At 34.0% G+C, this 115,974-nt stretch overlaps 1 protein-coding gene across 1 annotated transcript; it reads right to left on the bottom strand.

Annotated features, from left to right (window-relative positions):
* Nucleotides 1–2,326: 2,326 nt before the first annotated feature.
* LOC143389909 (DENN domain-containing protein 1B-like) lies at nt 2,327–109,610 on the bottom strand. Its single transcript, XM_076842639.1, has 9 exons — nt 109,566–109,610; nt 102,204–102,257; nt 99,381–99,491; nt 82,115–82,215; nt 55,103–55,148; nt 49,665–49,766; nt 38,459–38,584; nt 26,472–26,573; nt 2,327–2,554 (listed from the first exon to the last, which is right to left on the bottom strand). Exons 1-9 carry the CDS (start codon nt 109,608–109,610, stop codon nt 2,327–2,329), a joined length of 915 nt encoding a protein of 304 aa, XP_076698754.1.
* Between the last annotated feature and the right edge of the window lie 6,364 nt (nt 109,611–115,974).

Genomic DNA, 115,974 nt, shown 5'->3' with positions numbered 1-115,974 from the left:
AAAGCTCCAGTGGCTATTGTTTAAACTCTTTACTCTGCAACCTGGGAACAACGCTTTAGTGTGCCCTTTAGCAGACAACGACCATTTTTTTATACAGGAACTACAGTAACAACAACAAAACAATAGAATAACTTTCTCTTTCTATCATGTGGTCAAAGGTTTAATTATACACCTGTGAATAGATATACAGTCTCATCCTTTAGTCAAGTACTTAGAGAACGCCATGGGAATGACCCAAGGTCAAAAAGTGACCAAACCATAGAAAAATAACCATTAAAATGTGGTTGTTCTTTCTGAGTATTTTTTTTTTTGCATTTTGTGCCATTAAATGTGACAAAGCAACCCAAGGAAGCATTTGAAAAACATGTTTATGAATCTTTTAACTAAATCATCTCACATTGGTTACACTTAAGAGTCCTTATACTATTTTATATTTTTGTGATACTGAGATTACAGGCATGTACCACTGTGCCCACTATAGTCTTTATTCTTTGTAAAGGTTAGTTTAAGATCAAAACACTTTCCAGAAAGTTAAAAAAGCAATAAAACTCAAATTCTCAATTCTGAAAAACCTATTTTTGATAGGTCACCAAGAGTGACATTCCAAGGTAAGAACCCTAAGTGAGATTCATGGTAAGGGTTATGTGTACAGACCATTTATGTGGTATGAGAAGGAAAATCCTAGGCCTTCTATTTATATATTTATCTACACAGTATTTGTTATATTTTTACATATGTTTTGAAACACATTAAACAACATACTACTAAAGTATAATACAAATCAAACATTGAAATACATGCCTATATATTTGGGGTATATGCTCAAACATCTTAATGATATAAATTTTTAAATTTGGTTTAAAATAATCTTCTTAATTACTCAAGGACATAATTCCAGAAAATTCCTCTCTCTTTGAATATCATCAGTTTTCCCACTTTATTGGATCATTGCCTTAAGCATCAAACATGCTGTTCTATGTCCCATCACATAGAATTGTCTCCTATGACCATATATCCTTTTCAGTCAAGTATCTGCAAAAGCATTTTCTATCTTCTCTTTCTCTCTTCCAATCTTCTCTTGAATTCAAACTAATTTCCCCTTTCTGTCCATCAAAGACTTTCCCATTGCCAACTATAATGGTCAGTACTCCGTCTTCCATTTCTCTGACCTTTCAGAAGAATATGAAATAATTGTCACTCCTGCTGACATACTTTCCACACAATGATATACTATTCTACCTCCTCCTCTTACCTCACCATCAGTTCCTTCTCAGTCTCTTGCTGGTTTCTCCTTGACTCTTAAACTCTGCTTTATTTTTTCCATAATGTTTATCACTATTTTTTTCTGTTTCCCCTGATTGGAATTTAAGTAATATGAGGAAAAGAACTTTGTTTGTTTTCACTGTAAAACCCTGCACTTACAACAGACCCTAGTGAAAACATAATAAATATTTTGTGGCTAAACCAACAAATAATGAGTGAATGTTGTTTGCATTTGTATCTGCCAACAGCAAAATCCCAGTGTGCCCAAGATGAGTGTGTTCTGTCATTGGATGATCTGGCTCCTAAACTATCATGGCTCTGAAGCCTTCTTAATCTCTGACTTTCCCACATTATCTAACTTTGCTTTAAGCGTAAGTTCAAGAAGACAGATGTCTCCAGATGTCTATATTTGGAGTATGCCATGAGACATGTTTATCTTTGTATCCCATTAAAACTCTTAATAGAATTTTATATGGGAAGGACAAAAAGAGCTGTTGCCTGAAGGAAAAAGAAATAAGTAGCTTAGCTTAAAAATAGAAACTAAGATATTACAGAATATAAATTGTCCTTATGGATACTAACACAGGAATAAAGAGGTAACTCCAATAGTAATACCATAAATTTAATTGATCTATTAGTCTGTGACATCTAGGTTTACAGCTTCATGGAAGAATATAGATACATACCTGTGCATGAATGAATGCATGCAGGCATGAATAGATGAACGATTCCATGTGGAAACTCCAAGTGTGTACATGATAACGTGGTTTCTTTACAAATCGTTGCATCCTTGAACAAGTAAAACATTGAATACCTTTATGTGAGAAATGCTTCAAAATTAGCTCTATGGAGTATTTGCACTGAACATCTTTGAAAAATAAACTTCACTTTACATAGAAAAATCTAGGATCTGCCTCACAAATGGTGCAAATGTCCTATCGAATACATTTTGCAATTTATATCCAGATTGGTTTCAAAGATGGTTACAACAGTTTCTGTTATCCTTGTTTGCAATGTAATTTCACCATCCCTCCCATGGAGAGGTGGAATCTGTCTCCCTTCCTCATGAATCAGAGGTGACCTTGTAATTCCATTCAGCCAAGAGCTCACCAAGGAATTGATATTGTGCCAATTTCAGATCAGGCATTAGAGGCTTGTGACTCCCATTTTCCCTCTCTTGGAAGGCGGTTCTGAGACTGCTATGCTGCAAAGAAGCCTGAGATGTAAATACCCTGAGGAGAGAGAGGTCCAGCCAAGCCAGCTGAGCCTGCTGATCCTGATCTGGTCTTGCCTGCTGAATGTAGTCACATAGTATGACCCATGTAAGACCAGCAGAGAAACAACCCAACCAACATTCAGTGAGGTTTTTGGGTGTTTTTTTTTTTTTTTATACAGCGGAATAGTTCAAGTCAAAAAGGTGATAAATCCAAAAAATGCTCACCATCTCTAGCAGTCAGAGAAATGCAGATCAAAACCACCCTAAGATACCATTCCCATATAGAATTTAATGGATCCTCATTCTTATTTGCCACTCAGAAATTAGGCATATATTCATATTTATTAATAATGTACTAATTATTGTTACTAGGCAATTGACATAAATGGATACATGTCATTTGCCTATTTACTGATTACGCATTTTTGAGTAAGAGTAACCACTTTGTGTTACTAAACTACTGATTTGAGCCAACAAAAATTAATCACTTGTAAATGCCATGTTGTTATCACTTCTGTGCAAACAATCCTGTCATGACAGTCAGACACATGTGAATATGTACACAGGATGAAAATGTTTGTTCTTAAAAGACTATGTGCCCATACATGCATACATAATATATAAACATATTCAAAATATTGAGACCCAGGAATAAATGGGAAAAGGATATTAATGGAGAGTATTGAATAATAGTTCTCCAAACTTCATGTTTCTATTTTTGTTTTAAAGTAATTTTTGCCCCAAATGAAGGTGGTTCATGGTCATATCACTTTAATAACTCTGGAGCACCTCATAGCATGTAAAAGAGATAAAAATATTTTAAGTTACTCAATGTAGGAAACATTCTGAATTATAAAAACATTTCTGTTGAAAAGCTATGACTATATGATGTGCTATAACATTGCTTAATTAATTGTTACCTATATTATTGTGCAAACATGCATCTTTAGGTAATTGGATGACATAATTTTGGCAGAATTAGATTGTTCTTTCAAGTAATGAGACATAACACTGTTAATAACATTGAGAGCAATACAGATATAACATAAAGTAGTTTGTAGGTAGATTTTTAAGGGAATTTAAGAATTTTCTTTTAAATGATGGTTTTTACATAAACTAACATTTTGCTTTTATTTCAAAAGGAAATTTAAAACCTAGAAATTAGAATGATAAATAATCAAACCAAACATAATCAGAAATCTTACAAAAATTCATTAATGTAATTTCATAGTATAGATTATATGATTTTATTATAAATTATAAATTAATTTAAATAAAAATATATTTAAATAAGAATATATTCATAATTCTCAAAAAACAAGAATATATATAATTCTCAGGATAAGTTAATTTTTCCCTTTGGTCATCAATTGCAAGAAAAACTAAATTTTGTTAATTCTTATGACATAATTATAAAGTAGCATAACAGTTTGCAAGATAAGTATTTCAAACAGCAGAGTTGCTCCCTACTGATCTTGACAGTGCTACCAATAAGGTTTCTCAAATTATTTTTATCTTCAAATACATATTTTTATAGAAAATTCATTTAAAGAAACTGTTTATTGCTTCAAATGTAAGCAGTACCATATTCATTAAAATAAAAATTAATCATATATATTAATTTTTAAAATACAATTAAATATAAAATGATTATTTATAAATGAAAAATAATATAGAGAATAGACTTGATGGCAAGTTTTCTTCCCCAAATTATAAAAATAACATTCTAATCAGTGTCGTGGATGAGAGTTAAACATAATAACCAGTTACATGGTAGGAATGTGTCTTTACTCTAAGTGGTAAATTGTATGCTTTCCTTTAATTATTCACCAGCACTTAATTTCCAGCACTTAATCTAAATATCTCTAGTTTCATTATTATCAACATTCTAATGACCTTAGTGATCTACACATATGCTACACAAATATTTAATTACAATTACCCCATTAAAGCTCTGAAGATGTCATTAATTAAATTTTAGGATTCTGATTTTTTAAAAAATATTCAATTTTAAAGGTGGAGGAGAAGCTCATGATAAAGACTGTGCTGATAAAATGGGGCCAGCAGTGTTGCTCTAGCAAGCTGAGAAGAGGCAAGATGGAATACTATTCTTTCATGCTCACTCAGCAGTCCTGTTACTTAAGCAAATTAGCAGGCACTGATGCAAAACAATAAACAAATCTATAGACCTGAATTCCTTCTTTAGTCTGAAGGAGAAATTACCGTATCTCAAAATTTATCTCACATTAGAAACTCTTCTTGAGTACCAAGATAACAAATCTAATAAAATTAAGATCTTGAGAACTGGATAAAAATATAGTCTTTTAAATTAACCAAATTTAAACATAGTAAAATTACTTTTAAATGTGTTAATTTCTTGTGAATCTTTAATTATTTTAAAATCTATATAATGCTTCAGGCTACAAGTTTAATAAGCAGGCTGATTTAAATATTTCTTTGTATAATTGTTCAGTAAACATTGACAGGTTAGTGAAACTACACTTTAGTGTTACAATAAATTAAATCAGCAGATATTTACAGACACCTGCTAAGTGCAAAGCATTCAGTTAGTAGCTATATTTAAGTACAGACTGCTATAGTATGTGGGTATGTTAGTTTGGAACTCAAACCAAGAAAATCAAGTATGTGAAAGAGCAGAAATAAACTGTTATTTTTATGTCATTTCAAAATTTAGTTGATGAGATAACGTTAAGGTTCCAGTACACTAAATTAGATTACCATGCATAATGAAGAGGAAAACGCCTTGAACAACATTCAATAAAATCCATTCAATAAAACTTATTACTAAAACTAATTATTTTAAATAGCAGTTAAGGGACACTAATACTATCCTCAAAGATGTTACCTGGAAGATAATAAGAATTTTCTCCAGAATTCAGTCTGTTTAATTATATGATCAGAGACACAAGAATCAATTATTAATTCAATCATTTAATACATATTTAACCAAATGTTTACTGTATTACATTTTTTACATGCCTGACAGAGCAATAAATTCAATGGGCAAGATTAAAACCTTATTATCATAAAACATCTATGGAGTAGGGGATAGCAGGGCATAAGAAACATAATAAATTACATAGAATGATAGGAGGTGATGGATGTTAAGAGAATAAAATAGATTTGCAAAATAGGGTGGGGAACATGGGGCCAGAAACTTTTTTGTTTTCAAACAGTGTGGTCAGGACAGGTCTCATGAAGATGACATTTGAACCAAGACTTGCCAGCAGTGAGGAGGCTTAATGGAAGAGCATTCTAAGCACAGGGTACAGCCAGAGTTAATAACTGCAGAGAAGTGGGAACAGGCAGGTAATTCAGTAGGCCTACATGAGGTGTCACGTGTCTAGACAATATCCAACCAACCACAACAACTATTATCACTCTCTACTTTTTCTCCAATCCATTCACTTTCTCAATCTGTTTTATAATTTTGTATCATAAAATGTCTAACTACCTCCCCCATTCTCTCTCAGTTGTTGATATTGTTTCCTAATTTCATTGGGAAAAAAAGTGAAGCAATTTTAAGAGTAATTCTGCAAGCTTTTATTACCACCTTTATCTACCCTCTTACCCATGTGCCTGCTAGGAATTGCTGTGCTCCTCACAAACACTAACTTCTCTAACAATTCTTCTGCTTCTCCTCTAAATATAGTTTCTTTTTCTACTAGATCTTCTCAACATCCTACAAATATTTTATCTCTTGGCCCCATGTACTATATCCATCTATGTTCCTTTTTATATTAAATTAAATAGAGCTGACAGTACTTTTTGTCTCCATGTCCTCTCCACTCAGGCTTTAATCACAACTTCTACCTCATTGCTTCAGCAAATTTGCTCTTGTTGAGTGATTTTTTAATCATATTTCCATTGTTACTAAATCCAGTAGTTAATTCCAAGTGTTTATTTTAAATTTACATGTCAAAAGTACTTCTTATGCCTCTGTGTTTGGTATTCTTTCTTCACTTGGCTGCTAAAATAAAGTGGTCGCTCCTGATTTCTGTCCTATCACTGGTCATTCACTCTTTCTTGGCCTCCTTTGCTACTTTCCAGTCCCCCTGAACCACTGTCATTTCTATTTATATCCACTCCTTTGGTAATCTCATCTGGTCACCTCTAAAGGCTTTACACAATCAATCTGATGATGATTCCTAAACTTACATCTCAAGTCAGATTTTCTCTCTTGCCTTCTTTATGCATTTGTCTAATCACTATCCCACTTGTATAAACAATAAACATAGTGCACTTAACATGTTTGAAACTAAACTTTTGTTTTTCTTGTCAAAATCTCTTTTTCCCATAATCCCATATCAATTAAATGACAACTACATCCTTCCAGTTTCTCTGATGAAGAATCATGGAATCAGTCATGACTCCTTTCTCTCATGCTTAATATTATATTCTTTATAATATCTATGAGAATTATCTTCAAAATAGATCCATAAACTGATCAGGTCTCATCATAACTTCCATCAATCAGTTTCAAATTGACATCTATTTCTCATCTACATTACATAATATCCTTCTAAATTTTTGTCTCTGGTCTACCTTTGCCATCCCCCCACCAACTGGGTTATTGCTCAAATGTCTTATTCTCCATGAAATATACACTTAAAATACTATTTTAAATCATATATACCCTTGTCTCTTATAGCCCTCATTTTCCTTATCCTGTTGTATTTATTTTTCCATAGTACTTATACCTTTGAACTTTTTTGGTGGGCAGGGAAGAGACTGGTACTGGGGATCAATCACAGAACCTTGTGCATTTTAGCAAGAGCTCTGCTGCAGAGTCATACCCCCAGCCCTTTTAAATTTTTATTTTGAGAGAATCTAATTTGACCAGATTGCCTTGTACTTGGAATACTCCTGCCTCAGCCTCCCCAGAATGATTACTGGCATGTGCCAATATACCCAGCTACCTCTAAATATCTACATGATTTATTTATTAAATTTATTTCCTGTCTTTGTTTCCCTGAGAAATAAAAGCATCATAAAGTAAAAAGTTGTTTTTCTGCTTTGTTATCTTACATGTTCCATTCAGAACACTGCTTAGTATTATAGGAGATACTCAAATTATACTGTTGAATGAAGAACATAACATAACTCTTGGATGACTATCTAAAATTTCAGTGTGCTAATTTTCATAGTATCTTATTAACAATGTAGTTTCCTGGGCTTTAATCAAGCCATTATGAATCAATAATTTGAAGGTACGACTCAAGTATGTGCTCTCCAGGAACTCTGACACAGGGTATCTGAGAACACACTCTGAGAAAAACTGTTTAAAGTGTTACCAGAATTACTTAACAAAGAAGGCTGAAAAATGTATCTTTTGTTCTGATAAATTGTATTCCCTTATACATTCCTTCTTTATGACACTATTTCCATATCTTCCCTATGTCACATTTTATTTTTACTTTTTTAACAATGTGAAATATGTGCTTGATGCAATTATCATTTCCCATCCATTTGTATGCAAATGATTCCTAATACTACAAAGCTGTTGCATCTTCAGTGCTAGCAATGCATGAGCTGATCTTAGCTACAGATCACATGCCATGAGTGACTATCATAAAACAAGATTACTAGAAAAATATGAAAACTTATAGCAATTTACTATTTATGTTAAAATCTTTCAAAATCTCTAGTTTACATAAGAGGAAAATATTTGCTTTTGACCCACTAGTTTTATTTAACCTCTTATGAAATCAGGGACGGTGGGTCATGGAACAAAATGTAGAATGAGCTCAGAGAATTTCCATTTCTATGCATTACACCATTATGTGATTCCGAGTTTAAAACTGCAGTCATCACTCAATTTAAAACACAGTATCACTTGACTCCTATAATTTTTGTCATTACTCTTAAATGAGATCCATTACATTTAATTCATAAATTCTTCATCTACTAAAATTGCCAAAACATTTTCATGCCTATTATTTATACTATGGAGTCACACCACATTTTTTATTTCTTGATTTTCCAATATAAAATGCATATTATATATTGGATATTAGGGATATAAAAATACATAAAATATGTTATAGAGTCCATAAATCAAAAAATCAAACAAATATTGTATGGTGCAAATCCAAAATGCTAAAAGGAAGAGAATTTATAATAGCATAGGTAGTCAAGAGCAGGAAAAAGAAATGCCCAAACTGAGCCTTAAAAAAAGCCTGAGTTGGGCAAATGTGAACTAAGGAAAAGTTATTCAAAGCAAAGGAAACAAGAATAGGCATGACTATATTTTTTTTTCATTAATTTATTCCTAGAGGGAGAATAAATGCTAATGGCTTTCTAGAGCCAAAACCTGACTCTACTGAATACTGGCTGCTGTGCTAACTTTCAGCAAGTTATTTAGCCTCTCTACAATTTGGGTTTATAACCTGAAAAATGGCAAAAATAAAGTATGTAATTATATGGTTATTTTGAAGATTAAACAAGATTATATAAATCACTTAACACTATTGAGAAAAGCCAGCATTTGGCATATTATTTTTATTTATTCATAATTCACTGTAACTCATTCATTATTTTAAAGCCTCTATTACAACACAATTCCAGAAACATAAAGATATGAAACAAGTTTTGGAGAAATAATACCTAAAAAGTTCAGAATGGCTGGAACAAGGGTATTTGTAGAAATATGAGAGAGCTACAGGCAAGAAGATCAAGAATTTTGAGTGCCAGAATGGGTGCTTTAAACATTGGACTTGAACTATACTTGTAAACTATACTTTAAACCAAATAAACCTAACGAAAATATACAAAACATGCCCTCAAGAAGCAGGAGAATCTACATTCTTCTCAAGCACAGAAAACATTCTCTAGGCTAGATTATATGTTAGGCCATCAAAGAAGTCTTAACAAAATCATAAGTATAAAGTATAAAGCCATTAATCAGTATAAAGAAGTATAAAGCTAGAAATCAGTAACTGTAAATAATACTGGAAAATTCAAATACCTATGAATTAAATAACACACTCCTGAATGAATCAAAAAGTATCTTGAGAATACATAACTTTGAAAACACAATATACCAAAACTTATGGGATGCAACAAAAGTAGTTCTATGAAGTAGGTTCTAGCAATAAGCACTTATGATAAAACAGAATAGGTATCTCAATAAACAACCTTAGAACTAGAAAAGGAAGACAACTAAAGTGAGAAGAAGAAAGAAATAAAGGTCAAAGTAGAAATAAATACTCACAAGGAAAACAAAAAACCAATAAGGCTGAGAATGGATTTGTGAAAAAGTTAGTAGAATTTACAAACTTTTATTGGGTTAACTAAAAAAAAATAAATAAAAATTTAAAAATTAAATATTCAAAGAAAAATAGAATGAAAGGTGAGAAATTACTACTGATACCACAGAAATACAAAGGATCATAAAAGACTACATAAACAAGTTTACACTGATAAATTGGATACAAAAGAAACAAATTCCTAAACAAATACAAAGGTGAAATTTACTGTCGTATATTCACATATATACCTCGCATAATTTGGTCAATTTTATTCCACTGGTCATCTCTTTTCCTGTCCCTCCTCCCTATCCTTCAATCCACTTCCTCTCTTCTACTGATCTCCCTTTTATTTTCATGGGGTCCTTGCTTTTATTTTGGTTTAGCTTCCAAATATGAGAGAAAATATTTGATCCTTGACTTTGAATCTGGCTAACTTCACTTAGCATTATGTTCTTCAGTTTCATCCATTTACCAGAAATATGCCATAATTTCTTTCTTCTTTATGTGGAAGGGAGAAGAGAAAGAAAAGAGGAAGCTCTGAGGAATTAAGTGGAGCAAATTATATTCCATGCATATATGTTTATGTCAAAATGAACCCCACTATTATGTAAAACTGTAATATACTAATAAAACAATAATAAAGAGAAAATTATATCCAATAATCCTGATGAACACAAAATACAAAAACCCTATATAAAATACTAACAAACCAAATTCAACAGCATATTAAAAGAATCGTTCACTATGATCAAGTGAGACTTACCCCTGAGATGCAAAGATAGTTTGACACACATATATCAATCATGTGCTATACTACACCAACAGAATGAAGGACAAAAACCATATGGGTATATCATTAGATACAGAAAAAGAATTTGTTTTTTTTTTAATTTTTTATTGGTTGTTCAAAATCCTACAAAGCTCTTGACATATCATATTTCATACATTTGCATACATTAGCTTCAAGTGAGTTATGAACTCCCTTTTTTGACTAAATTCAATACCCTTTAATGATTAAAAAAATTCTTGACAAATTAGGACTAGAAGTAATATACCTCACCTTAAGAAAGGTTATGTATGACAATTTCATAGCTAAAGTCATACTCACTGGTGAGTAGTTGAAAATTTTTCCTCTAAGACAAAGATACTTCCTTTCACTACTTCTAGTCAACCTAGTACTTACTGGAAGTCCTAGCCAGAAAAATAAATAAAAGATACCACATAGGAAAAAGGAAGAAGTATACTTGTCTCTGTTTACTGTTGACATTATCTAATGCATGAAATATCCTAAGGATTCAACCAAAAATCTGTTAGAACTAATAAACAAATTTAGTAAGCAGCGTGCAAAAATCAACCTACAAAACCCAGTGGCATTTCTATATACTAGTAACAGACTACCTAGAAAAAAATCAAGAGAATGATCCCATTTATAATAGCATTAAAAAATAAAATGCTCAGCAATATATTTAACTAGAGGTAAAAGATCTTTGTAAAACTAAAAAGAAAAATATGAAATACGAGAAAAAATTGAAAAGACAAAAATAAATGTAAAAACTTCTCATGTTCATGGATCACAGAAATTAATACCAAAATATCCATACTACTAAAAACATTCTACTGACTCAATGTAATCCCTACCAAAATTGAAATGAAAATTTTCACAGAAATAGTAATACAATTGTAAAATTCATATGTATTCATAAAAGATCCCCAAAAGCGAAGGCAATCTTGAGCAAGAACACAGTTGATGGCAACACACTATCTGGTCTCAAAACCTGGTAAAACTACATGGTACTGGCAATAACAACCACCACCACCATCACAAGAAAAAAAAGACTTTATATATACATACACACACACACACACACACACACACACACACACACACACACAAATGAGACAGAACAGAAAGTTCAGAATTAAATCCACACATTTATTTTCAATGGATCTTTAACAAAGTTGTCAAAATATACAGGGCAAGGACCACCTCTGTAATAAATGATGAGAACTAGATATCCACGTGTTGAAAAATGAAATTGAACCTTATCTCAAAATCATTTACAAAAATCAAATCAAAATAGGTTAAATGTTTAAACGTAAGACCTGAAATTGTAAAAATACTTTAAAAAAGACAAATTTTTCTTGACATTGTTCTGAGAAATTATTTTCCAAATACTAACCCCCCCACAAAATCATAGGCAACAAAAACTAAAACAAACAGAATTACATCGAACTAAAAATCTTATTCACAGCAAAGGAAATAATAAATAAGACAACCTACAGAATAGGAGAAAATATGTTTAAAGAACATATTTGATAAGGGGCAATATCCATAATAACTCAATAGCAAGAAAATAACCCAATTAAAAATGGGTAATGTATCTGAAAAGAAATTTCTCAAAAGAAGACATATAAGTGACCAACAGTTATATAATAAAATGCTCAACATCAATAATTGAAAAACACAGATTAAAACTACAGTGAGGTAACTTCACGATATTGTTCAGGATGTGGAGAAAAGGGAATTCTTATACACTGTTAACGGGAATGTAGACTAATACAATCTTTATTAAAAACAGTACAGAGATTTTTCAAAAATTTAAAGACAATCCATTATTTCTACTTATGGTTATACATCCAAAAGAAATGAAATAAATATGTCAAAGTGATACCTGCACTCCAATGTTCAGTACAGCATTATACATGATAGCCAAAATATGGAATCAACCTACCAATGGATGAATAAATGTATCAAGGAAATGTTTTATATATGCGTGAGTGCATGTATAAAAACATATATAAAACATAGATTTAAATGTTTATATATGTATTTATCATATATAAACATAAATATGTTTTATAAGTAAGACATACATGTATGTATATATGTACATACACATGCACACATACAATGCAGCTTATAAAAGAAGGCTATTCTGTCATTAATGGCAATATGAACCTGGAAGATACTATGCTAAATGAAATTCAGCAGGCACAGAAAGAAAAATAATGCATGATCTCACTAATATATACAATATAGAAAAAAAATCCAGAGAAACAAGAGTATAATAGTGGTCATCAGAGGCTGGTGAAGGTGGAGATGAAGAAATGTTGGTCAAAGCCTACAAAATCTGAATTAGATAAGAGGAATAAGTGCTGTGGTCCTACTGTATAGCATAGTGATTATAGTTAATAACAAGGTACTATATATTTGGAAATTGATGAGAATAGATTTTAATTGTGCGCACCATAAAAAACCGTTAAGTGTAAGATAACTTATATTCTAATTAGATGGTTGGCCATTCTATATTTCCAATGTAAAAACATCATATTATATACCATAAGTACATAAAAATTTTAAGTAAATACTTTATTTTTATTTTTTTTATATTTTAATTGGATACAATACCTTTATTTATTTATTTTTATGTGGTACTGAGGATCAAACTCAGCAACTCACACGTGCTAGGCAAGCACTCTACCGCTGAGTCACAACCCTAGACCCAATACATAAAATCTTTGTCAAAAAAAAAAAATCAAGCAATATTAGTCACCGAATTCTTCTTATGTGTCGTAATAGTATGTTTCCAAGAAACTACCAAAGATTAGTTGAGAATGAACTCCTCTATCCAACACTGCATGGGATTCGTTTTATCAAATCATAAATTTTGGGGTGTTTGCTCACAATAAGATTTCCAAGGTCTGTTAATCCTTTCAAAATAAGTTTTAATTCTATTACCTGATAAGAATCTTAAGAAACTGGCATACAATTTTTTTATATCTGTCTCCAAAAAAGTATGCTCTTTACATAATAAAAATTGGATGGAATTGGTGGCATGTTTACAAAACGTGATTTTCATTTGAGGTAGATAGTCTTAAGGATTTTTACTGCAACATAATTATTTATGTACTACTTAAAGAATATACTTTGTTACCTTAGTGTTCTCCTTTTGTCATAATGAAGTTTACTTTAATGAAACAAACCATTCTAATCATAGATTCCCTATTTATCCTTTGCAGTTGACATGACTATAGTACATAAATATTTCAGAATTCAGAATCATTATGTACATGTAATAATAAAAACATGCTATGGAGAAATTTTCCTAAGATTTACTTAGCATCCAGAATTGACAATATTTTATGCAAGAAACTGCATGTACAAATATTAATTATATATGGTCATAATCCTAGTAAAACTCATAGTCTTATTGAGAAAATTGATGTATAAATAAATAATTATTAGAGTTGCCTATATAATAATGAATTCAGTCATTATCTTTGATTTTATATCTTTCATCAGTAAGTGTCAGAAATTTCACCCTGTTAACATAACCAAATGTCTGTTCTGCTTCACATAATCTTCTTTATCACCACCCTAGTACACTTCTGTCCAGGACAACTGTGATGGCTTCATAATAGGAGCTTCAAAACCTTCTCTGTTCTAATCCATTCTTATAGAATAATCTGGGTAATCTTTATAAAATAAAAATCAGACCCAGTTGTGTCCCAGCTAACATTTCCTCCTGGAATACTATTAAATCCAGAATAAAATATAAACTTCTTATGCCTTTAAAGCCCCAGTTGATCTGTTCCTTTCCAACCCCATGTAGTCTAACTCTCCCCCTTGCTCACAGTTGATTTAATTCTGTTCCCAGGAAATATTAACCTCTTTTCCTCACCTAAGATCTTTTCAACAGAAATTTCTTCCACCTGAAATGATAATTTTTTAAAAAAAATCTCAGAATTGATTCATTATTTAGATTGAATTTAAATATTACCCTTTCAGTAATGCCTTTTCTACTCACTCAGTCTAAATTGGTCAACAAAAGTTCTCCAAATTTTTTACTTACTGGTACTTTTCTTATTTATTGTTTGTCAGCCTATTCCCTTCATTAGAATTGACAACTCTGTGAAGGGTTACACAGTTCTGAATCTCAAGTGCTTGGAGTGACAGTGCTTGCCACAAAACAAATCATCAATACATTATTGTTATAGTGGATAAACACAGGCACAGAGAAAGAGTGCAGATGTGGTAAGCAACAGTGAAGATTTTAGTGAGGTGAATATGAGTATGAAAATAGGGCAAATTACAACAACATGGAATAAATGCAAAACTCAGGCATGAACAAAGCTCTAAGGAAACAAAGGACAGAACTGATGGCAATAGGGTTAACATTTGAACAGGATATTGAAGAATGGCAGAAAATCAACATTGGTGGTTTGGTATTGCTAGCACATGCAAAGCATTATATTGTGAAAAATATATTTGAAGGAATTTCAATGTGATTGGATATTGCCTTAGTATAGAAAACTGGGCAAAGATTGGAAGCCCAGAAATAGACCAAGCACCTTACATAGTGAGATACTCTGGGAAAGTGGCAAAATCAGATCCAAACACAGGTTTGTTGCATCCTGGGCCAAGTATTCTTAACAGTGCAATATGCACACCATCAATAACACACAGCAGTGTGATGAGGAACTCAAAGTCAAAGGATGAACATGGTATGTTTACTTAACTGCTAATTTTCCTTGAACATGGAGGTGACAGATGGTAATTTTACCAGTAATTTATGTAAAATACTTTCTCGTGAAGATTAACATTGCCATATTGAGGTATAGAATGCAGGATATGCAGAGATGTTTTGGAAAAATACAGGAGGCTTCCTAAAATATACTTCTCAGCAGGCCTATATCCACTTCCCAATACTTTTAAAACACACATATTCTCAGTTGAAAATGTGGCTCAGTGTAGAGTACTTGCCTACTATGCTTAAGTCTCCAAGTATGATACCCAGCACCACTAAATAAATAAATAAAAGTATGCCTTTTCTTCTATCACGAGGAGTACTTTGGGAAATTTTTGATAAAAAATGTTTATATTATCTTATGAACCATACTAAAGGTTTTGGAGGAACACTAAAAGAAATTTTTCCAATTTGAAACTTCCCTATCATTTTCTTCCCCAATTGAGTTAGAATTTGAACAAGCAGAATTCTTTTTTTATTTTGGGGATGGGGGGAGCATTATATGAATATACTTGAACTCCTTCACTATTATACAAATTTCTTAACAGTTTTCCAATTAAGAGGGTCTATATTCATGGAGATCCTTTAAATTTACAGTTCAAGTTAAGATCCTGGATTGACGCAATAAATTCAACACAATTCTTAGCCATACAAAGTACATAGCAAAACGAGTATAGAAGACCTTTCTTCCAGTAACTTTAATAGCCCACAATAAAAACAAGAAAATTATTTACTTTATTGTGTTAGTGTACTATGAAATGAAGGTAAGAGACCTAAAAATAGTGGCTTAAATCTTTATAAAACTGCTAATTAAAGAAATACAGTGATGTCAGATTGTGGATTTAAGGAACTATTTCTGGGATTCCTTCCAAATCCATTATCTAAAGAGCAATTCATCCAAATGGAACCTCCTATCATCTGTCTAAGCTATATGTTTATTTCATATTATCATGGAATGTTAGAGCCAAAATGTATCTCAAATTTAGTGATCTTTAGAGTAACTCTTGTTAGAAATGCAGAAACTGAAGCTCAAAGAAGTTAAAAATCAATGGAAACACAGCTTTTAATTCCTAATCTAGAAACATCAAAAAAGTTCTATATTTTCATAATTATTTAATTTAAATATTAATTGTTTAAATAATTATAGCTTAATAATAATAAAGTAAAGGCAGTTGGTGGCTGATGCTTTGTTATAGAAACTGCAGCCCGGGGATGAGGAGATGAGGAACAAGGAATACAAAGTTTTAGTGAGCCAACAGAAGATGTACTGTACAGAGTAGTTACCAGTACTGTTTGTTTCAATATTTCTTTTTTTTTTAAAAAGAGAGAGAGAGGGAGAGAGAGAGAGAGAGAGAGAGAGAGAGAGAGAGAGAGAGAGAATTTTTTAATGTTTATTTTTTAGTTTTCGGCAGACACAACATCTTTGTTTGTATGTGGTGCTGAGGATCGAACCTGGGCCGCACGCATGCCAGGCAAGCGCGCCACCTTTTGAGCCACAACCCCAGCCCTGTTTCAATATTTCTGAAAGAGAAAATTTTTGCATGTTCTCACTAAAAAAAATTACATTAGGTGAATGATGTTAATTACCGTGATATGATTCCATGATGCATATGTACATATATGTGTTTGTATATCACTCACATTGTATTCCACAAACATATGTAATTATTATTTATCTATTAAATTTTTTAAAAATAAAATTTAAATATTATACAATTTAAGGATATGATAATCTGGGAGAACACTGCCCTTCCTTTAAGGCATCTCTGTGTGCCCCTCCCTCCCTACAAAAAAGCCTCCAGCTTATGCTTACTTTGTCTTTATGGTTTTTGATCACATAATTAGGTTTACATAAATAATGTATCATTTAGATTTTATTGCATTTGAACATTATTTCCAAGAGTTCATCATATACATTCCTCACTGACACTTGTTTCACTTCCTTCATCTCAAGTTTTATTATAATTCATTCATTTCCCTGATAAAATCTTTTATTGTATGAATATAACAAATCCTTCATGCTAAAATTACTCACATGTTTTGTTGTTCTGAGCAATTTTGGTAAAAAACTTTTGATGTGTATTAGAGTATAGTTGCTGGCTCATAGGAAATTTGCATGTTTAACTTAAATGGTAGAATCGGAGTGTTTTCTAAATAACTTGTATAAACTTATAACTAAATAATTAAATTTTAGTTTCTTGCTCTACACCTTTGCTCAAATTTGGGGTTTTCAGGTTTTAAAAATTTGGACAGTCTACTGAATGAGTAGACTGTGCTTTTTATTTGTAATTCTCTAGTAGAAATTATGGTTGAACATCTTATAGGTCAGTATTAGTCATTTAAGTTTCTTCACCAGTATGTATCTATTCAAATATTTTACACAATTATATTGAATCATATGTGTCATGAGGAAGTTTGTGTTTTATAGTATAGAAATTCTAAGTGATTGGGTGGTTTATATCTATTGTGAATACACATGATGACCAAGGTTTTGAATTTTAATGAAATCAAAGTATTAAGCCTTAAGAAGCATGTCTCCTTCTTCAAAGTAATAAGAATGTAATTTTAGTATCTTCCTCTTGAAATATTTTTACCTTCTGGGGGGCAAAATTATGCATATAAGAAGCTTAAGTGAAAAATACTGGCATCTTTCCCCAAAAGAAACTATTAATCATGCCTTTTTTTTTCTACATTTGATCATAAATGGTTATTAAAGTCTATAGAATTTTGGGCATCTTTTGAGAATAATAATTTTTCTCCTATAATAAGTTAACATGGTAAATTAGACTCAAAAAATTTATAAATTTATGAGTATTTGTTATTTAATTTCTTAGATAAATGCAATTTAGGCATGAAATAGTACCTTTTATTTTCAAACCACTAGAATGGTTTGAAAATAAACTTTGTTATAAATATTAACGCATATTAACTATGCAAGTTGGTCGGTTTCACTGGGATAGTTCCATACATGCACACATACTCTCTTAACTGCATTTACCTCTCTAGAACTATCTTTTACCCTACTTTCTTTCACCCTTACCCTGGACCCCCCTTCTCCCTCTTCCCTAATAGTTTCTATTCTACTTATAGGTTATTTCTTTCTTTGTTTCCATATATGAAAAAATACGACACTAGTATTTCTATATCTGGCTCATTTTGGTTAACATGTTTCATTTTCCTGCAAATGACATGATTTCAATCTTCATGGCTGAATAATATTCCAATGTGTATGTGCTTATAGTGTCCATTGACAGACACCTAGGCAGATCTTATAATTTGATTTTTGTGAATAGAGTCACAATTAAGATAGGTACACAGAGGTATGCATGTATCTCTTTCATATGTTGTCTTCATTTACTTCAGGTGTACATCCATCCAGCTGGATCATATGGTAGTTTTCTTTAGTTTTTTGAGGAGCCTCCATAGTGTTTTCCACAGTGGCTGTACTAGTCTACATTCCTAATAACAGTATATTATAAAGGTTCCTTTTCTCCACATCCTTACCAGCATTTCCTAACTTTTATGTTTTTTTTCTCTTTTGATAATAACCATTCCAACTGGGTTGAGGTGAAATCTCAAGGTAGCTTTGATTTGTATTTCCCTGATGGCTAAAGATGATGAACATTTTTTTTTTATATATTTATTGGCCATTTGTTCTTCTGAGAAGCATCTGTTCAGTTCAGTTGCCCTTTTCTTGTTCTTTGATGCTGAATTCCTAACACATTCTGGATACTAATCTTCTGTAACAGCTAGCAAAGATGTCCCCCATTTTGTAAGTTGCCTCTTCACTCTGCTAATTGCTTCAAAGCTACAAGCTTACATTGAGGTCTTTGATCTACTTTGAGTTGACTTTTGTAGAAGGTGAAAGGATCTAGTTTCCGTCTTCTACTGGGAGACAGCCATTTTCCCAGCACACTTGTTAAAGAGGCTGACTATATTTTTGGCAACTTTATTGAGAATCAGATGGCTGTACAGGAGTGGGTTTATTTCTGGGTCCTCTATTCTATTCCATTAGTTTATATGTCAGTTTTTATGCTAATACCATGCTGTGTTTGTTATTATTCTATTCCATTGTTTTATATGTCAGTTTTTAATGCTAATACCATGCTGTGTTTGTTATTATATCTCTAAGGAATATTTAAAATTAGGTACTATGATGACCCTAGCATTCTTATTTTGCTCAGGATTATTTTGACTATTCATGGTCTTTTGTGGTTCAAAATAAATTTTAGTATTTTTTTCTAGTTCTATGAAAAAATGACACTGGCATTTTGAGGGAATTGGCTTGATTCTGTAGATTACATTTGGCAGTATGGCCATTTAAACAATGTTAATTCTCCTAATCCACAAACATGAGAGATCTTTCCATTTTCTAGTATCTTCTTTTTCCTTCTTCTGTGTTTTATAATTCTCATCGAAGAGGTCTTTTACCTTCTTGTTTATTTGTAGACTTTTTATAAGGCTATTGTGAACGGAAATGTTTTCCTGATTTTGTTTTCAGTGAGCTTATTGGTGTGTTTTAAAAATACATTAATCTTTGCATATTGTATATCCCTGTTGTATTGCTGAATTTATTTATCGGTCTTTTGGTGGAGTTTTTAGGTTCTTGAAACTATACAACCATATCATCTTCAAACAGGGACAATTTGAATTCTTTCTTTTCTGTTTGTATCCCATTTCTTTCTTTCTCTTGGCTGATTGCTGTGGTAAAACTATATTGAATAGAAGTAGTGAGAATGAACTTGCCTCATTCATGAATCTAGAGGAAATACTTTTAGTTTTCCCCAGTTCAGTATGATATTGGCCATAAGTATGTCATGTAGAGACTTTATGTTGAGGTATGATTCTTCTACACTTATTTTCTTCAGATTTTTATCATAAAGAGATGATGAATTTTATCAAAGGCTTTTCATGCATCCATTGAGATTATCATGTAATTTTTGGTTTTTATTCTTTTATGTGCTATATTCCATTTACTGATTTGCATGTTGAACCATCTCCTGCAGCCCTGGCATGAAACCAACTTGATAATGGTGTATGATCTTTTTAATGTGTTATCAAATTTGGTTTGCAAGTATTTTTACTGAGGAGTTTTGCATCTATTTTTATCAAGGATATTGGTCAATAGTTTCTTTGTTGTATCTATCAGGTTTTGATAGGAAATACTGGCTATGCATAATGTGTCTGAAAGAATTCCTTCTCTTTCTACATTATGGAATAATTTGAGGAACACTGGTGTTAGTTCTTCTTTAGATGTCTCATAAAATTCAGCAATGTACCTGTCTGGTCCTGGGCTTTTCTTTGTTGGGAGACTTTAATCTCACTGCTTATTAATGATCTATTCAGCTTTTGATATCATCTTAGTTCAATTTCTGTAGGTCATATGCGTCTACAGATTTATCCATTTCTTTTAGATTTTTAATTTTATTGGAGTATAAATTTTCAAAACAGTCACTAATGATCATCTTTGGTTCAGTAGTATCTGTCATAATAACCCCTTTTCAGTTGTATTTGTATTTTTGGCTCCCATCCCCCGGCCCTGCCCCCACCCTCCGGGTTAGTTTGGCTAAAGGTTTGTCAATCTTATTTATCTTTTCAAAGAACTAACTCTTTGTGTTTCATGATCCTTTGTATCATTATTTTAGTCTCTATTTTATTTAGCTCAGCTCCAATATTTATTATTTCTTTCCATCTACTGCTTTTGGGTTTGCTCTACTCTTGTTTTTCAGGACCTTGAGATGCATTATCAAATTACTTATTAGAGATCGCTCATTTGTTTAAAATGTGGGCACTCATAGCAATAAAATTACCTCTTAGAACTGCTTTTGCTGTATTGCACATATTGTTCTACGTTATGTTTCCATTTTCATTTGATTCTACAAATATCTTAATCCTCCCCCTGAGTTTTTTAATGTTTAGTGTTTTCTCTCCATATAACATAGTTCCTGTGGTTCCTCTTGCTGTTGATTTCTAGTTTCATTTTATTATGATCTGATGCAATGCAATAAATTATTTCCTTTTTCATTTTCTTTGACTTTCTTAATGTCCCAAAATATGGTCAATATTGAAAAAAGTTCTATTAGCTAATGAAAAGAATGTAATTCTGCAGATGTTGGACAGAATATTCTATAGATGTCTGTTAAGTCTATCTGATATATAGTGTAATTTAACTCTGATATTTCTCTGTTGATTTTTTTTTTTGATCTGGATGATCTATTGGTGAGAATCAGATATTAAAGTTTCCCACTATGTTATAAAACAAACATTACTATGTTCAGTAATGTTTGTTTTATAAATCTGAGGTTGTTCTAATATTTAGTGCATTTATATTTACAACATTATATCTTCCTGATGGACAGTTTGCTTTGTAAACATGGAATAACCTTCTTTGTCTCTTATTTTGACTTGAAGTCTATATTGCCAAATATAAGTATAACTAGTCTTTCTTGCTTTGTTTTCACTTATTTGAAACTTCACTTTCTATCACTTCTAGTATCTGTATGTCTGCCACTGAGGTGAGTTTCTTGCGTCCAGCAGATTGTCAGGTTCTGTTTTTGTTTTTTCATTTTTATTTAAACTCAATTAGGCAGTGTGCCTCTTTTAATTGAAGAATTAAGACCTTTTATATTCAGGATAATTATTAAATGGTATGGACAATTTCCTGTCATTTGTATTTGGGCCTATCTTTTTCTATGTTTTTCTTCTGGTTGTTTGGAACAACCTCCTTTATTCATCTTAGAAGTCTAATGATCTAATAAGGTAATAATATTTTATTCTTTCCTAATTCTTATTAGTTTTTCTACTCTTTTAAGGATATGTATTCTTTCTCATGCTGTCAGGATTGTGTTTATCTTGCTTCCTCTTTTGAGTATAGAATTCCTTTAAGTATTTTCTGTAATTATGATTTAGTGGCCATGAATTCCTCTAGTTTATCTTGAAAAGACTTTATTTCTTCTTCAGTTGTGAAGGATAACATCACTGGATATAGTAATCTAGAATTGCAGTTATTTCTTTTAGAGCTTAATATCTATCATTTCAGGCCCTCCAAATTTATTTAGAGAAATCTGCTATTATTCTGATATGTTTGCCTTTGCAAGTATTTCTCTTCTGTAGCTTTCAATAGTTTTCCTTGTTCTATAATTTTTGAAGTTCAATAAATGTGGAGAAGTTCTTTTCCAGTCATGTGTATTTGAAGTTCTAAATGATTTCTATACCTGGATGATCATACCTTTCCCAAGATTAGAGAATCTGCTATTATTTCACTAAATATCAAGGCTGTTCTTCTGTTCCTTCTTCAATATCATGATTTCACACCTTGCTTTTAATCATAAATAGGCCTTGTAGGTTTTGTTTATTCTTACTTTTCTTTTTATTTTTTACTTTCTAAATATGATAACTCTTCACCCAAGTCTTGAAGGCTTGATTTCTTTCTTCTTTTTGATTTAATCTTGGTGAGACTTTTTATTTGATCTATTGAGTTTTTCATCTATAAAATTTCTTTTTGGTTCTTTTTTAGAAGCTCTCTCCTTTACTAAACTGCTCTTTTCTATCCTACATTGTTTCCCTTAAACCATCCAGCTTTTTATTAGTTTTCTCTTTGAATTAAATGATCATTTTTAGTATAATTACTTAAATTATTTGTCTGAAATTTCATCCTGCTTTGGAATCAGATACTACTGAGTTGTGAACTTTTAAAAAAATCATGCTGCCTTGTTTTTTTTTTATGTTTCTTGTATTTCTTATTGATATTTATGCATCTTTTAGGACACATACCTCTTCCAATTTTATATGAGTTCATTCTTAAGGAATAGCTTTCTCTCTTCTTTTCTCATGGACTCCTTAGTCCTCTTTTTAATGACTTCCTAGTGATTCAGACTGATCCACCAGTCAGGTTATAACAATAATCTTTATTATTTACAGTCAAATGATTAGGGGTTTTAGTTATATCTATAATACTTCTTCATCACAAAACCTAAGTTAATGTATGAATAAAGTGGGGACAGTGGCCTACTCAAGTAGACATATCAATAAAACCAGCTCAAGGGGCAAACCTCGGTTTTGTTGAGAAATGCCTTCAGATCCTTTGTGTAATTAAAAGGTGTTTAAACTGGTATCCGACTCTACATATTTTTTTTTTCTAGACATGTTATGGATATCAGGCCAGGATCATCTATATTCATTGTTGTTGATTTAAAGTTAGTTTAGTCAGTACAGTTCTCCTTTGAAGGTAATCTTTTTTTTCTCCTATCATTTAAAAAATTTCCTCTTTAATATTTTGTAACTGAATATATTAGATTTCTTTTTCTTTGCTTGGTGTGGATATGTTGGACTTCTTAAATCCATAAAATGGAGTGTTTCACTGGTTCTAGTTAAGTCATTTCATTTATTTTCTCCGTTCTGTTTTTAGTCTTTACCTATTAGAACTGATTATATGAATTACTCTAGACTCTCCATGTCTATTATCTCACTATAATTTCTATTTCTTTGTCTCTGTACCATATTCTGGATAATTTCTATTTCAGATATATCTTCAACTCCTTAAATCTCTCTTCATTTAAGACAAATCTGCAATTAAACCTAACAATTTCCTTTAATTTCAATTATTATATGCTTCACTAATTATTTGCTGTATTCTTAAAATTGGTTTTATATCCTTTAAAGTTGTTTCTGAACAACTTTATTAAAGCATGATTTTTTTCTCTCAACATCTTAAACATGGCTATGTCATATTCTATTTCTGATAATTCCAGTATTTGAAGTCTTGGTCAGTTTCTGTTGCTTTTAATATTACTCATGATTAGATTCCCTGTATGTTTAATGATTTTTAATAGTGAAAATTCTTTTGAAATTTTAGTTTCCTTTCAGATACCCAGGAAATAATTGAAAGGAAAATGTACCTTTATTTCCTGTTTACTTTTACATGAAGTCCTCCCAGATTTTTGGAAGTAAGTTCTCCTATTATACTTCTTACCCAGAAAAAAGTGACCCATGAGCTCTGTTTCCTGTGCCTCCTTTCGCCAAAATATTTTTCAACTCCTACATTTTAAATTGCTTGGGTAAAGAAGTTATTTCTCAACCTACTCTGACATATTACCAGAAATAAAAATTCACTCTAATTCTTTCTTTAAAACTGTATGTTGCTCTCCTGGGTTCAAATTCTATCAAACTGGAAGCATTAACATGCTAAAAGAGACACCGATTCTAGATCTACCATGGATCATAAAATCATTGTTATAGATTGTAATCACTTGTACCTAGTAAATTTTTATATTCCTTCATCCATTTCTAAGTATAATCTTTGAAGATTCATCTGTGTTGATACATTTTTACCAACTGACTTTTCTTTTAAAAAAGTTTGTAAAACTCTGTAAACAAGACTCTTTTAAATACTTTCAGGGCTATCTTTAAGAATAACTTTCTTAAGATTCATAAAATGATATCAACTTCTAAAAATGGTACATTTGTCTATGCACAACTATTCAAGTTGTCATTTTTTAGATTTAGCCTTTTCATTTTACTAATTTAAAAATAATCCCACATAGACTTGGATTATGTTATTGTATTTCCTCTAAGAATGAGAAGGACAATAAATCTTACTGAGCATCTGCAAGGTGTCATCCACTATGCTGAGTGCATATATAAGCACACATAAATATTATCACAACCCTGTTAGGTAGGTGGCAATATTTGTATTTTAAAGAAAAATAAACATGCACTTATGCACAATCATCTGTTAAGTGAAAAGTATCTAACCCAACTCTTCATGATTCTTATAAATGCTTTTTAAAAATTACTATGCAATAAATTTTACCATGCTTTATTAACTTATTAAGTGGTAATAAACCAGTTACAGAATCTCTACTCAAAAGTAGCAAGTTATATATTCTACCCACCCATTCAATCCTTGACCCATTTAACAATTTGATCTTCACTACTCATTCTTGATAATAGAAAGTTGTATCTCTTCTTGATACAAAAATGGTACATTAATATTTAATTCAACAAGCCCATACTGGATGACTAACTTGGGAATACACTGTACTATATTCTTCAGTGATTATAAAGCACTATTATTTGATCCTCCTTATTACCCTAGGAAGTAATTCACTAAATGCTTGGATACATCTAGGTATAGGAAACTCCAAAGTATACAACTATATCTTTGGAAAATAACAAGACATCTCTGGTCCTGAAATACATGATCCTAAAAGTTTATATATAGAAAGCCTTTCCTTATATATTAAAAGACAGTTATATTATCTAAATACTTTCAAATCTTAGATTATTTTTTTAAATTTCCATAGAATATAGATAATATATTAATTTGTTGCCATGCTGATTTCTTTACTGACTTATTTTGAATAATATTTTAAGCTATAAGGAATTTCCCCCCAAGAGTCTAAATAAATTACTATTAGGGTCATCAGTTCCTCCAAGGCATTACATATTTTTATACTGTTTGAGCACTATTTGAAATACCGCTGTTCTTCATTAACACTAAATTCACAACATCAACGTTACTCTTAAAATTGTCATTTCAAAGAAGAAATGCAAATTTTAAGGACTTAAATTATGTAAACCAAAACTAAGACAACAAAGTTTAAGAGACTTGCTATGACTGTATAATGAGATGAAAAAACTAGTATACCAAAATTTCTGAATTCCAATGTCAAGCTACAACTTTTTTGAAATGGAAATTATATTTTCTGAACTGAAAATCAGGACATATGGTATAACCATAATTTCCCCCTAAATTTTAAATTCATAATTATGAAAAGTCTTTTACACAGCTTAAAAGGTTAGTTAAATATTCATTTTGTTAATTATTTTATAAACTAGATAACACTGAGACTATCCTAGTTATTTTTTACCATATCAATCTACCATTCCAAAATAACTCCTCCTCACATTCCCTGTTTAATAACTACTCATGTTGTGTTTTCTTTTATGGATATATGCCCTTCCTCAGTGAAACCTGGAGCTTAGCAATTTTTTCATTAGTTCCTTTTAATAGCAAAGTTATTACATAATATTTCTGCACTGCTATGTCACAGCTAGCTACCGAGTTTAAAAAAATTCATAAAATGCTAGAAAAGACTTTACTCAGGATTAGGACACAGTTTCAGGATGATGAAAATGTGCAAAAATGACAATGTTCTGTTACAGACTAAAAATGTGTAGATCCACTCTTACCTGCTTAAAAAGTTGAAGGTTAACAGCAATTTCCAAGAACTGTTTCATCACACTTGAGCGATGCTTTACAAAACTTTCCTGACAGAAAGTGACAGGCTCACCCTAAATAGAAATGAAGATTTTCAGGGCATCAATATAAAGACAGTTAAAGAACCAGTCTCTTTTAGGAGGTACATGGAGAGTCCTAGAGTATATGACAGGGAATCAACAAATAGACCTCGATACATAGTAGCTGGATTTCAGGCTAGCCGAAATGTTCCAGTACTAAAAATCCTCTAAAATACCTTACTATTCAAGAATCTTTTGGACTCTGAAAACTGGTCAATTTCACTGCCTCAAAGTAGGAGTAAATTTCCTAAAACTAAGATTAACACTGTTATACTTAAGTATGAGAATATAAATAGTATGTGTACTTGAAAACATCCAACAATTTTATTTTCATCCTGATTATAAAATATCTTAACAATATTTAATAATATATAATATGTATACTTATATAATAATATATAATAATATTTATACTTATATAATATAATATGAATACTTATATAATAATGTGACAATTATTACATGATTTTTGCTGTTTCCATTAGTTGTTATAAAATTAATTTGTTTTGAAATCAATGAAATGCTTACAATCACCTTATCTTCATAATTGCAAATATAATTCTGATTGGATATATTTTAGGATAAATTCCACTTGGCATCTGATTTTACTTATCCTAAGTGCTAAGTAATCATATCTCTAGAACCATCTTGTGATAGCTGTACCAGATGCTCCCTCTTCAAATGAACAAGGACTTAAATTTCAAGTCCTACAGACTCCACTTGTTCCACTTATTCTTATTTGACTGCAAAATATCTGTCATCATTCAGTGGCTGATCCCTACCACCTGCTATTTCCCTCATCAACCTAAATGCCACCCTCTGCCCACTCAACACATATAAACATAAGTGACTAAACTTTATGATCAAAATAAAAACAGAGACTAAGGACAATGACTCATTCATAACAATAAATCGTGTTAGCAATTCTCATGTTGTCCTTAATAACTTGAAAGAATAAAAGGATGTTCAGAAACAAAAACCTGGGAAATAACTCTACACCGGAATAGGTGAGATTTCTAATTGAGGGTAATAAAATGGTATAATTTATCAAACACTACAAATACAGAAAGAAAATGTATTTAAGGAGAAGTTGATGAAATAAATTTGGATGTGCATTTTAAATCGTATTCTCAGCTGAGGCCCAGATAGGGATTGTTGTTCAAATAACTTGTTGAAGAATTAATCTGAGAAAAGATACTAGAGGAAATAAGGAAAGGAGAAAAAAAGCCAAGCAAGAATGGGATCAGATTCATAGATCAGCTTCTACCTAACTACACAGGGGAAAGCACTAATTATAACACAGAATTTATCCCAACTTCTTATACTGCATGTATCATTGGCTTGATCTCCCCTTGTGGAGGTGAGTAATAAGGGAAAGCACATTCTCTCTTTGGAAAGGCACCTCCTATTTAGCCAAAGCAATTTTTCACTGAAAGGATCACCAGCCAGTACAGGAGGTCTAGGCAGTGAACCAACAGTATCTGCTATAGTATGGTGAAGGCAAAGTGCTCAATAAGAACATGGAAATGTCTGTAATTTGATATACTTAAGAATTATCTATACAGAATTGCATATTAAAGTTAGGCTTACCACCCAGTATAGAAAATGGTTCATGCAATTAAGAAATATCTATCTGCTATCTAATCTGTTGTTTAATGCTATATTGTTCATTCACAGAAACAGAAAATAAACATATGATTCTGTGGCAATAAAGAGTAATGAGATAGAAACATAAAAACAAAAGGAAAACTCTTCATGTGACAATTTCAACATAATAACAAAAATAACTGAATTTTGCTCTTCAGGACAGTGATGAGGCAATAGAAAGGAACCCAAACTACAATCATTTTGATGGAAATGTCAAATGAAGGAGCATAAATAAAAGTATATCAGGAAAACATAAAATGAACTAGAACAAGAATGAAATTCATATTACAGAGAGGAGAACAAACTTTCTAGAAAGGAAGTACCAACATTACTTGCCACTATATTTAAAGAAGAAACAATAATATATTAGATACTATATTAAGAAGCTTTCTAGGTAGTTTGTTACTGATAATAGTAAAAACATCAATGTTCATACTTGATTCACTTTTAAAACAAAATCAGAGCAGATTCAAGATTATTCAGTATAATGTGACTGAGTCATTTGCATAGTGACTAATGAATAGGAAGGAAAAAGGTATCATTAGAGCCATGTGCTATGAAGTACATGCCCTCCTTACCTGATCTTATCTAAACTTGACCTATCAACTGCTTGTTGCAGAAAAAATTATTTAGAACTGCCCCCTGGAGGCAAAAGTCTTCTCCATATGGAACACATGATTTATCTCACTAAGTGTTGAATTTTCTTTAATAGAAAAAAGTAACTTTTCCTTCTTCTGAATAGTCACTGCCTTTTTACAGCATCTCTTTGGTGATTCTTCTCTGTTTTGAAAAGTTATCCTTAAGTCTTACCTATAAACTCTGGAAATCTGAAACCAAATTCTGGAACTAAACTCTGGAGAAGAAAGTTTCACAAGATTATATTTTTTGCCATAAGATGTGCAGGACTTAGTAGGAGTTTGCAGTGAAGGTATCAGGAAAAAATCATACTGTACAAAAATGTGAAATGTAATCTAAAAATATCAGTATTTTACTCATGAAGTTCCTTAATGCAATGGGACCTAATATGTAATGTCACCATTATATAAGGAGAATAAACAAACTAAGCAAAAATATCTGCATACTGATAGTTTATTTAAATTTAATAATCTCTGAAAGATTCTGCTAGGTCTCTCCTGGGAATATTCAAAAATGTGCAGGTTCTCAGAGGAAATGATAATAAATGATTTTCAGATTATATAGCATTTTCCTTTCAAGAATCCCAATGTTATTTTTATGTAAGGAATAGCAAGTTTACTTTCAGAATTTATTAAGCATGAAAAAATAAATTTCCCCCAGTGCTAATATATCAGCACACAAATCAACAAAAAAAGAAACCTTATATTCAAACTGTAACATTTTAATCATTAATAGTAAAATCTTCTTTTTGTATATATTATACCAGTTTATGCCAAGGCCACTCACAGAATGCGTCTTGAAAAAATAACACCTACCTACCAATGTTTCATTTGGCTATGATTCAGCAACTTTAAATGGAAAGAGACACTGATTTTTCTAAATTAGATTTAGCATTTTGGTTAAATTTGAAAAGTTAGATAATATTAATAGGTAATGCATTAATTTGCTACATGTTGCAAAAATAAATTTTTCTTTACCACAATTTAAGAAACTAACAAGATAATCACCAATCTTATGAAATATTTTACAAGTGATATAAAAATGGAAACTTTATTATCAAAAGCAAAGTCTTACCGGTCCCATAGTAGTTGGAGAAAATTTTTACATTTTTGCTGAAGCAATTAATAGAAATTTCCTTCACATTTACTAAAAGAAAGCAGAAATAAAATGCTAGATACAATCCAAACATTTCTTTAGGAGTAACCATCTCTAAAGTCAAAAGGTCCATCAATACTCAAACATGGTTAACGAGATGAATGAATACCTAAACATGTTTTAGGAACCACAAAACTGCCAGGGATGAGTAAATGCTACTTTTCAACCAAGATTAGAAAAACCAGAAGAGTTCACTATTACAAATTTCATAAATGGAAATCTTAAAGCAAAGATTTAATAAGTAGCATCTTAAATTATAGATGCTAGCCCTATGTACAAATGGCTTATTCTGAATCACTAAATTCAACAACTTTACTAAGTGATAATGTTTTAAAGGAATATATCCAAAAAATATTTGAATGGCAACTCTTCCAACTAATCAAAGTAAGGCCCAGGTTCCTAAGCAATCTTCATTTTAAAAGTAATTTACTTTTGATACATTAGCAATGCTTAAGGAAACTCAGAAAAGCTTGATTAACTTTTAACAAATAACAGAACCTTACATATTCAAAGGAATAAATTATGTTCTTAGGATAATCAGGTATTTGCCCCTTAATTTACTAAGCAAACATTTCTTCAGCATTAGCTGTTAGTCAAAATTGTGACTTTGATTTTTAACAGTTTTTGACACAGTGACATACAAAGGTACAATTAAAGACCCTTTATTGTTATCTAAAATAGCAACTCTAAATACTGTCATGTTTATGACAATGCTTTCCTTTTGGAGATTAAAGATGAGTACTTTTCCTTGATTAAAGGAATTTTTATCATATATTACTTCTAAAATTTAATTTTTAATAATAGCTAGCTGCTATGTTCTGGATCTTAAGTATCTTCCAAAGGTCCATATTTTAAAAGCTTGCTCCCTAGGGTTGTGCTATTGGAAAATGGTGCAGCCTTGAGGAGGTTAGATCTTGGAGGGATTAATAGGTCATTAGAAGCATGACCTCAAAGGGGACTGTGGGACCTTGGTCCCTTCCTGTGTCCCACTTTCAATTCCTGGCTCATGATGCAAGGTGGTTTACTCTGCCAAGTACCTAATTCATACAATAAGTTAGCACATGCATTTAGTATTTACATGGATATACACAAATCATTTGGGAGGGCTTTCCTTCCCAATTACATCTGACTGGTTCTTCAGTACTACTGCCTTCTTCAAAGTCACTCAGTTCTGAGCCTTCTGGCCAACCTTGATGCTCCTCACTGAGTCCTTTCTTCTCTGTGAAAAAACAGCCTCATTTGCCTCCCTACCTTCAGTCCTTGTAATACACAATTCTGAGCACTTCATTCCCATGATTAAAAAAAAATATTTAAACACTGTATGTTAACTATGTAATAGATATAAGACTTTCCAGGTTGATTTAGAAAAGTAATTTATGACTGGTTTTGCCAATTCTACATGAGTGAATCTTAACCTGTTTGGGTTTTTTTGTTTTTTGAGGAGATGGTAAAAGCTATTATTTTACCTAGAAAAATGATGCATATATTCAATAGGTGTCTTACACATTTCTTCTGTTTCCTATAGATTCATTTACATAATTCTCTTTTATAATTTTCTTCATACTACTGTAGAAGAAATGTTCAATATAATATTTTCTAAATGTATAAATTGTATTCATAATAAATCTGAATAAACAGAATAAGAAGTATATTCTTATACTGTGATGTTTTCCATCACTGCTTTCTACTTTATATTATTTGCTAATGAAAAGAAAAAAAAAGAGAAAAATCAAAATTTCCTTTCAGTACAATATACTCAGTCCTGCTTCTAGAAATACCAAGATAAAGATGAGAAAAAAAGAATTAAAAGATTGGAGAGAAGAGGATAAAGCTATTTGAGTAGAGGCAGTTATCTAAGATTAAAAAAACAAAAACAACTATTACTTGGAAAACATAGCTTGGAAAGCAAGTAGCTTCCCCAATTAATATACACACAATGCAATGATATACAACCTGATCTCTTTGAGAAAATTCTAAGATTTTGCATTCAATTTAATCTTTTTGTAAGTGTAAATTGTACATCTCTGTAGGGGTAAAGCTAATTTTCCCAAATACTTTGAAAGTTGGCATGACAACTTTCAAATTAAATGACAATAGACAGATTAAAGGCAGAAAAGGCATGCAAAGTTATTTAATGTGGACATATGCAGGGGACTGACACAAATTTTTTGCAACTCAGAGGGTCTTATGATAATCCAGCATGGTGGCAGTCTGTAATCCTTGGGACTTGGGAGGCAGAGACAGGAAGATTGCCCTCAAAGCCAGCCTGGGCAACTGAGTGAACCCTATAATCAACTCAGGGAGACCCTGTCTCAAAAACAAAGAAACAAACATGAAAAAAAAAAAACAACACCCAAAGGGCTGGGAGTGCAGCTCAGAGGGAAAACACTCCTGGGTTCAATGCCTAGTACCAAAAAAAGTGGGGATATGTCAGATAGTTGAAGATTAAATAACCTCTCTCATGGGGAGAAGGAAATTAAGCCTAGAAAACAGAAAATAGACTGATACAAAAATTTTTTTCTACTTTGCGGGGGAGGTGAAGGGTTGAACTTCACTGTGAACAAAGTTGTCTCATTATTTAGATAAAGTTTCCCAGGTAATCTCTCATAGCATTCCTGAGAAGAATAGGTAAAAACCCTCTGGAGAAAGTTATAAGACAGCTGAAGAGATGGCCTGGCATTCACCTCCAGCACAGGGATAAACAGGGCAACAAACAAAGGGCTGCATCACAAGGAATGTGACTAAGGCAGAACTGAAATTCAGCACAGGAGTAACAGGAACACTAAATAGCATGGAAACACAGAATGGCAGCACAGAGAGAGGAACAAAGCGTACTGCAACTGTGACCCTTGCTCCTCAGCCAGAAGGAACTTCACAATGTCAGGAAAAAGTTATGGGGAAAAGTGGCCACCATCATCACAGCGTGTCAGCAGTTCTAAGTAGAGGAGAGTTCCACAGCCTCACAGGCTTAATCCAGTTGAAGGAGCTGCCTAGGGTCCATGTAACTTCTTGGACCCAGAGAAGAAACTCACAATGAGCCCCTCCCAACCCCTAATTCAATTTTCAACCCCAGAAATCAAGTCACTGCAGCACAGCACCATCTTTAGAACAGAATCACTGCTAGACTCTATGCCTCAGGGGTCCATGAGCATCCCAATATATTGGCTGATATTACTAAAAGTCCTCAGAACCAACACCTACCTCACAGAGCAAAGAGCAGGCCCCTCTGTATCCCAATACTCTGGGACTGGGACTGGACTGCTGCTGCGAAAAACTCCAGTATTACCCATGCTCACCTAGCAAGCCCTAGAGATAGTCCTGTGAATGTCCTGTGATACTGGGAATGTTTGTTGCTATTGCCACCACAAACCATAGGATCACTTATATTTGACTCCTGGGATCTACAGACAGTCCCCTCTGCATCCCATGGCTCTAGGATTGTGGTCGCAGCTGCTGCAAGCTATGCCACTGTTAACACTCAACTCTGCAGGGCCTGAGGACATACATATTTGGTAATCCACATCGAATGCAAAATTGTACCACTCTCTCCAAACACAGCAGCAGTCTAGACTACTGGGTACTTGTAGACATGGATAATACTGCTTACAGCTAAAAAAAATAACATAGAAGCAACAAGTCATTCACTGTAAAACTGTACTACTACCTACCTTTACACACACATACACACACCCCAAAATGCTGCTGTCTAGACTACAGAGGCATATGTAGACATGGCTAACATTGATTACAGTTAAAGAAATCACATGAAGGCTATACTGTGCTCACTTAAAACCAAAGCCAAAGCATCTACCTACCCAACATCCTACACTACACACCTGAACAAAAAATTCCTTTCCTATGAAAGCTACTCCTTACAACTTGAAAAATTCCTGTTACACTGGAAATGCAGACATATAAGTAAAATCACAAAAAGCAAGAAAGAAAGATACTGCCAAAGCAACACAATAATTCTCCATAAACAGATACCCATGAGAAAGAAGGACATCTATGAAATACCTGGAAAGGAATTCAAAAGAACAATTCTAAGTAAAAACTCAGTGATATGCAAGAGAATACAGATAAACAAATGAACAAAGTGAAGACAGTAATTCATGATATAAATGAGAAATTTGACCAAGACAAATAATAAAAAGGAGGCAAACAGTATTTCTGTAGCCCAAAACTTTAATCAATGAAATAAATGCAATTGAGAACTTCAACAAAAAATAGAACCAAGCAGAACAAAGACTTATAAACTTTAGGACAGATATTTTGAAATAACCCATTCAGACAAAAAGAAAAAAATAAATAAAAAGAATGAAAAAAGTCTTAAAAGCATAAAGGACATTGTTGAACAAAGAAATATTCATCTTATGAGTGTTCTGAAAGGAGATAAGAAAAGACATTAAATACAGGAAAATCCAAGTTAATAAAATAATTGAAAATAAGTCCTGAAAGACATATGGATATCCAGATTCAGGAATTTCAAATGATCCTAAGTATACTCAATCCAGAAAGACCTCCAGGGCATATTACAGTCAAAGTAAAAAATCAAAGATAAAGATAGAATTCTAAAAACAACAAGAGAAAAGTGACAAGTCACGACTACAGCAATCTCATTAGACAAAATCAGATTTCCCATCAGAAAACTTACAGGCCAGAAGATATTGGGATGATGTATTTAAAGTCCTAAAAGAAAACAAAAACTGATTAAGAAGAAATAAAGTCTTGGGTTTAATAATGAGCATCAAAATACTTTTAGGAGAAATTACTTCTGGTGTTCTATAGTCTAGAAGGAAAACTACAGTCTCAAACAATCTATGATATACTTAAAAACAGCTAGAAAAGTTTGAAGTTTCTCAACAAATAGGAATAATAAATGTTTGAGGAAATGGAAATGCTAATTACTCTGATTTCCATCATTATACACTAGATACATATACAGACTTACCCATGCCCATAGGGTAAGTTAAAGTTACCATACTTTAACTTACCCTATGGGCATGGTAATGGTATTGTCTCTGACAGTTAACGTTTCTGGTTATATGATAAGATTTCATAACAACTGCCTTCCTTCTGGGAAGGCAACCTCAGAGAAAGTCGCCCTGTGCTTCTGGGAAGAAAGGACCAAAGTCATTGAGGGACACAGCAGGTATAGGGTAAAGAAGGCAAGAAGGTCAGAGAAACCTTAGTTCTGAGACTTCCTCTGGATCAGCATGTCAAAGCACAGCTTGGGGTATCATTTTTCTGAGCCCCAACACATTCATTTAAGAAGACATACACCTTTAGGAAATGTACCTTCACGAGTCTATGATAACAGGCAAGATTGAACAGGAACATGTTACACTGGAGAGAGGGACCGTGGAAAGAAGAATCTAATCCAGGTCCTACTGTTCACTAGCTAGGGAAACATGGTGAGGTTTTTCCAACTCTATGATTATCATTGTGTTTATCTTTAAAATAAAAAGGTAATGTTTTGAAGGCTTGTAAAAATTAAATGGAAGTGTTTATCTCTAGGGCCTATCAATGTCTGGCATCTAATGGGTGCCCAGCAATCAAAAATTACAAGTATAAAGAAAAATAACAAGAAAATAATCAGTGAATATTGGAGAAGTAGTATATTAAGGAAAAGTAATATATAGTTCACAGAAAGAAAGGATCAGGCATGAAGTATGGAGTCAAGAATCAGGAAGTAATTTGGCTGAACATTAAAATCAAAAGAGATAAAAGAACTGCCAGAAAGAAAGAAAATTATAAATAAAGGTTTGGGAGCCTGAGAAGTTTGAGATTACTGGTGCCTCAGGCAGAATTATACAAACTGAGGTCAAAGTTTTGGAAAGAAAGTAAAAGGAAGACAGATTAGTTGCTCAGCATCAGGTGAAGAGATAGCCTGACACCCTGGTTAGTCTGGGCCTAAACACATTTTAAGTGTTGTCAGTAAAGGAAATAATGACTCATTTTTATACCCATGAACAATCATAAAACTTTAAAAAGTTAGGCCTGATGAAAGAATTCATATCCACCTTAAAGGTATTTAGTAGGTTTTTCCTTTAAAGTTATACTCTACTAGTGAGAAGATTCTACTAAAATATATTCATGAATAGGCAAAACCATGAAATATTGTAATTTCAACACTTGATCCATCTTTATTTATATCTATCAAAAATATATAAAGTACATATACCTATTACACAAGTGACCAAAAATAATCTAGAAAAAAGCAATCATTTTAATAAATTATGACACAATCAATTTGTAAAGAAAATGGCTTAAAACACATTTTAAACATAATAAAGATATGAATAGTTTCCCTTGAATACTGTTACTTTTGAAAAACATATTTTTTAAAAAACCTGAATGTTTTCAATAACTTTAAAAACTTTTCAAAGTCAATAAAAATGCATATAAAATGAAAATACTCTTCCCCAGCTACCTAAAAAAAACTAGTAATAAAAAAGAGAAAATATCAAAAATTAAAAGGAAAAAATTAGAAAAATTAACAAATAGGATCAATAAAAACAAAGATATTCTATGATAAAATTATATATTTCTAACAGGTACTGAGATTATGGCTTTCAAGATTGTTTTGAAAAAACTGAAAATCATGGAAATCTTATATTCCTGTCTGCTCAATGAAGCTCAAAATGTTAAAAACATGCTATTTTAATCATATCCACACTGTACCCAACATATTGACAATTTAAATCTATTAAAAAATGTTTCTCATCTCACTTCAGTTTACTTCTGTCCTCAAATCTGTAGTTTTTCACAAATTTTAGAAGGAAAACAAAAAGAAAAATTTAGTTTATAAAGATGAATAAGTATTTAAATGTGGTAAAATTCATGCAAAATTATATTTTTAACCTTCTTTCCTGTACATACTATAAACTCAAAATCAATTCCTATTACAAAAAAATCCCATAATCATAAATTAATCATTAATTTTGTCTTTCAAACTATTTTTTTTCTATTTTAACTTGAATAAATTGAATATGTATATGCCTTATTAGAGAGTAGATAACTGTTTTCTAGTCTTGTAAAGAGTGAGATCCTAACAACAATATTTAAGGCTCTCCCATATGAGCTCTGTATGTTATGTATGGTACTATGAGTTCTATAAATGCATACATTTAAAGCATTAGCATGTGCTATGGTTTAGATAAGTGTCCCTGAAAGCCCCACATGTTAAGGCTTAGTCTTTCAGCCAGTAAAGCTATTGGGAGATGGTGAAATCTTTTAGGACACAGAGTATAAGGAGAGGTCTTCCATTTGTTGAGTACGTACCCCTGAAGAGGATATTGAGATCCTGGACCCTTTCTCCTTAATTTTTGTGTCCTAGCCATGAAGTAAGGATAAAGAGCTTTGCACGTGCTCCCTGCAAAAGCGAGCTGACTTCCCAAAGCTCAAAAACAATGAGGCCAATGGACCATGGACTGAAACATCCAAAACTGTGAGTTAAAAATAAAGCCTTCCCTTTTATAAGTTGATTACCACAGGTATTTTGTTACAGCTAACATAAAGCTAACAGAGCATGTAAAATGGACATACACATTTACTTAGAGACAGCAGCCAATATGCTCATGCATTTAAGACTCTTCCAATAACTCAATAACCCTTGAACACATTCACATATGTTTAGTACTTCCTACTTTACAATAGGGATTTACAAACCAACCCTGAAAGATAGAGAAACTATAAGAATTCTCATTCTACAAATAAGATCAAAGTCTAGTGACTAAGGGTACTACAGTTTAGTAAACTTCCTAATAAACAGCAGGTCTTTGTATTACTTTTACTAATTCTATGTTTTTATCTTTTGAAATATATTTCTCTGGTCATGGAACAGTAGTATAATCATTTTTATAAATCAACTTAACATACCTTAATCAAAAATGCAGATTAGACCACCTAAAAACTTGGCTATAATTCTACACAATAACCATTTTTAGAATGTGAAATTAACAGCAAAATGATTCAAAATACACTAAATAGATAAGCCCACTTTAGGAAAGTGTTACACATTAGGCAAACAATTAAATTTCCAAATATTGCAAAAATTTTCAGTTTTAACTTCTTAAACTTTCACATTGTACTTGTCATATTTAAATTCATTAAATAAGTTTGATTGATGAATTTCTTAATAATTTTAACAAGATCAGATAAGTGCTTTATGTTTGAACACAATTAATTATTTAAGAGGTAAGTGTTCCATTTTTAGAATTTTAATAAGGTGATATGCAAAATAATGTGGGAAGTATTAACTAAAGTTTACCAAAAAACTTAACACAGAAAGCCACGGAATTGGAGATGTTTTATAGTATACTATGTTGGATTTTATTAGATACTCATGATACTTTTTTAAGGTGTGATATTAAAATGATGTTTCTTTCTTTTGCCTCATTCCAAAGAACTATACAATAGTGATGAAATAAAATGCTTACAGGTTTGTATCTCAGAGCATCTCTGTAGGATCCAAACAAAGCAGCCTGTGCCATAAGAAAGGTCCTAGCTAGTCCATCACCGGTAGCTGTAGACTGTTTTTTCAGTTTATTTTTCAAGGCCGAGACCTGCATGACAGAGAAGAACAGTTAAATTAACACCTCAGAAATTGGTACAGCGAGGTATGAACCCAATCAGCAGGCAAACCACAGTGTCTGCAGGTCAGTCAAAAATTCATCCTTCTTCCTGATAGCTTATCTTTTTAACTGCAGCGAGCACCTGCTGGTCTGTTAATTGAAACCAAAGCAGGAGCGAATAGTAACGTGCTAATGCAAATTGGTTTATGCTCTCTTTTTTTCCCAAGGCCTCTTGACATAAATAAGCTTTAATTATTTTACAGTAAACTGCTTGTGAGCCACTTTTCTGAAGATTTTTAGCAATTACAACATGTGTCCACTTGTTTTGAGGTGAAGCTCATTGAATATAGCTCATTTCTGCTATGTAAGGTTATTTGTTGTGGGTTCTTCAGGATCACTTAGAATTTTATTTTACTTTTGGAAGCTTCATTTGCATATGTAATTTTCCAGTCATTTGTTGATATGTTTTGTCGTTATTAGAAAAAAAAAAGAGGGAAGAAGAGATAAATTTATTGAGACCGTACCGTGAGTGGAGAATTATGTTCTGCAAATGTTACACATTGTCTCATTTAATATTCACAATAGTCATCTAAGAAAAGAATTCACATACCATTTTTGAATGAAGAGATAAGAGGTGCAAAGACATGAATTAACCTGCCCTCACTATGTAGCTAATAAGAGGAAAATATATGATATACACTTTCTTTCTAGTTTTCAGACTACCACATGCTGGCCTTAAGTTCAATGTCACTATATCATAAACCAGTAATCAAAAAAGTACTAATGTTTTTTAAATTAAGAACGATTCATCTAGGAATTTGTATGATTTTAAAAGTCACCTAAATGTGTTATCATTTTTCAGACATATTCCATCATTTAATTTCAAGTGCTACGTACTTTAGAGAACAATATTATCAAATTAATGTTTAAGTGAGTACCACTCCTGGTGTAAACTGATTTTTTTGGGAGGAGATATATAACATGCTCCTATGCATCAAATTCACTTCATTAATTTCTTTCACATAAAATGGAAAACTATAGTCTTTATATTTAAAAATATTGATCCTCATATACAACCCCCATCAATGCTTAAAACAGAAATGTGAAACTATGTAACAATTCTCTTTTCTTAATAAAAACTGAGACAAATTCCAACTGGATTCCTCCCTTAACAGAGCATGTTCTTACTGTATGAAACTATCAGATAATAAAATAATGTCATTTATCATTTACACATATAGGCAAAAAGGAATATTTTTATTTCCTTATACAAGTAGTCCTGACTAGTCTTGTAGATGATGATTGTAATTGAAGTGTCAACCTAATTAACAACTAAACTTTGAATAATGCTAATGAGAAATGAGCACAGCATCAGAGGAAAGAGCAGCTCTACAGGTGATAAACCTGCACAGTGGTGACATTTTCCAGTGTGAAGTCATAGTTGCTGTGATCTGTTCAAAGAAACAGACCCCCATTGGGTCCAATTGTAACCATAGTTTTGAAAAAATTATTGAGTTCTGATGTTCATAATCTATGCAGAAAGGCCTTTGCAGTCTTCTCCCCATAGCTGTGATCTTTTTGATTTACATTGAAGCTCCAAAGATTCAGATAAAAGTTTAGAGCCTAATTCATTTAGCCCACAAAGTGCATATACCAGGATTCATTTAAGAGGGAATTTTTAATATTAAAATCTAACCTCAATAAATGAACATTTTTAGGTAATTCACATATCCAAACAATAATACAGTTGAAGGATACAAAAATAAATCTTCTGTCTTAATGCTCTTTATTCTAGTTTGAATAATATTATTTTTTTCTAAGTTTCAAATGGTTTTAAAATATAAAACAATAGAAATGAATATCAGGGCACATATTTAATTACTATCCCCAAAATATATTACGATGGAAGGAGAAGAAAATGTTCTCAATTTTTAGAAATATTATTTAACCTAAATGGGTTGGGGAATTTTTCATTTTTGCTTTTAAAAATTAAAAACAAATAAGTCATGCTTTATATGTGTGCAAAAAAGTGTACTTTTTAATAAAATAGGAAATTGATAAATTAGCTCTCTATAAATCAAGCACACATTATTCTTTGAATAAGCATAATACTTTTGCTCACAGGCAATGGAATCAAGTGTACCCACTCCTCTGGTTTTACTCCATTATGCCCTTGACTGCATGACTGTTGCTTGAGCTTTCCAGGAGTATCAATCTCACAATCCCTTCCTGACCAAATCAAAAACTTTAAACCTTTACTTCTAGTTACCCAGTCATAGTTTCTGAGCTTTGTATGAATGTATAGAAAATGAAAATATGTGTTCTAGAACTGCACTGTCCAAATGAAATGTCATTCATCCAAACTGAGATTTACCCTAAGTGTAAAATAGAAACTATTTCATGAATAATTTTTATATTGATTATATTTTGAAACAGTATTGTAAGTATGGGCTAAATAAAATATATCACTAAAATTAATTTCTTCAAATTCTTTGGAATTTTAATGAGATTAAAAATTTTAAATTACATATGTGTCTCACATTATATTTCTATTGGATTTCTATTGGACAGTGCTTATTCTTCATGAGCATACCATCTAATTTCCTACAAATATGTGAGATTGAAAATAGCAATAAATATGGTTCCCTTTTTCCTGTGCTGTTTATATATTATTTCAACTTTTACAAACTACATCAACATAAACTAGAAGATTTCAACTGTTAGTACCTGTAGATCTGAGGTTGTTCCTGTTTTTCAGAGACCAGAAAAGCAGCTGAATTAACTGCTTTTATATGAGACAATGAATGCTCAAAAATAGTCTGTAAAACTGAAATTGTTTTTAAAAATCAATTTTAGATACAAGGATATCAATCTCAAATAAAATGATTATGTCAACTTTACTGTTTTCTCTTCCTTTAGGTCACTGGAGTAAATTATCACCCATTACCATTGCCCTTTGCAGCACTAATTAGCCTTTTGCAGATTTTATCTATAAAACGATGGTGTTTCTTCTGCACTTTTTCAATATGTGGTCTGAGAAATGACATTTTATGATTTAATTTCCAAACTTGTACATTAAGTTGGGAAAAAAATTTTTGTATGTTCCCATGAATTCTATATACTTGAATACAACTCAGAATTTAGAAAAACATTTGAAATCTTAGTCATATGGCTATTATCACATAATCCTATTAATAATGAAAAAGTATCAACTGTCTTGTTTTATTATTTTTGAAGTTATGGCACTTGGGGCATGCACTTGAAAGATACTCAGGCTCTGGCCTTTTCCTGACTCTTCATCATAAAGCTACCATGAGGGAAGCCATTTCCTCTGCCACTTGCTCCTATCAAGACTGAAACTTCTGAAATCATGAGCTAAAATAAACATTTCCTCTTATAAGTTGTTTATCTCAGGTATTTTGTCACAGTGCTGCAGAGCTAACTAACACTCCACTTCAAACTCAAGGTCAGAACAGTGTCAATTTCATTTATTCTGTTGTTCTCAAAGGAACTTTTTAGGTCCTCCTCAGCATTTTACCCTTTCTCATCCCCATATGCAATACTTCACCAAGGCTTGTCAATTCTACCTCTGATATACTTTTCAAATCTGTCCACTTTTCTCTAAATCCTTGTATTACCAGATTCAAGAAACTATTATCATGTTTCACCCTGACCACTGCAAATGGTTTTCACAGATCTATCTGCTTTATTTCTTAAACTCACAGTGACCTTCCAGACACAGAACCCAAAATGATATTTTTTAACAGATGACACTATTCCTCTGTTAAAAACTGTCACTGAATTTTCAATAAAGTCCAAAGGTCTATTAAAGAACCATAGTCCCTTCTGATCACTCCTGCCTAACTCTCTCATCTCCTTTTGCATAACTCTATTACTCATCACACAACCTAGAGGCCTTCTTTCCATTTCTTGAATTTGCCAACCTCTTCACCATAGCCCAACTTTTGTAAATGCTTTTCCTCTTCCTCCTTTGCTTGTCTGTCTGACTCATACCCACCATTCAGGCTACTTCTGAAGAAAGATAATCCTGACACACTGAGCTTAGCTGTAACACAAACACTGTGGACTAGTAAGAATAATATGTCAGTTCAGCTAAATTATTTTCACTTCAGTTTGCTGGTAGCAGAAATGGGGCTCTCAGTCCACAAACATTTACTCTTCTTTTCTTTGGTAATGTAAGTTTTAAATATTACATAGTTAAAACCCAGCTATTTCTCAACATCCCTTGTGACCTGGTGTGGCCATATGGCTGGACTCTAACAAAAGGGATGTGAACTGAGGAATGTGACACTTTCAGGCTATGCCTAAAAGGGGTATGAGTGCCCTTCCCTTGATTTCCCCTGTCATTTGAGGGCAAAGAGTAGTGGAACAGCTACCTTAACCCTGGAGATGAATGCCATGTGTGAAGGATAGCAGACACCCCACATCTCTGAACAACTTTCCTCTTAATTATTACACAACAGAGGAAAAAAAAACTTCTATTTTTATCTAGAAAAGGGTGTTTAGAGGTCTCTATTACAGCAGCTTAGTCTGCACCCTAATAAATATGTCATCTAAAGAAGAGACAATGAGTACAAAAGGATATGTGACAGATATGAAATAAGAATATAGACCAAACCTCTGACTGCTTACATAGTTTATCAAACAAGTGCTGCTGAAGTCCCACCCTCAATGCAACTGGTACAGCATCAGGGGTTTGTCATGCTTTAACAAAAAAACAAACTTCAGGCTTACAGTCTTTACTGCTGTGGTATACAAGGAGAACATCTGAGCTCCCAAGAGCCTGTACATTACCAAAAAAGACAATTACTTGCTACACAACAACTGCGAATGATTTTCTCTGTATCAATGAGCCAAGAACAGATCCAGTCTACCAATCTCACCCTTAATCTAAATTAGATTCTCCTTGTTATTCTCTTCTACTGCATTTTTTCCTTTCTTTAATAACATTTGACCCAACTTGTAATACTAAATAAGTGTTTGTTAACACAATGTAAACAGTATAAAACTGGGGTATATATTTTTTTGTTCACCACTATATCCCCAGCTCTTAGCAAAATATGGGCAGATAGCAGATGCTTGACAAATACTTGTTGAATCAGTGAAGACTGAAAAAGTAACTAAATTAGCATATCAACAATCAGTTTCAGGCATAGTTTTACATTTATTCCTCTTGTTTACTCGAGCAGAATATCTGTGATGGACACCAGGATCATAATTCATTTAAAAGTTAACCAAGTCATGATATAAGAAAGACTGGGGAGTAACTATGGTGACAGTGCTCTCAATATCACATACAAAAGAGTTTCTTGAATACAGAAAAGTCAACAATTTAAAGGACTAGAATAAATTGGAAATTCTTTTAATAGTCAAAAATCAAAGTTTACATTTTTAAAAAATAGCTTTAGAACAGAGAGAGACATGCTATTAAGGTAATATGGGAGGGAGAGGGTGTGGGCAACAGAAGAAGACGGGATAATTTAATATGAAATACAAAGTCATGAGCAAGCCAAAGACTTCATGGGCATTTAAAAATCACTAAAAGTAACAAACAATAAGTCAACTTTATAAATGGCAAAAGTACAGAGACATAAAAGGGGGGATTACTAAAGTCTGGTGGGAGGGACAGCTTGCCACATTCATTTATGAGAAAATAACAAAGATCTTTGAAATGTTTTGAAGCATATTTAAGGCTTCAGCAACTTTTTATTTTTGTTTTTGCACTTAAGACTTATGTTCTTAAAATATACACCAGGAGAACAGTTGGATAATAGTTATATATATATATATATATATATATATATATATATATATATATATATATATATATATACTATTTTACCTACAAACATACAAACAAAAAGTCTATTTTTAAATATCACATCTCTGAAAATAATCACTTATAAAAGAATAGTGACTTTCCAGAGACACTCAATTAGTGTACAGAAATACAATCATATCCTTACAAGATGGCCTCCTTTTCCAAATACAGGAAATAGAATCCTATACTCTTAGACAAAAAAGTATATTTCAAATATGCTTATATGTTTCTTCTTTTATTTATTATGAAAGTCAAATGAAAATATCCTTACAAAATTTTCCAGGAGATGACTGTATACAGGGACTTTAAAAGCAAGCTTTTAAGAAGAGCAATTATGTTTCCTTTCAACATAATTGCTTAATATAATTCATTTATTGAATACCTACTATGTACAAAGTACTGTGTCAAGGCTGTGTGGTGGGGGGAAACACATAACTAGATGCCTGGATTGTAAAGCTAAGAACTCAGACCATGCTCATGAACACACTTCAGAGACACACTGAAAGCAGTATTTTCCCTGAAATCTACTCTAAACCAAATAAAATGTTCTCCAAATTCTGCAATAAGCTGAATAAAACTGTATACTTTCTCACATGGCCATCCCAGAAATTTGTTAGGGGCTTCACTTACCATCAGACACAATAAGGATTAAGCAGAGCTGAGGCAAACCTGGAACTAATATAATATTCTCTGGGGCCTTTTTTTTCTTTATAATGTATATTATGACATTTAACATGTTAAACCTTCATGTTAGATTAGAGGAAATATTCAATGAATTAAACATATCTATTGACAATTTGCATGGCCTAAGAGGTCAGTATACAATGGTTTTAGGAAAGGTGAATTAAAAATTCTCTAAAATAGATAATTCTTTTCCCAACTTATTCCCAAATAAGGGTAGATATCCAAAAATGTTATTTAAAGTCAAAGTTTTAGGTGTTTTCTCAAGTTTTTTAGGCTTTTAGTGATTCTGGGTGATTTAGAGTAATTTATGTCTTTTCTTTTCCTATCACATTAAATCATTAACACATTTCTTCAGATAATACTTAAAGGCTTTATTGTAACATGCATGGTATTTTAGATAAGATCATTTTACATAATAGGATTTTTTAGATTTTTAATATTTATTTTTTAGTTATTGGCCGATACAACATCTTTGGTTGTATGTGGTGCTGAGGATCGAACCCGGGCCGCATGCATGCCAGGTGAGTACGCTACCACTTGAGCCACATCCCCAGCCCTATAATAGGATCTTTCTAATATTTTAGTTATCAAAAATTCTTTTTACTAATCATAGCTATTTTATCACATACTGGGGTCTACATGAATTGTACAATAACTCCTAAATGCACTATATTTTCTATACACTCTTACAGTAGAAAACAGAAACAAATTTTCCAATAGTATAATATACAATATGAGAATAACATTTTTAGAACAATCCTGAAAATCTTAAATCAAATAGATTATTTTGATATTTCTTTAACAATATGACCATGGTAAATAAACTTTGATATTGAATTTCAAATGATTAATTATTACACTGTGTATCACATTTATCTGAGCAGATCATGGTCTAGTACTTGGTGCATATGACTGATGATCAACCTATCTGCACTAAATGAGATACACCATGCTTAGTGTGACTTGATTTTCTTATCTAAAATAGGGATAATCATTTAAAAAAATTAGTTGTAGATGGACACAATATCTTTATTTATTTATTTTTATGTGGTACTGAGTATGGAACTCAGTGCCTCTTATGTGTGAGGCAAGCAGTCTGCCACTGAGCCACAATCCCAGCCCAGGGATAAGCATTTTGATCTACCTCAGAATACATTATTTTTTAAAACTGAATGAGACAAAATTATTTACAGATAGTTAAGAAATACAGGCAAATTAATTGCCTATTGTAATGAATATCCTAATGCACAAAACTTTTTCAAATGTCAATTCTAACCTACTTCTGTCTATGGGAGTTAGTTTACAATTGTTTACCTTAATTTTTTTGAGTCTGGATTTCCTGAATCTTATTATAATTCTAATCATTAGCTTAATTTTCCAAAGAGTGGGTTACGCTATTTGTTATTTTTGAAATAGCAGCAATCTCCAAAATACTTTTAAAAATGAAGAGCAATACCTTAGAAACATATAATTTTAAACTGTTAGGTAATCAAAACTAAATTTGTATAAATGTTTGGAATGGGAGGTTTCAATAGTCTATTTTCTTAAATTAAAATGGATTCATTTGAGATTTAAATGCTATATTTAATTCAACTAGCTTTTTCCCACTTATAAAAACATTCAACAATAAGCCTAACTATGATTGATAGTTAAAATTTAGTTTTTTATTTCAAAACATTCAGACTATATATGTTCAAAGATTTCTATATGATACTACCACCAAAAATTTAGTCATGTGTTCACAGACAGAACACACATAAACCACGTTTTAATTTATCTAATGCCTTTAAAAGGAATTCCATGTAATAATCAGTATCACTAAAATCACTCCCCATTAAATATTTGGGTGTGTATGTGTGTGTGTCTGTGTGTGTGTGTGTGTATTAATGATACAAATCTATAGTGAAATGATGAAATAAAAAAAAACAAGTGTTCTTGTCAGAAGACACAAAGAGAGTTTTTTCCCCTCCCTGAAGAAAACAAAGGATTCCTGGAAGCTTTGCCCTGATTTATTTTTCCAATTTTAAATACCTTAAGAGTAGCGGAACTGCTACTGGCATGGTAGTATTTCTAACAGTCAATAAATCTAAAATATTACGTGTGAATATTGGAATTAAGCCATTAAGAAGATTACAGCATGCAACACAGCAGAGGATCCACAGGAAAAAAAGACCTAGTAATTCAGGACAACTGTGACCACTGACCTTTGAACAGCCAAGACCACTGGCCAATCAGAAACAATAATAGAGTGCACATGCATAGAAAGTCATCTAGCCTGTAAATATAATTTAAATGCTTTGGTGGATGACTTTAAAACACCTTCCACCTAAATCTCAGTCAACTTATTAAACAATCAAATGATTACAAATACTAATATTCTTTAGGCTTCAAATACGTACTATTAATTTAAATTACAAACAAAAATTCAGTAAAATCATTTGTGATTTTAACACATCTCATTTAAAACATTTGCCATTTAAAAAATATGTTGTGATACTTCATCATTTTCCTATGGAGCTAAAAAAGACAGGTTAAACAACCACCTTAAATATATTTAAAAAATTACTATAACTTTAAAAATATTCATATTTTCAAGAAATGATCCTTGCTCTATCTCAGAAGCATTTTCATTTATGTAGCCTTCAAATTATCTGTAATTCTGTGGCCTTCAGTTTCAAGCTTCTATATAATCAATCCACCACATCTGGCAGTGTTCCTTTTTACCTATTTTAAATATTTCAGTTTTGTTTAGTTATAATGTTGTTTATGAGTAGACTACATGATGACCTATCATCTTTTATATTTAAAACTCATATTTGTACATTTTGTGAATACTACGTATCATCCCCATCTATTTAAATAAGTGTCTTAATTATCAACTAATTCTAGTACTTCTTAATTTTAAAAAAGCAGAGTTCTTCTCAAATAATCATCTCACTAAAGCTGACAATAAAATTTTTAATATCATATACAGAAAAGCTGAATTTCTTTCTTTCTCTTTCTTTAATAAACAATCCTTCCTCAATTGAGCATTAAGAGTACGAGATATATGCACACAGGAAAACATTCTTAAAAGTTGGAATTCTAATTTTTATAATTATTTCTCCATCCATTGAAGAATACTTTGATGGAATTCTAAATGAATAACTAATCATTTCTAGCAGTTTCTGCAAATGTTTATAATGAGACAATCTAGTTATAATGAGCTGTAAAGATAATTGTTCATTGGCCTGAGTGTGGATGTGTTCAAACAGCATGAATTTTTACTAGAGTTAAGATAAAAGAGTTCAGAGTAATGTGCCTCAAAGTCAGCAAGCATTTTAGATTATTTATAGTCATAAATAATCTGATTTGGACTTTGAAATAATATTTTTCCTATCACTAACCATAAGAATAATCAAGGATCATGTGGCTGTATATTTGGAATTTGGAATTTTTAAATCCTTAATAATGGATTTCAAAGCAATTGTAATTTACAAAAAAATGTATTATGATTTTTAATTGCCAAATTTTAATGTCCTTGAAAAGATGCTTTGCTTTTTGAAAAAGGGGAGTTAGTTTAACTTAGAACTAAATCACAGGATGTTTTTAACTAACCCATTAAATATAATATACACAGAAATAGTACTCGTTTGCATTTTTGCCCTATACTAAGGAATACGAAGGCCAGAAAATGTACTTTTTGAGACTATTTAACATTAAATACAGAATATGTCCCATTATAAGCTGCAGACACAAACGCACATGCACACAAACCCTCTGCGAGATCAAAGACCAGAAAAGAACTGGCACTTAATTTATCAGCCTTTACAGACAAAAGACAGTTTTCGTCATTTCAAAAAGATCAGATGTCTTTTATGACAAACTGCGTTTGCAGTTTAATTTACAAATAGAATTCTAAGTAAGCAGTCTTTGCTCTGCCAAAGCAAATGACAAACAGTGTAGGTTTTCATTCTTGGGGTCCTCAGCAGGATAGAAAAGATTAAAATAAAACTGAAATAATTTAGAGAAAACAAATAAATGTTTCAGAAAGTTGAGGGAGATCAAAGCCAGAATTTTTTGACCCCAACTGCACAAGCATTTCTTATTATATTGACCAGTGCCATCGGATCATTAATTAAAAGGAAAAGCGCTGGCAGGTGACAGGGAAGCAAAAGCTGATAATCGGCCCCCTTCTTCTTCTTGCCTTCAAAAAACTCTCTCATTCTTTTGCAAGACATGCCACTAGGCAGACAGAAATGCCTACTTTGTAATATAATGATTAAGATGAGATGAAGAGACTTACATTTAAAGAAACTCTGCCTAATGAATGCATCTAGCTTTTTAATTATGATGGTAGTTTTACAATAAGGAATATGATGTCCCATTCTACATCTCCTCAACTGCCAAAAGGTAAAAATGCTAAAAATAGAATTACATCAATTCCTCTCACACCACTTGCACACACCAACCCTTTTATTTAAGATAAAATTGAGAATATAACTCTTAACTCAAGGGTCCAGGAGAAAACATATACATTCCCCACAAAATATCCTTCAGACTTACCACATCACTTGGCAGGTTGTTCAAGTCATTAAATGGTGATTCTAGAGAATTTGTGTCAACATTTAACATAACCACATCTTCCAATGATTTGTTTTTCACTCTCTGTTTAAAAAACACATGCAAACTATATGTTTTTTGGTGTTTTTTTAAACACCAAAACATTATCTAAATGCAATAGGCTTGAAAATTTCAACAAAAAAAATTCTACATTACAAAAGGATATAAACAACTTCGTAATCTTCGGAAGGAAATTTGATCATAATCCATTCAAAACATTTGGTAGAAATGCTTAAAATGCAGTATTTGCTCATACAATACTAACTAATTTAACTACCAAAGAGATAATGCAACAAAAAACTATTATAAAATTGGCACACTTGCATTATAAAAACCTGTAGTCTTTAAAATTCATCAAATGAATATCAACCCAATAATACAGTAATTTGTACCCAGCTCCTCACCTATCTTTAGCATAAATCATACTGTAGTGACAACATAAAATAATAACTATGACCACAGTATTGTTCTGCATTTTAAAATGAATAAATATTTTTTCTACATTTCCATACCAGTAGATATAACTTGATGATGAGGACTGAAAGTGGTCTAAGAGATAGTAACAGAGAGGAGAGTAAGCTGGAACTTATAGTTAGCAATATTCCTTACATCAATTTCATGGTAAACAATAAAATTTAATAGCCTATCAGAATGACCATTTTATTTGTCTTATTTATTTAAAAGCTTTAAAATAGTCATCATACCTCAATATGTTCACGAATTATACTAAATTACAATTTCATCAAAGTTTTTGACCTAATAAAGAAAATAGTTATGGTTATTTTGTCCTATTTAAATTATCATATATACTTTTAAAAAAGCATTGATTTCTATTTGTTTGATTTAAATTATAGCAAATGGTGATAAGTAATGTGTTCATTATAAAATAAATCCATGAATTAATAATTCCATAATTTTATAGGTCAACTAGTAATAGATCAATAAATAATTTCAGTGTAATATTTTAAAAACTATCATTGCAGAATAAAAGCCATTTTTGAAACTTATTATTTAAATATCTCAAATTTTAAATTGGCTAAGTCAATCATTTTTTAAACTGATTATGACTGAAATTTCTCTGATCTATTTAAGAATTTCAAATCTCTGCACATTTGGTAGAATGTTAAATCTGCTAGTGAACTAACAGCCTAAAGTAGGGAATTCATGTTTTAAGAGAGGTATATTATCTATGTATTATATGAATTCTTGGGAGATACACTATTTTAAACATCCACCTTGTAAAAACACATTGTATTATAAAATAAGACCTTAAAGATAGTCTCTTCTAAGACACAGAGAACCATTTCTGGTGACACTAATGATACTATTTTAAAAAACATTTATAAATATACTCATTTCTGTTTCTTCCTATACACACTAAGAGAGGTTTAAATGTATAAATATGTGTTTACTTATAAATTAACTATAGTATAAATATAATAATCCATTTAATATTGTAAGCAAATATATATTATATTGGTGTACTTGTAGTAATGGTATTTGGACAAACTATGTTATAACTATAATATACATCTTCATTTTTAAGTTAGCTTTATACCAGAAAATATGTAAATAATCTGGGAGCTAGACACATATTTTAAGAAGTAAAATGAGTTTTTAAAAATAGCACAGGATAGATGGGCACAGTGGCGCAAGCCTATATAATCCCAGCAGCTCAGAAGGCTGAGGCAGGAGGATCAAAGTTCAAAGTTCAAAGCCAGCCCCAGCACTGGTGAGGCACTAAGTAACTCAGTGAGATCCTGTCTCTAGATAAAATACAAAATAGGGATGGGGATGTGGCTCAGTGTTTGAGTGCCCCTGAGTTCAATCCCCAGTATCAAAAAAAAAAAAAAAAAAAGCACAGGATAATGCCAATGTGCCCCAAAATGTTTTGTGATAACACACTAAAGTCTGAATGATTAATATAAAATGTTCACTTTTTTCAAAATTACTTTTAGTTTTATAAAGTTAGATAATAGTGCCCACGGAATTTTTTTCAAAGAATTAATCAATAAGAATAACAACATGAAGCAGGGTGTGGCAATACAGGCTACTCTCAAGGCTAAGGCAGGAGGATCATGAGTTTCAGGCCAGTCTGGGAAATAGGGTCTGAGAAAGACCCTATTTCAAAAAGAGAAAAAAAATAATATAAAAATGTATTGAGTTTTAATTAAGAAACTGAGAGGCCCTAATATTGAAATAATTTTAAGAATGAAAGAAAGAGACGAAGGAAGGAAGGAAAGAAGGCAGGAAAGAGGGAAGGAAGGAAGCAAACCAGTATTTTTTAAAGAAAATCTGGAATAGCATCAGTATGTTAACTATTTTTTCTCTTCGAATCAAGCTTAAGCAATTTTTTTTTTCTAAATAGGTATGTAAAGATCAAATGTTACCTTTTTATCTGTCTCATATTTTTATACTTTATAAAGTTATGATATATAAAAATAAGAGTGAGAAAACATGAGAAAAGAATTCCTTTTTCTTCAAAAATAAGAAAATAATAACTGGACATAGACTAAAAGGCTAATTAAGAAAACAGTAAGGTGTTAAAGTAGGTTAAGTCTTTTCATGCCCTCTATTAAACCCTTCTGCAAATGTGACTACAGATGTACATTATACACATTAATTCAAAGAAATGACACCATGGCAGCAATCATATGACCTTATGAAACTGAACAACATGTCACTTATAGTCCTTTGTAAAATGAACCAAATAAGACAATTCTCATATTTATAGCTTTTACTCATTTACTCTTAATCACTTTTACATGCTTTAGTCTGCTTTGAGATCATCCCTGAAGTTTAGTTTTCAGGAAGAATAAAATATGTTTTTCCTTTATTTTAGAAGCATTTTTTTTTTAATTTTAAAAAGAGACTTTTTGCCGTTCTTTTTTTTTGCCATTCTTAATGATTACATAAAAAATAATCATTAATATGATTTAGAATAACTATGGAAGTTTTTAATGATTTAGAATAACTATGGAAGTTTTTATAAACTGATAATATATGTGGAAACTGTCTTGAACAAGAAAGAGGAAATAGACTATTTTGACTCTTCCTTGAAAAATTTCATTGTAATTGCTAAAAAAATGCAAAAACTTACTCACCTCAGTCTAACATATAAACTATGTAAGTAGTTACATCCACATTTTAATTATAAATTACTTATTATAAAATAAATAAGCACAAAATAAATTTTAGTTGAAAAGTCCAATAATGAAATAGTAAGAATAAAATTGCATTACATAATATTATTGTGTAATACATTAAGAAGAAAGTTACTAAATAACACCCAACTGTTTTAAAAGAATTCTTGAAGGCCCAAGTATGTTTTTTCATTCACTATTAAACCAGATAAACCAAATATAGCTGACTATAAAGACACTTGAATAAGCCCAGTGAATAAAAATTATAGAAATTTCAACTAACCTAACTGTGGCTCTAAATATTCTTGTTTAATAACAAAAGCTAATTTAAAGTTAGAATGCACTTTTTTAAAAGACAATAATTTCAAAACATGAAAAATTCTTAAGTTTGCTCCTTAAAAAATATTTTCTTTACATATGGCCAATAAATATATGATAAATGAAACTGAACACTTAAAACATGTATAATTTCTATATTAATTTTGGAAAGCGAATTTTAAAAATTGATATAGAATATTATATGAAAAATAACCCATCAATAGGTAGTATCAACAACTTTAAATATTTTGCATCTGTATAAATATACAGAAAAATTATCATCTTACATTCATTAAATACAGAAAGTCACTAATGTGAAAATGCAATATAATATGCACAATAATATGAAAGTCAAATTTGATGATTTCCTTAGGAAAAAAAGTCTAACCATGTTGAGATGCGTTATCAAGTCAAGCTACTGGTCAGGGCTTGGGATGCAGCTCAGTGGTAGAGAACTTGCTTACCATGTGTAAAGCCCTGGGTTCAATCCCTAGCACTTCAAAAACAAAAACAAACAAAAAACTGATCAATAAAATGCTAGTGAGGTGCTGAGGCTGTGGCTCAATGGGAGAGCAATTGCCTGGCATGTGTGAGACACTGAGTTCGATTCTCAGCATCACATACAAATAAATGAATAAAACAAATGTCCATACATCTAAAAAATATATTTTAAAAAATGCTACAAAATATTCCATGATCTAATACCAACTGAATACCTAAATTCATCTATTCTACATTTCATATACTTTGTTTTTTTCACTGAAAATGCCTGAGCTTATAGAAAAACTTTTATAAAAATGAATAAAATATAAGAAATCATAAAGTTATCCAACCCAAATTTCAATATAAAAAACAATTCAAGCCTATTAAAAATTCATTAAGATTTACTTTCTATTAATGATGAAGCAAATAAAAAATACTGCCTAGCATTTTGCAAAAAAAAATGCCCCAAACTAGAGCTCAGGTGTAATTCTATAATTCAGGCCTTTTGCAGGAACATGACTCTCTCATATGATCCTTGAGAATTTAAAAATACATCAAAAGAATCTTCTTTGATCAAAGGGAAGGACTGATGTATATAATAACAGCAACTAAGAAAACCACATTTAACTCATTATTTTGTTAATTAAAAATTAGGTTAAATTGTTAATCTGTACAATCAGCCAAAAGAGAAAAGTATTCAAAGAAAACTGAAATCACCCATCATAATGTTTCCCCTCAACTGACTCAAATTTTCTGCTTTCATACAAAGCTTTGTTTATTTTTTCCACAGGCTAATCTTCCAAAAAGTCTACTCTGGAAATATCACAGATTCAGATTCAAGAACTTTGAAGTTTAAGTAGTTTCACTACAAGGATTATTTAAGTAAAAAAAAAATCATTTTGGAATGATCTGATGACAGCTAAAAAAAAAAAAATCCCAAATTTTCATCCCCAACAGGACTAAAAATTAAAATATAAAAAGAAGCTATATTCTAATTTCAAAGTTTGTCATTAGCATATTAAAACCACATAGAAATAAACTTTAAAAAATGAAGTTTTCAAAATAAAAATATTTCATTTTATGAGCCACAAGTACGTAAATTTTAATTTTCAAAATATAGTTCTGAGAAAAAGATATATAAAAGATATCAAGTTACCATCAAGAAAAGTAGTTTATTAAGGATTAAAGTTTTCAGTATTCAAAACTTACCATATGACTTCTATAAAATATAACCTATTTTCATGGGTTTCATGCCACTAAAAATGCTCATTTAGTACACTAATCTAAATGAAATTATTTCAATGCTAACTTTTTTAAACGATCATTTAATTAGCTCCTAAATATGAAGTTAGTCACTGCTTGGTATTATTCATTTGCTATTCTTTCAAACAAAACTGTTTTATGTATTATTTTTAATGAGTAAATTTAGATACTCACCTCTATGAGGCTGGAGTGAATTCCAATCAGGTATGGCATTGGGGCACTAAATATATATATATATATATATATATATATATATATATATATAGAGAGAGAGAGAGAGAGAGAGAGAGAGAGAGACTCATATAGTTTGTTAAAACTGAAACAATAATAGAATTCAAGTGCTTAAAAAAATTAAATTTACTAAATGCTCAGTTCCAGAACAGCACATTCTACATTCAAAATAATTCAATATATAAAACTCAAATTTAATCCTAGAGGTCATTCATATTTAAATTAAGGTTGGCTTATATAAAAATCACAAAATCATTTGTAATTAAATTAAGAGTTATGATACCTAAAAAGCATTTTTTTTTTATTTAAGACTCTCAGGGCCTAGGCCATATTTTGAGTTGAATCTTTTCCACATACCTCACAGCAAATAGATCCTAAATAATCATCAAATTTATTACATTCTTGCACATATTTTCTCATTCTTATTTCTGTGATTTTTTTAATATGTCTTCATTATTTCATACCTACTATGTCTCCAAATATTTAGTCAGTCAGTCAGTCAGTTACATAGTCACAGAGTCATCAAATATTTACTGAGACTTAATGTGTACCAGGCAGTATTCTAGAAGTAGAGTTGCAAAAAAATAAACAAATTCCTCCCATAGTGTGCTTTCTCTTCCCTCATGTATATCACCTTTAATTTAAGTTTTATAAATTCAGATTTATTTCACTTTCAGTGTAATGATTAAAATAATTTTAATAAATTAAAAATACTCAAATACAACAAGGATTTTGTATTAATTAATTCAATGCCTGATTTTGGAGGTGCCAGGCTCTGAGGTAGGGGCTTGGGAATAATAATAAACAATATGACTGAAATGTGTTTCCTTGTGAATCTTGTACCCTTGCAGAAATGCAAACATTAAAGAACTTTTAATATACAAAATCTATGCTACTAGTAATTTTAGCAATATTTCTTAGGAAATATAAGAAGAAAATTATTCAACTTGACATTTCAAACAAAATTATTATCTAACAGGAAAATATAAGAATGTACAGATGTCTACAAAAGTGATAGAAGATATGTGAACAAATAGCTATATAAAAATAAAACATTTTGACAATTCTTTTATGGGCATCTTTGTGCTTTATTAATGCAAACCTTTTCTATTAAGGCACACAGATAATCCTCTTTCTCAAAGGATTTGCATAATTTTCTAACCATCACTGCCATTTTAAAACAGTGCTGTCCAAACTCTGTGTTCACTTTTCTACTGAGAACTAATAATAGATAAAAATAACAGGCACCTTGACAGATTCAGGTATTTCAAAGTAACCTCAGAAAGTTCCAAGTTCATTTAAGGATGGATAATCAGTAACCTATACTTCAAGAATTCACACACACACACACACACACACACACACACACACACACACACAATGGATGAAGTACTTTGCTTCTCAGTAGCCTGTATGTTCTAGTTCATTACTTATTATTGTACTACATTCTAATTCCCAGTTGTCTTTGCCTTTTGTAGCTTTGTTCCTTCCTATTCTTTTTTTAATTTTTATGCAACAGACCATCTGGAATTGATCTGATATTCTGGATACTTCATTTGACTGAAAGTTGAGAACTATTTATAGGTCTCAATATCCTTAAGACCCAACAGATTTTCTTCAATCAAAAGGAAAAAGGAGGAACAAATGTGGACTGTTCCACTTTTACTTAAATAAGGGAAGGCCAGTTACTCCCTAGTTCATGTTTTCATCCCTTGGACTCTACAGATAACAAACAAAGTATAGATCACTATTCTGGGCTCCCAGAATCAGGTTTGGGCCACTGTCACTAAATAAGGTAGGCAACTCTCAAGATTTTAAGTATGTGAAGCCCTCCAAACATCCAAAATAGTATAAAATTATTAGTTACCACAAAACATTCCAATTTACCCCATTTAGGATATCCTAACCACAAGATGTATAATACAGAAAGTCTATTATGGTATCTTAAATTCCAAAACACATTTTAATAGAAACTCTTCTTGCCAAAATATTCAAGGCTTTAAAACATAGTATATTTCTCTTATACATGTTGAAGGGATACTGGATGGACCACAGTTTTATTAAATGAGAGTTCAAACTGCTAAGTAATCTACTAAAATTCTAGGAAATACATCTAGAAAAATACTTGTTAAAGATTATAAAGACTACTTATCTTTTGAGATACAAACAATGTTTATATAAATTGTAAAGATAGAATGAAAAATTCAGTAAAAAGCATCTATGCAGAGTAATAAATAATAAAATAATAAAGTAACTAAAAACTTTTTATAATAATAATACAGTAATTCAAAATTTGTTTATAAGATAGCTAAGTATGTATCCACAAGTTTTTTCCTCACTAATTTTTAAAAAATCCAAAAATAGAGCTATTTGAGGCACAAGAATTATTAATCTACAACACAGATTTTCTAAAGTAATTATATTTTTCAGAATATGGGATTAATTGAATAGGTGTTTCCTTCCCACCTTTTCATAATTTTCCCACCAATACAAAATAAGCCAAGTCTCGTGGAAAGAAATTTTGCAAACCCTAGCTGAAATTTCCTAATTAAATTAGGGTGTTAATAAGTCAGGAAGAGATCCTTTGCAACACAGATGTTAACATCCATGGGCAAAACTGTCCTAGATCGTTCCATCAGTGAAGTTATTTTGAAAAGACAGAATATAGAAGGCTCTATTATGAATGCTGTTTCTTTTTGGTAGAAACTAACCTTCACTCAAAATATTGCCTTTCTTTTCTTTTTAGGTTTTCTTAACAAGCAGACTACCTATAACTATAACAGCAATCTATTGGGGGTAGTATTAAGATTGTAATCTTCCATTTAAAAAAAAACAAAACTGTTCCCTTAGAAGCTAAATTGATCATTTCATAGCAGAATCAGATAGATGAGCTAAATGAAAAGATTGACTAATCATTCCCTGACCAAACAACAATTTACTTTTACTAATCGTAGATCACAACACCTCTTAAACATTTATGAACTCAGATGGTTTATCAGTGTCATAAACTTGCCACATTAAAATACTCTTATTTTGGCTGATTAAGGGGAAAATACAGATTGTATAACTTTCTTCTGAGAATCATCCCTAACCTTCCAAGAAGGTGGGCTCTTTCTTCAATTTCCATGCATGGTTCTTTTGTATGTCTCTACAGTAGGACTTACAATATCTGAGCTATAAAGCTCAGATATTGTAAGTATGTGTATGTGTGTGCACATATAAGTTTATGTCAGTATATATGTATGTCTTCCTATCTGTGAAGCTCCCAAGGGCAAAAACTTAATCTTATTCATCACATTACATACACACATCTTGGCAAATAGTTGCTCACTAGATGTTTGATGAACAAATGTATGGATGAATGAACAGACCAACAAAGTAGTTAGGCTTTATCAATAAACCAAGATGCAATATTCACCCATGGTCACAAGATGGCATTATGGTTCTCCACAACCCGTTCTATGCCAGAGCTATCAGATACAAAAACAGAAATACTTTGAGGACTAGAATTACTTCAGGATTTGGAAAGCTCTTATCACTCTAAAGAGTTAACAATAATACATCTACTCCAATAAAACCTTCATGGTGTTATTTTGAACTGGAATATTAAAATCATTTATTCAAAGAGAATGAAGGGATAATAAGAAATATTTTCCCCTTGTGCAGGTAGATTAATATGATTTTAACTTGAAGGATTCAAAGGGAAGAAAAAACATTTTTCTTAGAAAATTGTTTATTCCATGAAATTTTCTAATAATGAAAGAGAGCCAGAATCTCAAATGGCAATTTCTAGAAAAAAAAATCATAGTTATCAGTTCCTACAGTAGAAATTAACCTATCACTGTGTCTGTAAAGTTCAGAAAGTTTCAGATAAACTCCTTGCTTGGGTATCACTGCTCTGTTATAAAAGCTGTTAGAACCTGTCCTAACAGCTACTTCAGACATTAGAAAGAAAATTCCAGGGTTGAAATATAGAACAAGCTTCTTTCATTATAATGAAAGCAGCAAAAAAATAGGATTTGATGTCAGGTATGGAAAGTATCTGAAAGGTAGCTTTGGAAAGAATTAGTAAAAATTTCCCTGAGTCATTGAACAATTTCTAAATAACATTAAATGTGTAATTCATTATAGACAAATGAGCTTAGAGGTATGTTACCTCTAAGAGGTCAGATTATTTTAATAGAAAAAATTAAGATGACATGAGCATTATAATCTGATAAAATATAATTCTAAACTTCATAATTAGAAGTGTTAGTTCTTGAAACACTCAATTAACCTATATTTTAAAACTGTTCATCAATACAGTAAATTTTAATTACAGAAAACCGTGTGCAAAGAACTATTGCATATGTTGACATAAATGAACTCCAATCTCTGCCTTCAAGGATGGTTAAGATATTGTAGGTGTGCTGGTCAAAAGAAAACTCTAAAATACATGTCGTAAGAGACTATTTATAGGTTTAGCTTTACAGTTAATCCTGTGAGTATGATACTTCACAATATAATTAATTGCATTCCTATAATCTGTGAAACATTTCTCCAAGGGCAGAAGAGCAGTGGTATGTCACTGGTACCTACTTCACAGCATTATCAATACTACTACCATGCTGTGGAAACCAATAGAGCAGTATAATCAAAATATGTGTCCAAGTACATATACTGTTATTATCATTACTTATTAAAAGCAGATTAGTCACAAAAAACTTAATTTAAAAACTGTAATGTATGAACTTATATAATTATAATCCTTAAGTACTTTAATTTGTTCTTCAAGAAATAAAAAGTAAATAAATGTTATTTTTAAAGAAACTGATATTTACTAATATTAGTTAGGATTTAAACAAACACATTAAAGCTGAAATTATTTCCTCCTGTGCATGAATGTGTATGATTTAAAGGGGAAAAACTCCCATCAAATTTCTTACAAATTAAGTTATGCCTCCAGAAAATGATTATGCAGTAAAGATAACATACCCCAGTCCTAAAGAAGGTCCCAAAGCTGCTTTTTAGTAGTCTGCTCTGTGCTATCCTCACTCTAAGTACGTAGACTCTTCTAGGGAGTAGAACAAGGGGTTTATTGGTCATTGTTCTCATAATTTCTAGAGGCCTGAATGAATTCAGACTGGTGAAATGACTGGGAGTTCTTTCTAAGGCAAGCAAACCCTTTATTATTAATCCCAAAACTGTTTTTTCTTTTTATTTTTATAGCAGGTTTAGGCTGAAATTTTGACTTAAACCAATATTATGTTTTAATATAATTCTTATATTAAAAGCAACCCTTTTGTCAGTACAAGGTATTCAGTGTGCTATTAGGGAAAACAGAGGTAAAAGAAAGTGTATCCTGGGGTAAAGGAAACAAAAGTGTGCCCTGACAGAGACAATGTGGTAACTGGCAGACTTTCCAGACAAGTTCTGACACCTGGAACACTGGGTTTTCTAATTAATACCATACTTCTGTCCAATTTTCCCAGCCACAAACAAAAATTTTGTTTCTATTTATGTACTGAATTATCTAAATGACTACAGAATAAATTCACAAAATTTAAACATCTTTGTTTGCCAAGGGCAAATTTTCTGTGGAAAGAACTACTCTGGCCTCCATAAAAGTATTCTAGTATGTATTACTAACTCAAAAGTCAAGTTCCTGTGATTTTTTTTTCACATATACAGGAGGTTTACCTAATCTACAAATAAGCTGATCTGTTTTCTAATCAGGAAACCTGGATTTAAAGCAGTCTGGCAAAAGCCAGCTTACCAGCAGTAGTCCAGCAGGTGTGGAGGAAGCACTGGGAGATTCCCAGAGATTCATATTTGCACACAGTCCAATTCTAGAGAAGAATGAGTTGGAGATATAGTCTACTGTTCTGAGCAAAAGAAAAATTGCTACTAATTTTTTAAAAGACTGAATAAAATAGGAAATTAGATATTTGTTATTAAATGCATAAAAATTTTGATTAACATTGATAATACAAACATGGAAAATTTTGACAATGATAAAAAGACATTTAATATAAGGGATTCAATATTAAAAGTCCCTCATGTTCAGTGGGTCAGTCCTTCAATGATATTTTTCATTTTTTTTAGGTCATTTTGAATTACACTTCTGCAAAGGTTTGTTCCCAGAAATTCCAAATTTTTTGGAGTATTTAGAAAACACCACTCTCTGAGTCTTGTCTTCTAGGAACCAGTATGAATTTTAAGTGTGTAGCTTCTGAAGGGGTGAACTAATTTGATGCTTTGCTGCTGGAAGGGATTTTATGATACACATTCTATCTAAAAGGTACTTTATTTGTTTCCTTTCATTAGATACTGTGAATAAAGGTATAATAAAAAAATAGATGTGTGGCAAAGTATTTAGCAAAAGGATTCCCAATTTTTTACATATGTGCCCAAAGTTATTATTACTGGATTGTATGGCATTTTTTTTTTTTACCAAGAATTATTATTTATTTATTTTTATTTATTTAAATACTGGAGATTAGCCCCATGGCACTTACCATTGTGCTACATACCCAGTCTCCAACACTTTTATTTATTTATTTATTTTTGAGAGAGAGTTTTACTGAGTTTCTTAGGACCTTGCCAAGTTCTTGAGTCTGGTCTTTAACTTGAGAATAAATCCGTAGTTTTCTACCTCTTATTCTCCTAAGCCAGTGGGAGTACAGGCATGTACAATTTTGCAATGCTACCCCAAATTATTACTAGTGGATTATGTGGCATTTTTATTTTGGGCTTTTTAAGGACCTTAACACTTTTATAAAAATATATTTATTAAATTTATATTGTCACCAACATTTTTATGTATTTGTGTACCCTTGAATTCCCATTAATTATATTGTGAGATATTTGTGTGGTTTTGTATGGTTTGGTGCTGGGTATTGAACCCAGAGATGCATACCCCTGAGATACATCCACATTCTTTTTTATGTTATATTTTGAGACAGCCTCTCACTAAGTTGATATTTTTATTGGTTCTTCAAAACATTACAAAGCTCATGATATATCATCTTTCATACATTTGACTCAAGTGGGTTATGAACTTCCATTTTTACCCAAAATACAAATTGCAGAATCACATCAGTTACACACTCACATTTTTACCCAATGGCATATTAGTGACTGTTGTATTCTGCTACCTTTCCTATCCCCTACTCTCCCCCCTCCCCTCCCCTCCTATCTTCCCTCTCTACCTCATCTGCTGTTGTTCTATTCTCTCCCATGTTTCCCCCCCTTTCCCCTCACAACCTCTTATATGTAATTTTGTGTAACATTAAGGGTCTCCTACCATTTCCAAATGATTTCCCTTCACTCTCCCTTTCTCTCCCCCCCACTCGTCTCTGTTTAATGTTAATCTTTTCCTCATGCACTTCCTTCCTGTTCTGTTCTTAGTTGCTCTCTTTATATCAAAGAAGACATTTGGCATTTCTTTTTTAAGGATTGCCTAGCTTCACTTAGCATAATCTGCTCTAATGCCATCCATTTCCCTGCAAATTCCATGATTTTGTCATTCTTTAGTGCTGTGTAATAATCCATTGTGTATGAATGCCACATTTTTTTTTATCCATTCATGTATTGAAGGGCATCTAGGTTGGTTCCACAGTCTAGCTATTGTGAATTGTGCTGCTATAATCATTGATGTGGCAGTATCCCTATAGTACACTCTTTTAAGATCCTCGGGGAATAGTTCGAGAAGGGCGATAGCTGGGTCGAATGGTGGATCCATTCCTACCTTTTCCAGGAATCTCCATACTGCTTTCCAAATTGGCCTCACCAACTTGCAGTCCCACCAGCAATGTACAAGTGTACCCTTTCCCCACATCCTCGCCAGCACTTATTGTTGTTTGACTTCATAATGGCTGCCAATCTTACTGGAGTGAGATGGTATCTTAGGGTGGTTTTGATTTGCATTTCTCTGACTGCTAGAGATGGTGAGCATTTTTTCATGTACTTTTTGATTGATTGTATGTCCTCTTCTGAGAAGTGTCTGCTCAGGTCCTTGGCCCATTTGTTGATTGGGTTATTTGTTATCTTATTGTTTAATTTTTTGAGTTCTTTGTATATTCTAAATATTAGGGTTCTATCTGAAGTGTGATGAGGGGTAAAAATTTGTTCCCAGGATGTAGGCTCTCTATTTACCTCTCTTATTGTTTCTCCTGCTCAGAAAGAACTTTTTAGTTTGAGTAAGTCCCATTTGTTTATTCTTGTTATTAACTCTTGGACTATGGGCATCCTATTAAGGAATTTGGAGTCCGACTCCACAGTATGTAGATCATAGCCATCTTTTTCTTCTATCAGACGCAGTGCCTCTGGTTTGATATCTAGCTCCTTGATCCATTTTGAGTTAACTTTTGTGCATGGCAAGAGAAAGGGATTCAGTTTCATTTTGTTGCATGTGGATTTCCAATTTTCCCAGCACAATTTGTTGAAGATGCTATCCTTCCTCCATTGCATGTTTTTAGGCCCTTTGTCAAATATAAGAAAGTTGTAATTTTGTGGATTGGTCTCTGTGTCCTCTATTCTGTACTATTGATCCACCTGCCTGTTTTGGTACCAGTACCATGCTGTTTTTGTTACTATTGCTCTGTGGTACAATTTGAAATCTGGTATCGCTATACCTCCAGATTCACACTTCCTGCTTAGAATTGCATTTGCTATTCTGGGTCTTTTGTTTTTCCATATGAATTTCATGATTGCTTTATCTATTTCTTCAAGAAATGTCATGGCTGTATTTTAAAACAACTTTATGTACAAACCAGGCACCAGGCTGGATTAAGCCTGTGCTCTGCACTTGACCAGCCCTGTTCTCCACTCCTCCTCTGGTCCCAGGACCTGACAGGTAAACACATCTTGCTTCCCAGCAACTCTCGAAACTGGTGCCTTCCAAAGAAGAGATCATGAAACTCTCTGCTGAATTCCACCCTCGTAAGTGTCAGGAGGCTTTAGCACCAATAGAGAATTGAGAGCTGGAGATGAAGCATGAGAAAAAGGGCAAGGACTTGAGTGAAGATATTCCTTAACTGTGGCCCAAGCCAAGTTGAGCTGGAGAATCTGCAGGAGAGCTCCCAGGGAGAGGGATTGTAAGGATGCCTTATCCCTCCCTGAAATACACACCAGCCACCTTTGTTTCTTAGCAGCTGCTTTCCTACCAAGTTGTGACTCCACCACACCAAAATGGGGTCACTGCTGACAGGATATAATGCCTAAATGCCCTGGAACTTAGATTCAAACACGAGGTCCATTCATTCATTCAAAAGCCATCAACTGTGCCAGGCCTTGTTATGGGTGCCACGAAGACAGGGGTGGATGAAACTGACCAGGATCTCGTCTTCTGGGGAGAGAGTCAGTAGATGACTCCAGCAATGGCCAGTGGTGATATCTGTGAGTATAATGAAGTAGGAGGTCATGGACAGAAACAGAAGAGCAGAGAGAGGCTGAGGATTGAACAAACCAGTGTTGTCAGGGAAGGTGCCTCTCTAACAGCCAAGGTGCAGGAGAGGAACCACCTCATGGAGAGGCAGGGAACATATGTTCCAGGCAAAGGGCACATGTTAGGTTCTAAGGATGGGGGGAGTAAAGGTAGATTAATTAATGAATAGGGTTTTCATCTATAATTGGCTCAACACTGGTATCCAACTTGAGTGACAAATGATCCAAAGCAGCCACAGATTTCCCCAGAACACCTGTGTGTGAGGTCCCAGCAGGAAGTTCAACTCTGTGCAGAATGTACCTGATCATTTCCAGAACAGAAGACCATGGAGTGCATGGCCCTCCCATAGATCCACAGCACCCTCCTTCATTGAACTGGAATATCATCCATGACTCCATCCTCAAGTGTAGTCCCTGGGTCCTAGTTGTGGACAGAGTTACAGCCAAACACAGGGAAAGAAACCCAGCTGCCTCCTGACCCATGAAACAAAACCACAGGCAGTTTAGTGGGCTCTGGGATCCTAAGTTAATCTGGGCAGTTGCCAACAAGGTTCTTTTTGTCTACCTGCACTTTAATGTTTGCCAATCCAAGGCCACCTGGGGCCTCTCAAAGCAAAGCCAATTGATGAGGGTCTGGTAACTGGGCAAACAGAACTCTGTCCCAATACACACCCTACTATACATTTCAATAAAACTATCTTCACTCAGCACAACACTTGGTCCTGACATGCACAAAGATGGAGACAACAAAGGACGAGGGCTCCCTAGGAAACCATTCCACAGTCTCCATAAATGAAAAGGGATTTACAGAGTAGACCTACAAAGTTTCCAGGAGGCACTATGGAAAGCAGGTAAATGAAATGTTGTTCAAAACATTACAAAGCTCTTCACATATCATGTTTCATACATTTCATTCAACTGGGTTATGAACTCCCATTTTTACCCCATATACAGATTTGCAGAATCACATTGGTTACACACCCACATTTTTACACAGTGCCATACTAGTTCTCCTTGAAATGCAATTTAAGAAAATTTTTCTTGTTTAAACAACATGTACCAAGTGCATGGGAGAGAAAAGATGATATTCTACTTTATGACATTGGAGTAATCAAAGTATTCAAAGAAAACTTCTCTGTATATCTTCTCCAAAAGCCATAATTGCACACCATTGCAAGAGGGACAATGCCCACAAAGGTTATCTGGCTGATAAATGTCTCAGAAATGACCAGCTCGCTCATGAAGTCCATGATTGCGTACACCACTTGCCAGCTGATTTGCTGGGTCCCAGACAGACCACTGCTGTTTTCGATGCCAAAGTCCATTTGTAGGATCTCATAGACTGAGCAATTTTTTCTGGAAAACAAACACATATTAAAATTCAGTTTGAAGCACATAACTCAGCATTATGTCAAGAACACCGTAAATGGCCCATCCCCCTTTGTTAACAAAGAAAGCGATTGTCACCTTCAACCCACACATGGCAGTGTTCACAGAACCTGGCCCACATGTGCCTGTCTTTGGCACCATCTCAGGATGAGCTTTCAGGATCCTCTGTGGACAGAAGACTGCTCCTCACTGAATGAGAAGCTGTAATAGATTTCTTCCCAGAACATGGTGCCAGTTCCCTCCCCTGTCCAGGAAAGGAGGGAGGTGCCAGTTTCTCAGTGACGGCCACCTTATAGCCCACATCAACCACCTCTGCGAAGGCCCATTGATCAAAGATCAGACTAACAAATTCTGGAGGTGGGAATGTGGGCCTGTCTTTGGAGGGGCCTCTGTTGCCTAGGTCCATGTGCTAGATGGCCTCTGGCACTGTAGGAGCTGCTGCTACTGAGCATTCCATCCAGTGGGACAGAGACCTGCAGGATGGGGACCCATGTAGTGACCCCTTGACAAGCATCTTCAGAGCCATGGGCAGTGGTCCAAGCACAGGCTTTGGAGTCAATGGCTTTGACCACAAACTGGCTGTGGGACCATGAGAGTTGCTGAATTGGGCCTCCACTCAAACAGCTGTCAAGTGGGAATAATGACAGGTGTCCACTTCAAGGAATCAGGTTTCTAATTTTTGAAATGTTGTTCTCCTGAAAGACTTTAAAAATTATTCCTGGCTCCTGATATATATATGATTTTATATAAGTCTGTCAATATACGTGTTTGTGTGTTTGTGATTGTAACAAAATCTTTTCATAAAATAAGGTATGGCCGAATCACACAAGATGTTTCTGAGAGACAGACTAAACCTTCCCTGTGTTCTTTCACTTTTCAGTTAACCCTTTAATAGAAGGAGAGGAGACGCCAACACCAAGTGGTGGTGAGGATGGGCAGCTGCACTGGCTAGATGCAGAGGTGCTGCATGGTCTGATGAGGACCGGCTGGCATCTGCCTCCTTCTTCTCATTCAGGTGTGAAATGTAAGCCCACTGGGAATCACAGTCTGATTTATGCCCCATGAACCATGATGTGCTGGCTGTCTTAATCAGCATTGTGTTTGGGTTCCATGGCCAATGGTTAAATATTAACAAAAAGCAACTGGGTTCATCAAATTTACTGACAGGGTGGCCCTCCAATCTTTCATTACTGATTGCTTCCATTTGTATCTTGGTGGTCCCCAGAGGCCAGGTGCTGATGGGGTTCCTAGTCTTGTGTTGATGGGGTGGGGAAACTTTGAGGACTTTGCAAAAGGCTCTAGATCATGGGCCTTGAGGGAGGCTACAGGAAGCCAGCTCCCTCCTCTTCTTTGTTCAGGGAAAGAGTGAGTGGATATTTTCTCTACAACACCCTCCCTGCCACAGGGTGCTAACTCACCACAAGCCCCCAAACCTGGCCACAATCTAAATCCTCAAAAACTATACACCAACAAACCCCTTATTTCTGCAAGTTGATGTCTCAAGTGTTTGCTCCAGTAATGAAAGCCAGCAAACTGTCACCATGTTGTCTGGACTACAGCAGCAAAGAAAAATCCCAGAAGGGAGCTGGGGATAGATTCCAGATTTCCAAACATGGTCACATTTCCCAGCACACATTGCACCAGGGCAACAGCATGGGGAGGGCCTGTCCTCTGCAGAAAGCCTGGGTTTTGCTTCCCCTCTTCCCTGTGGACAACAGAGCCTCCCTCTGACCCAACCACAGTACTCAGAAGAGGAGGGCTTTGAACTATGGGTCCTGGTGACTCACCTCCTGTGGTCTAGGTCCAACAGCCAGACAAGGCAGGGAAACACTTGCCCCCACTGGCCAAAGGCACGTGGCATCCATGCAGAGAGCCATGTCCTCTGTCTTGTTCCCTTGGCTTCAGCTTATCTGTTCTGAACGTTTCCAATATGTTTCTTTTTCTAATATTTTCTTTTATGGCAACACAACACTTTGTCTTCTGGTTTCATCTTTATTACTCACGTTCCCTCAGAATGAGTATTCATTACGATATTTTAAATTAAGACCTGCACTGCCATACTAGCTGTGTGCATCAGGGCTCCCCACACAACACGTGTAATTCTTATCACAGGATTTCAGGCAGTTTGTACATTATATTCTCTTAAAAACTCAGTTCCACTCAAGGTTGTCATAACCCAGGGATCACAGCTTCCTGCCAGATGATGTGCTTAGATACATTCACACATTCCTGTTAGCTGCAAGTTTCCTCCACAGGCCTGTGTTTCACACCTCATTTGATATAAAAATGCAATAGAAGGCATACAAAGAAGCAGTTATTTATTTACATTATGGAAAGGATTCTATGGGGATTCTAGATAAGCATAAATTATCACACCACAGCCACAATATCTGGCCTTCTTCAGCCCTGGGGAGGAGGGTGAGGCCAGGAGCTGTCAATCTTTCTCATACTTCTAAGAATTGCAGACTCTTCTCTTAAAAAAACCAACAGTTATAACCATCTACAAGAATTTGTGTGGTTCTCTGAATTTGAAAGATTACTGTTTGACAAAATATTTCAACAAAATTCCCTCTGAATGGAACCTGGACACCATCACCTTCCCAGTGTCCCAGGATGCCAGGACAGATGGCACCCACAGCATGCTCTGTGAGTTTCAGGACCCCCTGACACTGTGGTGACTGTCTGGCTTACTCTCACTCAAGTCCCCATCAGAGTACATGCCCCCCCAGATCCCCTCCCACCTTCCATCCCAGGCCTTCAGCTGAGGTTGATGGAAACCCCTGACTTCAGGGCTGCCTATGGCAGTTGCTTAGGGGCTCCCATGTCATAGTTATATCCCCAGGGCCAACGATGACCAGGACCTGTGCTGGGCCTGTCTTGGAAGAAAAGCTTCTACCAGAGTGACCACATCAGCAGATGGATGCAGATGTAGTCAGTTTCCACCATCCTCCTCCAGGATGGAGAGCACCTGAAAGGAATACAACCATGGGAAGATGGAGACAGGCTCTGAGAAAAAGGTTGGAGCCCCAATCCAACACTCCTGGTGCCTGTCCAACATAAACTCAACCTGCCTGAAGACATTCATTGTTACAGGACCAAATGGACAAAACCACCTGATAAACCAAGCACCCGAGAGGAATTTTTCACCAGGAATATGCACAGCAGTGCTGTGTGTTATGGTTTGGGTCTGAAAATTACCCCAAAGACTCATGCACCTAAAGGCTTAGTCCCCAGTGAAGCAATGTCCAGAGGTTTGGCTCATAGGAAATTATTCCATCCCCAGGTCTGAACTCCTCAGTGGAATAATGGAGGAGATGGATTGAAGATGGGAATGGCTAACTGGGAGTGAGACCCCGTTGGAGAAAGGTTATCACTAGGCATGTAGCCTGAGAAGGTTCATCTCATCCCCAGCTCCTGCCTTCTCCACTCCCAAGGCCTGGGACTGAGCAGCTCTCCTCACCACACCCTCCAGTCATGATGTTCTGCCTCACCTCCAGCACAGAGCAATGTATTTGACCAACCATGAACTGAAGTCTCTGAAATGGTCAGACAAAGTAAACCTTCTTTCCTCAGAGCTGAAGGGGTCGGGTATCCTGGTCACAGTAATGAAAACCTATATCACACCCTGTGCCAACAGACACCAACTCTGAAGAGTACTATCAGCCACTCTCCCCACTACAAAGTCCAATATATTACCCAACAGGCACTTCCCAAGAGTACCTGCTTCTTGGGCAAAGGCAGAGATTCCCACAGCTTATGATGAGCTCTGAAAGGAAGACTCCCCTGGAGATTGATTTTAGAAGAAGACACTTAGGAAAAGTCCCATTTCTTTTCAACCCCTGCATATTTCTGGGTGAGTTTTCAATGCCTGGAAGAGCTGCAGCCATCTTGTGACCATGATGAGGTAAGGTAGAGGATGGTGGTCAGTTTTCTGGCTGAAATGGAGTAGAAGGACAGAAACACTGAGCAGACATGTGGTAACCCTGTGTCACCAATAACAGGACCAACCAGCTATGAATTGCTTGTGATGTGAGATGACCAAATTCTTTTGTAGCAGCCATCTGTAGGCAGATATCTATTACTTGAAGCTGAGTCCTCTTAGCTAATATTAACCATTCAGGAATTTGGTGTGCTCAAGACTTGCGGTGCTCAAGATTTGGGGGTGTTCAAGATTTGGGGATGTTCTGGACTTGGGGTGTCCAGAATTTGTGTGTGCTCAGCAGATAGAAATAGATTTCCAGGGACATTGTGGTCACTTGAGACTGCTGGAATGAGTTTGAAGGGAGAGGTGTCCAGATCACCCAGACAGAAATTCCTAACAGGCTTCTAACCAGCACTCATCTGAGCCCCTCTTGCCCCTGAAATAGCAGGCAGAGGGAAACTGCAGCTGATGCTGTCAGGGTCACAAGGAAGAGGCAGCCACACCATGTCACTCCAAGGAACAGGCTGTCCCCACCACCCACACACCCACCAAAGCTCCTGTGCCTGTGGTCCTCAAAGAGTCTAACAGAAGAAAGGAAAGGGAAAAGACTATTACAATGCAGGGTGACAGAGTAGGTGCCCTAGGGGCTCATGTGCCCAGATGAGGAGCTGGTGAATCACCTGAGCTGTGATGGTTTCTGCACAACTGTCATGGTAATTAACCTGAGTAACCACTGAAGATGTTTGCTCCACACATGGGAGGGGGCAGGGGCCAAGACTTCAGGAAAGGGATCCTGTCATTCACTAGGGGTCCTGATGCAACATTATCAGTGAGGACCTCTCTCTGTGGCACAGCTGAGCACAGCCCATATACCTGAGGCTCGAGCCCCAGCTAGAGAAGAGAGGCTGCCAGCCAGCAGCACCAGGGACCTAGTTAAAGACCAAAAACATTCACCATTTGCCAGGTGTAACATCAGAGCAATGACTATTTAGGTGGTAAGGAACAATGACCAAAAGCCAGAGCTTCCCTCTGTCTGTCATAAAATGTCCACTTTCCTCTTGCCTCTTATGTCAGTTCTGCTTTTCCCACTACCTTCATCAACCCTTAGTTAAAAACAATAATAACAACAATAACAAAGATGATCTGAAACTAGATATTAAACCCTGCACCACAATAAAGGTGAACTCAGCGGCTCTGGATACTGTCGACCTCATTAGGCCTCTGCATGAAGAGCAGAAGGACCAAACTCTGCCCCATGTGTCCTGCACCATAGCCCTTCAGAAGCTGGTCTACTGGGCTGGGAAGAGCATGTCTCCTCAGTGAAGCTTCATTGGTCTAGACACCACATCCAGCCCTGGGTTCCCACACAGTCCCCAGTCCCTTGACTGCCTTGGGCCTTGGGCCTCTCAGTATTCACCTGCCCTGGGTGTCTGGTGGCCCAAGCAGGCCAGGGTGGCCATCATATGGGTGCTGCTGTGGTCCACTGCCCACTGGTCTCCATTGCTGATTCTCAAGGCTGTGATCTTCACACCTGCTGCTACCTTAATTCTGTGAGGTAGGAAACAACATGTATAAGAAAACACACCAGGTTGACTCTGCAGGCCAACGTGACCACATAGTGGGCAGTGTGGGCATACTGTTTTCCCCCCAGGAGACAGGAAGAACATCATGAGTGGCTTTCCTCTGAAAACAAAGTGTCCTGTAATTTTTACAAGTGCCTGAAAATCGGAGCCCAAAGCGTTGGCCATTTTTATTAATTTTCAGTTTAGTCTGAGTTTGGACAGTCACTTCCTGCCACTGGAATTCACGGGGTTTGATGGGTATGTGGGGAAGTAGAAGTAGACTCTGTCCCTCACCTGCAAGTGGGGAAGAGTCACCATGGGATGATCACATGGGAGGAAGGCCAGGCGTTGCCAAGTCAGGGACCCAGGAGGCCACTGCATTGAGCACACTGTGACGGGGAATGCTCAGCAAGGCTTTCCCAGTCTTTCTCATGAACACACAAAAGAAATGCCAAAGGCAGACGAGGCCCATGTGCAGTAGTCAAAGAACAAAGACAGGCATAGGGAGGCCATTCCCAGCACTGCTGAGATCTGAGGAGCCAAGATCCCCTCGAGATTAATCATCAGACCACACACGGTCCAAGGTGCTGCTGGTTAAAAAAAGATGAGCAAAAGTGAAGATACAGTAGACAGTGACATGGGAGGAATGATCTACAGATCATCTGTCTGATAAGGTCTAATATCCAGAATATACAAAGAGTTCTTTCAACATGATGTTCTGCCTCAACTTAGAACAAAGAAATGCAGTTTTAGGACCATGAACTATAACCTCTGAAATCAATCGCCAAAACATTTTTTTTTCTTTTTTAACTAGTTTCTCTGTTATTTTGACGCAGTGACATGGCTTTAAATAGCTAATACTCTGCTCATTTAGGTAAGGATTGAATTAAGCATTATGAAACATGAAATTACCTAGAATTTTTAAAATGAACTTTTGTCCTCAAGGAAAAGTTACTGAATTTTATGTGCCTCTAATTAATAATCATGTAATTGGAAAAGTACATCAATATTTTTCTATGATCTTTACTAAAATATACTATATTAGTACACATATTTACTTATTTATATTTTTGTACGATGGGTTGAATTCAGGGGCACTTGATTAAAGGTTTTAATCACATTACTTTTTGTAAAACAGAGCTATATACATACCAGAGAACAATATTAATTTGAAACAATAGGACATAATGACATTAAACAGTAGTATTGCAAATTCAAGAGCATCCTCAGCAACTCTGTGAGATCCTTTCTCAAAAATGGTTTTATCTGTTTCACTAAAAAAAATTGTTGAGGATCTAGCTTGGTGATAGATTTCCCCCTGGGTTCAATCTCCAGTGTTAGAAGAAAATGAATTAAAAATAAATGAAAAAAATAACCAATAAGTTGAACATGTATGTTTTCGAGATAACATATTAAAGGTGTTTTTTTTTTTTTAATTTAGGTGGAACAAACAAAAGGATAATGTTATTTTGTACTAATCATATTATTATACAACTCATAGGATTTATTTTGGTAATTTTTAAATTACTGAAAATTTAAAATACTAGTTTAATTATTTTTATTTCTGTGTGTTAATAACTAGTTAGAAACTAGTTGTATCTAGTGTATAGTGGGTATGGTTTGGCCACCATTCTTTGAAAATATCAATAATTTAATCATAAATATGGCTTAAGTATTTTAATCTGGAGGCTTAATGAGGCTAGGGTGTGAGTGCCAAAAACTGACGTATGAAAATAATAACAAGGACTTTGGAAAATGCTTTTTCCTCTCTCTTTCTCTGATAGATATGGGAATCTATCTATATGTCTCCCCATTTATTTTGAAACATGTTTTATTGGAGATTGAAAAGGCAATTTTATATTATAGGTTTTTATGTGACAAAGGAGAAAACAGTCAACTTGTCCTCTATGAAGGACCCAAAGATGTGTGTTCTCTCAAGTCAAGTAATCAAGATTTGAACCACTTGCTCTATGGGGACTGAGGCAATTTACTTATTTTTATTTTGTGTTCCTTTTTCTCTATCTAAAAGGTAGCAGTAAATATAGCAGCTTGTTTACAGTATTTTCCATTAGTTTTAAATAAATGATGTGAAGACAGCTGACATGTAGACAGTGCCCAATATTAATAGCAGTGACTCTTGCCACTGTCATTCATCTTGTGATCCTTTGTCCTCATATTACAACAGTGCTGTAGGATGAGAGAGATTTAATCCCTCAGAGTATCATTGATTCTCTGTGATCTAAATTGTGATAGCTAATCTTTCTGGGTTTGGTTTGTCATAAATTAGTTGGTGATGAATGGTTGGTTCCTTTCCTGCACATGGTTGAAAAATTTTATGCATTGTTCACACACTGTTGGGTGACATTCTTGGAACACATCCAACTGCAGCTATTTGAAATATTAATACTAACAGCCTTCCAAATTGTTTCCATGACACCTATCTTCTGTAGCTTTTCCTATTATTTTAATTTACTTCAGAATTTTCCTTCTAAAAATGAATTTACTCTTGTCACATTACTTCAGATGTAACTTTAGGATAAAAATACAAACCAAAAGAAGCTAACATAAATATAATGAATTCCTTTTGTTATTCAATAAGCTAAACATATTATAGAAGTTCTCTAATTTAGTCCTTCCAGTGATTCTTCAGTATAGTTGATTGTTTTCCCAATTTTAACTGCTGAACAGACTGGCAGAAGTAAGATGAATCATGTTTTAGTGGCATCATCTTCTCTTTTATATTGAGACTTAATGAAGAATCTGTGAGTGATTTTCTCCTCCTTGCAACTTAGAAATTAACATGCTTTTGTGCACTGAAAATAAATACTAAAAATAAAAGAAATATCATGTTCACATCTTTGTTAATGGAATAATATTATAAAAATTATAAATATCAGCAGCCAGATATAAGGTAAAAAAGTCTTTTTAATATCTGCATCAGTATTTCTGGGAATAATTTTAAAAAGTGATCTAAGGTATTTGAAAAAAAAAACTACAACACTACGCTGAAATAAATAGTACTGTTCTTGTTTTGGGAAAAAATAAACAATCAGGATATTTTGAATTAAAAAAATAAGTTCTAAAGTTAAGCTATAAAGGATAATCTTAAATAGTTTAAATTTAACAAAAACATTTGTATAAGATGCATTAGTATGATCAAGTATAACTAATTATAATAGAGATACATGGAAAATAAAAATGAGTAGTTCTACAAAATATTTAACTGTATCATGATACTATAGTAAAACATTATAGTGTGGACACAAGGTTGCAGATCTGATCTATTATATGATAATAATAATGGAGAACTAGAAAATTTCTAATTCTTTTGAAAATGAATCTGATAAATTGTAGAATGTGAAATTTTTATACAATTAATTTTGTTTCTAGAAATCTTGCCATAAGTTACAGAAAAAAAATGTGTGACATTTTATGGATGATCACATGCATTGTAAGTTAAACAGTAGAACACATTGCATGTTCATGTTCTTATAAGGGTTACATTAAGCACCTTGCAGCAGAGGAAAAAGCTGTAGGTAAATTCTTCTCTGTGACATTATCACCTGTATCTTTAGAACTGCATGAGCATATCAATAAAGTTTATTGCACCATTAATGAAGGCTGACAGTAATTTTTATGTAATTTTTCATCTGCCATCTTTAGAAATGTAATTAATATATAATTTTCATAAAATAAATATAACATTAGCATTTCAACTATTTTGCAGAAATATGATTCCTGTCTCACCACAGTGAAAACTTTAATAAACTTTGTATATTCTTAAAACATTTATTATAAATATTATGCTAATTCATTATTAATAAGAAATCAGTCGAGTTTATATTTTATCCTAAAAATGGCATTTTAAACAAAAATTGCATATTTATACCTACTTCCATTTTATTTTCAGATGTTCATCTATAAGAAAAGTGGTTCTAGGCAGACCTGCGATTCACCAGCAGATCAGGCCCAGCAACCGTGGAGCGGCAGAGTCACCCCCAGGCCTGCAAGGTAGGTGCACTTGCCACCCACCGGCAGGTCAGGCCCAACAAACTGCGGAGGGGCACAGCTGCCCCACGAGCATGCTAGGTAGGTAGAACCCTGACCACCGACAGAACAGGCCCAGCGGCGGGCCAGACACATCGCCCCGCCCCGGTTGGGGGAGGGGCAGAGTCGCCGGGCGCCTGCAAGTTAGGCAGACCTGCGACTCACCAGCAGATCAGGCTCAGCAACTGCGGAGCGGCAGAGGCACCCCCGGGCCTGCAAGGTAGGCGCACTTGCCACCCACCGACAGGTCAGGCCCAGCAACTCTCGGAGGGACACAGCTGCTCCACGCGCTTGCAAGGTAGGCGGAACCGTGACCACCGACAAAACAGGCCCAATGGACCACCAGACACATCGCTCTGGTTGGGGGAGGGGCAGAGCCGCCAGGCGCCTGCAAGGTAGGCGGACCCGCGACCCACCAGCAGAACAGGCACAGCAATCCACAGAGCAGCAGAGCCACCCCCCAAGCCTACAAGGTAGGCAGACCTACGACCCAACGGCAGGTCAGGCCCAACAAACTGCGGAGGGGCACAGCTGCCCCACGTGCCTGCTAGGTAGGCTGAACCGTGACCACCAACAGAACAGGCCCAGCGGACGGCCAGACACATCGCCCCGCCCTGGTTGGGGGAGGGGCAGAGCCGCCGGAAACCTGCAAGTTAGGCAGACCTGCGACTCACCAGCAGATCAGGCCCAGTGACCCGCGGAACGGCAGAGCCACCCCCGCGCCTGCAAGGTAGGCGCACTTGCCTCCCACCGGCAGGTAAGGCCCAACAACTCTCGGAGGGACACAGCTGCTCCACGCGCGTGCAAGGTAGGCGGAACCGTGACCACCGACAAAACAGGCGCAGTGGCCAGCCAGATACATTGCCCCGGTTGGGGGAGGGGCAGAGAGGCGACCAGCGCCTTTTAGGTAGACAGACCTGCAACCGACAGACAGAACAGGCCTAGTGGCCAGCGGACGGGCAAAGCCGCTGCTCATGCCTGCAAGGTAGGCGGACCTGTGACCACCGAAAGAACAGGCCCATCAAAAGTACAAGCACAGCGGCCTCCCGGCGTGGTAGGCACATTGCCTCAATTGGAGGAGGGGCAGAACCACCGCCAAAGCCTGCGAGGGAGACTTTGTAGCTATACAAGAGCAATATAAATATATAGGGGGAAAAATCAATACACAACAGTTTCACCAAGCAGAAAGAAACGCAATCAGTATGAAAAGACAATGAAAGAAAGGACCACAAGCAATGCAGGTCAACTCAACTTTTGAAGAGGTAATATCTGCAGCAGATGGAATGTCAGATAAAGAATTCAGGATATACATGTTTCAGATGATCTGGAGTCTCAAGGAAGACATTAGACAGCAAAATCAGACAATTAAAGACCACTTCGACCACTTCGACAATGAATTACATAAACAAATCCAAGAAGCAAAAGATCAATTATACAGGGAGATAGAGGTTATAAAAAACAAACAAACAGAAATCCTGGAAATGCAGGAAACAATAAACCAACTTAAAAACTCAATTGAGAATACTACCAGGAGAGTAGAACACTTAGAAGATAGAACATCAGACAATGAAGACAAAGTATTTCAACTGGAGAAGAACATAGACAGCTCAGCAAAGCTGTTAAGAAACCATGAGCAGAACATTCAAGAAATATGGGATAACATAAAGAGACCAAACTTAAGAGTCATGGGGATACAGGAAGGTATTGAGGTCCAAACCAAAGGAATGAGCAATCTATTCAACGAAATAATACGAGAAAACTTCCCAGACTTGAAGAATGAGACAGAATCCCAAATACTAGAAGCGTACAGGACGCCGAATGTGCAAAATCATAAGAGATCCACACCTAGACACATTATAATGAAGATGCCCAACATACAGAATAAGGAGAGAATTTTAAAAGCTACAAGAGAAAGGAAGCAGATTACATTTAGGGGTAAACCAATCAGGATAACAGCTGATCTTTCAACACAGACTCTGAAAGCTAGAAGATCCTGGAATAACATATTTCAAACACTGAAAGAACATGGGTTCCAATCAAGAATTTTGTATCCCGCAAAATTAAGCTTCAGGATGGAAGATGAAATTAAAACCTTCCATGATAAACAAAAGTTAAAAGAATTTGCAGCTAGAAAACCATCTCTTCAAAACATCCTTGGCAAAATATTACAGGAAGAGGAAATGGAAAATATCAATGAAAACCAACAGCGGGAGGTAGTACAGTAAAGGGGGGGGAATAATCAAAGAGGATAACAAACCATGTTTAGTAACATAAATAAACAAATATGGCTGGAAGAACAACCCATATCTCAATAATAAACCTAAATGTTAATGGCTTAAACTCACAAATTAAGAGACATAGGCTAGTAGAATGGATCACAAAACAAGACCCAACAATATGCTGCCTTCAGGAGACGCATTTTATAGGAAAAGACATACATAGACTGAAGGTGAAAGGTTGGGAAAAATCACATCACTCATATGGACTTCGGAAACAAGCAGGAGTGTCCATACTCATATCAAATAAAATAGATTTCAAGCCAAAGTTAATCAAAAGGGATGAAGAGGGACACTACATACTTCTCAAGGGATCCATACACCAACAAGACATAACAATCATAAATATATATGCCCCAAACAATGGTGCAGCTATGTTCATCAAACAAACTCTTCTCAAGTTCAAGAGTCTAATAGACCACCATACAATAATCATGGGAGACTTCAACACACCTCTCTCACCACTGGACAGATCTTCCAAACAAAAGTTGAATAAGGAAACTATAGAGCTCAATAACACAATTAATAACCTAGACTTAATTGAAATATATAGAATATACCACCCAACATCAAGCAGTTACACTTTTTTCTCAGCAGCACATGGATCCTTCTCAAAAATAGATCATATATTATGTCACCGGGCAACTCTTAGACAATATAAAGGAGTAGAGATAATACCATGCATCATATCTGATCATAATGGAATGAAATTGAAAATTAACGATAAAAGAAGTAAGGAAAAATCATGCATGACTTGGAGAATGAACAATAGGTTACTGAATGATCAATGGGTTATAGAAGACATCAAGGAGGAAATTAAAAAATTCTTAGAGATAAATGAAAACACAGACACAACATATCGGAATCTATGGGACACATTGAAAGCAGTTCTAAGAGGAAAATTAATTGCTTGGAGTTCATTCCTTAAAAAAAGAAAAAACCAACAAATAAATGATCTAATACTTCAACTCAAAATCCTAGAAAAAGAAGAGAAAAACAACAGCAAAAGAAGTAGAAGACAAGAAATAATTAAAATCAGAGCTGAAATTAATGAAATCGAAACAAAAGAAACAATTGAAAAAATTGACAAAACTAAAAGTTGGTTCTTTGAAAAAATAAATAAAATCGACAGACCCTTAGCCACGCTAATGAAGAGAAGAAGAGAGAGAACTCAAATTACCAGAATACGGGATGAAAAAGGCAATATCACAACAGACACTTCAGAAATACAGAAGATTATCAAAAATTATTTTGAATCCTTATACTCCAATAAAATAGAAGATAGTGAAGGCATCGATAAATTTCTTAAGTCATACAATTTGCCAAGATTGAGTCAGGAGGATATTGACAACCTAAACAGACCAATATCAATTGAGGAAATAGAAGATACCATCAAAAGACTACCAACTAAGAAAAGCCCAGGACCGGATGGGTATACAGCTGAGTTTTACAAAACCTTTAAAGAGGAACTAATACCAATACTTTTCAAGCTATTTCAGGAAATAGAAAAAGAGGGAGAACATCCAAATTCATTCTATGAGGCCAACATCACCCTGATTCCTAAACCAGACAAAGACATTTCAAAGAAAGAAAACTACAGACCAATATCTCTAATGAACCTAGATGCAAAAATCCTCAATAAATTTCTGGTGAACCGGATACAAAAACATATCAAAAAAATTGTGCACCATGATCAGGTAAGATTTATCCCTGGGATGCAAGGTTGGTTCAATATACGGAAATCAATAAATGTTATTCACCACATCAATAGGCTTAAAAATAAGAACCATATGATCATCTCGATAGATGCGGAAAAAGCATTCGACAAAGTACAGCATCCCTTTATGTTCAAAACTCTAGAAAAACTAGGGATAACAGGAACATACCTCAATATTGTAAAAGCAATCTATGCTAAGCCTCAGGCTATCATCATTCTGAATGGAGAAAAACTGAAGGCATTCCCTCTAAAATCTGGAACAAGACAGATTGCCCTCTCTCACCACTTCTGTTCAACATAGTTCTCGAATCACTGGCCATAGCAATTAGACACACGAAAGAAATTAAAGGCATAAAAATAGGAAAAGAACAACTCAAATTATCACTATTTGCAGATGACATGATTCTATACCTAGCAGACCCAAAAGGGTCTACAAAGAAACTATTAGAGCTAATAAATGAATTCAGCAAAGTGGCAGGCTATAAAATCAACACACATAAATCAAAGGCATTCCTGTATATCAGCGACAAATCCTCTGAAATGGAAATGAGGACAACCACCCCATTCACAATATCCTCAAAAAAAATAAAATACTTGGGAATCAACCTAACAAAAGAGGTGAAAGACTTATACAATGAAAACTACAGAACCCTAAAGAGAGAAATAGAAGAAGATCTTAGAAGATGGAAAAATATACCCTGTTCATGGATAGGTAGAAATAACATCATCAAAATGGCGATATTACCAAAAGTTCTCTATAGGTTTAATGCAATGCCAATCAAAATCCCAACGGCATTTCTTGTAGAAATAGAGAAAGCAATCATGAAATTCATATGGAAAAATAAAAGACCCAGAATAGCAAAAACAATGCTAAGCAGGAAGTGTGAATCAGGCGGTATAGCTATACCAGACTTCAAACTATACTACAGAACAATAGTAACAAAAACAGCATGGTACTGGTACCAAAACAGGCGGGTGGACCAATGGTACAGAATAGAGGACACAGAAACCAATCCACAAAACTACAATTATCTTATATTCGATAAAGGGGCTAAAAGCATGCAATGGAAGAAGGATAGCATCTTCAACAAATGGTGTTGGGAAAACTGGAAATCCATATGCAACAAAATGAAACTGAATCCCTTTCTCTCGCCATGCACAAAAGTTAACTCAAAGTGGATCAAGGAACTTGATATCAAATCAGAGACATGGCATCTGATAGAAGAAAAAGTTGGCTATTATCTACATACTGTGGGGTCGGGCTCCAAATTCCTCAATAGGACACCCATAGCACAACAGTTAATAACTAGAATCAACAAATGGGACTTACTCAAACTAAAAAGTTTTTTTCTCAGCAAAAGAAACAATAAGTGAGGTAAATAGGGAGCCTACGTTGTGGGAACAAATCTTTACTCCTCACACTTTAGACAGAGCCCTAATATCCAGAATATACAAAGAACTAAAAAAATTAGACAATGAGATAACGAATAACCCAATCAACATATGGGCCAAGGACCTGAACAGAAATTTCTCAGAGGAGGACATACAATCAATCAACAAGTATATGAAAAAATGCTCACCATCTCTAGCAGTCAGAGAAATGCAAATCAAAACCACCCTAAGATACCATCTCACTCCAGTAAGATTGGCAGCCATTAGGAAGTCAAACAGCAACAAGTGTTGGCGAGGATGTGGGGAAAAGGGTACTCTTGTACATTGCTGGTGGGACTGCAAATTGGTGCAGCCAATTTGGAAAGCAGTATGGAGATTTCTTGGAAAGCTCAGAATGGAACCACCATTTGATCCAGATATTCCCCTACTTAGTCTATTCCCTAAAGACCTAAAAAGAGCACACTATAGGGACACTGCTACATCCATGTTCATAGCAGCACAATTCACAATAGCAAGACTGTGGAACCAACCTAGATGCCCTTCAATAGACGAATGGATAAAAAAAAAATGTGGCATTTATACACAATGGAGTATTACTCTGCATTAAGAAATGACAAAATCATAGAACTTGGAGGGAAATGGATGGCATTAGAGCAGATTATGCTAAGTGAAGCTAGCCAATCCCTTAAAAACAAATGCCAAATGTCTTCTTTGATATAAGGAGAGTAACTAAGAACAGAGTAGGGACGAAGAGCATGAGAAGAAGATTAACATTAAACAGGGATGAGAGGTGGGAGGGAAAGGGAGAGAGAAGGGAAATTGCATGTAAATGGAAGGAGACCCTCAGGGGTATACAAAATTACATACAAGAGGAAGTGAGGTGAAAGGAGGAAAAATATAAGGGGGAGAAATGAATTACAGTAGAGGGGGTAGAGAGAGAAGAGGGGAGGGGAGGGGGGAGGGGGGATAGTAGAGGATAGGAAAGGCAGCAGAATACAACAGACACCAGAATGGCAATATGTAAATCAATGGTTCTGCAACTGATGTGATTCTGCAATCTGAATATGGGGTAAAAATGGGAGCTTATATCCCACTTGAATCAAAGTGTGAAATATGATATATCAAGAACTATGTAATGTTTTGAACAACCTACAATAAAAATTAATTTAAAAAAAAATTTAAAAAAATTAAAAAAAAAAAGCAGTCTGGGAAAAGCCAGCTTACCAGCAGTAGTCCAGCAGGTGTGGAGGAAGCACTGGGATGTATATATACTGCCAATACATTGGGTAGAGCAGAGCAGCCAATCCATGGAGACAGGCAGTTAACTAAAATTTAAAAAAGGACAACAATAATAAGTAGCCGCTGACCCTCCAAACAAAAAGCCATGTCCAAGGTATCAAAGATGAATAATAATCATAGAAAAATTTACACAATGACATAACTCACAATGCCTTTATCAGTTATATAAATAAAGTCTTTTATGTCTCAGGGACTCCTGTAAAAAATATATAAAAAGCAAGAGTAGCTTCATGGGAATCATATGTAGATAGTTATAACCACATAAAAATATACTTTGGAGTTAAAATTTAGAACATAAATAAAGTTAAAACTGAAAAATCAGGTAAGCATCTCAGAATATATTGTAGGAAATTACAATTTGTGCAGCACAGTTTTCGCATCACTCAGATAAATACAACACGATTAAATATGGAAAAGAAGAGAGGCTGAAAGCTCCTGACGGATATCATTAGGGCAAATTGACAAAGAATGAAACATGAGCCAGTCAGGAGAGTCTGGAAGCTGCAATCATACCAGGGGACTTGAACGTTCGACAGTTGGAGCTTCAGTAATGTGTGAACTGTGGATTATGGTATCAAGAGACTCTGTTCACTGACATATAGAATGTCACTATTGACCAGCAAACTACCCAAGCTTGACAGCTGTACTACAGGAAGCCAAGTATATCATAATTTCATATTTAAACTGTTCATTCTAGATTAACATTTTGTTTCCTAGCTTTATATCACATCAGCTGCAATTACATTGTTGCTATTTTAAAGGTAATTGCCATTTTAATTGTTTTGTTTTGGCAAGCAGTTAATTGAACATTTTTAATGCTTAACAAAGAGATATCATTTTTTTCTCCTTTTTACTGACCCTCATAACAATTCTTTGCATTTGACTTTGTTTCATTTTAATTATGTTTGTATAGAGGTAAAGTACATTTTTACTGTCTAGTAATTAAATCAGCATTCTTCTTTTGTCATTTTAAAGATTTTATGTAGCCTATAGTTCAAGGTTACTAATAAAATAATTTTGGTGAAACTGGGAATCAAATTTTTAAAAAAACTATCTGAAAATGGACCACAGACTTTCTATAAACAATTTTCTCTATTTCATTGTTATGCAAAGAAATTAAAACATATACATGAGAATCACAATTACCTTAAAGAATAAATGTAACCAAAGCAATCCCAATCATATTGGAAGCTAATTTGTTTATCTTTAAGTGAAAATTGAAAAAACAATTTAAATAATGTCATTCAAACCAAAAACATGAAAAATTTCATTGAAATGTACTTATTTTTGTCATATGTGTGATATTTTTCCAGATTTTTGGTTAATTTTGTACAAAAGATAATGTATCTGATTCCACATCATACTTTCATTAAAGGGTTTTAATGCCTTGAATTTGCTATCTTTATTAATTTATGAGTATTCTTTCAATTAATATTATTTTTTAAAAAATGTAATCACAGCATATCAGATTCCACTAGGAGGCATTCAAATACTTCTATTTAACAATTATAGATCATGGATTTATTTATTTTACAAAATTGAACTAGAAGGAAATGAAAACGGGGTTTCTCTAACTCATTGTGTCAAATTCTCTTAGAGCTTTTAGGTACTTCCTGGTCGTAAATTAGGCATCTTTAAAGCTGTCCTAACTCTCTCCATCCCTTTGGTATAACCTGATGGGTCAGGAAAGTAGCTTTGAAAGTCAACTAATTACTCAATTTCTCCATCTGCACACAGATGACTTTCAAAACAGCTCACTTTAAATCTTAAAAAAAGGGAGGGGGTACTATTCCTTTTTATTTTTGAGAAAATAGTAATAGTGAAGCAGGAGGAAAAACAAATTCTCAAAATGATCTATAATGAGGCTGACTTATTTCACTGGCCACACCCGAAGTTCAGAATACCATTCTAAATGCTACACAGAATACTTCCTCTATCTGTCAATAGTCACCCTTAAATGAAGTTATTCATTATTCACTAACAAGGCACAATTGTATCTGACTGGATTTTTTTAAGAGGATAGTTTCAGTGATCATAAGCAGAGTCAAAAAATTTCTGTTATGTCCAACATCTTGCAGGGGGTCATCCCTGATAATCAAGATCTATCAGGAGAGATCAGGAGAGAATAAAGCTTCACAGGACGTGACAACTTTCTAGATATGGAAAATAAATGGCAAGGAGAGGTAGGAATATAGAACCACCTCTCCCCAGCCCCAGTGTTTAGCCTAAGCAATGAGAATGAATTATTAAGACTAATATAACAAAAATGCCAGGCTTAGGTTGAATCATAAAGAACTCGAGTTTGCAAGTTCTGTTGACCAGGAGACTACTTTACAAAGTAGAATCATATCAAAGGATTGGGATGTGGCTCACTGATAGAGCAGTTGCCTCACCTGTGTAAGGCCCTAGGTTCACCCCCAACACTGGCCAAAAAGAAAAAAAAAATCCCCTATATGCCTCCAATTGCATGCAAGAACAACATCATTTTAACAACTACTTTGTAGAAAGCATAACAAAGTTGTAAGTAAATTATAAGAAAGTAAAAATAAATTTACTAGGAAATCAAACACATTCGTATATGATATATAAAATTATAATCGAGTATACGAGCCAGTCATGGTGGCACATGCCTGTAATCCTAGCAGTTTGGGAGGCTGAGACAAGAGGATCAACTTCAAGTTCAAAGCCAGCCTTAGCAACTTAGCAAGCAACTCATTGAGACTCTACCTCTAAAAAAATATAAAAAAGGATTGGAAATGTGGCTCAGTGGTGAAATGTGCCATGGGTTCAATTCCTGGTACAAAAAAAAATATATGTCAAAAAAATTAGGGCTCTAACATTAATAAGCTGTGTGGCCTCTGGCACATCTAACATAATAAGTTGTGAATTTCTTAATCTTTAAAATAAGAATTATGCTAGATGATATGCAAGCATTGACTCTCACAAGTCAAACATTCTATAAATAAGATAAATTCAATTCTTACTTTTTTTAGATACTTAGTAATACATATTTTCCCATTAAGGGTTAACAGCATATTTTATCTATAATTCAGATCTACCTTTAAAATACATCTAAAGATTACTTCTCAGTGCTTGACAGTGCATTAGGTTAACTATGCAATTGGAAGTATATTAATTCATTTGCTCAGTTCAATAAAAATTTTAAGGGCCTGCTTTGTGTTTTCATAAATCCTTCCTAGGTAAAAGGAACACAATATTGAACAAAACAAAGTCCCTTTTTGTATGTGTTATGAAGAAGACAAATAATAAACAAGCAAAACATACATTTTAGGTTGAGCATACCTAATTCAAAAATCCAAAATCTGTTAATTCCCCCACATTCAAAAAGTTTTGAATGTTAACATGACACCACAAATGGAAAATCCCTTAACTGAGCTCATGTGATGGACTGCAGTCAAATATAGATGCAGTAAAATATTGCATAAAACAACCTCCAGGCTATGTAAAAAGGGTATAGATGAAATATGAATGAACTTTGTATTTAGACATATGACTAAAGGTTTAAGGGGAAAAAATCTTAGCTTAAAGTAGCATACGTATATTTTGAAACACATTCACTTTCATAAAGTATACTCAAAATATTGAACTGATATTGTCCCAAAGGACAAATGAAAACATTGAGATCTAAATTTCTTATAGATTCCAATTATAAAATAAGTATATATGAGAACCATGTGATAACAAGACATATTCCATGCTTTCATAATTATCAAAATAGATTTTACCATCATGTATAACTAAAAAGAACCAATGGGGGAAAAAAGATTCAAAACCTGGGGCTTATAAAATCTTCAGATTAAGAAACTTGAAAACTAAGGTCAGCAATAGGGAATTTAGTTACAGAATAAAATGCACTTACAAATTTCAATCCTAGGCCACTTGGTTTAATAGCAGACTGACATTCATAATTACTGAAAATATTAATAATAATTTCAAATATTTATATATTGTTTACCATATTCCAGGCCATATTTTGACTATTTGAAGTATACAGATCTAATCCTCACAAAAATCTAATGAAATAAGTACAACTATCTTTAATCCCATTTTACAGATCAGGACATGGACGCAAAGTTAAAACAACTGCCTGAGATCATATATCCTGTAAGGAGTAAAGTACAATTAAGTTTGAAACCAAAGTTCTCCTCTTTTGTAATATTCTGGTGTGATCTGTTCCTTTTTCTTGAAGTTAAACTCCACATATTAGAGTCAATTAGCCTAATAACAAAAAACTAATCAGTGTTTTAAACATTAAGTAGGCATGTGCTTTGCGGAGGCAAAAAACACATTCATCAGATTCCCAGGGAGACAGCAGAAAAATGACTCATCAAATGTAATGACCACAATGGAAAATATAAAAATTTCTAACTGACACACTTTAGAGGGAAAAATTTCATATTGACACATTGCCAGTCCATTATTCTAGTCTTTGTATCACGTGGCCAGATTGTACCTTATTCTTAGGTAGAAATCCTACTCATTACATCTAGAATTCTATGTGAGTTACTGAGAGGCATATTTATATTGCCCCAAAATGTATTTATGCATGAAAGAAGAAATACATATGTTAGAGATGTCATTTGACTTTTAACTGAAGCAATAGTTCATTCATAACTTTAAGCACTATAAATAACTATAAGTATACAGATTAAACTGCTAGAGACAGTAATGTGATAAATTCCACCTGGAATGAAAAGAAAAATTCTAGAAACCATAAAGAAGGCATCTGTTGAAACACATTTAATTTATATTCACATTTTAAAGTTTAGGCCAAAAAAAAAGTGTCAGTTCAATATCTAAAAACTACAATGTTATCCCAATTATAAAGTATTCTCATTTGAACAAAACTTTAATATTCAAATTAAGTGATAGTTATATTAAAGAAACAGCAACTTTAACAGTGAAAAAATCAGCATTTGGTTGTGAATTTTTTAAATTTTATTTTAGAACTGTTTCAGGTTCAAAGAAAATCTGAGCAAAATATTCAGATATTGACCATATATACTCCCCTACTCTCACTGTTGCATATCTTTCCCAATTATCAATATTCCTCACTCGGGTGGCACACCGTATAGTTGATAAACCTACACTGACACAACATTAATACCTAAGTCCACAGTTTACAATTGAATTCTCTCTTGTATTACTTAATCTGTTTACATGTAGTTATTTATAGAGCTTAAATTTCTGTCAGTGGGTATAAACAAATTTATAATGATATGCATCTGCCATAATACTATCAATAAAATCCTTCATGAACTATTTTGAGTATAAAAGTAACAAAACAGGTACAAGAACTATGCAAGAAAAACTTTAAAACTCTTTTTTAAAAAAATAAATAACCAAGTCAAAGGAGAGAGAGTAAATGTTCATAGATAGGAAGACCCAATATTTCAAGATCTTACTTCTTCCCAAATTCATCTATAAACTCAATGCATTCTCAATCAATTTCAGGAAGTAATTATGTAAATACATATAAGCTAATTCAAGAGTTTACATGGAAAGGCAAAGGACACAGAATAGCCAAAAGAATTCTGAAGAACAAAGCTGGAGATGGACACTGACTTCAAAACTTACCATAAAGCTACAGTAATTAAGACAGTGTTGTGTTTGTTTAAAGAAAAAAAAATAGACAAGTAGATCTATTAAACAGAACAGAGAGCTCAGAAATAGTCGCATGTAAATATAATCAACTGATCTTTGACAAAGAAGCAAAGACAATACAATAGAGAAAAGACAGACTTGTCAACAAATTGTGTGAGGAAAAACTAGATATTCACAAGGCCAAAAAAAATGTAGATATAGACCTTATACCCCTAAAAAATCTAATTCAATATCAATCACAGATTTAAAATGTAAAATTATTAAATGCAAGAAGATAACATAGATGCATAATGTATCATAATGAATCCTATTATCATGCATAATTATAATATATATACCAATTGAAAATCCAGAAGATATAACATTTTGAGGAAAATCGATATGAACAAGATATGAACTAGGGTCTGACTTTTTAGTTATGACACCAAAGGCATGTTCCACAAAAGAAAGAATTGATAAGCTAGATTTCATTAAATTAAAATTTTTAGTCAAGGACACAATCAATGCAACAAAATCAGAGGGCTCAGACTGAGGAAAAACACTTGCAAAAGACATATCTAATAAAGGATGTTATCCTAAGTAAACAAAGTATTCTTAAAATTTAGCACTAAGAAAACAACTCAAAAAAAATAGGCTGAAAACCTTACCACACACCTCATCAAATAAGATATACATATGACAAATAAGTATATGAAAAGACATCACATGTCATATGTCATCAGGGAAATACAAATTAAAACAATGAGATACCACTATTTACCCATTAAAATGGCCCCAACCCAAAACACTGATGAGGATTTGGACCAACAGTAACTCTCATTCACTTCTGATGGGAACGCAAAATAGCACAGCCACTTTGGAAAACAGTATGGTGATTTTTTTTTTACAAATTTTAAAAATAAAATGTTATTTTCTGTTTCATTATTTTCCTTTATTTTATTAGATCGTACTTTAGTCCATTTAGACAGCTTTCACAATCTACCTGAGACTGGGTAATTTATAAGTAATGGAAATTTATTTTTCTTTGTTTTAAAGGTGGGAAAGTCTAAGATCAAGGTGCTGGTGGATTCATTGTCCAGTGAGGGCTCATTGTCTGCTCCATAGATGACACCTTGTTACTGTGTCCTCACATGGTAGGAGGAGGCAAAGAACTTCCTTGTACCTCTTTTATAAGGTCATTATTCCCGTTCATGATGGCTCTGCCCTCAATTTAGTCACTTCCTAATAGTCTCATCTCTTAATACTATTGTATTGGCAATTACATTTCAACATAAGAATTGGAGGGGTGAGATATTTAGGCCACAGTAGATAGTAAATTCAGATACTTCATTCCTAAAAATCCATTCCTTTTTCCATCATACCCAAATCCTTTGGAAAGTTCTAATAATCACATATTTGGTCTTTGGCTTATTCTAGCCAAATGATTTGAAATTTTTCTTGTTTGCTTTCTTCCTTCATATATTTCATTAATTATAGAGTTAGAGAAATTGAGGCATGGCTGGATTAACTGCCAATTATCACACAGCTAGTAAGTGAGGCACCAAATGTTACTGGTACTGGGGACAGGGTAATGAACAAAATAAACAAACCTCTCTATAGCCATTACTGTCACATGAAACTCTTCTTATCTCATTGTATTTCCATAGCTCTCACAATACACATAAGTGCCAACACCATCAAACACATTCCCTCTCCTATATGAATTTTCCTTATTACTAAATATGTTCTTTCTAGTTCCTACTTACAATCGATTCAACAGAAGTTTTGTTTTTCTTGTGGAAAGCCCACTTACTTCTTCACCAAAATTAATAAGTCTAACACTACAACATTCCTTAAATATACCTTACAACTACCTAGGCTACATTCTTATTCAATTTCTTCATTTTTTAGATAAGAAAGTTTATGATGTAAGAAACTAAATGGCTTATATGAGGTTACCTGGTATGTAGTTCATGAAATAAGAAATTAAATGGCTTATATGAGGTCACCAGGATTGAAAAAAAAATCTGATTTTAGAAGACAATCACATGATTACCATATTTGCAGACAACATTTCAAATAACCAAAAAATAAAATAAAACTAAATGAAGCTACTTTTTTAACCATTACGTGTATCCTGAAACCACAATTTAAAATATCTCTTGTCAGAAACAAAACAAAACTGACTACAAGCTACAAGGAAATGAAAAAAAGATAAGCACAAAGGTGAATAATTCCAAAGGAACTTCCAAATATTTATAAATGGGGTTAATAAATCTAATAATTTATAAATAACATTTAAGAATGATTATATATAATTTACTATATTAACATTTAAATGTTGTTATAAAATTCCCTTATATATGCTTAATATACATATTTAACATGTATATCATATATATGTAAGTATATACATCAACCTATAAACACATATATGTAGGTATATGTGTGTGTACAGTGCACAGATACACAGGTCTAAATTCACAGGTAGCAAATGACATTAATCCCTGTCCCCTTATAAAGCAGATACTAAATACTTGGTAATGAATAGTCCTTCTGCGTGTCATTCTGCACATTTTCTTTTCTGAGTGACAGCAGCATTCCTTTTTTGCTTTGTTAGGGCAGTGAGACTAGTCCTGTGAACAGCTTCTATTCAGGTCTATGAACAGCTTCCCCAGCATTCCTCATGTGACTTTCCCGTAAGGCTTGAAAACATGGCATCTCTCTGTGGGCAGGTCTCCTTGGCACCCTAAAGGACAGGTTTTCAGCAAATTCTGCCAGAATATCACCATAGAAACTATCTACTATCTAATGAGGCATGGTAAGAACACTTCATCAGGGCCTCTGGATCTCAGATGCTATTTCTGGGGAACCATTTCACAGTTTTAAAACTAATAACTGCTTTAAATCTGCCATTCTTATATTTTTTAGCGTTATCTATTTCTTATCAGCTCATCCCTCTTTACTGAATCCCACATTATAATAGTTTTTAATTCTTTATGCTAAACTTTCTATGTTCAAATTACCACATAGTATCTGTCTCCTGATTGGACCCAGAATGATGCACAGGCGGAGACTTCATCATCTTACCTGTAGAATGTTACCTGGCATGAGTTCAGTGACCCATAATGAGGAAGATCCAATGAATAAACAAATGAACTTTCCACAGGGAAAAAGCAGTTAATTTTATATTTAGTACTATATAAAGACCAAAAAATGTCAAAACAAGTCCTGAACAAGAATCAATATTGCAAAAGAAATTCATGAAAATAAAAAACAAGTGTACATGCACTGATAACTTCTACCCCCAAGGCATTCTGATTTTAGCATAGACCTTAAATTGAAATTCTCTGCAGAAAAGATAAGCACAAATCTTTAAAATTGAAATTCTCAGTAGAAAACATAAATGTAAATCTGTTTTATAAAAATAAAAGTCCAAACCTTCATGAAAATCAGTCTCCAACTTAAAAATGATAGTCTTTAACTTTTTAAAAGATTAAGATCTAATAGGAGATAAACATGTGATGGTCATCATTATACAAAATACATGTTTGAAGGCTTGAATTGGGTGTCAACATACCTTATATACAAACAGAGATATGAAAAATTGTGGTATATATGTATATTAAGAATTATGGGCTGGAGATGTGGCTCAAGCGGTAGCACGCTTGCCTGGCATGCACGGGAAGCTGGGTTCCATCCTCAGCACCACATAAAAATAAAATAAAGATGTTGTGTCCACTGAAAACTAAAAAATAAATATTAAAAAATTCTCTCTCTTTCTCACTCTCTTTTTTAAAAAAAGAAAAAGAATTATAATTCAAAAAAAGTACATGTATAATGGCATAAATTGACATGAACATACTTTATATAGAGATACAAAAAACTGTGCTAAATAATAATAATAATAAAATCAATAAAAAAGAGATCAAAAAATTCACTAATGATTTCAATTTGAGAAAGCTATAGTAGTTCATAGATGCAAGATTTAATAAGAGTTACTCATAACTACTAGGCTTCTACAAAGAAATTTGTATTTTGAAAAAAATTCAAAGGCATGGAGTTAGGAGCATTCAAAATACACTTAAGCAAAGGAAAAACTGCTATTTTATGCCTTCGCTCAAAAATTTCTTTGTTAAAAGTCAGTTATGCATCTTCACTGTCCTAAGAGCTAAATATATTGTAGTGACTGAATCTGATAAAAAATCTGCCCTGAGGAGTTTATTATCTAGAGATCATAGTAGAATATAATAAATAGTGAAAGAATTTAGGACAAAAGTCTGGGGTCAGAGAACAGATATTTTTTAATGCCAGATTAAGAAGTATTAAATAAATAGGAGGGGTTTTTAATTCTGAAGTATTAAGTAATTACAAATGGAATTAATTTAATAGGTGATAAAATGGGAGATACAAATAGAAGATAAGTGCCACTACTAAAAAAGCAGTGTTAAAATGGGAGAACTGTAAAGATTTAAAAACAGCACACTACAGTAATGCAGCCACTTAAATGTTTCTGGCAGCACAATTAACAATTGCTAAACTGTGGAAGCAACCTAGATGCTGTTCAATAGAGGAATGGATAAAGAAATTATGGTACATATACACAATGGAATATTACTCAGCATTAAAAGAGAATAAAATTATGGCATTTGCAGATAAATGGATGGAGTTAGAGAATATCATGCTAAGTGAAATAAGCCAATCTCAAAAAACCAATGGCTGAATATTTTCTCTGATAAGTTAATTGTAATCCACATGGGGTGGGGTGGGGTGCATGGGATAAGTGGAGGAACTCTAGATGGGGCAATGGGGAGTGGGAAAGGGGGAAGAGGTAGGAAAGACAATGGAATGAGATGGACATCATTACCCTAGGAACATGTATGATTACATGAATGGTGTGACTTTACTTCATGGACAACCAGAGCAATGAAAAGTTCTGCTCCATTTGTGTACAATGAACTGACGAGATTTCTGTTGTCATGAATAACTGATTAGAATAAATAGATAGATGATAGATAGATAGATAGATAGATAGATAGATAGATAGATAGATAGATAGATAAAGCAAGCAATACTGAAATACTAAAAAGGGGGAAAAGGTAGCAATGTAAGATATTAATGGACAGTTAACTAAACTGGCAAAGACAAACTGAAGCTTGTTATGCAGAGGGATGCAATATAGGTATAGAAGGTAAATATGCATTTGGTTTTATTAGACAGTCAATGTAAAAGGAAAAATTACATAAAGGATGAAAATATATATTTTGACATTAGAACTGGCTTAGCCACATATGGGGCTTGAGCAGCTTACTATCTATAAATTTCAAAATCCTCATCTTTATCTGTCTACTGTGGATAACAACAGTATTTATTACATAGTTAGTGATAATTATGTTTGTTTAAATAAATTCTCATAAGGGTGACAGATAGTATACACTGTCACATATAGACAATACTTATGACTATAATCATTGTCATAATTTTATGTAAATTGAGATAATGCTAGTATTCAGTATATATGATCTAAAAAGATATTCATAGAAAGTGATAGTTGCCTAAACTAAGACAGTGGACAACTGTAATGGAGAACAGGGATCAGAGAAGAAAGCTTTAAGAATATAATCTATAGGACTTGGGCAGGGAAGATAGAAGAGAAGAAGGAGCCCCCCCAAATTATCACTGTATAGTAGGAGAAAGAGATGGCAGGAAAAAATGATGAGCTTCTTTTCTCAATGTTGATTGAAATAACTATGATGAGTTAAACTATAGCTCAAATATAAGGATGCTCATCAGAAGAAGAAAAAAAAACACTTGCAGCACTGCAAAATGAAAAGAATCTATAGTGTGTAAATATATATAACATAGAAGATACATTTTTTTAAAAAGAAATAACCTGTCTTCAACAGTTTTATCAAAGAAACAAAACAATACATACAAATTTTCTCTTATTTATTTTTGATAATCACTAATAGCACAAAATTAAGTCATTGTTCTTTATAGAAAATTCTTCAGTAAGCTAAAATTGTCCAAGGCCACTCTGGTGATTTGTTATGAGAACAAAACTTATAGAACCTAGGGGAGCAACAATTTAATACACCTCTGAGACAATTCTATAATTTTTTTACTAAAAATTCTTCTTTGTGAATTAAAAGCAAATTTTTCGCTTTTAATAGACAAATGGACTAAACTCTAAGCCAGAAACATATGTGATTAATTCCATGAAAAACAGAGCTTTTAGCTCCAAGAGAACTGCAAGTTAGAAATACTTGTAGTTTTCATTTGAGACCTCCTCCAAATAACCTCCACATATCCCTACCTAAAAGGCATTTCATGATGACATTAACATGCCCATTTCAACACTGCAGTCAGCCATACCACGATGTTCACAGCAGCAGTGTACATGTCAGACAATGCAATGATAAGCAGAATTATTACCTAGAGTTTCAGCTGATATAATTGGGTAGAATTCAGGATCTAATAATTGTTCCTAAAATATCTTTCCCTAAAAGGTTCTGATAATAATTTTTTAAAAATATTACCTTTTTAGTTATAGTAGGACACAATACATATATTCCACTTATTTATTTTTATGTGGTGCTGAGGATCGAACCCAGGGTGTCACACATGCAAGGCAATCACTCTACCACTAAGCCACAACCTCAGCCCAATATCAATTTTTAACTGCACCACTCCTTAAAGCCTTAAGAACACAAAGGTCAAAAGCACTCTTCAAGAACCTTAAGAAACAAGTAGGCCTGCATACTCTTTGTTCTTCTGCTAACTGTTCAATTCTTAATCTCCAGGAAGAATCTCTGAGGTTCAGGTTTCAGATTAAATGCTGATACAGGTGGTACCATTAATAGACAAATCAAGAATATGTACAATCCAGATGGAGAGGTTGAAATCCTCTGGACTCCTCTTTAGTCAAACTAAACATATAAAATCTATGTTTTAAGAGCTGATTTTCTGGGAAATCACAAGATTTCCTTTTGGGTATGCCCTTGATAGAATTAATGAGAAAGGGAGAGAAAAGCATATGCTTAAATGCCTGGGGGCAACTATAACAAAGGAAGAAATTACAGTTTATTAATGCAATTCCAACACTCACAGCATATTGCTTGCTCTAAATACTCTAGAAAGAAAAGGCCCTGCACAATCAAATCTCTGTAACTAACATGCTTACAGACATTAAAATGGTAATATTTACCAACTAAATATTGGTCCAAATAGTAGCTAACACTTAGACATCTGCTTTAAAGAGAAGCATCCCTTCCACCTGCTTCTACAGGCCACAAAGATACACTCTAGTTAACATATTACTGACAGGATGATGAGAAAGCTCCTGTCAGATGCTGGCCAGCCGGGTGTTTGAGACAAAATGCACAGCCCCAGCTGACTAGTTAGAGAAAGTCTGGTGTGGTACAATTATAGAGGCATATGACAAGGCTTTATGCCTGACTGATTTGAGAACGGATATCATGACTTTAAACAGCAGTCCTCCCTACCTGTGGTCACAAAACAGCAATAAGTCAACTGATACAACCTTGTAATACCATGATTTATTCCTTTGCTTTGAATATATGAGAGTCTGAGAGGATATTCTGCTAGTCTACCAAGATTCACTTGGGGCTTAAACATCTAAGGCCTGCCTACAGAATGCATAAAATCAATTTTCTAGTTCAGGATTATTGTAAACCATTTCATGTATACTTATTAATGTATAAATCAAAGAATAAAAACAAAATTGATGATGTCCCTGTTAATTAAACTCAAACATGTAAAAATATAATAATTAATCCTAACACAATACACACTTGAATAAATGGGAGGAAAACCTGTTTAAATCTTCAAGACATAATAACAGTCTTGTTATTTTTGCTTATATATCTTAAAACTAAATATTTTTATTTTATATTTTATCTTTCTCAAAAGTTAAAACTAATCATTCTTAATTACAAATAGCTTCTGAAGAAAGGGTCCTTTTAAGTTAATTGATTCCCTACCACTGTATTGCCATGAAAAAAAAAAAAAAAAAAACTAAGCAAGCTATATTTTGACAAACATCACTTTAACATAATCAGAAAGATATTATGGTTTTCAAGAGTAAACAACCAAGGCAAACAAACTGCTAAAATAATAGAATTGTGAATGTTAAGACACTTTAACTTATATGGGTTCTTATAATAATTGAGATTTTGGCTATATATATTTAAAAGATGATCAAGGGGTGAAAAAATGTTTGCATTAATATTAAGTAAGTTATAGTTCCTATGGTATGTAAAAATACAAGAATGTAAAAATCTTAAAATCAAGTCAATCCTTTAGTGATAATTCTTTGGATATTTCAGCGATTTCATTAAGCTTTTCTTAAAAAATACTTTATCCCTAATTTATATTATGATATTAATCCTTCATCTTAAATTTTACTATCCATGGAAGTTATAGCACACATATTTATAGGTACTATATATATCAGATAATTGGTCAAGATAGATTCAAGTAAAGCAGCTTCTCCCACATTACAAGGGTAAGAAGATTATGAAAAGCAAATTGAATTATATTTATTTTATCAGTTCAACTGCCTCAGAGAATGATCCAAAACAGAGCTGATACTTACAGGTGAAATCACCCAAAAGTTTTTAAGAACTGTCATAAACTGCTGATATTAAGTTGACCTTGAACATAGGAAACAACTCCCTACATAATACCAACCTTTAAAACAATACGTTTTAGTAAAATATTAAATTATAGGATAGGCATGTTAATTTTTGCTCTAAACTACAAATCTAGGCTATTATAAAACTACAGTTAAGAGCTGGGGATGTGTCTCAAGTGGTAGTGCACTCGCCTGGCATGCGTGCGGCCCGGGTTTGATCCTCAGCACCACATACAAAACAAAGATGTTGTGTCTGCCAAAAACTAAAAAATAAATATTAAAATTCTCTCTCTCTCTCTCTCTCTGTCTCTCTTTCTGTCTCTCTCTCTCTCTCTCTCTCTCTCTCTCTCTCTCTCTCTCTCTTTATAAAAAAACCTAAACATTGAACATTTATCCTACATAGACACAATCTTAAGCACTTCAATTATGTGTTTGTGTCCATTAATTCTTATAGCAACCCTATGAGATTAGATTGCATTTACTCTTGAAGAAACCAAGTCAGAAGGGTTACACATCCTCTAAGAGAAGGATAAAAATTAAAATAAAACCAAATTTTTTTCAAAAACACGTGTTCAGATTTATTCCTACTGTGTTCTAAACGCAGCAGCTTACACTCCATTCACATAGCTAATTTTCCTCAGATCTCTGCCTAAATTCTATCTCACTGGAGAGGCATTCCCTCCCACAATTACCTTACATAAAACCAAAACCTGGCTCTTGCCTTATCCTCTGTACACACACACTCACTTTATCCTTTAACAAATAGTACTCAGCATTGTATGACATAACAACTATTTATTTGTTCATTTGTTTATCTGTTTCACAATAGTTGGATATAAGCACCAAGACTGCTTGAACTTTGTTTTGCTTTCTGTTGAATTCTTAGTATGTAGGAAAATATCTGATGCATAATATGTGCCTCATAAATATTTGTTGCATAAATTAATCCTACTAAAAATTAGTTCTTATAAAGTTAATCCTATAAAACAATTTGTACAATTATTTTAATCTTCATAAAATCAATATAACAATATCCTTTATAATATTAATATCATGTTTAAAAATTAAGGAGGAAGAGGTGGACAGAGAATAAAGAATGGGTTTACTTCAGTGATAAGTTAAAAACAGTAGAAACTCAAATATATAAAATGTTGTGGTTTCAATATGAGATAACCCCTGAATACTCAAGTGTGAACCAATAAAGGAATGTTCAGAAGTCAAATAATTAGATTATGAGAGCTGTAACTTAATCAGTAAATTAATCCATTTGATGGGTTTATAATTTGAATGGATTCATGGGTGGAAACCGTAGACAGAGAGGGCATGAGTAGAGGAAGTAGGTCACTGCTGGTATGCTTTTGGGAATTATATTATCCATGATTTCTTGTTCTCAAGCACTTTCTCACATACCTGCATTCATTCTCATTCTCATTCCCTCTCCCTCTCTCTCATTCATATTCTCTCTCTCTCTCTCTCTCTCTCTCTCTCTCTCTCTCTCTCTCTCTCTGTCTCTTTCTCTCTCTCTCCTTCCTGGCTTCATGAACTGAGCATCTTTCCTCTACGATGTCCTCTTCCATGATGTTCTGCCTTACCTCAGGCCCTGAACTATGGAATCAGCAGCCAACCATGGACTGAACCTCTGAAGCAGTAAGTCAAAGTACCATGTGACTCAGACTGAACATCTCAACATGTTTTAAAGAAGTATAAGAAAAATGTAACCTACATTACTGACCAGTACTTACTCTCTGATACTACCTCATCACTTTTTCACATTTACTCCTTTATATGCTTACATTTTTAAACATGTACAATGTATTTCAATTTGGGGAAAAGTGAGTTCATCAATATTAAATATTTAAAATCTCAAAATTTTACTTTTTCAGTTGTAAAGCAAAAGAAATAAGCCAAGACAGAATTAGGAAACCTAGTTTCTCATTAATTATTTCTAGTTTTTTGGCCTTGGGATGACCATTTAAAATCTCTGAAAATACCTTGCTCATTATTAAATACTAAACAGATATCCCAAAGAAATAAAGAAATCCTAACCCTCATTCTACTTTTAGGTGCTAAAATATTATTAATTTTTTATTTCTACTCTAGGAAAATAAAATATTAAAATTATAGTTTTATTTATTATCAAGTAAACAATTATGTGGAGAAGCAAACTCATGCAGTATTGAATAATGGTTTTTAATATCTTACAGATTACTCAAAACTTTAAGTTTGTATTAACTAAAAAGTTGAAAAAAAAACATATTTTTATGCTTAATGCAGAATAAATTATGAAAACTAGTAAAATACATTTAATTTTTTTTCTGTAACCCAAGAAATTCCTCCTATTCTCACAGCCTTTACCACAGTAATGAAGACCTTCCAAAAGAACATTTTAGTGAGTGTCATAAAACCTGTGATTTATAAAAAATGCTACTTTGACTTTTAAGTTATTATCAGTCTGAAGAGCTCCTCCAAACCAGAACTATTATAGAATCTACTCCCAAACCACTACTTGGCAACAAAGATGAATCTACCTATTACCAGGTTAGGATAGCAGCTATTATCATGGCCCCTTGATTTCTTTCAAGTAGCTCCATTGGAAAAAGCCATAAGTGAATAATAAAGATCTCATAATAGCTCTTAAGAATTCTTTATGTGGTAGAAGGTACTAAAATGAACTGTGGAGGGTTAAAAAGAGGAAAAAAAACTCTCATCTCCTGATAAGAAAAAATAATTAACCTGATTTAGTGCATCTAAGAAAGCCTTCTATAAATCAGAATTTTGTACTTCAAGAGCCAGATTAAAACCATATATAAAAAATATGTAGATATTGTCTTATAAGTACACATAACACATTTCTAAATCTGCAGAGGTTTTTAGGTCTGTTTGTGAAACACTCAATACATGCTATTTAAAAGGAAAGTGTGAAGTACTTACAGTGCTTAATTTGCTAGAGGTAATAATGATGCGCCTTTCGTGTAGCATACTGGCATACAGTTGCAGCATATTGTTCACATCCACGGCAACAAAATATTCTGTAAGATTTCTCTGTACAAGTAAAAAATAATTCTCAAGTTACAGCTTATGGTGAATATGAAGAAAAACATTTTATACTTTTATAAAAAGTCTTAAAGTTCAAAGAATGTTGTTATTAAAAGTGGCATTCATTAAAATAATCAAATTTAATACTATTCTGCTGCTACATGAAGCATGCAATATTCCATTATTATTGGAAGTATAACCCTCTCCACAAAAGTGTTTCTCAGAGGGTGATCAGAGGGTCGCATATTTCCCAGCCTCCCTCCCCCAACACCAAGTATTTGAAAAGAAGCTGATTTCCTGGGCCCCCACCAAACTACTGAATTATTATCTTTAGAGCATGGTCCCAAGAAACTGCTGTTTAAACATATTCTCCTGATGATTCTTACAGACAGTGATTTTTGAAAAACCACTGTTCCAGAATTCTCCGAGTCTTCTCATGTTTGTCATTCACTCTGCAGGCAAAAATTATTGTCCAATACACAAGACAACCAAAGGATAAGATGGATTTATAAGAAGTCCTTGATTCTTTATTAAGGAATATCCTTTGTTTATACCACATGTCAGGCTTGCTTTATACCACTATAACCAAATGTATTTGGTGATATCCTAAATTGATTCCTTGATTTAACAACTCTTATAAGATGTATCTTACATAAGAATAAAATTGGGATGAATTACATTGATTTTCAGATTCTCTCTTTGAAATTACTAATTTTTAGCTTTCTGTAATCAAATTTAAGCATAACAGAAAGCAATAAAGTAATGAAGAAACTGATTAAGATATGATAATAAATTGAACTGTACTACCAGGTGAACTATGACCTGGAAGGATGAAACTTAGTTGGGCAAAAAGAAAAGAAATCCTGCTTTTTTTTTCAATTTTGAAAAGACAGAAACTTTATCAAAATAAACTGGTAGTCAGAGAAGAACATATCAGTAGAGACTATATATCAGTCAGTGATGTTGAATTGATGGGGAGAGATCCATTTCCTGTTTTAATTAAGGCCCACTTTACCTTCCACTTCAACACTGCATATACAAAGTTACATTCACAACATTAAATATTAATTTTTCCTATAATTTTAAAGATAGATAATTTTTAGATAGGGAATTATTTCACAACACAGAATGCTTCTTGATATTTGTGTCCTTTGTTTGTTTGTTTGTTTGTTTCCCCCTAAACAAGACTTCTTTGCTAAATAAAATGCGTTAAGGGAGATTTTTAAAACTTTTATTCTCAGTGGTATTTCATTAGAATGTTTATTTCTCTAAAACGTTCAAAGTAATAGTCTTTAAAAATCCATGGTATTTGTTAATTAAAGCTATTAGTTGTCTGTTGGTAAATGTAAGAGAAAGGTGGAGAGGATAGAAGGTAGAAGAGAGTTACTTTGACTTTGTATTAGAAACTGTGCTGTGAATGGGCCATAACCACATAAGCCAAGATATGGTCAGTTGTCCATGAGGTAAATATAGGAGGAAGCCCTGTGCACAAGGTGCAGAGGTCAAGACCCCCCTATCTGTGATGGGCCTTGACACTTGAGGATCTATCTCAGGCCCATAGTAAGAGAAATAATGCTAAGTCTTTTCATAGGGGTTGTCTAAAATAATCCTTTTAAATAGGGTTTCCCAGGATTCACCTCTACTAGAAACAGTTTTGATTAGATATTCTCTTTTGAGTATTAGAATATTTACACTTGCCTTCTTTATTTTCACTCAGTAGGTTTGAAAACATTTGAAAAAAGAGTAGAATTCTTAGGTAAATAATAAGTGTATTTGAACATATTTTTTCCAATTGATTTTCGCTTGACTTTTGATTGAATTATTTAGATTCAGTTCAACTTTCCAAGAGAAACTGAAGAAAAAGTATATAAGGGAATATTTTATTTTCATAGTTATTTTAAAAAGCAAAAAATATTTGTTATTTCCACTTACCCATGTAAACTTTTCCATAAAATATTAATTTGTGACATTATAGAAACACAGACTATTTCTACTATTTAAGAGGCTCTTAAATGAAAGATTATTTAACAATAATTTTTTTCACACAAGAAGTTAAGGCCAAAAAGAGTATATTACCAAAGATTTTTTACACATATACACACACCTCAACTTGATTCAGGGAAGCTCAGGATCTAACTGAATATGTAAGACCCTACCTAAGTGTTCTAAATGACGAAATACTTTCCCTCATATCATTTTTCTTAATTTTCTTTATCAACAATAGATTAATTTGAAATCTAATTAAAATGCAAAATTAATTCATTTTTTTCAATTTCTTATAATACTCTTCAAGCTTCAAGAAATATATATTACTTTAAAATAAAACCAGGAAATCAAGTATAGTACACTTAGATTAGGACAGAGTCATAGACAAGAAATCTAAAATGCAGTGGTCAGTTCATTAAAGTAGTCATCTCCTGAGACACGTTCTCAGCTTTGTATAGGGAAGCAGAATCTAACAGAATGTTCATAACTAACTATTCCTCAGATAATTTTTCCCAATTTTCTTTATCAACAACATATTAAGAAAGGTATAACAGGGCAGATGCATAAAGAGGAAAAGAATACAACACCATTATTGTTTATCTCTTCATTATTTCTCAAAAATACAGACAGTTATAATGTATCTTATTTCTCTATGCAGGAATCCATAAGAGTGAGACCAAAATAAATAAAATTTGTAATATAAGTAATAAAAGTAAAAAACAGAAAACTTACACTCTCAGGTATTGTTGGGAGTCCAGTTACATCAGGGGCAATGAAGTAGGAATGCTAATCAGTAAAAATAAATCATGTAAGAAAAGAATTAAATTTTGGGATTAAAAATAAGAAAATAGTTTAATTCATAAATGTCATAGGCTGACACTCAAGATTTGTTGAATTTAAGAAACTCTTAAATGAAAGAGCAGGTTTATATAAATCTAACAATGACTTTTCAGTTAAGGCCAAAAGAGTATATTACCAAAGATTTTATACACATATACACATACCTCAACTTGATTCAGGGAAACTCAGGACCTAACTGAATGTGTAAGATCCTACCTACATGTTCTAAATGAAGAAATACTTTCCCTTATATCATTTTTTCTTAATTTCTTTATCAACAACATATTAAGAAATGTATAACAGAAGAAATAAAAAGGAAAAAGACATAACACCAGTATTCCTTATTTCTTCATTACATTTCTCACAAATGCAGATATACTCATTATTATACTATTCTTCTATGCAGGAATCCATAATGTAAGTAAAAAAGTAGAGAACAAAAAAATTATACACACAAACACATATATACACCTGTATGTATGTGTGTGTGTGTATATATATATATATATATATGTGTATATATATATATATATATATATATCTGAGAGTATATATTCTTAAAACATATCTAATTTAGGTAGACTAGAGAAATAAAGCTTCTCCTCCCAAAAATATGTCAAAATATATTAAAATTCCAGAGTTTATAAGCTAAGTCACAATAAATCTCTTTGTAAAACACAGTTATTAAATGCTTAAATCTTAAAAATATCTTGCCTATATATATAAATATATATATATATATATATATATATATATATATATATATATATATATATATATATATATATACTTGAAATAGCACTCAATCCCCTCTCCAATTTCCTCTCTAACCAATGTTGTCTATTGTTTTTCCAAAATAAAAATACAGTCTTGGCCCCAGTCAAACATCCCAATGAAAACATTTCAGTGATTTTCATTTGTCCAGTGAATTTATTACAAATTCTGGAGCATGGCCTATGAATTCTTGTTCCTGCGATATCTGGGAGCTCTCTCTCATCTTTCTCCCTCCCCGCCCCTCTCATTTGTTCTACCTCTATTCTGAAACACAGAGCTCCTGTCAGGTCCCAGAGTGGCTTGTGCTGCTATCTGCATCAAGTTCTTTGCATTTGTGGGTCCCCAGCCTAGAATGCAGCAGGGTCCATGACCTATTCATCATTTAGATCTCAACTAATGAAAAATACCCACAAAAATGTTTTAATGACCCCACTAATTCATGTTCCCTATTTTAAGTTTCCATACATGAGTATAAATTTGTCTCAAGATATTTTTCCTGGACAGATTTTACTTTTATCTTATTTATAATTTGTCTATCCTTGTATTCCTCACTATGCTGTAAGCTTAATGAGGAGAGGACCAAGTCTGTTTTGCTCATTGCAATATTCTAAACACTTAGCAGAGGGCCTGACTCAATGTACATAAAATTGTTTGAAAATAGGGATGATGGACCTACTTGTGTTCTTTCTATCATTAATTTAAAACCAATATGCTGAAATCATATAAGGGCAGAGATCCAATTTGTCCAAGAGTTTCTTTCCCATCCCTAGCATTGTTCCTGGGCTATGAAAATTCTCAACATTTTTTAATTTAATGATTAAATTGGATCATCCCCAAATAAGTCTTACCTCACTATGGAATAGCACTCCACTTTTTAAATAATCACCAAGCTCCACACACAAAGTTACTCTAAATAGATTTCTTTTCTTGATTTTCAAGTTCATTAATCATAAAAGCACACCACATAACTATTTGTAAGCCTTAAAACCTCTAGAGTCTCACACTTCTTTTTCATGCCCACTGGCTTGATCCACGCCCCCTCATCTTTTATAGGAATATGGCAGTAGCTCTGTGAACTCTTGGCACCAATCTCGTTCCCTCTAATCTACCTACTGCTCATCCATCTAGGGAATTGTTACAATCTGAACTTGTATTACTGGTATTTCCTGTTTAAAGTCCTGCATTGGCATATTCATACTTTTGGTCTCATAAGATCTAAGTGATTTTTAGTCACAAGGGAAATGTGTCCACACTATATCACTAAGTATAACAATCAGGATGCAGACCACATTTTCAGTAAGATACACATTTTGCTAAATAAAAAAATATATCCACAGGGTCATGAGCAAAAACAACAACCACCAAAAAAAGAGGCTCAGAAGAAGACAGAGAAGGAAAAGAACAAGAAAGGGGGAAAAGAGGAGAAAGAAGGGGTGGAATGATTATTTTTTTAAAAAATGATTAAGTGTGAATATTCTTGGGTGATACAATTATAGGCAATTCTCATTCTCCAGTCTATAAAATGACACATTTTCTACAGTGAGGAAATATTCCTGTTTCAATTTTGGAAAGGCAAATAAAAGATCAATAACATTCTCTGAGTCCCAGAGAATCTAAAAAGTAATTCAAATCCCCAATAATAATTAATATATATACAATAAAGCCATTATCCAGGGTTAGATGGGCAGATTTTACCACGGAATGTTCCCATATTTTACATTTCTCCATGGTGTTCCATATGTTCGCAAAGTAAATCAAGACATAAGTTTGCTTTCCAGAAAAATTCAAAGCAACTGCTTGAGAACTCTACTCTGTGCACTATTCTTAAATTATGTGTTTTCCCATCTCCATATCTTTGAAAATAACTTCTCCCTGTTTTTGGAGTCCATCACCTTATTTTCAAATGCTCCCTTGCTTCTCCTTTGTGCTTTAACAGTAACTTAGTGATATTCTATCATAAAACTGTTTACTCAGAGATGCAATTATGGCTTAGTCTTCCAGTATTCTGTGACTTCCTTGTGAACAATAAAACTATTTCAGTTTGAGTTTTAGTACTCTGTAAAATGTCTGAATAAGATTTGTGATGAATAATGTGTTAGATAAGTAAATTCATACAAAAGCTAAAAAAGCATATTTCTGATAAGACTAAATAATTGACTATATAAATATGCATAAATATACATACTCAAATTAGAATTACATACAATGTTACAAAAAAGTAGTCAACTATTTTGCAATAATATATACAATGACAACACATTTGACCAATGTTCAAAATTAGGTAAATAACGCTTTAAAGCTTTTATAATAAAAGACCCGGGCTTGATAAAAGTAAAAAATCTGGATTGAATTTCTAATTTTATTTCTTTTATCTTCTTTTCTAAGTGAATACAGAAAGCTTTAAAAAAGGAAAAGAACAAGAATAATTGGTACTCTTGCATTATTATTACATTTATTTTTTTTCTAGAGAGAGAGAGAATTTTTATATTTATTTTTTTAGTTTTCAGTGGACACAACATCTTTATTTTTATTAGTATGTGGTGCTGAGGATGGAACCCAGTGCCCGGCACATGCCAGGTGAGCACGCTATAGCTTGAGACACATCCCAGCCCTATTACATTCATTTTACCATTAAATTATCTGCAATGCTTTTACTAACTTTAGAAAATTAATGTTAGAGTTTTTAATATTAAAAAATTAATTTTTCTCAAAAGTTTTTAAAAACTGCCTGACTCTCAACCAAGAATATTATTCCTGAGCATGATCATTGCTTCTCATGATGGAAGGTCTTTACTTTTCTTCAGTACAGAGGTTTTCAGTGATTTTTGTCAACATGAACTTTTTAAAATCATTTTCTTTGTGTAGTGCATGGTCTAAAATATTTTGTCTTATACACTGTATCAGTTGTAAAGTGTGTCTCCTTTTATATTTTAATGTTATTCTTATTTTAATTAAATGTTAATAACACAATAATATTAAAGACACTGCTATTGTTGTGCAAATAAAATTGGCAGGAACTTTTTCCTAGTTCATAGTTAATGGCTGAATAAATCTATATATCACTGTATACTCAGGTCCGAGGTCCCTCACACACTAGACTTAATCAATTTGCCAATTCAGGTACTAGGACTACCTAAAATGTGACAGGAGCAAATGTTTGAGATACCAACTAAACCCCCTGAAGCTCCAATATCATCAATAGCCATTCAAAAGTTAAACCAAACTATTATAAATGCAGCCATAGCAAAATAAAATTTATCTTTTATTTAATCACCTGACATGGTAACTGTGAGTCCTTTGAAAGCAACTCTGTTTTTTAATCATTTTCCAGAAGTCCAACACACTATATTGGAAATCATAATTTCAACTCTAACATGTACCTATTTGTCATACTTTTGAGAGAAAATTAATTTCCTGTTTTAAGAATTTATTAAACACACAGGCATTCAAGAAACCCACATGATAGTTGGCTTTGAGATGATTAGATAACATTAGAAATGTATATACAATTGCACATGCATAAGAAGCTAAATAGAAGATTAAAGAAAAACATCCCTCTCTTATTATTTAGGAAATTTGTGGCTGAGCATGGTTTTCTGAAATACTAAAATGGCATCACTTGGTTATTAACTGATGCCACTGGACCTTCACTTTTGCCACTGTAAACGTGATGTTGCATGAAAACTGGAGAAATTGGGAAGGCAAAATTTTTAGGAAGAATACTGGAATTAAGAATGGAAAGATGAGGCTGAAGTCATAGCTCAGCGGTAGAGTACTTGCCTAGCATGTGTGAGGCACTGGGTTCGATTCTCAGCACTACATAAAAATAAATAAGGTATCATGCCCACATCCAACTTTAAAAAAAAAGACTGAAAAGACAGAGAGAAAACAAAACATTTCTTCTTGTACTCTTGTAACTGAGGTAGTAACCAGTTCTATAGTATTAATTAGCTATTCAGCCTCATATTCAATATCTTCCTCTTTAAAATGAAAGAATCCAAAGTTGACACATGGGATCCTTGTAATATCTAACATTTTAATACTCTTTGGATAGAAATTTACTCTGTTTGGACTATCTTCTAAACTGGATACTCAAGATAGCAAACATTTAATGTATGAAAGAATAAAACATGAAATGGTACTTACTCATAGAGCCTTGGATTTTCAATGGTTCCAAGTTGGTTTAATAATCTAAATGAAATATAGCCATCACTCATAGCTTCACCCACAGCAACTATAGTAGGGCAAGTTCACAGTAGGTCCTATTCAAAATGCCCTCATGAAAATATAGTATGGTATACCTTCCAGAGGCAAAAGTACTGAAATCACCCCTATTTTCTGAACAGTTTCAGGATTACACAGGAAGCCCTGACTCTGCCAGTTATCTTGAGTCTTCCCTAGAAGACAATATACATATTCAAACATAATGTGAAATCTGTAAATTTTCCTGTAAGATAGAAAAAAGTTATAAATGCTCCTGGTAATCGTTTCCACTAAATAGCCAGAAGTAACATCATTCATTGTGCTTAGTATTACCTCAAATAAAGTAACACATTTATGACTGCATCCTGTAAATTTCTAATGCAAGAGATGTAAAGGAACACTTCTTATTCTGAAGTTTATGCCCAGCTTCAGGCAGAGTATTTTCACCCACCTCACCCATAAATTGGCTCAGGTAATTTCTGGTAGCATCGTATATTAAAATGTTACAGAATAAGCCATCATCCTACTATAAGTATGTAGAAGTGGTAGGTGAGCAATATATATTTTAATACAAAATCAAGCCCAAAAGGAGGAAGTACAAATGAAGAAAAAAACATTCAAGGCCATAAGGGTTGAAGCCCTTGGACCTGAGAACTGGGTGAATGAACGAAAGTGAGGCTGAAGTGTCAACCTGCACAAAGGAAAAAGAGACCTGGTACTAAGTGACAGAGCTGAAATGCAGGTCCCTATAGAGATCCAGGGACCTCAATTTTCTGCATCATCATTGAAGTGATCAAAGGGGAAATTACTCCTCCTGCTTCTGTGCTTGTATGAATCTTTTTTTTTAAAATCATTTCTTTACTTCTTTTTGAGGTTCTAAGGATTGAACCCAAGGCAAGACAGGCATTCTACCACTGAGGTACAAACCCAGCAGGTATTAAGGTTAAGAAAATAATGATAACATGAAATTTAAATTAATACAAGTCATTTAATGAAGAACCCCAAACAATTTACATAAGACTCCTCTAGGATTGTAATGATATAGTTCTAGAAAAAAGGAGTCCAATGTGCTCTGAGAGAGAATTTTGAAAAACAGCTGGCTGCTGAGCATTTTCTATATATATGAAACACATGAATTTCTGATTTAAAAGGGCACAGATTTTTTCATTAACAATTAATCCAGACTTGAAGGGAGCATCAATATTGAAAAATAACACCAAAACAAAATAAATTAATAAATACAACAAGAGAAAAGTGATAGATTATCTTCAGGAAATAATTAGGTTCATAAAACCAAAAAAAAGAAGAAGCTTGAATGAACATAAGAGAATTAATATTTTCAATAAGCTGAACAAAAATGTTGATGTAGAACTTATCTCAAACTATGTTTTCATTTCTAAGTGAGAAAAAAATAAGAATATTTTCAAGGGAAAAAAAAGGAAAACTGGTAGAGACCACTAGCAAAAAGTCACGAATAAGGTATATGTCAGGAAAAAGTTAACACTGAAAGGAAGAAATGCAGGATCAGGAGAACTCCAGACACAAACATAAAAAAATTGGGAAATAAAATTGAATAGTTAATGCAATAATGATATTTATAATTAATATTGATTATTAAAAAAATGGAAGCAAAATACCACAGAATAAAGTATTAAAGATAGATAAAAAGACAAGATTCAAAGAATCTGTGAGGTAAATTATTGCTGTGAATATAATCTAATAAAATAGTCCATGGGGGTAAGATAAATTTTTACATATAAAGCAAAAATAAAAGAAACAAATATGATATATAATATATTCAGGATAACATAACAGCACTATATACATTCCAAACAGCAAAAGAAGAACATAAATTTATATCAAGCATCCATATAGAATTAATTCCTTATCAGAGTAAACATTTTGCTCTGCAAGTGACTGTGAAAAGGATGAAAAGACAAATTACAGCCAGAAGACTTCTAGAGCTAATAAAAAGTTTTAGTAAAGCAGCAGGATACAAGATCAACACACATAATAAACCGAATAATAACCCACTGAAAAAGAAATTGGGAAAACTATCCCATCCACATTAACCTCAGAAAATGAAATAAAATACATGGGAATGAATCTAACAAAAGATGTCAAGGATCTCTACAGTGAAAACTATAGAAAACTGAAGAAAAAAACTGAAGAAGACTTTCGAATATGAAAATTTCTAATGCAAGAGATGTAAATATCATGACATTACCATATGATCCAGCTATACCGCTCCTCAGTACATATCCAAAAGAACTTTACATCATGTTCTTGGATCCGCAGAATCAATATTATTAAAATCGCCATACTACCAAAAGCATTATATAAAGATTCACTGCAATCTCCATTGAAGTGCCAATGATATTCTTACAGAATTAGAAAACGCAATTATAAAATCCATTTGGAAAAATAAGAGATGTATAACAGCCAAAGAAATCCTGAAAAAAAAATATGATGCTGTAGACATCACAATACCAGACTTTGAAATACACTAGAGAGCTATAGTAACAAAACAGCATGGTGCGACAACCCAGACAGACATGAAAATGAATGGACAGAATAGACACAGAGAAAAATCCATGTAGATACAGTTATCTTAAACAAAATAAAGTTGCTAAAAATATACACTGGAGAAAAGTTAGCCTTTTTAACAAATGGAGCTACGAAAACTAGAATCCTATATGTAGAAGAATGAAACTTGGCCTCTATCTCTCACCCTTCACATAAGTCAATTAAAAGTGGATCAAAGACCTCAGAATTAGGTCTTTAACTCTCCAAGTGTTCAAAGAAAATGTAGACCCAACATTGTAACATGTTGGCATAGAAACTACCTGCTTAGCAAGCCCCTTAAAATGCAAGAAATAAACTTAAAAAACAATATATAAGATCTCATTGAATTAAAAAGCTTCTATACAGCAAAGGAAAGTAATAAGAATGCCTACACAATGAAGATCTTTGTCACCCACACCTTTGGTAGGGTATTAATATTAAGAATATAAATAAATAACTCAAAAACTTGACACCAAATACAAATAACCTAATTTATAAGTAGGCAGATGAACTGAACACACACCTCACAAAAGAAAAAATACTATTGGCCAAAAAATCTATTTTTAAAATGTTCAACATTGCTAGTAATCAAGGAAATACAAATCAAAACTATGGTGAGACTTCATCTCACTCTAGTCAAAATAGCAATTATCAAGAATACAAATAACAGTAAGTGTTGGTGAGGATATGAGAGAAAAAGTACACTCATGCATTGTTGATGGGACTGCAAACTAGTGCAACAAGTATGGAAAGCAGTATGGAGATTTCTCAAAATCTAGGAATGGAATTACCATATGATCCAGCTATACCACTCCTCAGCACATATTCAAAAGAACTAAAATCAGCATACTATGGTGACTCAGCAACATCAATGTTTACAGAAGGACAATTCACAAAAGCTGAAATATGAAACCAACCATATTTCAGCTTCAACAGATGAGTAGATAAAGAAAATGTGGTACATATACACGATGGAGTTTTACTCAGCCATAAAAATGAATAAAATTATGGAATTTCCTGGTAAATGGATAGAATCGGAGACTATGATGCTAAGAGAAATAAGCTACACTCACAAAGTGAAAAGCCCAATGTTTTCCCTCATATGTGAAATCAAGCCCAAAGTAAGGAGGAAAAAATGAGAGAAAGAAAGGAAGAGAGAGTGGGAAACAGTGGGGGGATCCCATTAAATAAAAGAAAGATGGTTAAGCTAGGTGGAGGAGACTAAGGGGGAGGAAGAAGGGACAGGATAAAGGAAGAATAAAGGAGTGAATCTAACCTAACTTTTCTATGCCTATATATGAATATATCACCGTGAATCTCACCATCAGGTGTCGCGACCCCTTGCCCGCAAAAAAGACGCAACTCAGGAATCTTCTTTCAGCAGTTTATTCAGGCCCTTGATATTTCTTCTAATCTCCTTTCTGGTCAGATGCCCCTCCCAGCCTTAGTAAAGCATCCCAAGCCCTAATGCGAAGCTGCCACGTGGAACTTTCTCACAGGGTGCTGAGAAACTATGCACCAACTCTCCCAAACAAGGAGTTGTTTGTTACAGACCACAGTGGAGCCAGTGCCATCTTGCAATGGCGACCATAATCTGCAGAAACGGCTCACCACAGTTCCCCCCCTTCAGTTTTTTGAAAACAATACAGGCGAGAGTAGAGGTCCTATCCCACTGTGCAGAAGTGGCTGCATAGTATGGCTCAGTCCTAAGGAGGGCCCTTCCCCAGATCTGAAGCCATATCAGCCGACGCCTTTTTTCATGGGGCGGGGCGTGGACATCAAACCCGCATGCAATAGGACATGCTCTCCTTGAGGTCCACTTCAAGGATCACTCAAGTGCAGTGCCTTGCCTCGCATCCTGTATCGTGATGAAGGTGGACGAAGGGGGACAGCTAAGGCTGAACTGTGGCTGTACACAACGACAAACGAGGTGACAGCACCCTGAAAGAAAGGCATGGACTTTAAGGCGATAGAGAAGCATTAGTGTGGAAACCCACCTGCGTGCAATGGCAGCAAGACCGGCAGAGTGCAAGCGCTTTCCAACACTAAGAGAATAACGAGGAAAGACATGCCGATCCCAGTGCAATGTTATAATAACTTGGGGTGCAACGACCATGTCAAAGATTTACTGTTTAAGCTGCGCAAGCCAGACTTGAGGTGAATTGCCATTTACTAAAGCTGCAAGAGCTTGGATGATCATAGCCTTATCGTGAGCATTGCGGGCCTTGAGACGACAGAGAAACCACAAACAGAGAAACATACCGAAGCAACACATTGCACCAAAAATGCCTACCCCCACCCACTCTTTAAAAAAGGAAAAGGCAGAAGATATCCAATCAGTGAATTGACCCAAAGTCACAGGATCAACACGGGTGTTATTCAAGACAGCTATCTGGGTTAGTTGAGACTGGATCATGTCTTCCGCTTCCATGGACCAATTTCCAGCCAAATATTCGCCAATGATGCGGGAAGCATTCCTGGAATCATTAAATCTGACAGAGGTTATGCATAAATGTGCACGTTGGTCAACACAACCCAAAAGCACTAAGTCAGCCAATTCTTCTACCTGAGCTTAGAGTAAATCTATTCTTTGGTTGGCAGCTAAAATCCCTGACAAAATATGTTGATTAATTGTATTTTGGGATTCAAGTATGGTGGAAGTTTGTTGGACAACTTGATTAATGGTGGCAGCAGTTTGTACTTGATTGGCCATAGCCATTCCGGCCGTAACCGCTGCACCAGCAGATATCGCCACGGCTGTCACTATAGCCGCTGTGATTCCAAAATCTCTGCGGACTCTAAGTAGCTCAACAATAGGGAATTTATCAGCATCCGCAGTGACCGGGATTGGGACAAAAGTTGGAATTTTCATAAACACTGCTACAGTCCAGGAACCATTCCAACACTCAGATAAGAGACAGGTAGTATGAGAACAATCCAGCATCCCCGACGAGGTGGCCTCAGCCAAAAGGAATAAGAAGGGGGATTGGACACAGACCATTGCAGGAGGCAATGTGGCATTATACAACAGAGAGTTGAATGAAACAGATGTAAGTCTATTACCTTGTTCACTTTCCCTAACAGTACCAGAAATATTAGCCAGCCAACTTTTGGCTCCTACCAACTGAGCCAGTGCAGAAATATTGGCTGAATATTGGAAATCAGCCATTAAAACCAGGACCAACCTACTCCTGTAGAGGAGCTGGCACTATTGTTAAAGTTATAAACATACCTATCAAGAGAAGGGGAAAGGGAGAAACCTTTAGCAACTTGATGTTTCTCCCAAGAATGATCCTGACAAGGCGTAAATGTTGGGGGGAAACCAAGATTAGGGGAACAGTAAGGAGAGGCCTTGAAATGAGTGGCATTATAAATACTACTAGAAGAAGGAGGTACTGGGATTAGTACCTCGGAGATAATAGCCAGGGTAGTTATGTTAAGAGCAGAGCTGCTGTTTGCGGGGGTCCCTGAGCCTGATTGCTTCCCCGAAGCTACCTTGCTCAAGACATCACTGATAATGCTTCCTGAGGCCTGATTGGACCGCAATGGGTCCTCCCAGTTAGTCAAATTTTTGGTCTTAAGGCTAATGCAATTAGCGTTTCTAAGGCTGAAACAAAAAACTCCTGTGAGATTAACTTGAGATTGATTAAAAATTCTCTCCATGTCCCCTCTAGGAGAGGCACAGGGAGTAGACATCTCACATGAGGTAGAAAAAAGAGTGGAGAGGACACTAGAATTACCATGAACCGGCATCGGCATTGGCCATGCCCGTGCCACTGCCCACCACCGCATTGGTGTCGCCTGTGCCATCGGCACCAGCACCAGAGCCAGAGCACTTAGCAGAATGAAGATCCTCATCACAGGATTGTTGTGGTATCTCTTGTTGCTGGTCAGCTGATGTCGAGACTCTTCTCGTCAAGCGTTCAGGGACCCACAACGGTTCCGTACGATCCTGGGGAAAAACACATACAGATCCTCGTGCCCATGTCAGCACGGGGTCAGGGCCGTTCCATTGGCCCGTAAGAACATCCTTCCACTTAACATAGCCAATCACAGAGGGCTGAGGGGACACATGTCTATCGGCTGCAGAGCGACCATGAATATCCAAATTCAAAAAATTAATGGTAAAGAGAGCTAAGGACAGGCGTTCTTTAGGAGTGTATTTAGTTCCTATTCCCCCTTTTTGTTTTTGTAAAGTTTCCTTTAAGGTGCGATGAGCACGCTCAACAATGCCTTGTCCTTGAGGATTATAAGGCAAACCATGAGTAAGTTGCACTCCCATAGTAGAACAAAAAGCTGTTAATTGTCTGCCAGTATAAGCAGGTCCATTATCAGTCTTAAGGGATGCAGGTGCACCCCATGCTGCCCATGCCTCTAAACAGTGAGTAATGACATTACGTGCCTTTTCTCCCGATAAAGCAGAAGCATGGATAATTCCAGAGCACGTATCAACGGAAACATGCACATACTTAAGGTTACCAAAGTCAGGTATATGTGTCACATCCATTTGCCAAATAAACAATGGCTTTAATCCCCGTGGGCTTACTCCATAATTAGGGGGATGAAGAAATGTGACACAATGGGGACATTGCAATACTATCTGCCGAGCATCCGCTCTTGAGATGGAAAAACACCTGCACAGCGTTAATGCATTAACAGGGAAGTTTTGGTGAAACAACTTAGCCCTCTCTAAGGAGGAAGCCAAGCATATCAATTGACCTCTAGTGGCTAAGTCCGCACAGGCAGTACCTTGGGATAACGGACCAGGAAGAGAGGTGTGAGCCCTGATGTGCATTGGATAAAAAGAAGCAGTGCGGTTAGAGATAAGCTGTTGAAGCTGAGTAAAGTAAACAGACACATTGTGGGCATCACTAATAGTTCCCAAGGCCTCCAGGACTTTTAGTGCTTGTACCACATAGCTGGAGTCCAAAATAAGATTAAAAGGAAAAGAACATTGTTTAAAAACTTCAATAACAATTTGTAGTTCTACCCATTGTGGATTTCCAGGAGCAAATTGATGCTGGATAGGGGGAGAGTCATTAATTACATAAGCTCCCATTCCAGACTTGGAACCATCAGTAAAAATGTTAACAGCCCCCTCTATGTTTGGGCATGGAAAGCTCTCCACGAAACACCCTCACCATACGGCGGCGGGTCCTGAGGATCATTTTTTTTTTTTTATTCTGAGCTCCTGTTTATTTTTGTTCCCTTCTCCCATAGTTAGACTCCCTAGCTGCCGAGACAGTCTCCCGAGCTCCTCCTCCTCATCGTTCTTCTCTTCTGACCCACTTTTGCATGGGAGTGTGCGCAGTGTACTGAGATTTGGATACAAGCGTTTCCTCCCCCGTTTCTCGCTCTGCACATTCCCTTCCTCCTGAAATATTTCACTCCGTGCCAGAGACAATCGCCTCCTCCCCTGTTTCTCGCTCTGCACATTCCTTTCCTCCTGAAATATTTCACTCCATGCCAGAGACAATCGCCTCCTCCCCTGTTTCTCGCTCCGCACACTGCCATCCTCCTGAAATACCTCACTGCCTGCCGGAGATAATTGTTTCCTCCCCTGTTTCTCGCTCTGCACACTCCCACCCTCCTGAAATACCTCACTGCCTGCCATTTCTGATCTTTCTTCATGTAATTGCTCTAAAACTTCTTGTCCTTTAGTAAGTGCTTCCTGACATCTGCCATCTGCGAGGCAACTACGGATCATCTTCCAAAGGGGTATCACCCCACCCTCTAATATGCCCTGCTCAGAAGCAAAGTCAAGGTCTGTGCCTAACTTATCCCAGCTAGGCAGAGTAAAGCTGTCCGAGAACGGAAACCACGATGCAGCAATATCTGTCTTCTGTAAAAATCTCTGTAAAGTACTACGTTTCACTTCTAGGCTCTTGGAACGTAACAGGTTATCTAGGGCCAGGAGAAGCGGACTTGAAGATACGGCACCCATGACACAACAAAAGACACACAAAAAACAAAAGTGAAAGTAAGAGCGAAAGTACACAGTGCAGCTGCAATAAGATTTAATGCTCTCTCTGGCTTTACAGAGGAGCTGCCGCTTTGACAGCGGGTCCCAATTACCTAGGACTAATCTCCGCTTTAACCGCGGGTCCCAATTATCTAGGAC

Source organism: Callospermophilus lateralis, unplaced genomic scaffold (genome assembly GCF_048772815.1).
Source record: "Callospermophilus lateralis isolate mCalLat2 unplaced genomic scaffold, mCalLat2.hap1 Scaffold_74, whole genome shotgun sequence".
In the NCBI taxonomy this organism is placed as follows: domain Eukaryota; kingdom Metazoa; phylum Chordata; class Mammalia; order Rodentia; family Sciuridae; genus Callospermophilus; species Callospermophilus lateralis.
Note: the sequence above shows the minus strand (reverse complement) of the source record. Positions and strands in the feature narration are given on the sequence as shown.

What these genes read in the sequence shown, in the direction of transcription:
- LOC143389909 (XM_076842639.1), bottom strand. Translation starts at nt 109,610, where the DNA reads ATGGCGATTTTAATAATATTGATTCTGCGGATCCAAGAACATGAT. An exon ending in TCCCAACAATACCTGAGAGT is followed by an intron (nt 99,492 to 102,203) that starts GTAAGTTTTCTG and finishes TTACTTGTACAG; the next exon opens with AGAAATCTTACAGAATATTT. An exon ending in CACCTGCTGGACTACTGCTG is followed by an intron (nt 55,149 to 82,114) that starts GTAAGCTGGCTT and finishes ATATATATTTAG; the next exon opens with TGCCCCAATGCCATACCTGA.